The following is a 137,679-nucleotide window of genomic DNA, read 5'->3' as shown; positions in this document are numbered from 1 at the left end:
AGTTTTGACGGAGTAGCGCTCATCTGCTCCTCTGGAGTTGCGTCTGTAAGGTCGACAGCGGGCGAGCTTTAATTAAAATACATCGTCACAATTGGAAGTAGAATAGCATTCAGAGGAGCGCATGCCACTGCCAAGGCCCAAAGGTCCTCTTTAATTCAATCTATCCACACCCAATTGTACACATGCACAAATGTCAGCCCCTTAATATGCCTGATTTGTTTTCATCTATGAATTATTCCCTGGGAAATCAGTGGAAATGTCAAAAAAATGCCCGTTGCAATGTTACAGAAAGTTAGAAAGAATTCCCTGGATCCGCTTTACTGATTGGAATCCCAGTGTCTCCCATTAATTATCTGGCCAGGTTCTAATTTGTCCGGCCACAGTTTCATAATCAAACAAACACTTTTTACACGTCTCATCATAACATCAGGGATCTTTAACTTGGTGCTAAACTAATTTGCATGAGCACGTGATCCACTATCGCTTCCTCATGCTATGGTCCGTAAAGTCTTTCACTGTGCACGCAGACAGTTTGACCTCATAGCTTCAGCTCTAGTTGTGGTATGCAATGCAGTCCTTTCCCTCGCTAAAAACGTATCTTTCCCCCTTTAGTCTGTGTACCTGTCAATCAGAATCTGTTGCGCTTGACAGTGACCTTTGTTCGCACGCACGCACACCCCCATTACTGCCATAGATTTAATTAATTCTGTGGTAAACACTGGGACGCGTACCAAAATTTTAATGGGGTCCTTCTTGGATCACGCCCCACCCCTCCACAAATTTTCTTGGCAAAATCCTGCTAACGATCACGCAAACAAACTTGGATGAATACATAACCTCCCTGGTGGAGGTAATTATAATCGTCAACATGGATTAGAGGTCAGACGCACGGTCCTTTATCGTGAGCGGCTCAGAGGTTTTTGTCATCTCAAGGCACACAACCACCTGTCATTTGGATTATCTCCCTTTTTCTTGGGGAACAATTGAAGCGCTTCCCTCAAATAAAGTTACGGTATGATGAATAATGAATATGGTCTAAAAAACGCAGCTCCCAAACATTAACATTAGGTCGTGACAACCTTTGCTAATGTGCTAATGGAATTCACTGCGGTGAGCTTATCTGCGGGGCTTAGCACCCGAAGCCTGCACTTTTGAAATGGGAACACTGGATGCTACTATGTGCCGCACAGGGCTTGAACGAACGAGATGGTGAGATGCTAATATTAGCTCGTGCTCACATCAGCTGAGTCATCTCCTCTGTGTCCTTGGCTTATTAACTGATTTAAGACTGATTAGATCAGTGTTGCGCTGGCATGCGCACACACTTACACACTTACACACCAAATTTGAATATCAAAATGGAATTGCTTGACCAGTGTAAACTCGATTAATCTACAATGTTTGCATCAAGGTGCGGGTAAACAGATGAGTGGGCACTTTTTTTTAATGCACCTTACAGCATTTAAAGCCATTTATGACATTAGCTAAAGCTCATGTTATTCAAACACATTTTGCAAGTCAAAGCTACTTACGATGAGATTACTTGATCCCCCTGTTTTCTCCTTTGCCTTGTTGACTTGGTAGGATCGTCAGCATCGGTATTGATTTTGCACTCCGTTTGAGTTTTAGTGAGATAAAACGCGTATACCTTTTTCCCATAATGACACGCCACAGTTAAACACTAATGAATGAGGCTCTGTTTTCTGCACGACCGACTGTACGGCGCTTTCCATGGACTTTTTCTCCCGAGTTACAGATGATCCGCACGTGACGGTTGAGACGAGATTAAAAGAACCGAGTTCTTACATGAGCACAGTGTTTACCCATTTGGCACAATGCGGCTATGCCGGCCCTGTGCTTGTTAAAGACAAGTGTCTTTTCATCCACCTCTCTCAAGGTTATATAAACAGATTGGCCCTTGCTCCACTCCAAACCAAATGCCACAAATAGCTCTTCCTCTCTCCAGAAAGTGTCAAAAGAGATTGCGCCGTGGCTACCAGGTCAACTCTCCTGACAACCTAACAGCATAGTGGGTGAGGCATGTTTGGCCTAGAAACCTCCCACATCCTTATTCTTCCTTTTGAAAAAAAAAAAAAAATCACTTCTATTATGTCATTGTTGTGGTTGATGTGAGGATCCATTGTGCTCCCATTTCTTCCTATTTGAATGCGTTGCTCAGTTCTGCTGCGAGATATTTGATCAGCTCAGAACACGATGTTACGCTTTCAGATTCCCCCCCCCCCCCCCCCCCCCCCCTCCCCTCTCCCGGTAAACAAGAGAAAGTTGTTTTGCTGTCTGTTAGAGTTTGAAAGTAGAGTGTCAATTTCGCTTAGCACTTTTCATGTTAGATGTGAGGCACCGACGAGCACTCATCCCGTGCAAAATTGTGTGCGTCTGCGTGTGCTCATGCGTTTCCTCCTCCCTATATGTGTGTATCTGTGACAGTTTCCTCTCGAGATGTTAATTCCTCTCTTCCCTGTTGTTGTCAAGCTTCCACCGGCAGTGTCTGCACCGGGGAGAGGAAGACATATTGGTGTTAATGAAAAGCCCTCCTAAACTCTCCTCCCCCACATGAATGTTTAAACATGCTTGTCATAACATTCATTCGCTCACACATGACAGCCAGCGTCTGCAGCTGCCTCGGTCGCCCTCAATATTTTATCATACCATCTCCCCTAACCCCACGCCAACACAATGGCTGTGTGTTAGCAAGCTGAATTATAATGGCTCAAAGCAGGCCTGTGCTCAGCCTCTCTGCCAGCACAGGCCTACATAATGGATCCAGCCACACCACAGGTCTCGTAATGGTACAATTAGTCATCTTAAATATAAAAAGAAAGAGGGAAAGGCTAAATGAGGGGGGGGGGGGGGGGGGGGGAAACTGTACACAAAGATGATTACAGCAACAAAAAAATAAGTGAGGAAAGAAAGACATAAGGGGAATAGAACAAAGAAGGGAAGAAAGAGAGAGATCCTCATGTCCATGCACAGAGCGCTATTCAGAAGTGCCATAACACTGCAGGTCAGTCGTTGTGACCTTGGTGGTTTTGACAGAAGTGGTTCGCCATGGCAACGGTGAGTTGGCAACCCTCGGAACACCCCCGCACCCCCTCATCGCCCCCCCCCCAGCCTTCCTCGCCGCCTCCCTGCCAATTTGATTGGACGCACAATTGAAATGTCATGCCTCAGCAGCACACGTGCACACGCACCAGATCAACCGGGGCTGGAACGGTGTGATGAAAGGAGCGGGCACGTTGCACAAACAAGAGAAACAAAGGGGAACAAAAAAAAAGTAACGCGCTATTCACCGTATCACCGTACTTTCAGAGAGCGAGAAAAAAGTTGTGTCAACAAGTGTGTGTATTTATGTGACTGACGTTGTGCGGTGGACAGGGGGCTCGCAGGCACCGAGCACGAAAGCAGAGAGTCTTGTCCTAGCCGCCATGTACAGAATCAAATGAATATTAACGCGGAATTAACGCGTACATGTCTCACCTTTAGCAAAGTGGCAGCGGTAGGGGGCGCCTCCTGAAGAGGGGCCTGCACTGATGCATCTGTTTTCTTCTTAACAAGCCTGTCGACGCCTGCTAAAAGAGATATGTCCAGCCCGCAGCTCCCCCCCCCCCCCCCCCACACTCTCCCCATTTTCGCGAATGCATTTCTTTAACAGTGCCTGTGGCTAAGTGAGATTTTAAATTGGCACCGTGTTGGAAAAGGTACTTTAGATTCAAAGAGCAGCAAAAACCTAATTTATGAGAGTATTTTTTTTCTCGACATCAAGCTCGGTTAAATAATAGAATACAACAAACAAAAATTGTCTTTCAATGTCCCTCGGAGGCATTTTTATTTCATTTCGCCCGGCAGTAGCAACAATCATTACAGTCCCCCGTCCTTCCCTGCATGCATCAGTTGTGGTGACATGTGAGCTTAGCACGGCGACGCACTGATCTGCTCAGGTTGCTGTGGATCTGCATAAGTGACTGTGCCACACTTAAAGCCTTTGGCTCCTTAAAGCCCCTTCTAAATCAGTGTTAAAGCCTTGATAATAGACCTCACTGACCAATTGATTGGCCTTCATATGTTTACAGCTCACTTTAATTGCCTCAAAAATACCATTTATCAGCCATGTGTGGCCGTGTATGCGACGCGTGTGTGTGTGTGTGTGTGTGTGCGTGTGCAAGCGTGCCTGTCCATCGACAAAAAGGCCTATTGATTTATCAGCATCGGGATTTGTCCCCGTTCACTGTACATAAAACCCCTGCATATGTGCTGTTCAAAATGGGAAATGGCCCCATCGATTCCCTTAAGTTGGAGCCCAAATGCTAAAGATTTTTGGATAAGCTTTCTCATTACTTAAGCTGAAATCAATATGGGAGAGCATGGGTCTAATGAATGAACGGGCCACAGATCAGATGGGGTGTGCTCATCCCTGGCCTGTCCTGGTCGATCTGCGAGGGTGCGTGTGAGTGTGTGAGTGTGTGAGAGTGTGTGTGCGTTTGTGTGTTTCAGAGAGAGAGTGTGAAGATGGCGCCACGAACGGCTGCCACGGTGTGTTGGTGCGCACTTCTGTGTTTGTTTTTAGTATTTAATTCTGTTAATTGCGACCCAACTCGGATTACTTTCACGATGGACGAGCTTCTTAACATCAGGGACACAACACCATCTGATTTATGTCCCAACTTTCTCGCATCTTCCGTGGATTTAGTTGATTTACTGGTCAAAGGTGCGGTGCTCCTCGGCCACGCAGCGAGACTGAGGCGGAGACGGAGAGGAAAGCGCGCTGGGGCTCTGGTGCGCTTCAGGGAGAGAGGATTTCGCTCATCACTCCCGTGCATTCTCCTCTCTAATGTCCGCTCGCTGTGCAATAAGATGGACGAACTGCGCCTTCTCATCCGGACAAATAGAGACTTCTCCCTCTCTTCTGTATTCTGTTTTACTGAATCGTGGCTGACCGAAGCCACACCGGACTCCGCCGCACAGCTGACCGGCTTTCAGCTGTTACGCGCGGACCGCGACCCGATCCTCTCACGCAAGGCAAAAGGCGGAGGGATTTGTTTTTATATAAACCAGGACTGGTGCAGCGACGTGAAAGTCATTTTACAGTCCTGTTCTCCGGACCTGGAAACTTTTTTCATCACCTGCAGACCGTTCTACTCTCCCCGGGAATTCACCTCTTTCATCCTGGCTGGAGTCTACATCCCCCCGCAAGCTGACGTGCGCGAGGCTCAACGACAACTCGCTGAGCAGATACTGGGAGTGGAGAGAAGGAGAGAGAACACATATTCCCCCGTTATTGTCCTTGGGGACTTTAATAAGGGGAACTTATCTCAGGAGCTCCCAAAATATAAACAGTTAATTAAATGCCCGACCAGGGGGGAGAACACCCTGGATCACTGCTACAGCACCATCAGCAAGGCTTATCATGCAGTCTCCCGCGCTGCCCTGGGTCTGTCCGACCACGCTCTCATTCACCTGATCCCGGCTTACAGACAGAAACTCAAGATTTCTAAACCTGCTGTGCTGAGATCAAAGAACTGGAGCAGCAGAGAAGCTGTGGAGGAGCTGCGTGACTGCCTTGAAAACACAGACTGGGACATTTTTAGAACTGCCACTTACAGCCTGGACGAATATACAGATGCTGTGACGTCCTACATCAGCTTCTGTGAAGACCGATGTATTCCAACACGCACCAGGGTGTGTTATAACAACGACAAGCCCTGGTTCACAGCAAAACTCAAACAGCTTCGTTTGGAGAAAGAGGTGGCCTTCAAGAGTGGGGACATGGATAGGTTCAGACTAATTAAATACTCGTTTGGCAAGGAGATTAAGGAGGCCAAACGACTGTATTCAAAGAAGCTGGAACAACAGTTTGCAGCCAACGACTCCTCGTCAGTCTGGAAAGGCCTTCGGGTGATCACCGGCTGCAAGACCAAATCCCCCCACTCTGTGGAAGACTTGAGACTTGCCAACGATCTGAATGACTTTTATTGTAGATTCGATAGACCCTCTCAAACCCCCCCCGCATCTATCACACCTCTTCCCCCCAGCCTGGACAAAGACACTAGCCCCCCCCACAAAATGGCCCCAGACTGCCCCATCACCTCCATCCCCCCCTTCACACCTCTCTCAATTCAGGAGAGAGATGTAAATAAGCTCCTGAAGAAACTGAACCCCCGCAAGGCAGCTGGACCAGACGCTGTCTCCCCCTCTACACTGAGGCACTGTGCGGATCAGCTTTCTCCATTGTTCACGGACATTTTCAACACCTCACTGGCTGAATGTGTTGTACCCGCCTGCCTGAAAACATCCACCATCATCCCCGTTCCCAAGAAGCAGAGGATCACAGGCCTTAATGACTACAGACCAGTCGCCCTGACCTCTGTAGTAATGAAGACCTTCGAGCGACTCGTGCTGACCCACCTCAAAACTATAACCAACCACCTCCTCGACCCGCTGCAGTTTGCCTACAGAGCCAACAGGTCCGTAGACGATGCAGTCAACATGGGACTCCACTTCATCCTCCAGCACCTCGACTCCCCCAGCACCTACGCCAGGATCTTGTTTGTGGACTTCAGCTCCGCATTCAACACCATCTCTCCAGCTCTTCTCCGGGACAAGCTGACCCAGCTGAGCGTGCCTGACCCCACCTGCAGGTGGATCACCAACTTCCTGACCGACAGGAAGCAGCGCGTGAGGCTGGGGAAGCTTGTCTCTGACACCCGGACCATCAGCACTGGAGCCCCTCAAGGTTGTGTGCTCTCTCCTCTCCTCTTCTCCCTCTACACCAACAACTGCACCTCCAGCCATCCCTCTGTCAAACTCCTGAAGTTTGCCGACGACACCACCCTTATTGGATTAATTTCCAATGGGGACGAGGCCGCCTACAGAGAGGAAGTTAACAGCCTGGCTTCCTGGTGCAGCCAGAACCACCTGGAGCTGAACGCTTCAAAAACTGTAGAGATGGTGGCAGACTTCAGGAGGAGCCCAGCCCAAACCGCCCCCCTCACCATGTGCGACTCCCCAGTTAAAACAGTGGAGTCATTCAGATTCCTGGGGACGATCATAGCACAGGACCTGAGGTGGACGGAGAACATCACCTCCATCACCAAGAAGGCCCAGCAGAGGATGTTCTTCCTGCGGCAACTGAGGAAATTCAGCATGCCGCGGAAAGTGATGGTTGAGTTCTACACAGCCATCATTGAGTCCATCCTCACCTCATCCATCACCGTTTGGTTCGCTGCCTCCACTGCCAAGGACAAGGGCAGACTGCAGCGGATCATTCGGTCAGCTGAGAAGGTCATCGGCTGTGACCTGCCGGCTCTCCTAGACCTGTTCCACTCCAGGACCAGAAAGAGAGCAGGCAAGATCATCGCTGATCCTTCCCATCCCGGTCACCACCTGTTCCAGAGACTTCCATCTGGGAAAAGGTTCCGGGCCGTCAGGACTAAAACCTCGCGTCACCTGAACAGCTTTTTCCCCATGGCAGTGGGGCTCACAAACAAGCCCCCCCCATCACACTGACTCTGCTGACCCCCCCCCCCCCACCCTCGCACATAATTTATAACACTACATTATTGGCACTACCACCAATCTTTGCACCTTAAAACCGCACAAAACACATTTACTGTATATATTATTTTTTCGATATTGTTGTTTTTTATATTGATGTTTATATTGCTCTATATTGTTGTTTTTATATTGTTGTTTGTAAAGTGCACCAACCACACCAAGGCAATTTCCTGTATGTGAAAATATACAAGGCAATAAAAAGAATTCTGATTCTGATTCTGATTCTGATAGAGAAAGAGACAGAGAGAAAGAACCTGTCTGTTGGTACATTACAATTCTCTTTGCCACCAAATTCACACTGTGGGACATTTTTTGTCCCAATTTATTTCTCTTTATTTGGCGCATCGCTGTTTGATCAACTACCATTTATTCTTGTTCCACAGGATCTTGAGGAACATATTTTTAACAAACATCACGTGCCTACAAGGTATCAGACTCCTACAGTATGTATAACTTTTTGGTAGTTATCATATTATTATCATATATGTAATTAAACTATGTCTCTGTCTCCGTAGTTGAAGCCAGAGCAGAGAGAAGGAGGAATTACTTCTCTCTAACGTACAGAAAACATTAGAAAACCCCTTAAATTAAATCAAACTTCCCACCCTTACTTAGATGAGTCAGATTTATTTATCAGGACCTCAGAATGTTAAATAAACTGAAAACAGATTCATGGATCTGCTCCCTCGTCCGGATCTACAACAAAGTTAAATGGGTTCTTCCCTGACCCACACCACATCCTCCTACCAAGTTTCGTATATATCAGAATAGTTGTGTTTTGGTTACGGTAAGCCTGCCCCCAAAACAAACAAACCGACAAACCAAGTAGACAAAGGTGCAAACATAATCTCCTTGGTGCAGTTAAAAAAACATCCACTGCACTTATGTGTCTTCTTACACCACATCCAAGGGAGGAATAAATGACAAAATAATGCAAATGCATGGGAGCATTATATGTAGTGTGTGTGTCAATCTGTCAACACACACACGCACACACACACACACACACACACACACACACTGAGCTAACTACCCTGCCCGACCGCAGCCCCTTTGGCTGACTTTTGGGTTTTTCCACTTTCCATTCTTTCCACTCGTTTGAAATATCAAAACGACACAGAGTGGTGTATCTCTCGGAAATTGTCTTAGGCCAAGCGTGCAGGCGCTTCCTTTCAGAGCACATTCTACCAGACGGCTTTGTGGTTTGGCAAACTTTATGAATTAACTACATTAATTAGCTGCAGATGATACTGCACAGAGTTGTCATCTCAGCCATGGTAACAAACAGACTCCAGCTAAAAAATGAGAAGCCTGCAGTCATTTAAAGAAGACAACAAATTGATTATACCATAGTTACGCAAAACCATATGTGGGACTAACTATGCCGTGTGTTTTCTGCCATTGTCCAAATTAGAGGAACAATCTGTAATTTGTGAATATCAACAATATCAACAAAGAACGAGTGCAAATATCAGCCCAATTTCCAAACAGTAAACTCCCTGTCCCTTCCCCTCACACCCCTCTAAGGTGTCCCGCCTCCTCAGCTCATAAATATGGAGGACAAGGAAATGATGAGATTCGTGGACAAGAAAGGAATCAAAATCTATTGTTGCGTGTCCTTTTCCCCGTGTAAAGTTTGGATTAAATGTCACACATTAGCATATGAACTTTTAAATGAGCTTGTTTGCTCTCTGCGGTGTGGGGCATGTAAATACCCGTTTTTGAGTATGGAATGGGGATTTGCTTCGCGGGGGATGGGGAGGGTTCACAAGAATTGGGAGGTGTAGGACACATTTGAGCGTCGCACCGGCAATTAGGTCACAGCGAGGGAACTGGAGCAGCAGCGAGCGGCTCTATTGACTGGTTGCGTCTGGCTGGCGTCGCCACACCTGAGGTTGCAGATAGTGGCAGATGGAAAAGCTCCCTGATGGCTGTGGCTGCTGGTGATGTGCGGGGGGGGCGGGCGGGGGGGCGATGACTGACAAGCACTCCCAAAATGAGATGATTGACATGCGCTGTCAGAATGAATCTGCTTATGGGCGAAGGCAGGTGCGAGTGGAAAGGAGCGGGGTGGGCACAAACATTCAGGGTAAACATTCTGACCTTGGCGGAGTGTAGCTTTGAGATATTGACCGGCAACGATTCCTCACAGCAGCTACCTTAAGGTTTAAAAATATGCACTTTAAATGTTTGGAATGAATTTAAAATTGAGGAGACTACGATCTGTAAAAGCACAAAGAGAAGTCGTTTTAATATATTTAGTAAAAACGTGTCCATAAATCTGTTTGTGAATGAAGAAGCTGCAGGTGTGGGGCGTGTGCAGGCAGGGCAAGATATTTCGATAGTAACCAAACACCATTCCACATTTGCACGTTTCTTTCATTTACTATGAGTCTCTTTGTTTTAAAATGTGAGGCAGCTTATTTATTGACATAATTTCCTGCCAGCGAAGGGCTTGGCTCTGTAAGACGCATTAAAATCATAATGCAATCTTTGCTAACCCAGGAGCAACGTTATTGTTCTATTATGCTCACCGAACAACAGCATCGCAGCCGCTTTATCAATCCAATATCTCATAATGTGCTCTCTGCCTGGTCATTTTAAATATAAAAAAAGAATTCTCCCTGTTATTGTACCATATTTTCTATATTTAGTATTAATCTCTTGTTCTGACATGAATCTGACACATCCAATATGATATTTGATTAGTTGTTGTTTCCCCCCCCCCCCCCTCACATAGTCTCCAGGTGATATTGGATACATGTGCAGAGCTGGTATTATGTTGGCTGCTTCATCTGGGTATAAAAATGATTTAGTGTGTGCTCAGCACGCAGTGTCATTGACTAGCTTTAATTTCACTGCAAGGGTGGGCTTTATTACTCTGCTACTCTCCGAATATGAGTGTGATTGTGTGCGTGATTGTGTGCGTGATTGTGTGTGTGTGTGCGCGTGCGTGAGAGGGCGGGGAAAGGGGAGAGAGAGAATGAATGTTTCTGGGCAGATATATTTGTGGGTTTTCATGCTTGCCGGTGTAGCAACACGCCTCACCTGTGCACACACTCACACACTTGTGCATGTCTCTATACGTCTGACCATGTTTTCTGTATATCCAGCCTCTTCTGCATGTAATTGCCGTTCAATGGAAGCATCAACCAAACCGAACGCGTGGAGCACCTCACGTCCCACTCGGGGCAGAACTCGGTGGTCCCGCCGCAAGAAAACCAGCGGGGCTGCACTTCGCCGTGACAAACCGTACTTCTGATCAAATGCTACAGAGCCATAATCATGTTTGTGCCACTGAATTCTTTAACCTTTCCATGACCCCGGTGAATGCCAGCGGCCCAATCACAGAACCTAATTGAATCTGCTCGGCGGCATCCCCCCCAGCCCACCACCACCTGATGAAAAAATAAAATTGGAGGTGAAAAATGAATACAGCAGAGAGAGAGAGAGAGAGAGAGAGAGAGAGAGAGAGAGAGAGAGAGAGAAGGAGGGAGGTAATGCTGGTGGTGGTGTGGGGGGGGGGGGGGTCGCGCTGCAGTTGTATAAATACACAGATGTGATCACAAACACAAACCCAGACACATACACACACTAACACCTTTTTTTTTCAATCCTGCAGGAGAATGGGGAGTGGGAAATGACAGAGAACGAGAGGGAAAGAGAAGGAGAGCGAGGGAGAGGGAGGCTGGGCCCAGGTTTCTCATTACCCCCTCGGCCCGTTCAGAGGATATTCCTATAAGATAATCTGATTTATTTGCAATTTTCCTTTAAGCGGCTTAGTGTTTACCTCCAAGATTAATATTTTTCTCTGTTATTAATATCAGACTGTAATTAGGAGTGATGTGTCTCGCCCCGCCCTGCTCCGTGGCCGCCAGGCAGCAGAGCTGGATGAAACCGCCGCGACTCCGATCACAACGCAGAAAAAGAGTGAAAGAAGTTTTAAAAGGAGGAAAAAGGGCTGCAGGGTGGGGATGTGGAATTACAATTGCAGCGTACACCTGCCTCTGTGTTGGTGTGTGTTGTTTGTGTGTACGCACATAGCGGCGGGTGCAGGGCCGTACCAATATGTGAGTGTGTATTCCTTAAGATTATGTGCGCGTGTGTGTGTGACAGTGTGATGGTCCCCTCTGATTGATAGGGTGTCTGCGCCGGCTGCAGATTGCTCTTGCTGATTGCTTGTGAGAGCTCCAGCTGATTTATAATCAGAGCAGGATGAAGGATTGAGCTGTGGATTGCTTATCTGTTTATCTGTTTAGCCCCCACACAACATAAACTGACAAATTATCATGTTGAACACACACACACACACACACACGTGCACAAACACACACGTGCACACACACAAAAGCACATACGAGTGTAAAAAAAAAAAAAAAAACGCAATAACGGGCACGTTCTTATTAAAAACGCACAGACACACCGTCATAAAAATGTAATGTTTGCACACACATGGACGACAGAACATAAAGAGCTTCACTCATCAACAGTCACATAGTCATGATGAGCCAGAAGAGGGCAATCAGTCTCATTTGTGTACATGTGGGAACGTCAATATCGGATATAAGTCAGGTTGCAATTAGCTTGTTTTACGAGTTGTGATTTGCTCCGCGCTGAAAAATATTTAAAAAACCTTCTGTACCACTGATTAGTACAAAGGGGTATTAGGGCCACTTAAAGGGGACTAGTCTGACATTTCAAAAGTAAAGTGGTGAGTTTTCTTAGGCTCCGTGTCTTTTTACGGGGGGGGAATAAAAGAGGATCAGCTAGTTGTTAAAATGAGGAACGTTGAGCATTTTGTTCAGTTATACTTTAGGTTTTAAATGACAACTATCCTCTTAATATTGCAACTTTATTTTCTTAATATTCCAACTTTATTCTCGTTTGCAACTATATCCTCACAATATTACTTTTTCCTCCAGTACGACCTAATTCTCTCAATATTATGGTAAAATGTTCTCTTTCTTCTCACTTACGACTTTATTCTTGAATTATTATGACTCCTCAAGTACGACATAATTCTCTCATCATAAAAATCCTCCTAATATTATGACTTAATTCTTGAAATTTTACGACTTTCTTCTCAAGTATAACGTAACTCTCCTAATAATAAAAAAATGAATTCTCCTAATATTATGATTTTATTCATGAATATTATGACATTTTTTTTAAATACAACTATATTCTTGCAATATTGTGACCTTACCCCCATTTGTCTGTCTTCAATATGGCCACTATACATCGCAGATTAGTTTCTTTTTGTGGTTATATCTTTTGTGACACACATCTGCTTGCAACTGTAGCTGCTGTTTAAGTGTTTCTCTGTGCAATCACATCCATAATATCTGCATTGTGTGATGAATGGCTCATAAGCTTCTGATATGTATTGTGATTGGAGATATCTCCGTTCTACAGCATAAGTAGGTGGTTGTTGTTTTCAATAAAGAGGCTGGCATATTATGTGAGACTAATTCCACATGGCAAGTCAGAGTAGGAGCCAGCAGGTTTAAATGCTGACAGGTTTAGTATGCCCCATGGCACTGTGACAGCTCTGTGAGTGAGAGTGTGTGTGTGTGTGTCTGTCAGTGTGTGTCTGTGTGTCTTTGCATCTTTGTCCTTCTGTTTCATTCTCTTCCCATTCTTACCTGTCTGTCTGATTATTTGTAACTTGCCTCCTTTTCTACACAGTTGTTTGTAAATGCACAGTGACAGAATCACGGAAGAAGCACAAAAACACAAAGTACAGGATTGCTTGGCATACAGACACACACTCACACACACAGACACACACATACTGACGAATGGCAGCAATTAGACGAGGAAACCAAGCATGTGAGGACAGAGGAGCGCTGAGGGGCTGCAACCGCTGGATGGAACGCTTGCGCGCCCCGTGTGTGTGTTTGTGTGTGTTTGGAAGGTTTTTGTCCTTCTAATGCACCATCCATCCGTCTAAATATCAACATGGTTTCATATGTCACTGGACACAGGCTTTGATGGGCTGCAGATGGTGTTTTTTGTGGGGGAGTTATCATTTCCAATCAAGCACCAAATAAGGAAAAAACTGGATAACAACATTATCACTATGCAAAATGAATTGCCTACGGGAATAAAGCCGGAGAGGAGACACTTGTATATTTGGCAGCAGCCACACGAAAACAGCGAGGAACACAAAAGGAAAATAAATGCTTCTGATTTCTGTTTTATCACGATCTGGTTACACATCAGTTGTTTAACCCATTGACACGGAGACCTTGAGCTATCTCAGCTCTTGTACTCGCTCCTCATTGGCAGAATAACCTTTTCGCTCTTGTCGAAGCAGCAGTCACTTTTAAAAAACACATCCCACAGGAGATGTTTTTTCTCGAAATCATCTCTTTCTTATCCAGTTTCTTATAAACACATCTCTGTCCTTGCCTGGCTTTGTAACTTTCTCGGGATACCCTTTGTTTTTATCCAACATTTTACAGGCTTTTTCAGATGCCCCCCTTTTATTGTCTATGTCATGTACTTTAGTGCGACACGAGATAGCACCGCTGAATTATGTATTTTAAAGTCATTATTCATTATATACAGTTGCCAGGTAATAAAACAAAGGAAAGTCAAGGCTGATTTATTAGTATAAAAAGGTTTAAGTCATGTTTTGAAAACACTATAAGTCAGTCAGGGCACACCCGCAGTAATATATGTCAAATGAATACGGGCAACACCATGAGTTGTTCACCACACCGATCTGAAGTGGGCAGCATAGACTCCAACTTTCCCAAGACATATCATATGTCATTTGCAAGTTTTTTTATCCAGCATATTTGTGCAGGGTGTGATATGTGCGGTGGCATATTTGCGTGCGTTTGTATTATTAACGGTTTTGCCTTCATGCCAACTTTTTCTTCTCCTGATTTATTCTCTCCTGTGTGGGATAGCACAGATTTTTTACAAGCAGGTGTGTGTGTGTGTGTGAGTATGGGTGTGTGCACATGGATTTGTATTTATGGCCAGTGGGGGAGAGGTGGGTTAGACACAGATACTGATGAAGTACTTCACTTCTGATTGCTTACATCACAAATCATCCCCATATTAAAACCCTTCTCATGCAAATAAGTGGCTCTGTGTGCTTGCATGTGGGTACCTACATCTCTGTGTGTGTATGTGTTGTATGTGTGTGTGCGTGTGTGTGTGTGTGTGTGTGTGTGTGTGTGTGTGTGTGTGTGTGTGTGTGTGTGTGTGTGTGTGTGAGAGGGAAAGTGTGGGGGAGAAAAAGGGAGAGAGAGGGCATGAATGTGTCTACAAAATAATGCAAGCTGTTATTTACATATAAACTAAATGTACACTGTGAGTTCATGTATGTAGCCCATGCATAGTACCCATGTATATTATGAATGAGTCAGTAACTGTGTGTGTGTTTGTGCGTGTGTGTGTGTCTGTGTGTTAACCCCGTATCACTGGCGAGCTCATTTCTCTCAGAAATCAAAGTTAAATGGGTCATCTATCATGAGAATATGTGACTGGGACGCTTGTCTCTGCCATTCTCACTGTGTACGTGTGTGCCCTAGTATGTGCATGTGTGTGCATGTGTGTGCATGTGTGTGCATGTGTGCAAATATGCACCCAAGTGCAAGGTGTGTGGTGCTAGGGCAGCATGTGTGTGCTTCTGCAGCGGTGTGCACCCTCTTGTGTGTGTGCGTGTGCGTGCGTGCTGTGTGTATGTGGCAGCCACTTGTCTTTGCCTGTGCTATGATTAATGGTTTACATTGGGCTGTTCAGCCATGCATGTTTCTTGGTTTATCGTTTTATGCTGTCTCCAATTAAAGCTCCATAACTTGAGTGATGGCTTCACGCCATTGTCCATCAACAGAGGCCATCAATGGCCTCATGCATTCAGGATATGGAAGCCACACACTAACTAATATCCTCTTGTGTCAGAGCCATAGGCCCATTTGTGTGTGTGCCTGAATATGCAGTTGTAAACAGTATCCCTTCAAAGTAAATCTAGTTTTATTTTCTATCATAAAACAAATGAGAATTGTCTGAAGGGAAATATAACATTTTTTTATTTTTTTTTACCAGATCAATATGAATCGTCAAGTAATCAATGGATGAATCATCCTTATCAAGTGAAATCTCATCTTAAAGGAATTTTCTATTTCCCACTTCACTTCTCCATTATAAGGAAGGAGGAAGTCTTACAGGAATAAGGACATATTGTTTTGCAGTGCGTCTTTTGCCACCTCGTGTGTGAAGGTCCACTCTGCCAGGAGAGTGGTAGGAAAATACATACATTTGGACCAGGGAGCTCACTCATGCGTGCAACACACGACCATGCACGCGCTGCGCAATATCATTTCACGCAATATTATTTCTCATATAGCAGTAATGACATTAGGCCGATATGTTGATTATACTGTCGGCAAACAGCAGCCAGCTGATTGGGTTAGCATATTACCTTATATCACATTTCCTCATTCATCCCTGTACTTTTTTTTTATTGCCCTCATTTTTCCAAATCACTTCCCACTTCCCCAGTTTCCTGGGCAAGGTTCCAGGCTATGCAAGCAGGTGATGTGGAGTAATATGATGATAGGAAGACACAACAATGCAAGGGGAGAAAAGGCAGAGAGCAGCTGTTGTTGTTACACGTCTGGATACGAGACACAGCTCAGTGGAGGGATGGCAAAGTGTCAACCAGCGTGCAAATGTAGGGATAAATAAATATTTGATTGCGCTGACAAAAACACAAATGAGCGCACATCAGGGGTCACGTGTGTGATTGTTCCTGCTCAGCATGTGTTTTCTCCATAAATTTATTTAACAGGTGTGCAGACTGGAGAAGACGAGAAAAAAACCAGGGTGTGATTTAGTGGAGATCAAGAGGGAGGGAGTGGGGGAGGCAGGAGGGAGAGAGGTATTTCAGAGTGGGCCTCTCGGATTGTTAGAGGGAATGAGATTTCATTTGTAGCCGGGACATTGAGTGATGACACCCGTGGTGCGCGTCTGTCTGCGTGTTTGTTTCCACACGTGTGCACATGTTAATGTTAATATAGATACACCAATCAGCCACGCCATTAGGACCACCTGCCTAATATGGTGTCGGTCCCCACCCGCGTTGCCAAACCAGCTCCGACCCGTCGAGGACTGCACAAGACGTGTGGAGGCGTCCTGTGGTAACAGGCTCCAACACCATGACGTCAGATCCTTTTGTTACAGTTACTACTTTAGTTACTTTGAAAGGTAACTGAATTTTACTGCATTTACTGCATGAAATGAGGTGTAGGTACTATGGAAAGTAACTATTGAGTAATTTTATTTTATTTACTTCATTTGTTTTATTAATGCACATATATTATCTTAGATTTGCTGAGCCTCTTACACACTCAGGGACAAACCGCCCACATTTATATATAACATAACAATTACAACTATAATAAACAAATTATCAAATATAATTTTTGATAGCCCTATTTATTGTAGCCTCAACAAGCCTTTAAATGAGACACTTTTACTGTTTTGCGACTAGAGAGTTAAGTTTATGGTTGCTTAATGTTACATTATGTATTTTAAAGCCAACTCTCTTCTAACCAGTCATTGAAACTTGCCAGTAGGGGGATATTGTAGGTGTGTCTCAGATTGTTCAATGGGACTTTTCACAGCATTCACAGTATTAATTATAACAGCCAAAGCTGTAATTGAAATGATGATCCGATGTCATGGCCTGCAGAAACTCTGCATATCCAGACGTCCTCGCCGCACATTCTGCACCGTCTGCAAAACCGATATTGATATCAGTCGTCAAGGATCAGCAGGTAGTGATTGAACATTGAGTGATTCGCGTTTCACCGCAACGGTACTGTATCTGAACGACAGAGAACTAAAAGGGCTATATGTATTCAGGAATGACAATGACGTGGAGTGCTCATACTGGCGTGAGATGTTCTGAAGCAGAGATATGCTAACATTAGCCGTTAATAGGTGAGAAATACGGCACAAGCAGTAATACAATATGATGAATCTGAATTATAAGACAAAGCAATTATCTAACATATCACAACGGCCATTTCCAAATCACAAGAGAACAAACAGCTACAGCAGGACACATTCACCTCTCTGCCCCGTTTCCCTGGCCCACATGTAAATAATCACACTAATTCTTCATTATTAACACACCGGACAACGGCGGTCGATATTTATGCTTTGGTGAAGCGCGGACTTTTGGTGTCGGTGTGCTTTGGCTCCTGAACACAGAAACATGAGCATGTCTAATTGTCGTGATGGGAGATTTCACTGCAAATTACTAATGGTGTTATCGGATATTTACACCACGTGCAGGTAATGATTTAGCCGTGCATCGTGTACAGTAGGACACACAGGCAGTAAATGGAAATACGATAACAATAACAATAACTCACATCAGCCGCGCCTAATATATAGGCTGCTATACCATGTCATGGCTATATGACACTTGGAGAAAAATGAACTGCGGTTATCTGGAAATTAAAAAAAGGGGGTAGGGGGGGCTGATTTAATATTCAGTAGTAGCCGAATGTGCTGGGGGGGATGGGAAAGAAAGGGGTGGGGGCGATGAAGATGGAGGAAATTAATCAGTGGTATCAGCTCCATGGGAGTTTAGCTAACCACCGACCTCAGCACTTTGGTCTGCTTATGGAGGCGCAGCCATAACAAACCAAACCCACCGATCACCACGCACGCACACACACACACACACACACACACACACAAACACACACACACACACACACACACACACACACACATACACACAACGGGGTAATGCATCAGAATAACAAGCCCATCACCTTCAGATAAGACCTGTGTCATCAGAAGTCCCTCTCTGCAATGTGTGTGTATGTTTGTTAGTGTGCACATGTGTGTCCTTCCTTATTTGTTTACACTATCTGCATCTCTGCTTCAAAAGGATATTTTTCTGCCTATGCACGTTATTCTCTCATTTATCCTGATAATTCCTTGCAACATTGCTTCCGAAGCCGGCTGAACATGACGCCACTTGAGCTGCGGTCTATGGCGATGAATGAGTGAACTGCTGCTCACTGTGTTCCAGGCCGAGGCCAACATGGAGTCTTTGAGGAGCGAGCTCGGGGCCTCGTTTGAGAGGAGACTGGTGGAGAGGGAGGCGCGGGTCAACCAGCTCACCCAAGAGCTGGAGGGTGTGAAACAGAAGGTGAGATCACAAGTGTAAAAAACATGCAAGAACATATGATTGTAAACACATATAACACATTTTATAGCTGTCAAGGAGGTTGTGTTTTCGTCTGTGTTTGTTTGTCTTTAGTTGGCAGGATTATGCAGAAGCTACAGGATGGATTATCATTAGTGGAAGGTGGCTGAATGGGTCAGGAAAGAACCCAGGCAATTTTGATATGCTCTTGCCGGATGTTGGCTGTTTGTCCATGTAACCGGGCTATTGAAGGACAACCAGTTTTCCCTTCCACTTATTTCCCACTCTTTCAACTCTTCAGAGAGCTCGCCAGTGGCGTTAGAGCTTATTGAGCTGTACTTCCGACTCAAAGGCGCCAACACACGCACACGCACATCAGCACACACAGCTTGATCTGCATATCATTATGCTTTTGATCGCATGCCAAGGTTTCGCGGAGAAAGACATCAGAGTCAAATGGAGCGAACATCTACACAACACCTGTAGGATTTGTGTGTGAGTTTGTGTGTGTGTACCCGCGAGAGAGGCAGCTGTGAAATCTGCACCTGTTTAATTGAATTAGCCTCGGTAATGTATTCACGCCGGCTGCCAAAAAAGCGTTGGCATTAACGAGCTCGTTAGACCAATTAGTTAATTAATTGTCTGTATAGCAGCAGCAGCTTCCCAAAGAGCTGCGTCTTCATTATCTGATGGCTGCCGCCTGTTGGATCGCTGGATGAGAGCTGATAATGCATTGCCGTCATTCTCCCTCAGACGTCACACGTTTCTGCATATACAGTATATCATATTTGTAAATTCTGGATTCTGCACAGACACAGGTACACGTATGAACGCCTGTGTATATGTATTTGTCGGGCCTGTGCGGGGCCGCGCTCGGAATATGGTTGCCAATATCGGTGTGCATATTGCAGCGAAAGGTTATGTGGGGGCTGTCACTCCCATAGGTAAAGACAGCAGTCCTCCTAGCCACTTTCTAATCTCTCTTTTATTAGAAGTTAATATCTCGCCTGCTCTTTCTCACTCCACACTCCCACCTGCGTGGAAATGGCCCCGCTCCATCTTTTTAATTCAATTATATTACCTATACTCTCTCTGTGTGCCTATAACTCTGCAACTCTCTCTCTCTCTCTTACACTCCCTCTCTCTTTTTTCTCCCTCCTCCCTGTCTCTTCCCCTCCTCCCATCTCATTTCTTTGTCCTCAAATGTTCCACTTCTATTCGTAATCCGAGATGGAGGATAGACTTTGGCCAATCAAGGATTTGTGCAAGCCGCTCTCTCTTTCTCCTCCGTCTCCGTTGCGAGAACACATGATGGCTGGGAGGAGAGGAGAAAAGAGGAGAGATGAGGGAAGGAATAGAAGGAGGAGGCAGAGGCGAGCAGGAGTTGAGAGGAGGACCCCGGGGGCGAAACTTTGATTGCCAAAGTAATGAGACTTGATCAGATTGAGGTTTCTCTCTCAATAGGGGCTTTACTAATATGAAAGTCCGAGGCTTAAGCACTCATTTGAAATAAAATCTCAAATCTGATATTCTTTCTTCCGGACTTCCAGCTAAGGTCCTACGCTCCCCTGCCGGAGAATTAAGACTTCACACAGACCGCATGGGAACTTTTAATCATCTCTGAGGGTGGCAGATTTGAAAAGCAGGAAAATCTGTTACGTATTAATTACGTAACAATATTATTGAGTTCTCTAAGTCCTTGCCATGAAGACCTTGGGCTGTCGGAGAGATTTTTCACAGACATTGTGATCTTTAACTAGCTGCCGGGTCGATATGACTGACTTGGAATCATAGAGATGTCATTATTGTACCGGAAATGGCACTCAGTCGAGGGCATACCTCCACCAAGGCTCAATGGTCCCCATAAATACAGTCAATCTGCAATCTAAGGGCCAATTCCATGACCCACACCGCATCATTCCATCAAGTTCTCTGGTAATCCGTCAAATAGAGTTTGCATAAACCTGCTAATAAAAGACAGACAGGCAGATGAAACCATTATACCTTAGAGGAGGTGATGGTCAATTCACAAAAAAATTAAATGCAACATTCTCAAGTATATGTGTAAAGCTGTATAAATGGTAAATGGTTTGTATTTATATAGAGCTTTTCTAGTCTTGATGACCACTCAAAGCTCTTTACAGTAGAGTTTTATATTCACCCATTCATTCATACAGTGTATCTATTAGCAGCACTTTGTTGTTCTATGAGGGGCAATTCAGAGATCAGCATCTTGCCCAAGGACACTTCGGCATGCAGATTGGGAAGACTGGGGATCGAACTGCCAACCTTCAGGTTGGAGGACGACCGCTCTACCCCTCAGCCACAGCCGTCCAAGCAATGTTTTTATGTAATATGTGGATATACCTTATTTAATGTGTTTTGCCCCAAAAATATTGTTTTATATGCAGTATATAGTTATATATAGCATGAATTGACCTAAGTAAGTACAGTAAAAAAAAACGGTAAATTTGATTGCTTTAACTTTGTTAAAAGTTGACTGTAATAATATTCCAAATCTGCTCCTTTGCTCCATAATTGTTTTTCATCTGAAATCTCTCCTGCAATATAGATGGCTTAGCATAAAAAGATGAACATTTGCCCACTTACTCAATGCGTTGAACCCACTCGCCTGAAGCACTGAAAATTACACATTATTGTCTCAGTTTTGTAAAACTTCTTTTATTTCCCAATAGTCACACTAATATTGGTGGAATATCCAGATAAAGGAATAGTTTTAATTTACCGTTCCAATACTGGCTACCGCTTCGCTGATAATTGTTACCATCCATTAGCCGAAATGTACACGACTGCAGGAAAGTCTCTATATGTCGGATGATGTATTTACTGGTTGGGGTTAGGTTTCATTAACATTAACATTTTGAGTGCACATTGTATTTCCCTATAACAGCGTGTGATCTTTCTGTGTCTGAAAATGTATATGGATGTGTGATTGCATGTACGAAAGTGTGTATCCGTGTATTGTTTTTCTGAGTATACGTTGTCATGTATGATGACTGTCTGCTGGGCCTCGCTAATCTAACACAGGGCTCATTCAACACACTCTAATGAATTGGGGCTTTAATTTAGCAAAGGGTCCTGAACCGCAGCCCCCCCCCCATACACACACACATACAGTACACACACATTTGTTCATGTTTGGGGTGAGTATCACTAATTTAATCACACATTTATGTTCAGTAACTCTGTTAGTTTTGTTGTAGCTTTTATATTTATATGTATGTAATAGTTTTTCCTGTGTCAGGTCAATCCTTTGTGAAAGACCTTATGCCTTTCGCTAAGAATGGCTCAGATATGATAAAATAGCAAACATTCAGCTAAATCAAGGCAGAATGGTGCTTTTTACTGTGGGAGCGTGGATGTTCTGAATTTAAATTTAAAATAAAAAGCATGGTGTCTCCAAGAAACTGTGCTGTAACTGGTTGTGACGGGTACGAGGCCGACAAAACAGCTTTCTCTCTGCAGCATTTCTTGCCCAGGCCAGAAAGCAGAGAGGTGCAAGAATTTAGCACTTCTTATAATATGAAATTTGAAATACAAAATGTTAAATGCCAAATTATGTGCTGATGCACGGAGGGGAAAATCGGTCCGATGCATCAGTACAGGCCCAGTCAAGAGCCCTGCTGAAGGAAGGTAAATGCATCAGTGGTGTATGCTGTGTTTTTGGTACGTACCGTGTATGTATATAAACAGATGGTTCTTTTGTGTGTGTGTGTTTTAGATGAAAGGAAGAGATGAGCGTGTGAGGCACCTGAACCAGGATGTGCTTGCTTTGCGAGCCACACAGGACTCTCTGACAAGAACCTTGGCTGTGAAGGAGAAACACACACAACAGCTGGTCCACGACAGCGTGCAGCTCCAAGAAACCGTGACCTCGCTGCAGAGCAAAGTAGGTAACACCCGCATGCACACACACACACACACACACACACACACACACACACACACACACACACACGCAGTGAGCTCTTCTTAAATAAGGAACAGAACTAGGCAACCTTCTCTATCAAATCCAGTCAGGTACATCAGGGAATTATCCTCACTTTTTACTTCCTTCACAGTTAATGATCCATCCTTCTTCCCCTCCTTCTCCGCCTTCCCTCTCTTGCCCTCTCTCCATATTTAATAACTCATCGCCACCATCTTAGCTCCGCAGAGGGTTGGCTCATTGTACAATAAAGAACCATGTTCATGTGAATATCACTTAGCCAAGAGAGAGAGCCGGAGTGGAGGAGGGGTTAAATATGATTTTGTTTCTTTATTATTTTCCTCCATTATTTCTCTTTTAGATCAGTCCTTTCTTTCTTTCTGTTTTTCTGTTTCTCGCCCATCTCTCTAGTCCGGTCTCGCCTTCACCCAAACGAGAACCAGTGGTAATAAATGGGAACATTAAGGAGTCATACACATGATGAATGGAATGGCCCTTAGGTTTCTCTCGTTGTCCTTTCCTTCTCTTCTTTAAAATTCTCTCTTTCTTCCTCTCTCCGTCACTCTCTTGCTGTATTCTTTCCCTTCTTTTCCACCACCTCCTCTCACCCCTCTAGGTATCTCGTAAAGTCGAGTGGCAGCCGTGTGTTTTAGTCTTAAATTAACCCATTTACTGTGTCCTTGACCAAAACAAGTCATTCATCTGCTTCGAGTGCTGCAGCGGTGCCGGTGCTTGTCAGCCAACTAAATGAAGTGCATTCAACATAAAAGAATATTAGTTTTTTGACTTAGGGAAACCTCCCAACACCCTCTTCTGTGTTGACTCTGTGCCCTGAGTTTTGTAACACCAACTTAATTGCCTCACCTTTCTGAAATAATTGGTGTATTCAGGAGATGGCAGCAATTTTAATGAAGTCATTTCAAAAATGGTATTTCCTCACATTACTGATATTCTAGGGCTCATTTTGCATACCTGCAGTGCCACAGGTCTTAGTAAACATTGCAAAAATGTACAGGATTCCATGATTGTGTACATAAGGTGCAGTAGTCAAGCAAAACATAGAGTGAGAATTAAAGAAATGCTTTTTGGTACAAGCAACCATGTTAATTAAAGATGTACTGCGCAGTTAAATGTGTTTTTTGAGCTATGAACTAAATTGTTTGACATTTGTATAAGGAAATACATTAATGCTGCTTTTTATATCACAGTTATTATCAAATTTATATAAAAGTAGTTTGTGCATTTATGGGTTGAACGCAGCTCAAAACACCTCTGTCTTGGATCTTGCTTTGCCATTGCTTGCTGTCTCTATCATGATATTCATACAGATACAGAAATGTGTATTCTGTCTCTCACAGGCACTGTTGCAACAGAAGTGTTGAGGGCTTCTCACCTCCAGGGTTTCATCTATGAACTGTACCAGCAGTCCAAATGGCTCAGGACCACAGTGCTCCTCAGGCACTGGAGCTTCAGCCCTGGCAGTTTCAACACAGGCTGCCATTGCTTCAATGCTTTTCAAACCGGTCGGGAGGACCGTGATCTTGGCATCAGGAAACTCCGGAGACGAGAAGCCCTCTACTTCATACCACATTTCTGCCTTCTACAGACATCTTTACAGAGTGATGTTACACTTTAAAGAGTGTTGTATTTATTTATATTTGGTCTAAGTCGGAAGATAGGAACAGGAACACAGCTCTCTCTGAGCACTGCCCCACTCGAACGTTAGTGTCCTACGTCTTTATGACGAGTAGTCAAGCAGTTTTATTGGTCCTGAATCAATGCATTAACTGTAGGGTTCCCCAATCTGGCACAAAGCCTTTACGATGTTCCCTTTCACTGCTATGGAGACGGAGTGGCAGCAAACATCCCTAAATTATACTTGAATCTCCTTCTCTTGCTAGAACCCCATTCTTCTGGTGGTGATCCTCTCCTCCTCAGCCCCCTTTGAAGCTCTCAGCCTGCCGGTCCCTTTGGTTCTCACCATAAACATGCAGATGCACCGACCTTACTCTTCATTTCTCTTCCTGTCCTCCCCATCTCTGCCCAGTTACAAACGAGCGAGTGCATGCTGAGGGACATCGGCCAGACCCTGGACCAGACCACAAGCATCCTGAACACGGAAAGACAGCAGAGAGAGCAGAACCAGGAGCAGTTGCATCAGTGCAACAAAGAGGTAGAGCGTCTTCAGCAGGAACTCACTAATGTTCATCGCACCGCTGAAAAGAAGGTAATCGATTTGAACCTTAAGGACTTCATTCAAATTATAATCCTGAATTCTTGTAATTTTCTTCTAACAATTACTCGGAGACAAGTGCATTTGACTTCCCTGTTGTTGGCCGCGTGTTGTTGACATTGACGCATTATCAGTGATTTCATTTCGCCAACAAGGTCAAGGAACGTTCTCTACACGAAGTGGACAATGTCACGTCGGGGAAAATGGCTGTGGTTCCACAGGATGGAGATGAAATATAATATTCACTTTAATGTAATGCATTGTCTTTTCCCACAATGGTTCTGATAAGAGAAGGTCACACAGGTGAGGGATTCATTTAAATATTCAATTTTCAAATGTAATATTCACTCTGCCACGCATTGTCTATTTCTACAATGGTGCTGATAATAAGGTTTTAGATAATGGGAAATGGGATGTTCTGATATTTAGAGCTTATTAAAAACAGACCATTTTTTTTCGACAAAGAGCAACGACAAAAAATTTGGATTACTCTGCTAAAAGCAGATTTTTCTTTTCCGTTACCACTGCACTTAAACTCAAATATGACATATTTGTGTGCCGGATTGACTCTCAGACCTTTGTATTGCTCAGCCCTTTTTTAAATAATGTAAAAAAAGCATATGGTAATGCTTCCTGGTTTGTGTTTAACCTTCAATTACTCTGGTCAGAAAGATACTTTGCACTGGTGAATTTCAAGGGCTCGGATGTGTAGTAAAAAATTAAAAGGGAAGCTGAACACAAGGTTCAGTCCTTTTCACTGGCAAGCCCCCTTCACTAACAATACTCAGTTTCAGAATAGTGTTGGGGTTAGGGTCAGGATTTGTCTGCTCTCACTGAAGCTATTGTTACGGCTGTCACCCAGTTTCTAGAATACACTTCTAAAAAGACGAAATGCTCTGCAGCTCATGTCAGCATATTGACTCCGGTGAAATATACTATTTTGAACAAATATTTTTTAAAGGCCATTATTGACCTTTTTGTAATTCACTATGGAGGAGGGAACAATAATTGAGTTATAATCCTGCAGGATGAAGGTAAAGAGTGCATATTGAGATTTCATTGCTTCAACACATGCCTTATTGGAGAAGCCACTTTCAAATACTGTGCAATGCATATGATTTAATGGTACTACACTGTGTGCGTGCACAAGTGTGTGTGTGCACTTATATCTTTAGCACAGTACAGGACAGAGTGAGGACAAGCAAAGACACACATGCAAACTTGGCTTTCATCACTAGTGTCTCACAAAGCTGGGGCCGCTTGGTTATTACACACAATCTTAAACACAGCCGGGACCCTGGGTAATAGAATGGGACCGTGCCCTGGACCAGACTGACTTCATAAAACGTGCATCTGAATCCAAAAGGGTCCCATGTTGGGTCTCAGGTACCATGGTTCTGCTGGACCCATGAAGACTTCAAGTCCTTTTTTCTTTGGCCCACATTCGTCCCTGCTTTATGCACCAAACCGGCTTTTTCAGATCTATTACACGCTCTCTGAAACACTCTCACACTCACACTCACACAGACACACTCCTCCATGCATTCACTCATCCACACTTCAAGCCATTATTGCATGCTGGTAGGTGTGTGGAAAAGAAGAGAGCGAGGGTGTGTGTGTGTGTGTGTGTGTGTCTGCTTCCACTTGAATGTAAGTGAAACTGAGAGAACTTTGTGTTAAGTATTTTCCTCTCCAGCTCTAAATGTCCTAACATTAGCACAGCTGAACAAATACTGTCAACACTCCCTCGTTCATCTGAAATGTACTCTGCCGATTTACTCTCTCTCCCACTCACTTAGGCTTCTTTGCTCGGGAGAATGGGGAGCCGGCTCGACTTTTCTTTAGAGAATGAGTCGTCCACTCGCTTTAAAAAGGAAAAATCTTATCCGGTGAGAATACTGGGAAGCAGACGGGGATAGTGGATGAGGAATGGAAGCACTGGTCTGACTTGAGCTGACTGGACTCATGTGCTTTGGGCTTGGATTAACACGTCTTAATTCATAAAGCTACGTGTGAAATTTTTACTGGAAGTATTCTGTTATAGAATAGAAGGCTTGTTACGCTTCAAATGTTGCGTGTCACAAAGGTCTGGATGTGGCTTCAGTGTGCGATGTCCAGTCCTTTTTCTTTATTGTTAACACTGCGGCACATTGTGGCTCGAGCTGGCACAGTTGGACTTCAGTTTAGAAAAAAAAAGTATGTCCTCATAGTTATTCTTTAAAGCGCGTTTGGATAAAGGAATTAAAATTGCGTGTTATTTGAAACGGACAAAAGGAGCATGGGGGGGGGGGCGATCGGGATGGAGAAAGCAAACAAGAATGAAAAGGAGAGAGAAGGAGCGGTACAGTGGAACTCAAGCAGAACCGAGGGAGGTTGTTGAAGCCTTCAAGGTTGGACTCGGACAAACATCGGCCCTGCTCACAATGCTTTACAACCGTCAGAATGGCTTACTGATTTTTCTCTCTCTCTCTCTCCGCACTTTCTCTCTTGATCTCACTTATTGCTCATTTCTTTTCTTGCCTTGCCACTTCTCCCTTTCATCCCCCCCCAACCCCTATCACCACTCCCCACCCCCCACTGTTCAAATATTATTTCCCCCCCCCACCCATGTCGTCCCCGTACCCCCACCTCTCTTTTTTTCCCGCTCTCTCTCTCTCTTTATCTTGTCATTGCCTGTCAGTAGGGATTCTATCTGCACTGAGTGTTGTGTGTGCGTGTGTGTGCGAACACATAAGACTGAGATACACTTAAGAGCTCATTGATTTAAAAATACCTTCGATATTGGAGGTCCCCTCCTGCAGATTCGTTCAGGAGCTTATCACACACACACTCCCACGTAGACATGCACGCAGAGATATGCATAAACCAAAGCTCCACTCCAAAGTTTCTTCTTAAACTTTGTGATTGACCTAGTTAGCGTGTCGTTTTGACAAGTTGTCTGTTTTGACACGACATCCTCCTGTGTTTATCCACAGCCATTCTGCCTATCACAAGTTCAGGTTGGGAATTCACGTGCACACACTTACTCTCTCACAGACACACACTCAAAGATAAATGACGGCAAGGTTTAAAAAAAAAAATGGCAGGAAGTGGGTATTGTTCTGTTGGTAAGTTTAGAAACATGAATATATGCTCTGGTCATTTTTTTCTGTGTGCAAATAATGCATTCTGTTCCATCTGATATCTATGGAATGTAAAACCCAACCTGTGTGACTCCTGCCCAGGGTACCTGTACACCTCTGTCTACATTCGGGATTCAGCTGCTGCATGCATGGCCGTGTTTATGCAGTGCTTTCTTTTCTTTTTGTCGGTTGTTGTCCTCCTCGCTGTAGCTCAGGTTTAGTGTGCCTGGGAGCCTGGCCGCGGACAGCCAGGGGTGAGAGGTCAAAGAGCCAAGTTAACTCCATCAATCCCCCCGGACAGTTACAAACGAGCCCTCAACTCTGCTCAAAACAATCCCTGGATCATGCAGGACGGGCTGGAGGTGGAGAGGGATGGAGAGAAAGAGAGAGAGCTTCTTTTTTTCTCTTTTTTTTTTTACTCAAGTCAGCATGAAGGACTGTTGTCTATATATAAATCAAAAGTGGATACCATGTCAGCAGCAGATGTGCACAGTAAAAACGTGTTCAGGGCAAATTACACTGAAGTGCACTGAAAAAGTCTCGACACGTCCCCAAACTTGAGAGAAATCAGACACACACACACACACACACACACACACACACATTTGCGACGGAACTGAAGTGGGTAATTAGGGAAGGTCACCAAGGAAACAGACAAACACAAGCGATTGTCCAAAGAACTGTAAACTCAAGAGATGTATAAACAACCGTTTCTCCAGCACATAGCGTCACCCGCCCACCACCACCACCAGCGTTCACTCACACACAATTATGAAGCCAGACCTGAAAAATGTTATCTCTAATTATGTAAACAGTGACCAAAGTTCCCGTCTCCCTAACAAGATATTTCTTAACGTCCTGTCAAAATACCATAAAAAAAAAAGAGCATTTCTGTTTCGCAACGGAAGAAACGTGGTCCAACATTCTTATATCATAACGCCATTCATGTGTTTCAGATGCAGAGGAGGGAGATTAAGATAAGTTTGCTGGTGAAAGAGCTCACGGAGAGTAAGAAGCAGCACGCTGATTGTCAGGAGCAGGTAAAGACGGCAGCTTCACTGCTCAGCAATAACATTTGTAGTAGTCGTGATTTATATTTATGTTAATGTTAATGTTAAAAACAGTTGTTTAATCCATTATCAATTAACAAGAAGGGGCTCAATAGAGTACAAACCTCCCCCGAGGCCCAACAGTACCCCTATGACACCACCTTTAAGTTCACTAGATCTGGATTTTTATTTGGATCTGCACCAAATTGCACCAGATTTATTTTCTTTAAGATCCATTAAGTATTCTCTGAAATCAAGGAATCAGGGAAAATGTCTTTGCAATGTGTAAAAAAAATAAATCCACCCCCTCATCCTGATCTGATCTAAACTTTAATGGGTTCTTCCTTGGGTCATCCCCCCCGTCATGGAAATAAGTAGAGTAGATTTATCTAATGCTGCTAACTGACAAATGATCAATCGCAGACAAAACGTAACCTCCTTTGCTGAGGAAAATATTATGGCTGGAATATTTATTTTGTTATTATAAAATTAAAGTTCTATATAAAGATATTTTATTAAGTGGGTATAATATAAATAAATGTAAATAAAATAATGTTAAGTGATTCCATAATTAATCTTGCAGCACTTAAATATTTGTTCTTTTAGTGTTACTGTATGTAGAGCTATTTAAAAAATTTTAAACATTTTTTATTATTTATTTATTTTCCTTAATTATAAAATATAAAGCGATTGTAATAAAACTGTTAAATCCTGTATCTTTGGCTGTTTATTTATATGGAATTCCATTTGATTGTAAATAGAATACGTTTGTCCTTCGTGGGGTTGACTCGATCAAAGCGCTACAGGTGTGTTTTGACATATAGATGTATGAGTGTAGCACTGACCAAGTGGCTTGATTGGTTTCCAGTTGCTCCACAGAGAGAAGGATTTGGAGAAGCTGCACCAGGAGAGGGACGAGCTGAGAGCCAAGATGGAGGAGCAGAGCAGCGAGTGTGTCCGCCTCAACCAGACCAAAGAGAGACTGGAGGCTGACTTGGCTCTGAGCCACGAGAAACTCCACGGCTCTCACCTGGAGGTCCATCTTCCTCCGTCTCCGTCTGCATGTGTTTGTGTGTCTGTTTGTGTGTGGGTCAGAGACACCACCCCAAAAGTCCTGTGTTCTTAACCAAGTCTTAAACTCCAGAAACATACCAGGCTTAAATGTCAACATGTGCAATTTAGTGGAAGTCAGTTTTAAAGTGTATCTTCTGTGTGTTTAGGTCCGAAGCAGAGATCAGTTAATTCTGCAGTTAAGAGATGAGATGAAGACGGCGGGAAAAAAGTATCAAGCAACACAAGAGCAGGTGGTTTGATTATATCTGTAAAGTATTTCGATTTTTACTTTTCCTCTCCTCTCCCATAATAATAAATTTGTGTGTAATTTGAGTGTATGTTCAGGTGTTTGTGTTTGTATAAAACATTTTAAGATTTTGCTGAACAAACAAAAGTGAAACAAAGACCAAAACCACCTTTAATATGATCGATTTAATACCTTGTGGCTTTGTTGCGTGAGAAACAGGTTAAGGTTATCTGGAAGTTGTATTTTGGGTTTTTGTCTCAGGGCTTAAATTTCATTCCAGGTACTACGACAAGGTTCATACACCTGTCTTACAATTTTCTTTTTGTTTTTCCTTTTCATACGCCGAGGCTGGGCTGTGTGAGCGCCCTCGTGCCTTTTGTTTTTTTTGCCAACAATGCCCTGCTTCACACCCACAGAGCTGCACACATCCACTCGGGGGAACTGCCCAAACCGGCAACTGTCTTCCACTGTTGGCTTCTGAGCAGCTCCATTAGAACAGTGGGAGGCACAGCAGCTTGCTCAAAGGCTCCTCGAAAGTTCGAACTGAGGGAAAAAGGGAATCGTTACTCATTCATGTCGGCTGTACCCACATTTTCCCACCTGGTCCTGAGACTAAACCGGGAAACTCTGACTCAAGCCTGATTTGCTCACTTTTAGGCTCCTGCCGCCCCCTCGCTGTCTTTTCTGTCTGTGTGTGCTTTGTGTGCCTTCTTAAAGTTGTTCCATTTCCATCTTTTTTCAGTCTTCCTCTCTCGCTTTCTCTTTTTTTTTCTTGCTAAGATGGCAGAACTGGAGTGTGAGCTGAGACACTTGAACCACACAGTCAGAGGACACCGAGAAGAGGCCTGTCAGTTAAGCAGAAAGGTCAGAGACACAGAGCGCCGCAAAGACCAGAAGGAGAAAGAACAACAGCGGCTGCACAATCAGATCCGTATTAGTCAGCAACAGGTAAGAAAGAATCACCTCCTCGACTATTCACCTCTGCTCATCTCCACCTCCCCTACCGGTGAAATCTGCTGGCGTGATCTATAGATGAGTTGGACTCTGACCTGGAATCTGTGAAACCGGCTCACAAGACCGATGGCGAACACTGGAGCCACGAGGAGCGTCCCGGCTCCACAGCCTATTGAAGCAGAACAAATCTGAGCTCAGCCAAAAATGCAGAGCGGGCTGAAGGATTGAGAGTCAGAGGTCACAGAGCTCAAGGACAGTTTTAGTCGGCAGCACACAGCCGCAGCGGAGGCGAGTCTTTTGTGCGTTCACTTGTCGATCTGTTGAGCCACAATCCAGCAGAAAGAAAAAAAACAATCTACTGTTTTTAATCCAGTGAACAAATGAGAAGAACCAGATGCACTTATTCATCGGAGTCCGAGTGATCACAGTCATAAATCATCCAGTCAGAGTTTCCTGCCAGGAACGACAAAGTGACCTATTTAAAGCAGACAAGTATTATTTCCAGTCAATTTACAGATATAGCCTCATCTGCATCATCTGGATTCCCGAACAAGACAAGATGGCCCCTTCATTTGTCAAACCCCTCACATCCAATTGAACTTGATTATAAAAACAGAGAGGGAAACAAAGGCCGAGAGGTTCAAAAGAAAAAAATGAAGAGGAGATGGAAGTTATTATAAACTGAGTGTTGTCTCGGGAATTCATGTGACAACGATGAGTACTCGGATGACTGAATGGTTTGTCAGGTCATGAGGGTGAAACCAGTGTGTTTTCACTCATGTTTAATGAGGGCTGTTTGTTTCCCCAGAGCACAAACCCCCTGATTAAAAAACCAAAGTGTTTCCCATGATGCCTTGTTATGAGGCCTTTCATCCACCTACAGTAAGAAATGCTAAATTCAGCAGCAGGGGGTAGATACTATACGTTAAAGGGAAATACAGAGAGGTGAAGCAATATAAGCCAGACATGAACTCCGGATTCAAATTTGGATTCGGACATTTTTTCCAGACTTTGCTTTTTACATATAGAAACTCAGTTGGAGATCGTCGGGGCCGTCACGCTTTGCGTCAATCACACGTTAGAAAACTCGTCAACACACCCCCCCCCCCCGCTCACGGTGAATCCTCAGGATAATCTTCTGCGGTTTTCTCACACTGGCTCACTCTGACATTATCCGGTGTTTTAAGTGTGCTGGCATGAGAAACTCCAGAAAGTCCTGACTCCGGTTAAATTCAGAAGAATATCTGTGATTCAGTGCAGGTCTGAGAGCTGCGATTGAGTATTAAAGTAGCGCAAGTTGACACGTGACACTTTACTTTATGTGCTTTGTGTGTTTCCTACTGACTCCTCGGGTAACCTTTGGGTGCTCCTCCATCCTCCCGTCTTTTCTCCTCTCCTCCTCTCCTTTTTGCACCAGCAAGTTTTCCACTCAGTCATGCTCCCCTCTACCAAGCGTTAGTCCTCGATGGGCCCATTTAATCCCTGGTTAAACCAAGCCGCGGTGAACCACTGGAATCTAACTAGTTGGCTGTCATTAGCCGTAAACCCTCGTGTTCAGATCCAGATTACAGCGGGATTAACGTGGATGAACTCGAGATGAGTGTTAGAGTGGGTTTAACTTTCTCAACCTCTCCCCTAGAAAGGTGAGCTACGGTGGGATTCCTAGTGTAACACCGGGATTAAGCCTGGTTTCACTTCCTGGGTTCCCATTTCTTAATGACAGAGGTTACTGTAGAGCAGCACAGTGTCGTACACCATGTTAGACAAACTACCTAACACGAGTTTGACTTTATTCTCTCGCACATTTAGCCTTAATTAAGGATCGGGTAAAGTATTTCGTGGCTTGATGATAATGTTGAGGAGGGTGGGTGCTGCAGTAATTTCAGCCTTTTTCTAAGTGTACATCTGCTTCCTTATTGGTGCTTCCTACATCTTTAACATTTTCAGCATGTTCAATCACTCCACACTTTCACATTTGGCAGCTGTTAACATTCTCAAAAGCATCTGTACATGGGGGAATTTGAAATTGCTTCTTTCTTATAAAAACTATTAGCAATTTTGTCCCTCTGCCAAACCTTTAGGCTGCAGCTGTATAAATAAAGAGGCACGTTTCTTATTCCTCTCAACAAACGCAGCACGTGTGATTATTTTTGCTTTCAGGTCGAGGCGTCTGAAGGGAAGCTGAGGAAGCAGGAGGATGAGATGGGACTTCTTCATCAGCAGCTGAAAGGAGCCAAGGAGGAGCTCGACGTTGCCAGTTCCCAGATCCAGGAGCAGAATGAAACAGTAGCGATTTTGAAACAAAAGTACGCTGCGGCAATAGAGAAGGTTCATAGGGTGCAGGGGCAGGTGGAGCTTTTAGAAGAGGAACTAAAGTATTCACAGCAACAGGTAGACACCGGTTAATTTCTATATTTGCGCACCGTAGTTTACAGTAGTATTATAAAATTGTGTCCCTGCATGCTTCGTGCCATTAGCTCCAGGCTTATTCTCCACCTTTTCCTTATTTAAAACTCTGCCTTTCACTTCTTCGGCCACGCTTAATTGACAGCTAGGAGAGTCCCAGTTAGAAACGCATTCCGTGAAGCGAGAGCAAGCCGAGCTGGAGCAGCGGCACCGGGAAAAGGTTAGCCAATGGGAGAGCTCGCAAGAGGCTCTCGACCAGCTGACAGATGAGCTGCAGGCCAATCAGACCCTGCTGAGCGAGAGGCAACAAAAAGTGGACCACTTCAGAAGCCTGATTGGATCCCTGCAGGAGCAAGGGGATAAGCTCAGACAACAGGTCAGGACACACATTGGCATCCAGGTCTAGATGAAAACGGCCTTTTTTATTGCCCAGGTTTAATCCATGGAAATTTCCATGGCCCGATTCATGAAGTTGTTTGGGAAATGATAATGTGAACATACAATGAGATGTAATCTTTCCAGTAGCCATCAGGGGCAGTCTTTCATTCCAATATACAAACCTGTATCCCTCGAAATTCTACGTAGAGGGATACAGGTGTGTATATGAGGGCATGACAAACGGAAGATCCCATTAAATCCTCCTTTGACATTCTGAAATAGAGCGTTTTGTAATTTTGAGTGTGTGGTATTGGGTGCAGATCCAAATATAAATCCAAATCTAGTCAATGTTAATGTAATTCCATATGGAGACTGTTTGGACTGGTGGAGGTGTGCACTCTATGGAGTTTCATTCTGGTTTTAATACTTGAATTGGTTTTCATCAAGAAGATGTGTCTTCGTCTTTGTCTTGACTCACACATGTGTCACTGTCGTCTTGCGCGAGCACCCAGGTGCTTGCCTGAGCTGTGTGAGTGCGTGTGTGGGTTCTTTTCCTTTGTGTGCGTGTGCGTCATTGTTTTTGTGCATTTACGTGCGTGCCATGTGTGTGTTTGTGCACGTGTGCGGTGGCGTGTGTCACTTAATCTTTTCTCCCTCTTTCTCTCTGTTTTATATTTACTACGTCAAGCAACAAATGAATCATCTTTATTACGGAGAAATTTAATTTGGATGAACTTAACTGCTGCCACCAAGGTCAGACGGGCGGAATGTCATTTTAATCCAATCAACTTTAATCTGTTGGTTATAAAAGAGTTAGGCTGTTGAAGAATGGCTGTATCTCGGGCCCTTTATTACACTGGCTAATGACTTTGATTGTGACGCGCCTATCAAGAGGTTAGGAGCTCTTCTGGAGCTTCACGTCCCGCTAATTCTCTACCTCATGCCAGCGTTGGACTCAGCTTACCCCAAAGTCACTTATGCCTTTGTTCCCTGTTTACAAGAAATTCTTGAATTGAATAAAAAATGAAATGCTACTGCTGAAGTTATATACTCCCATACTGAGCACAAATTATAGCTATCTCTATTGTGGTCCGCCCGTGTTCTGACTCGGGAATGTTTTTGCTGTAATGAAAAGATTCTCTTCTTTCCTCCAAAGATGTCTTTTATAATTTGCCTACACAAAAGCCTGCAGCTAACAGGCTGTGATGGAGGGTAGTGATACATTAAGCAGTTTTTTCTACTTACCCTTGACTACATTCAGTAGTTAAGGTCGAGCCCCTCGTGTTTGGGTTTTGGGAACACCGGGGCCATGTGTCTCTGTGCTCTGCCATGCAACAAATCAATCCACAAAGCAGTGCAATGCATAATGATCTGTTTCCTTAATGGCATCATCAGTGTCATTTGTCAGTTATTAGCAAACCAAAATGCCTGCGATCTGTTGAGATGCCCTGGCTTCCAGTCAGTGTGAGATGGACTAAAAACCGCCAAGAATATTTAAATCTGCTTTTTGTTTTCACCTTCTCTCCTCCGCTGATAGAAGCTGATGTTGGAATGTGACCTACGGCTTCATAAGAAGAGTCATTCTCACTCTGATGAGGAGTACCTCGGCCTCCAAAGACACAGCCAGCAGCTACAGAAGGTAAGGTCAGAGATTGTAGGTCGGTCCTACATGGGGAGATTGCACTTCACCAATTACACTTTGTGCATGTTATTATCACACTAAACCAAGAGAATCTATTCAAATATAAATGAGGAATGTTTGTGCACGTCCAAAATGCATTGATTTATTTCTTAAAGTTTCTGATTTACGTGAACAAATAAGGTATCACCGTACGTGTTCTTTTGTCTGCATGTGTGTGTGTATCTGTGTTTCAGCGCTGCACTGAGCAGGTTGAGCGCATTGCAGAGTGTGAAGGGGCTATCCTTCAGATGAAGCCGGAGCTGGAGAGACAGTAATAACAGAGTCTATAAAACTCTCATTCTCCTCTGCTGATCCCCGTTCCTGTCATTGTCTCTCCTGTCTAGACCCCCCCTACTGCCTCCACCGCCGACTCTCTCTCTCTCTCGCTCTCTCTCTCTCATTCTCTTAACAGTCTGCTTACCAAATGACACACAGAAGCATAGACGCATTGCATGGGGAAAATTTAATCTGTTAAAGTAATTTCTTTTAATTTGGCTAAATCTACTAATCTGATTTATAATTTTTTTTTCCCCCCTCTCATTTTGTTTATTGGTACCATGCATTCCACCACAGCCCAGACGCACTAGCTAATTGCTTGCTGTCCTCCCCGTAGAACCCAGGAAATGACGCAAAATCTCGCGCTGTCCCACCGCACACACGTGAGCATTTGCGGCCGCCTGGAACAGGAAGTGACACGCCTGAAAGCCCAGGTCACACACTTGGAGCTCGAGCTGGCGGATACTCGAAAGGTATCGAAGCATCGCCCCTCTGCTGACCTGTCCTCTGATTTAGGGGGAGCGTGTTATTTTGACCTTTTCTTTTTTTTACTAAATGTTGGCACGAGCTGCATGAGATTCCATTCAAGTTTTAAAGAGGAGTACTCAAGCCATCTCCCCGTGGCACCACACACACACACACACACCACTCATGATTTTCATGTGATTGCCTGGCAGAAATAAATTGCCTCACCATTAATTAAAGCACCAAACAGTGCCAAGGCTGGTCAAATTGACTCCAATTAAGAGCTCAATGGGACACTAAATATTCAAATTACTCAAAGTGGTGACTGTAGCCTGGCAGAGTGCCAACATAGCTGGCAGTCATAGACACATCATCCCATGTGTGTGTATGTGTGTCTGTGTGTGTCTGTGTGTGAAGCTGTAGGTGCGTAGGTGGAAGTGGGAACATTTGATTTTACATATTAATTTGTTGGTCCTCTGACACATACAAGTGGTACACATGTTGCACTCACCACAATCAAATGCACACACACACACACACACACACACACACACACACACACACACACAGTATTATATACACACTGTAGTAAAGTTCCCACTTGATGTCAGATCTTGACCATTCTATCTCCCCTACCTCCCTGTGGAATATCACATAATGAGTGTTTCATGCAAGGAGGACACGTGTATCGATGGGTACGTCTACATTTGTCACATGCATTATGCATAAACACATTCATCTTTATTGTGCAGATTTTCACAACACTTCATGCGCAGTCAGTGCTGAATTGAGTGCTACTGGCGGTGAAAGATTTAAGAGGAGACTGGAAGACACAGTGTAAACAATATATTGTTGTTTCATGTATGTTTTTCTGCATGTTTGTTTTTCTGCTTTATTTTTTAAAAAGCATACACACAGATGTGGGCATTGTTCAGAATTAAAAGGATTTTTAGGGTTAACCAGTCACTGAGACATCCCCAAGACACATTAAAGACACAATGTCCAATTGTTCCTGCCACGTTAACATCAGTGGTACGGGACACGTGTCTACATACGATACACAATCTGACGTGTGGGCACAGACAAAGACTCAAATTGTCCCACGGACAAAAGCAGACACAAGCGGGGCAGCGAGATCAAAAAATAAGTGGTCACTCCAAACATGTTTTAGGCTCTTTTTGATGTGCAAAGTGCTTTGTAGATACTTGTTCTAGAAGCGTAGCAAATGCTACACATGCATGCACCTGAAAATACAGTCGATCATTCCGTGTTCCTCTTTGGCCCTTTCTTGTTTTACAGGTGCACGCGGCGCTCCTCAGGCAGTCGGAGGAGGAGCTGGAGGAGGCCCGGCGGGATGCTGCGGGAGGGAGCAGGGAGGTGGATGCACGGAGAGGAGAGGTGCAGAGGCTTCAGGAGGAGTTACGGAAGCATGAGGAGAAGACGAGAAGTGCCACCAGAGAGAAACAGAGTCTTAGCGCTTTCATCCGGCAGCTGAGCCAAGAGGTGGAGGAGTTACGCGGCAAACACCAAGCGACAGGTAGCAATCAGTCAACAAATCCATCACTTACTTGTTTTATCCCTCCAACTGCCCATTCATCCGTCAACAAATACCTTTCAAGTCAACCACATACACTGTAAATAGACACGTTTTTAGGATACAGCAAAATCCAGTATTACATTGGGAGAGAGAGTGGGAAGACATGCTGCAAAGGGCTGGGTCAGAACCAACCCAGAACCAACATGGGCCACCCACTAGCTCACCTGGTGCATCAACATGAGCATTTTTAACATAAAGAGTTGACATTTTAATTCCGTTCACAATTCATCTGTTAGCTGTCCTGCTTTACATGTGCACTGGCTTTATACATTTGACTACCTTGGAACCTTTGAGCAGTATTGTTATTAAAGCCGGGGAAATCCTAGCAAAAGCAGCACTTTGAAAAAATACAAGGATAAATCCCACCTTCTCCCATCGGCCTTTGTCAAAACCCCCAAAACACATTGGTGTGCGCTGCCTGAAAACTGCAAGAAGCCAACTTTTCCGTCACTCTCTCGCTACCTTCTATGTCTACCTCAGCCGTCACTAACCCTAACCCGATTCATGTCATAATCATCACAGTCCTGCGAGGGCTTCTTTTCTTTTTTCAGATTATTTATTTATTGATTTGCTATTGGAAGTTGATGAGGATTTCATCAAATAAGATAACACGTTTTTCAGAGACAACTGGCCAACCCTAAGATTCCGCTCATGAGGGCAAAAGGAAGCAACATACACCCAGATGTCCTAGGTTACATTTGCTGTTACGGCTTTTGGTTGTCCATCACAAAACTATGGAGCTGTACAGTGTGTCCTACCTTTTGTTGTAGGACCAGGCACACTGCTGTTAGCTCAAATTAGCCAGTTGTGTCACAGCAATGTGGTGCTTCGGTCTCTTGCTGTCTTCACACACACACACAGACACACACACACACACACACATACACGCACAAAAACCAGATCATTACCATACAGCTAAACCAGAAGACCATTAAATCAAACTTGAATCTACAGTGTCTGTGTGTGTGTGTGTGTCTGTGTGTGTGTGCACAGCCCCGGTGGTGGCCTTTGTAGTATAGTGTGTCAGTGCAGGAATGGTGATGGCTGGGTCTCTCTGGGCACAGAAATGTCTCATTAAGAATTAACGTACACATCTACGGTCACGCCAGGCAAACACCTCACATACACATTCTGCCCAACTCCCACTGCTTTAATTAGCACATACACACTCGCTCTCCGAGGCGCACACACACACACGCACAATCACCTATTGTCCGCAGAGAGATGAATCTGAGGTCTCTCTCTGTGGCAGACAGTGGCTGGCTTGCTCGGTGAATACTGCTCATTAACAAGATAGAGACAGAAGGACAACGCTGTGTAGCTTGGCCTTTGACTGTGATCAAAACGCATTCCCTCAACCCCGCGCTCGACACAAAACCACATATAATTCAGCTTTTACCTTCAGCAAATACAATCCAGCAGTGTAGGGCCGATTGTAATGACTTTAAGAAGAATAAGGATGCGTTATTATAACAAAGGGGGCCTTGTTTACCTGGATACAGCAGTGGCCTGAATAGACGGGGTGAGGAGTCAGCTTGAGAAATTACTGTCATGAACAAAAGGCCTTTTTATTAACATGAAGCCCTTGTCAAGGCTCTTTCTGTATTTTGTAAACAGTGCCATAAGTGATGATTCGTTCTGTTGGTTGTTAGCAGTGGATCGGGTCGAGGATGGAGCGAATTGTGATATAAGTAAACAGGTTAGAAAGCAGGCTTTTTTTCCAACTGCGCACAAAGAGTTGTACAATTAAAGTCGGGAACATGTAGAGGAATAGATGCCCATCACCAGACAAGATTAATATTTAAGACATCATATTATTTCATGTACTAACCTGTCATATTATTCTATATAGTCAATATTTAGTTATTTGTCCATCTACTTGTCTATAGAAGAATTATTCATCCGGTAGCTAATAGTGCACGGAGATATCAGCATGGTGGCGTCTCTGAAAAGCAATACTTATACAAGTGTGACACAAATATTTCACTGCTGATATGAATTGTTATGGAAGTGCCATTTTTTTTTTGCTATCAAATCGTTTTATTTGTTTGATGCAGCTCACACGGCACCTGAATCCCGCAGTTAACTCGGAATATACTTAGCCCGCAGTTTGGGATGTGACGGATAAGATGGAGGAAACGTCAAGGGGGGGGGGGGGGGGGAAGAAACAAGAGGACCGGAGGATGAGTTGGGAACCAGGGAAGTGTCACACGGATGAGATTGAAGTGTCTGGCAGCTGGATTCAATCAAACCGTGTCAGGAGAGGATTCGCAGACGAGAGAGAAGGGGGTGATTAAAACGGAGAGGGGGAAAAAAGTGCTGCAACTTGGCGTCTGACTGCCTGCGTCGCGATTTGTCACTCTCTGACAGCACGCGCTTTCTGCACGACTCTCAGCGCAGTAGATATCCTTTTTTTTTTTTTTTTTTACAAAGTAGCGAGTCCATAGAGTAAATCACACAACACTTCACAAAACTGCGTATGGTGCTATGATGGTATCGGTGCACACGATACAGTACAATCAAGGTGAGATTGCACTCACTTTATTTATAGGTGATTTAAAGTAAATTCAAAGCTTGGTCTAACACACAAAAAAAAAGGAAAGGTGTAGATGAGTAAAGATTCTGTTGCTAATCAGTTCGATAAATTCCATTTGGTTTAATCTAAATCTTGCTTATTGTTTATTGAAGAAACTTTTCATTCACAGCCACTCCAAACTGCAATATTCCAGCAAGAGCTAATGTTTAAAATATTCAAATATGACCGATGGTTTCATCTTACATGTTGAATAAGATGTGCTGTAAGGTTGGCCGTAATGTGAAATAAATGTGACAACAAATGAAATAACGGCATAAACAAAAACACAATATCCATATTTCCACACTCCCACTAAAAACAGAAATGTGATATTACCACTCCTCTGTGCCGCTGATGTGCATCTGCCTAAAGATGATGAAATCATTATTGTGCGCCTGGGTGTGCGTGAATGTGTGCGCATGTGTGTGTGTGTGTGTGTGTGTGTGTGTGTGTGTGTGTGTGCCGGCTATTCAATCTGGATCCCCGGACGCACACATGCACAGGCCTCTCTCCTCCAATTCACCTCTATTACTAGCTATAATCCCATTTCACACTCTATCGATCCCCAAAACTGTTGTTCACCGGAACCAGCAGCAAACACTGGCATTTCTCCCCATCATTTCACCACCATTGTTCTTTATTACACACAAAGAAGCCCCCAGCCCCCCCCCCCCCCCCCCCCCCTTTTTTTGTCTCAGAGCAAACTCAGCCCCACTGAAATATGAATTATAAATGTATGGCTAATAACAGAGAAGGGGGGGAGAGGGAGAGAAGGGGGAGAGAGCTGGAGATAGAGAGAAGTGGTTGGTAGAAACATCAGAGAAAATGACTCCTTTACAAGAGTCTATTGATCAGTTTCTATCAAAGGGGGATGTCAGACATGAGATTACCTGGCAGTTTGAGCATTAGGTGCCGTGTGTTATAGCCCCGGGCCCTTGTACCGCTGCCATAGGATTGTAAATAAAGCGAGGAGGAGAGAGAGCAAGAGGGGAGTGTGTTAGGGCGTGTGTGTGTGTGTGTGTGAGTGAGTTGGAGTTCCTGTGTGCGTCTTTGTCTTTGTGAGTGTTCACTGTTGTGTGCATATGATTTTTTCTTTTCCCCCCCTTCTTCTTCTTGTGGTGTATTTGTGTGCATGACGGTGTGCAGCTGTGTACCTGCACCTTTTGGCTTATACCCAAAAGCAGTGTTGCAAGCCCATGAAACTTCATAAAGAGAGAGAGAGAGTCTTGAGAGGCTTCTGGGACGTCTCGCGGGAGCACCTTAGCCCGCTACGAATCCCGCAACAAAGCCAAAGGAAGCCCCTGTGAAGCCTTATGAAGCTTTTATGAGGGCCGGGCAGGGCCGAGCCGAGCCCAGCCACTGATTCGGGGTTAGCTCGGTTTTCATCCTTCTCATGTTAAAGGTTAGCCGAGAGAGCAGGGTAATCTGACCGCAGATCTGTGATTATATGGCTGATGCTGTATGATGGGGCTTTGAAGCTCGCAAGAGGCGTAGAGAGGGAGAGACCAAGCGAGAGTCAGATTATGGACTAACGTCGCACCTTAAGTTGTGTAAGAAGGTCAAGAAAGTGAGACAGGGAGGGACCCACGATCTTAAACCGGTGACTAATAACTTAACTCGCGGAGCCACTGAAAACACAGGTTGTCAAAGCCCCCGAACATCATAATATAGACTTCTCTTCTTCCTCAAGTAGCAGGAAATCTAGAATCCTTTGTGGATCGTTTCGGTTTATGTTTAATGTGGAAACTTTTCTATTGTATTTGGTCATTTTTATATATGTGTGTGTGTGTTTGTGTGTGTGTGTGTGTGTGTGTGTGTTCCTCTGCCCATGTGTGTTTGTCTGCTAACAGCAGCGACTCTGTAAATGGTCATTCTACGCAGCTCCTGTCTCTCCTGGTTGGAGGCGTCACTGAGGTCACATGGGAAACTAATGCCCTGAAAGCGAATTTGAACCCCACCTCAAGTTTTCACATCTCTGCTTTATTGATTATTTAGAATCACAGCAAACTTTCACCTTGAGCTTTGTGTAAACAAAATAAAAAATAAGAGCACATACATGGTCATACACACTCGAATGAAAGTGTTTGTGCATCGTTGAATATTTGGGAATTCTAGGTAACGCTTCACTTTTCTCAAGAGTTCAGTTTAAACAGTTCGGATGCTGCAAAAAAAAAAACATGAATTAATCATTGTTTTACTAAATGGAGATTTTACGTTTTCCCCCTCTCTGGTGTTGGTTTTGGCCTCTTCCGATTCAGTCTGTCCCACCACTAGCACGGTGCGTGGCTCTTAAAGCATTACACCAATATACTAAACATTTCTCTATTTCTCTTTCGCACACTTAAATAACACATGCACCCCCGCAAAGTCAAGGTCCATCCTTGAGATATTCAACACACACGCACGCACTCGCTCACACACACACACCTCTACATATTCAGTGCACACACCTTCTCAATATTCACCAGCCTTGGCCACCGATGGCTGACAGTTTATGTTATATTCAATGAATACTGAATTTAGTGAAAAGGTTTTAAGAGCTATGAAGAAACATTGACTCACAAAACAGCATGCAGAACAAAAAGAGGGGAGAGGGAAGCAAATCCCAAATTTTAAAATTCAAAGTAAAAGGGGCGCGATGCAAAAACAAACCTAACCAAGGAACCTGACTAGTGGTTTATTATTCATCCGTTGGATGTGCTAAACTACTAAGTGTAGGACAATGGGGTTTTATTGCATGTGGACGGAAGAGACAGCTGAAAAGTGAATGTGATTGAGGAGCCACAGAGTATGAGCTTAAGTGGCCTGCTCAAGGTAAAGAGTGCCATCTATTGACAAGGTCGGGAAGCACTCCTGGTGCGCCTCGACAAAAGGGCTGCTGCCACATCCTAGTGTAATCAGTGAAATACGTTCACTCCTTTCCCTTCTCCGGTTTTTGCCTTTGAAGGTAACTCGCAGTTCATATTTTCTCTATTTCTCACGCTGAACTTGACGAGAATCAATAATCACCTCAGCGTATACATGTTTTGTAAATCACTCCATTAACCTTGGCTTGCTGGATGATGTGAAACACAGTGGAAATCTCTACTCATCTTGCATATTTATTATTTCTCCTAAATACAATGAAAACAAAACCAATCGGGCCTGAGAAAAAAAAAAAATATAAATGGGACATTTTTATTTCTATCGCAAATTGGAATAATGTAATTTCTTTCCGTGGTTTGAATTAGGTCTCCTCTCTGATGAATCCTAACCTGGAGAGTCTGAGTTGTGAACTGTTGCTCTGTATCTCACACTTTCCCTTTTTCTCTGTGTCTCCTGCTCAGTGGAGGATTTGGCAGCCGGCGCAGAGGAAGTGAGGCGGATGGAAGGCTGTCTGAGAGAGGGGAAGCTAGCAGAGGAGAAAATAAGGTAAGAAGGGGAGAGAGGGAGAGAAGCTTCCTCTTGTATCCCTTTTCCCATCGTCCCCACTGTGAGCTCAGTAATCAAAAACATTTAGCTGTTTTATGTGCGGCGGACGGTAGGCCGTTGAACTCAACATGTGCTGAACACATCATCCCTAAACTCCAGTGTCTCACTTATCTGGACTCAAATTATAATTTCTAAGGATGTTAATACCCAGAAACGTCAAACGCAAAAGACCGACAGTTTCTGTTTGGTAGACATATCAAAATTGCGTATTGATGGGACACGTTAGGTAAGCAGATGTTAGGTCACGGAGTTCAGAGTTCAAAGGTGGGACCCCTGGGTGACCCCCGTGTGTCACCGGCGCTGCGGCGATGACATCAGCGCGCATGTATCACCCAGTAGAAGAGTGTGTTTGTGTGTTCCTGTTTGTGCGCACATAGCTGCGGTTGCGGCTTTGGCTTCGACATGACCTCACTGCAACGGTCTCCGTCTCGGGGAGTTTCTTTTGGTTAAGTCGAGCCATGGAACATTTTCTCTCCGTCAACCGGCAATTTAAAACTCGGCATGGAGACTTTATAGGTTACACTCTGAATTATTGCATTTTATTGCATTTGAACCAATTTTAGGCACTGGATGGTAAAACAATCGCTGTGTCTGCATATTATAGCCATTTGCAGAATCAAGCTGTTTACTGTTAGCCCCAGTATTATCTAATAACTGCAAAGACATGAAAGGTTTTTAAGCAACAACACCATGCTAATGGCTTCCATCTGTGCTGTGGGAAATCCCCTCCTCTCTCCACAGGACGCCTCCTCTCTTTTTTTCCCTTCCCTTTCTTTCTACCGCTCTGTTCATCCTATCATGTGTTCTCTCCGTGGACCAATCTATCAGGCATTGTCTTTCCTTTTTTGTCTTTCGACTGCTCGGATTGTGGTTCGGCTTTCACCGTCACCGAGTCTCTCTTTAAGTTTCAGTTTTAACTTCACTGCAAAATCAATGTGTATGTGTGTGTGTTGATAAGCAGTGTCAACTTTAATTTCTTTTGATTTTATATTTTTTGTTACTTTTTACAGATTTTTTATCAATCTTTTATTAATCATTTGAAAATTCAAATTGCCGAGCTATTGCCGAGATTATCATTGTGTGATGGATGCTGTACGTTGACTTTCTTTATTAAAACAAAAAACGAGGCAGAGGAATCCAGCTGGGATCTGTGCTGCATCTCAGCCTCCATCTCTCACACTGCTCGTTCTCTGTCATCTTCGACCGCACGTTGTCGAATAAAGATGTAAAGATAACAGATGATACCTGACCTGTGCTGAAATGATTCGTCAATTAGTCAAACATTTATGGAATATTTTACGGCAACAGGTTAATCATTTGTCATGTTTTTAAAGTGAAACACAGAAAACTCTCAGCAGACCCTGTAATAAATAGCTGCAACTTTTAAGGAAACAGGATCGACTGTAACTTCACATAGGGCTTTGTGTTTGACATTTATAAGACAAAATGAGCTGTAAGAATAAAAACAAAATCATGTTTGGATTGAGAGGAATACATGTTGAACTTTGCATTATTTTATTTTTGTATTTTTGGAGGTGCCAGTTTAGGTGCAAATTAAAAAATCTATATTTTTCAAATCCCAAATCAGTATTTCTCTCATTCAATCTTTCTTTATTTTTTACTGTAAAATCTATAATGGACTCACTTCACATCACTGCTCCCAAACTTTTGCCTGTAAAAGGCCTTACATATTTTCTTTTACTCTTTATCCTTTTCCTGTACATTTTCCATTTTCACGTTTTGCTTTTGGAGGTGTGTGTCGAGAGTGACGCGGGTTTGTGTTTGTGTGGACGGGGCTGTTATGGGGTGTCGAGGCTCAGTGAGCGGCCGGAGCGCGGCTGCGGAGGGAGGTTTGTGGAAATGGTAATCATTTGTCGTATTGATCCAGCTGTAGCCGGGGCAGCTGGCACACACAAACCGGCTCGCACGCGTGTACACAGACAGTAACCGACTCGCACACATGCAGGCGCACAGTTGCGTGGCAGGAATAGACCCTTTCATATTGATCCCCTTCACATTCCCTTAGCTCGACTGCCATACACACTCACACACATAAATACAAACACACACACACATGCTCACATTCTCACACATAATCTGCATTAAACTCCTACAACTCTGAATTTTTAAGAAAGTGTATCTCGGGAATAAAATAAATGTATTATGTGGGTTTTAGGAACATTTATGGTAATAATGTTCATTATTAAAGCTTATTAAAATTATGTTAATGATAATTAAAATGATTAAGAGATTGAAATTTCATTTAAAAAATGTATCTCAAATGATGGAATGTGTGATGATGATTAAGTAAAAACAAAAAGATAGATTTTTATTACATTCTAACCTTTTTGATTCGGTCAGACTACATGTCCCATTGCTTCTGATTGCGGATGCAGGTCAATGGCCGTGAAGCTGGAGACGGAGGTGGCAGAGCTCAGGACGAACCTTCAACAGGCCGTCAGCCATAAACTCCAGGCAGAGGGCGGGAAACAAGATGCACAGGAGCAGGTAAACATACACACACCAGACCTGAGTGACACGGCCTCGACAAATCATCTGCACTGTTTGTTCTAAGTGGCACACGGTGTTGGACACGTGAGGTGTTTGTCATTTGAACTATTATACTCTTTGTAAACCAATTTGACAGCTTCATATCATTTAAATATAATTATATAGTTATTCTGCCCGTCAACATATTCAAATTATTTTTCCTGACCTTACCCATTTTTTAGGGGCCCCTCCTCTCCTCTCCTCTCCTCGCCCTCCAAAGTCTTCCTCTGCTCTCCTTCCTTCCCTTCTCTCCCTCCTGCACAGCCCCTACCTTCTGGATGATTAGTGGCATATATCCGGTGCTACAGCCGGGATTATCTTGTCCTAGAGAGGGAGGGGTGTGTGCGGGACCTAAACCCGGCAAGGTGATTTGGAGCGTTAATTCCTGGGAGTAATATTCCCTGATATTCCCTAATGTTCTGGCTGGGAGCGTCGGGGGGGTATCTCAGGGGAGAGCGGTTGTCAGAGCTGAGCTGCTGCTGTACAAAGGCAGAATGGATAATTAAGGGTAGAGCCAGGGCGGGGAGCTGATGTTCATTTAGATTCGACAAACTTTGAATTCACTCTAAAGCTTCCATCTGCTTTGGTCCTCTCAGGGATCTCGATGTTACATTTTGTTCAGACTCCTCTTAAAGTTTCCCCCGTTCTCTTTCTTCCTGCCTTTGTTTCTTTCTTTATCTCTCTCTCTCTCTTTAATCTCCTGCTCTCCTTTTTGCCCTTCCCTCTTGAAAACTCTTGTCTTCTTCTCTCTGAGTTTCTTTCTCTTTTTGGTCACTTTCCCTCACTTTGCCCCCTCAGCTCAATGTTGCGTCTTTATTCCACCTCACTGTTCAGAATAAAACGTGCAAAACATGGACAGGGTGTGAGCTGCGATGTTGTTCCACCTGTTTTGGTCAGTGGAAGCAGGCAAGAGCAGCATTAATAGAGGGTTTTTTAAATGGTAATATAGCAGAGCTGCTTTTTTTTTTTTTTTTCATTCTGCCCTCGTGAATAATGAAGCCCACAAAGTGCAGCTCTTCTTGTTTCTTGTAACATTAGTGCACCGTGTTTGCCCAGGGACAGCATAACTCTGATTTCAGTCAATTGATTGGTCAGTCAAGCAAGTCCCGGCGAAGAGTTCTTCATCTATTCCTAAACCTGATATGTCCGAGTTTATCAGGGAGCTGTCAAGTCGGAGTCTTGCATGAAGTAAACCCGACAATGTCTATAAATTACCAAGAATAAAGTAAAAGTCTGTTTCTTTTCTACTCAAAGCAGCGGTTTCCTTCAGTTGAAGTTGGCTTGTTAAATTGTTGATACGCTTGCTATGAATAAGCTTATTTTTTGTTCCGATAGGCTGGCTATACATCAGAATATGATTAAAATTACACAATTTTCTATAATAACGTAAGCTTAAATCTAATTTAATGAATTGTTTTCCACTATTATTCATCAGTCAGAACTGCTGAGGCAACTGCTGAGGCGCCTAAAACAAGTCCTTAAGTCGCTAATTTGATTTTCTTCATTTGCAACTTGCTTTGATTAATTTTCTTAACTCATTTTTAACCTAACATATGTATTCCCATTATTAATTCAATTTTACTAAAAGTCAGACACAGGCCTACACAAAAAACAATCTTCACTATTTGCAGACAATCTCCCAATCCAATAATTTGATAATTTAGAAATATGCTTATTCTTTCTTTTTTATCTTGCTTAAAGTGAGATAAGAAAGATCAATCCCTCTCTCTTATCACTTCACTAAATACTTATCTTGGCTTTGGTCAAAGGGGATAAAATCAAACTAACTGAAATTTGATATCTTTCTTGTTTGAAAACCCAAATGTAAAAATGACAAGTTGCAAATGTGTGGCCGTAATGTAAGACCACTTTTTGGTGGGGCACAGTTTTCTTATCACCCAGAGGATCTCAGACATTTAGGAGGGAACCAGGCGAGCTTTTTTCACATCTTCTTTTCTTTTAGCTAAGCTAACTGGCTAAGGGCTACAGTATATGGCTAACCCTAACCCACATGGCACGTAGTTCTGGGCATGTTTGAAAAGTTGGGAGCCATCTGCAAATTTACATTAATCACAGGAGATGTTAGGAAAGTTTTCTTGCAATTCATATTTTTAATAACAAAGCCAAACATCAATTTGAAATGGATTAAAACAGACATCATCCACGATCCAGTATTCCCAGTTCCTCATCCCATTGTGGCATCATTCACTTGTCCGTTCACAAAGACTGCAACCAGATTCTTTGGATTCAGAGCAGCCAAACAAAAGCTTATACATCCCTCTGTCTTCTGGCAGAGACTCAACGTTAGTGACACACAGATGAAACAAATTCTCTATCTGAAATTAACAGAACACATGGGAAAGAAAAAAGAATGAGCCAACTAGTCGGTTGATACACAAATCTTTAAAAGTGAGCTTTCAACTTTTCGAAAAGATTCACCCGAGACTTGTGGAAAAGTGTAATTGTGATAAACTGGCGTCTGAATAGAAGTGTGCGGTCGACTGCAGCGCCTCTGAATTTGCGTTAAGTTGTGTGTGGTTGGATCTTTCCCTCATTCCGAGCTCCATACGTTTCCCTTTTCCATCATCTCAACAACAGACGAGCTTTTCCAATGAATTTGTCCACAAACAGTGTTTAAACACGGGCGTGATGACCACTCGGACTATGACTCCTTCATTAGGTCCCAATCTCTGTTATTGACCAGCAGAAGATGAATTATCCACCGTTGAAAGAAAGAAAAAAAAAATCAAAGGGTTGGAAATGGTAAATGGTACACTACAGTGGCCTATAGAGGAAATCTATATTACAAATTGCCTCGGTGCACAGTAGCTGAACCTCTGGATAGCTCTGTCTTTTTTCTGTGGCTATGTCTTTGTATGCATTGTGTGTGTGTTTGTGAGGGTGTGTGTGTTTCCCGCTGAATCTTGTTTGTGTGTTTGTGTTTAGTGTCTCTTTTCTGATATGAAGGAAGGGATTTGGATATTAGCTGCTGGTCAACTTTGTGCTGGCTGGTTTGCTGCTCAGCACACACGTGCACACACACACACCGACACACACACACGCAAACAGACACACACATCACTCGATCCTGTCCCTCTGCATGGGTCCAGTTCAAATACAAGTCATGGTAAACATGAGGCATGTTTTTGTGACTGATCCGATCGTCCCGTACACACACACACAATCATAGTCATTAGTGTGTTTACCTCCGCTCCTTTTAGCGATGGAGTAAAAGATTTCAAACAGTGTTAATGAGAATTTGCAGGGAAGCTTTCGGATAGCAAAAGTTTCTGAGTGGGTTTTCATGCCCATAAACTTTTCTGATTTGCCAAAAATCTTTAGAACTATCTGTGTCATCCTATAGAAACACAATTAGACAGTCGCTTTTAATCACTTGGGGTCAGTGGGGTGCCTGAGACCGGTCCATGCTTAAATATCCTTAAAACCATGACACTGATTCACAAAGTGTTTCCGAGACACTGTTTATGCTGCACAGTGAGACACGGAGGTGGGCAAACGGATGTGTTCATTCGCTTCCATTGATATTCATGACCTCAGCAGTGATGGACAGCAATTTAGCCGCCTGACTTTGCCGTCATCCAACCATTTTGGTATAATCGTACGCAAGCGTCCGTCTTTACCTGTGAGTAGCTGTGTGGGTCTTATCCGTTCATTGATCTCACTCATTATACCTGATAGAGACCCAAGTATGCCCCAATTAGCTCGGAATGAGCCACACTAGATCACCGTCATTGCGCGCGTACACACACACACACACACACACACACAAATACACACTCGCACAGGTTTGATGTTGGAGAAATGAGGACCGATAAATGAAGCTCATTTGTTTGGTTGATGAATCGAAAGACATGGACCGTCCTCGGACTGTTTAACCACGGAATGGACGTTGTGTTTATTCAACGTGTGTGTGTGTTCGCGTGTGTGTCCTTCTGTCCCATTGCGCTCAAACACAGCTCATTAAGCTACAGAGCCGTAAGTCATTTGCGAGATGAGACGGACGGACAAAGTAACCACGTTTTTTTTCCCCTTCTCCCTCATGTTGAATCTAACTTTCTCTTTCTTGACTGTCACACACTGTCTTCCTGCACGAAGGAGAGTTGTGTGTCTGTGGTTCTTGAAAATATAGAAAATATGTTGAATACTTGGAAAATATATAACTTCAGCCACTTGGGATCTTTAATCAAAAGAATTACAAAAGACCTAGTTTGATGATGAAGTGGATCATTGGGGTGGTTCTCGTCATCACCAGTGCCGATTAAAATCGATTTGACATTACTAAAGTGCATTTATTAAAGTTTTATTCACAATGTGAGTCTATAGGGTTTACCAACACAAACAGTAGATGGAAAAAAAAACACAACTGGCTGGTGTTGGGGTTTTTCTTCATTATACGTCCATTAGAAGTTATAACTGAGAAGAGCAAAGCCAAGCGTAATGCAGATATATGACTAAATATTCCTTGAAAAAAAATTGGTTTGAATATTTTTGGAAACATTTTGGATAATGTAAGACACAAGTCAACAAAATGTATAACATAGGTCTTATTGTTTCTTCAATGACACATAAGTAAAAGCTGCGTCTCTTTCATTCTTAACTCATTTAATTTTGTTCAGTGGACGTTTTGTAAAATACAAAGAACATTTGTATTTACTTAGTTTGGACAAGATGCCAAGGCAAATTCATTGTGGATTCTTTCCAGTTCACTTTTATTTACCTGTGTGTTTGTGACCTTATTCAAGGTTTACAGAATTATACGCCTGCCACTCTTTTAACAGTGTCTAATTTATGAAATTTAGTATGATTACTATTGTAATTATCACTCAATGTTCAACCTTCAATCCTCTCTCCTTTAGTTGAATTATTAATTGTATAAATTGTATGAATGTTTCTGTTCAAGAGAACTCAAATCAAACCACAAGAGTCTGGTATGATGCTCTCTGATAATCCAGTGTCACACCAGTTCTACATATAATTTTATTTTTGAATCATTCATCAAGTAAGGGAAATGAAGCATGCAACGTGTGTGATAAACTCACTAAAGTCACTGCAATTTTTTTTTTTATACTTTAACTTAACAATGCAGCAACTATAAAAACTTTAAATTGTGTGTTTTTTTCCTGCTGCTGTCAGTGGAGCTGAGCTGCAGGACGATCACCTGAACGTCTAAGTGTTTTCTTGAACTTCCATTGACAATATAGATTTTTGTTCAAACCCTTTAACAAAAGAGAGCTGTCAAACATGAAATGTTATCCAAACACAAAGATCCTTACAAAAAATTTGACTTAATAAGATACAGTCTTAGAGCTTACAAATTATGTCATTTAAAAAAACATCTGATCCAAGACTTGAGAGCATGTGTTAGTGTTATAGAGGCATTTCAGTCTCAACAACTAAAACTGGCCTTAACGCTTCTGTACAGATATAAACAAGATTTAAGTTATAAATGACTGCAATGAAGGTCTTAAGTTTGTCAATATTCATTCAACGCTACTTCCGTTAGTTCTTTAAAATAAATTTTTTAAGATCATTTTTTGGCAGTAGATATAGTTTGTTATATCTCCATGTTTTGAAGTTCTTTCTCAACGATATTAGATATAAGCACCCTGTAATAAAACTACAAAAAAGACCGACATGGAACTAATAACAGATCTTCAACAAACACTACAGGCAGATACCTACTGTTTCTGCCTCGATCTTAAATTTCATTCATTATGGTCTTAAAAAGTCTTCAGTTGAAAGCTGCAGAAACCTTGTTCAAAGGATCCCTACGACTCTAAATGGGGGAATGGAAGTTGTTGAGAAACTTTTAGCGAAGCGAGTAATGTAGTTGTGCTCATGCAGGCTATAGATGCAAGACAGGGGACTTTGATAATGGCAGCCGCTGACAAACAACCCAGCAGCATGCGTAGGAGAGTGTGTGATGAAAGGGCTCAGGGAGAAGGAGTGAGGCCATGCAGCAGCAGATGAAGGTAATTAAAGAAGCCATCATCAGCATCATTAATATGCTAGATCTGCTGTGGCCCACTGACTAGTCTAATGGAGAACATGTCATCATCGTCACCATTAGGGAGAGTGGGACACACATAAACACACGCACACGCGGTCTTAATGTTGGGTCACGCCATGATTATCACCATTAAGTCCAGAGTGAGAAGACCTGCTTAGGAAACGTCATTCTGTACTGCACATGGCTGACACGCACACACACACACACGCACACACACACACACACACACACACACGCTTGTGGATCTTTAATTCAAACCCTGTGAGTGATAAGTATGCATATTTAAGTGATGTCAGGCCTGTTGGGTCTTTTAATTAGACAGAATGAATGAATGTTTTATAAAAACGTGTTTAACAATAAATGTGTTCATTAATTTGATGAGAGGATGTGCTCTGATGAGCTGAGTGGAACAGAGTAATGGCTCGAATTCAGCTCCGCTGGTCTGATGGTGATGGCGGCAACCGCCAAGCTGTTTCTGATTTTTTCTCTCTCCATCATCCCCATTTTCCTCTCTTTACTCAGAAAAGTTAACTTTGAGTTATGTGCAGCCCTCGACGTTGGGCTGTTTGATCTGTCCTGGTGAAAATGCACATTTGTCCCGCGCAGCTAATGTGCAACGTGATCCCACGCCGCGGCTCCGTGCAGAATAGAAAAAGATGGAAAATCCATTAGGTGAAAAAGACCCCACAAGGTTTATTCTCTCTGTCCGTCGGCAGGTATGCTTTGTGGTCTGTCACGAAAGTAAATTCAGATGTAAAAGTTGAAAAAAAAAACTGTGTAAGTTCACAAAGTCCATCTTGTATCCATTGTCAACGAGAGGTTTGGGATGTCGACCGGACAACTCCACCTTATTTTGATCAAATAAACCATCAAAATGATAAATACTGTTGAAGCGGCTGTAATGATTCCAAATCCTTGTGCAGCACATGGGCGGTAGACTCATATTTCTAGCAGGGACCTGAAAGGACCGTTGGTATCACCAAACTTGTCCCAAATTCATTCCGTTGCCCCTTTTAGCCCCCATCATCTGCTAAAATATTTGTGCAACAAAACCAATCTAAATGTTAAGCAGGTATGCTACTTTACTCCCCCCCCCCCCACCCTGCAAACGCACCTCCTTGTCCTTTTTTCCTTTTTCTCTAAATGTCCCCCCCTCTCTCTCTCTTTCTCTCACACTCACACACACACACACACACACACACACACACTCACTCACACTCGCCCCCTCTTTCTCACACACCTTTCCACTGCCTCCCCTGTCACAACATCAGGAGGCTTGAGCTGTGATTTACATCCCTCCACGAGCCGCGCCAGCCAGACAGTCGGGGTGGTGGTCGGGGTGGTGGGGGGGTGTGTGTGTTAATGTGAGACCTCAGGTAATTACTGTCATTACAGCACAACACGTATCCTGCCACCTTGTCTGTGCGTGCTCGTGCACGTGGCGGCGGTGAGTGTCGATGTGTCAGTGTGGGGTGATTGAACAGTGTGTGCTTTTGATAATGTTATTGGTGTATTAACGTGGTGTTTCTGCCAATATGTTTCTTTACAAGAAGATTCATCAATGCATGAAACAAAAAACTTAAATGGAATCCCAACCAACAGGGGAGTCACCATCTATTCCCTCGTTGATGAATGTAATTATGATAAATAACCCAGACTCTGTTTACTCTTCAAAGTTGAATGATTTGCTTGATATTATTTGATTGTTACCACAGTTTTTTTTGTCATCGCCCTGTTTGTTGAAATGCATCTGTTCCTTAATCCCCCAAAAATTCTGTGATGCTCGGAAGATTATTGTTTCATCTTCACACCTTCACTGCACAAGTAATGGCGTCTCTTCGATCTTTACTCTAATCGAACTACACCTTTATTATATCGTGTTGTTTCGGCACACGTTGCTGAAGTACGTTCAGTGGGCTCCAAAAGTGCCTTCAGACGTCTGGAGCCCACTTTCTCCAGATTTTTTCTCATTATTGTGTCACATTTAACACATTTTCCACATTGCACATCAACTGGAAGACATTTAAAGATGTTTTATGTATAAATATACATCCTGACAAACACACGTGTGCCCGCGCGACCCGATTCATCTCGCACCGCGGTTGCTATTTTGACATTTCCGATTAATCACGTGACCTTTCTGGACACATAAATCATATTGGAAACTTTTTCATGTTTGCCCAAGTCTTTGTTGGAACGATGGTATGGTATATCAAGGTGTTTCCATGGCGATAAGGGTAGTGTGTCAGGGGTCCCCGGAGTTTAGGCCTGGAGAAGTCCTGACTGATAAGCAGAAAGGGAAAAGTCAGCAGTTTGGAGTGCCGTCCCGTCCTCCTTTTCAGCCGCCCCACACCCGTCTTCCCCTCTCTCCAGTCTTGTCTTCCGGTTGCTTCTGCTCTCTTCCCCCATCCTCCCATCTTCCCATCTTTTCTTCCTGTGCACCTGCCTAATATCTCACCCTGCTATTGAGTCTTGTGTCGGCAAATGCCACCTCTTCTTTCCCCAATTATTTCCCATTTACCAAATGTTTCTCTTGTGTTGCCATTATGCTCTATTTTTGAAATGTTCACCCTTTCATAGCTTCTAAGGCCCATCGTCACCTGTCTTTAATTCACACCTTTAACTCCCACGTGTATATTGTATGTGATGTAATCCTCTGCTTGGTCATCCAGGTTCGTCACCAATCTAGTCAGAGAAAATCTGAGGGTTGTTTGAAGACAGGAAACTACACAAGAGGATCTTGAAAACAATCAAACAAAGCTTGTTATATTGTAACCATTCAAATAGCAGTACAAGTACTTGTGTCGTGTTATAAATGACACTTGACTCTGTGTTGTAGGCGAACATGCTCCGGGCCGAGCTGGAGGAGACGCTGTCTGACAATGCAAACATTCGCCATGAGAGCCAGCTGGTCATGACCAACGTCAACCGCTGGATCACCGAACAAAAGTATGAACACACTTTCCTTCAATCATTTTATAGATATTTAAGGAATTGTTTTTGTCACAATTTTTTGTTTTTTGTTTTCAATAACCCACAACTCATGCCGCAGCCCCGCACATAAATACAATTAACATTACATATATTTATATGGACAAAACATGTAATACTATTTTTTGTTTATTCTGAGTTTACTGCATTATATTGTCAATTTCTCACTGCTGCAAATGCCACTCTTCAACTGGCCACTTATAAATATATATTATATTAAATATCCTTCTCCAGTTCTGAGGGTTGTGTGGTTTAAAAATTCTGAAACTCAGATTTCAGAAGTCTGTCCTCCTCTTCCAGGGCTTCCAGCGAGAACCTCACTGCTCAGATGAAGGCCCAGAACGAGCTGCTGCTCATGGTCACTAAGGAGAACGGGTGAGTCTTTCTTTCTGAGGTCTTCAGGTTCACTCGTATTCTCAGTACATTGTTTTGTTTTTTCATGTGTAATATATTTGTAAGTCACCCTTTTTCATGAGAAGAGAGCAGGTGATTATAGTGCATGTGGGTCTGTCTATGTACTATGTGCAGGTACAGGTGTGATTCAGGTGGACTCTCTGACATTCTCGCATCTGACAATCTTTCTGCATGTATGCTTCATCATGATTCACACACACAAACACACACACACACACACACACCCACACACACACTGACATGGGCGTGCAATATTCTTCTTTCTAGAGATCAAATAGGTCTCGCAGTCTTCTGTCATCCCCCCCCCGTGGTGCCTTCCTCAGCCCCGCCTAGCAGCACCACATCTGTCTGTGTCTGCTTCTTTCCTCGGTGTGTGTCTGTGTGTGTGTGTGTGGGTTTGCTGTCTGTTATTTTGTTCTTATGTTTTTGTTACTGTAACCTGTAGCGGTGTGTAATACTCTTTATACACCTGGAACACATGGGCTACATAAACATGTGTTTGGCAGAATGTTTCCTCCTCGTCCTCTGCCCCTTCCCTCAATATTCCATAAATGGGAACATTTTATGTCTACTCCCATAAAATAATGCAATTTCATGTTGTGTTGTAGTAAAAAATAAACATCTAAATAAGCGTTTTTATTAGCTCAGGAGCCTGACAACTGATGGCATTACAAAGTGCTGGAATAAATAGCCACAAGAGTGAGTGATAATTGGCTGCAGAAAAACATCATTTCATTATACTGGACCATGATGTGTGTGTGTGTGTGCTTGTGTGTCAGAGATAATGTGAACTGCTAGTTAAAGGCTGCTCTGAAAGAGGGAAACACAGACACCACTGCAGTCGCCTGGTGGAATATTTTGTCTGGCGTGTTAACAAGGGTCTCTTGATGATAATGGGCGTCTGTCGTTCTCGGCGTCTGCCTCTCCATGTACATTCTGTTCCTGCCTAAGTCTGCCTCTGTATCGCCCTCACTTTGTCAGACATCTTCAGGAGGCTAATGACACATTGAAGGTGGAGGTAAAGAGACTGAAGGAAGTGGCGGATGAGAAGGAGAGAGACGCGCAATGCTTCAAGGTGAACAAGTGTGCGGGAAGTGGGGGAAAACAATGTACGACAAATAGGGAGAGACAAGACGACAAGAGAGATTTGATGACAAACAGGTTTGTTTTTCATTTTTATAATTGTTTGCAGGCCCGGATCCGAGAACATGGCATCCGGCAAGATGAGAGAACGTGAGTCATCTACGTGTGTGTGTGTGTGTGGGAGTCTGAGATCCTACATAATATAAGTGCCTGCGTTTGTGTGCATCCACCAGCTGATTCCGAGTGTAGCATTCACGTACAACAAAAGCGTTGCCCACCGTGTTTCGCTCTTTCACACACAATCTAGCCCGAACAAAGCTGGTGATGATAATAACAGCGGGAGTGCCAAGTTGTGAATGAAACACCCCGTGGGCCCAGACACTTGTGTACGTCTGTGCGTGTGCGCATGTGTGTGCGTTATGTCTCTTCTTCAATCTGAATACATTATTCATGCTGCGCCTTTAACAATGATTACACTCCAATCAAGGGCCCGACCACTCCTGCTCGCCACCCCCATGGCTGTCAAATAGCATTCATCAATGGAGAGGAGATATATTTATTATGTTCATTAGGGCAATGAAAACGAATGTGGCACAGATGGGATCGGGTGTGGGATGGAAGTGAGAAAGGAGGGCGAGGGTGTTTGTGAGCGGGGGGGGGGGGGGGGGCACCTGCCTGCAGGAGTACTCCCCATACCCCCAGTGTGACCCCCCCCCCCAAAGGTCTCCCTCATTAACAACTGCCCCCCCTCCTCACAGCGTCCCCCCCTCACCCTGTTTTTCCACACACGTGCACACACTCGTGTTGCACCTCTCCCCTAACGAACCACCAGGCACTGTTTCCAAAACGGATCAGATTTGTTTTTACTGGGGGTAAATTTCCAATGCTATTCAAAGCTGTCAGTCATTTTAATGATATCATTAAGGGGCCACGACAGAAAGATGAATCGCTTTTCTTTGTCTTTCCTTCATAATTGCGAATGAGCCAGAGAGAGAGAGAGAGAGAGAGAGAGAGTGGGAGAGGCAGTTCATATAGATGTATGCATAAGAGGGCTTTTGATTGAGCGCATATAATAACATGGAATGAGATAAAAAACAGTGAATGAAAGCATCTTCCATAGCGTCCCCCATCCATCCTCTTTTTCTCTACCATTTTCTTTATTTTCTTTATTACGAGGATCCCTAATTTATTTCATTCCATTATGGTAACCCCCCCCCCCACACACACACACACACACCTATCCGAAATGCCAAATGTATGAAAATCCCACATCTATAAGGCAACAGATGTGTCACGATATTTGCACGGCAGACATATACAGTACATTCAGTGCGTAAATCTCATTACTGGTGGCAAAGGGGATATCTCCGCACTGTCTCTCCGCCGACGCTATCACTGACAGCAATCCACACGGTGTGAAGGTTTTGTCATTAGATATGCCTTTATTAAAGGAATTTATTGTGATTACGTGGCCTGCTGTTCCAGAGCGGCTGGCGTGTCACGGCTCCGCGTTGTGGATCGGTGAGGAGGAACGGAGAGGATGGGAAACAGCTAAAAGGAAGAGGCTTTTATCATATTTGAGTTGCAAAGTTATTAGTTTTGAAATATAAAAAGTTCCTTACTTATTATTTTCAGCGGTTTATGACACACTAAGTGAGCTCATTTGACAACGATGTGGCTCTCAAGGCCTTCTTGGACCAAACAGACTCACTGCTGCAGTTCAGAGTGTAACATATTATCTATATCGGTAAATAATAGAAGCTAAACAGCAACATATGATATTCAAACTGAGAGCACCAAAGGAAACACTTTGCTTTCATATCACATCTATCAAAAGGCAACAGATGATGGGCATGTTGTTCTATCCATCCGTCCATTATCTATACAGCTTATAGTTTTTTGGACGGAGCTGGACCCAAACCCAGAGGACATTATGTGAGAAGTGGGGCACTCCCTGGACAGGTCGTATCACAGACACACAATACAAACAACCATCCCATGTTGCTCAGTGACATTCACTTTTGAAAGGCGTGCTCATCCAAACTTGACAGGTGCTGCACAGAAGTGATGAAAACCAGTATTTTGTATTATTCTCCTTCATTTTTATCCATGTGTACCGACTAAATGTAGCAATCACTGTAAATCGGTCATCCACAAGTTTCCGAACAGGTACCTGACAAATTTGATCAATGCTGTTGATTATATCACAATACAGCAGCAACATGGAAATTAGACGATTGGATGATTGAAAACAATATAGAAATGTTAACAACCATGTTTTTAAGTAGTTTAACACACAGCAGACGAATGTAAGGATCTTATCTTTAGTGTAACAGTTTTTATTCCCCAGTCTTAGATTTATTGATTTGTTACTAAAACTCTTTGTCATTTCCATCAGTGTTTCTGAAACATTAGAACTCCAGTGCAGAGTGGGAGCAGAGCCTGGTGCTGTTTGCTGCCGGCAGCATCGACTCTGTGACTGTCTGACACAACCCGTCCGGGGGGGGGGGGGGGGGGGGGGGGTCGCTCATAAAGCATCAGGCCTCATCAGCCGCACCACTAACTAACCCGGAGATCACAGCGGAGGATTTGTACAAACACGGAGCAGCAAAGTGACAGAGCAGCAGCGAGAGGAGATAAGAAGGAGACGTGCGGGGAGCAGAGTCAAGGCTCGCATAAAATTTACAGCGATATGAAAGGCAGTAAATAAGAAAGATGAGCGCTCGATTGCAGCAGGAGAGGAGCCATGTTTATTGCCTAGTTTAGAGAGCATGGCAGCTTGGCTCCGACACTAATGACTGTAATTACACACACACTGATTGGGTTAGGCCGCTAATTGCACACAACCATGTTTGCGTGTAAACACAGGAACACATGTTTACACAGGCGTCACGCCAGGCGCTCGGCGCATCGCTGCCTTCCTCACATCGGGCGCATAAATCTCACACAGTTGTCTCAGCGGCGGCGATGTTTCATGATCGGCTGAAGACCACATCACCACCGAGGAGAGAGTTTAAATCATGTGAGGAATCTGCAGAGATGTGGCGCTCTGGATTTTATAGAGTTGGCACGCGCATCGCTATTTTTCCCCTCACTGAAGCTCATCTTTAAAAAAAAAAAAGAGCAAACTTTCACTATTTTAAAAACATCAAAGGAGTTTTTCAGCATTTCTCCTTATTAAAGTTATTTTTTACTCTTCATAATAGTGTGAAATTAAATCATCTGTAACGGTCAGCTGCAATTATAATCAGATTATGAATGTCATCTGCAGGAAATGAGGGTTTTCTTTAAAAATGCTTACACTGGTCGAGCTGGATTAGTTACCTGGTTACCAGACGGTGCATCACATTAGGCCTCTGTTGGAAACTGGTGTATGCTTGTTTCTGGTCTGTATTTATACAGCACTGTTGTATTCTTGATAACCACTCAAAGCCACATTTTCAAACAGATGCAGACTATCATTTATCGTGACATATTTCATGATGAAATGCCAACTTTTTTTGGAAAGTTAAATCCCTTCCAACTTGATGTTCTTGGACCAAAAATGGAAACTCTTACCTTGAGAGAGATTAACTCTTTGAGAAACACAAAGGTTGAGATGTTTTTGACGAGTTGTGATCATTTTGTTATTTACAACCGTCACACCTTGATCTCATGCTGCACAAATAGTACTCATTGTTGCTAGTTTTGTTTTTTCTTCTTCTCTTCTTTTTGAGAAGTGGTTCTATCCAGTCTTTTATCTATGGGCTGTAAATCAACATTGAATCATCTTCTCTAGAAAAATCCTAAACTGTCATCGATCCAACTCCAACATTTAAAAGGAGATATCTCACTGAGATTGTAGAGCTATAAACTCGATAGCATTTCAAGTGAGTGGTGTTACTGTCGCTGTTGTTCCTGTTGTTGTTATTATCTCTCGGTTGTTGTTTACCAGAAATGGTTAGAAATATATTTGCGGCCGAACTGTTTCACCGATAATTCTCATAAGATTTCCAGACAAAAAATGTCACTTCACATATTAGCATCTCTCCGTCGAGTGTCTCGTCTGATCTTAAATGTTTTAAGTTGGGGCTAATAGGGGCAAAAGTTTATGTGTGTGTCTGTCTGTGTGTGTGTCTGTGTGTGTGTCTGCTAGACAACATCTACAGGCACAATGACACATTTATTAGCGTTTCGATGAGCGCGCGCGTCTCCTCAACTGAAGCAAAACGGGACCCTCTCTCCATCCATTGTTCTGATAGAAAAACCCAGCCTGTTACAAGGAAATTAACATCGGAGAGGTACAGTGGTACTTTAATGGGCTAAGAAGTATTCAATAAAGTATTTAGAAGGTTTTTTTCCCCCGAATGCTAACTGGACAGGTTCACTGGGGCATGAAAGGAAGAGCGTAAAGCGGGGGCAGCGAGCTCCTCAGCCCGTACAGAGCGCCATTATCCAGCGTCGTTAATTTAATAGTCATTCCTTACTCAGCCCTGGGTTTGAAGATAGCGGACCTAACATTTGTTTGTCATTTCCCAAACGTTTTTAATAAACACTTAAAAATCTTAAATGTCTTCTTGTACTCTTAATGTTCTCTGGCTGCAGTGGCGTTTCGTTGTGTATTCATTTTTTTCATTTTTCCAGTTGAACATGCGCTTCCATATATAATTTAATGATTTCGGGAACCCATTTGCTCACCCATCTTCCAGTTTAGTAATAAGTTTAAATGAAGACGGTTATAATGAAGATGATGAACGCCAACTTCTTTTTGCCCCAGATTTTTCTGGACATTTGATTGGACTCTCCGGGCGAATACAAAAATACTGACGTTTGAAAGTTTACCGCGATAGACGAAAGTGTATACTGAATATATTTGTTATGGTTGACAACAAATGAGCCTGTTTTCATTATTCTGTTGCCTGACAGTGCTGCAGGTACCAAGATTTAAAAATGCCAAAGTTGCTTATAATATATGTTTGTGTGAATGCGTCGGAACATTGTGTTGCAGCGTGGAGAATCAGACCTGTGTGGCTCAGAACCTCAGCAGAATCCAGCAAATGCAGACCAGACTGCGGAGCAACCTGGAGGCCGTCGGAATGCTAAATCAACAAGTAAGACACGTACACACACACACACACACACACACACACACACACACACACACACATACACACACCGGGGCCTGACAGTCCTTTCTACCCGACAGATAGAAACGCACACCTGCACACTGGCCCACATGCTGTTGAGCTCCCACAGAAGAGGAAGCTTTCATGCGTCAAAGTTCAAACACACACACGCACTTACACACAGGCGCGCAGAGACATCCATTTCCTCTTCCTACGATAAAAGTGAAAAGTCGGCAGCGGGCTGGGGTGGGGGGGTTTGTGCATGGTATGGAGAGGGGGGGGGGGGGGTAGACTGTATCGGGAGAAGGCAGTGACGTTTCCCCTCCACCGGTAAATGATTTCCCTTTCATGAAACTGAGAGAGGGATGTATATCAATACAGCCGCGCTGATCTCTCCATGACAGCGTCGGGAAACGGCCCGCTGTGATAAAACAATGTGGGGGAAAAAAAACACAGAGGAATTATTCTGAGGAAGCGCTGACATTTTTTAAGACCGTGTTGAACTTCACAAGAGTCAACAAATCACCAAAGGAGAGACGAATCAAAAAGTGCTCCTCAGCCCCCTCAGTATTCCAAAAAAAAACTCCGGGGCCTGGGGAACGGCTCACCCGACTTTTGTTAGTTTGCGGAATGGCTCCGCTGATTGACGGAGCGTACGGGGGGAAGAAAAAAAGAGCCGGGTACTTGTTGAAGTTTTAATGCAGCGCGGCGTCGAGAAGAAAATGGCGTGTTGGAGACGGGGGAGGCGGGGGGGAGGACGAGACGGGCAGATGGAAAGAGAGAGGTGTTGTTTAACAGGTCAGGTGTGTAATAGAACCTCTTAATCTCTAGTGTGAATCATTACACACATCGATCCGACGTGGACAGTCCACACACACACACACACACACACACACACACAAACATACAAGCAGAGTCGGAGAGAAGGATATGGACAGTTCATTTTCACAAGGCTGCACCGTTCGCTGGACACACACACACACACACACATGAAAAACAAAACTAAGCCTTTGCACATACATATATCAGTAAAGACTCTGAGTTTCTGTGTGAACGCCATGAGGCTACACACCGGCTCTGTGTCTCTGCTTTTCTGATCCATCTCATTTACTCCCAGTCAAACTGGTTTAGGACGGTTTCTATCTCATTCACCCACAAGGCGCACATTAACACTTGATGTACAGCACACACTCGGGCGCACACATACACAAGCTTGATTTCCCCTTTCGACTGTCAGGCGGATTTCATGCAAACTTTTGAAATGCCACACGAGATTAAACGCGAATTAAGTGAATTCCCATCGACCGGGGACAGAGATGACGATCAGAGGACAGAATATGAGATTCTCTCAAAGCTTGATTAGCATCAGCTAAGCTGTTAATTTCTTTTTCAGAGTCAGCTAATGTCCAGTGTGTTTCATGCTGTCACACAGAGATTTATTAAGAAAAAATAGAGAGATGAATGAGGCTTAAGGTTCCACCTTCACAAGCAGCTGCAGGTCTACAGTCTCTTGTAGTATTATGAATTTATTTTATACTGACAGATCTTTGTACTCAATCTGAGGTGAAACTCCACTGAAAACAAAATAAATTAAAGACAGGGTTGGTTATTTGTTTTTGGAAACACTTTTAACTTATTTCTTGAAATCCTATTCACGTCCTTGCAGCGATCAATAAATCAAGTTGTCCGAATAAGCTCGGTTGCATTTTTTTTAAAGCGTGGCCTGCTCTTGCTCGGTTTTCCAGGATTACCTACCCCAGCTTTAAAAACTTTTTCTTTTTGGCAAATACAGGGGAAATTGTTCAAACTGCTGTTTCCTGTCGTCTTTTTCAGAGCTCAGTAGTTTCCATAATTTGAATTAATCCAAACTGAGCTACGCAAATGAAAAGTGCAAACACACTCATCCGACAGCTTTAAAACACCCCCCCCCCCCTCCCTCCTTCACGTCTTTTTGTCTCTCCCTCCCTCTTTCTTTCGCTCTCCCCCCGACGTGTACACATTCTTTTGATCCAAACACATGCGAAACCAGTTCACCCGTAGAACGTGAAGGTTGGGGAGACAAGCTGTGATTTTTAATTCCGACCCCCCCCTTCTCTTCCCACTCGCAATTAGAGAAAAGCATCCAGAGCCACCGAAGACCAGGCAAATTAAACAGGTCCCCGTGAACGTACAGTTAATTATAAATGTCAGCGCTCAGTGTTTTTATCTGGAAGTTACAGTGCTTTTGGCACAATGTGAAATGAAGACATCGGAGGATGCCGCTCGGAGATAGTCAATACTCTTTAAGCATCTTAGGGACACTTCTCACACATGTCACCGGCTCTTCGAGGGTTAATTCTCAGACCCCAGCTATTTCTAGTCATCAGATGTAAGACATTGCTCAGATTTATTGAGAGTGTGCGTGTGTGTGTGTGTGTGTGTATGCACGTGTGAGTGCGTACGTGCACAATGTCTGGAAGGGTAATGTTGGCGGAACAGTGCAAAAATATGTCTGTCTCATCTCCGTTTGTGTTTGCCTCTTTTTCCTTCTCTCTATCTCACACGCACACACACACACACTCACATTTGCAAACACACACACACACACACAAAGATATAAATGCACACATGGCCAGACATGTCGTTGTGACATTCTTCTTTAACCTCAGCTTTCACACACACACACACACACACACGAACAGTTAAAAAAACAGATGTGGATGAGTGCAACTGTCATTACCCGACATGTCTCTTTGTCTCTTTATCCTTTAAGTTCTTATTTTACTCTTCCTCGTAACTAAAAATACATTATCTTAAATCTCTTATTCTCTTTTATCCGGCCTTATTACAATTTTCTCAGCCTGGCATATTTTGCATACAATTACCACGGTTTACAACAACTGCATTTTCCTAAAGACACTTTGTAACTCGCCTCCACCCAGCGGTCCTCAGCGAGAAAAACATGAAACACCCTCAATTGAGCTCGTCTGTAATTGTGTTTCAGGGAGGCCAATCATGTTCTGACGATTGTGAGATTTGTTTTGTGTCACGGATGATTTTGTGTCAAATAGAACTCTAATGATCGCTCAAATTGGTTGTTTTCATGTCGAAATTTACACCGTTGCACGACTCCCACTTGCAACCATTTCAAACTGTGAACTCAATACTGTCCCTGAATATATAAAAAAAAAAAAAAAATCCCCCCTCGCAATTTTTTTCCCTCCCCATTTGCATTTCTGTTTCAACAGGCATGAAAGCAACTGTGAAAGATGAATTAGGCACATAATGGGATGCCAGCTACTTCATGGACGTGATAGCTGTTGACTTTTGGTGGTTCATTTTTCATTGGCGACATCAAATTAAGTTTTTGCCGTTTCCTTGATTCAACTAAACAAGTGTGATGTCTCAACTCCCTGGAGGCGTCGCCCCTGATGCTGTCCCCTCTCCCCGCTGCCTCAGTCGGTTCCACGGTCATACATGAAGGGTTTAAAAGAAAACACGACAACATTGTTATTACATGTCGTCTGTGCACGTCTCTCAATGTCTCTCTCTCCCTCTCTCTCCAGTTAAACGCTCTCAGCGGGGAGAATAAGCGGTTACGCAGGCAGCTGGAGAAGGAGAGGTCCCTGCGTCGAGGAGCGCAGCCTCCTCCTCCCACCCCCCCAGCGCAGCCTCCTCCTCCCACCCCCCCAGCGCAGCTCTTCCGTCCACCTCCCCATCTCCCTCGCCGACCGCCCTCCTCCTCCCTCCGCCTTCCTTCCTTCACCCCTCTGTCTCCCTAATCCCCTGGGCCTGCAGTCGGCGACGGGGCGGACTGATGAGATTCTAACCCGAGCTCGTGAGACCAGGTGAGTCCCGGGCTTTGTCCGGAGCGTCGCTCTGGACGAGGCCGGCTGCCGACAGCTCTGTCTCCGCCTCTCTGGGAGACGCCTGGTCGGGGAGGACGAGCAAGGATCTGACCAAATGAAGCCCCCTGAAGACTTTGACCTGTCATGACTCTTTGACCCCCACCTCCTCGCCAGGGAGCGTATTCAGTATGAGGTTAATGTCCTCCAGGTCAAAGTCAAGTCCCTGGGTGCTCTTTGCCTGAGGGGGGCTCCGGAACCAGCAGATGATGGAATTTACTCAGATCGTCCAGAGTGGAGTAAAAAAATTGCTCCACTGCTACGCCTCGAAGAGATTTACTCTGGGAAAAATATTTTTAGATTCAAAAACTGACACTTTAACTATTAAAAAAGCCATTGATTGCTTTCTCGATGTGTACAAATGCTCCAAGCAGAGATATCTCACAAAATTGCCAGTTACTTCTTCAAATAAGGATCTTGTTTTGCACTTAGCCCTGAAACGTCCGCACTTGGAGGAGTCCTGCTGAACTACAATGAATTTAATTCAGTCAGCAAATGAAGTAAACCCACTAAAGCACTAATTCCCAGTGCGGACGAATGTGTCTTCCACTGGAGATGAATGAGGGACGGCACATCATCAGCCTCCACAGACATACCTCAGATGTCTGAGGGAATGGCTGCAGCACAGTCTGATTGCACTGCAGCTGCGCGCCATGTGTCCTGCATGCACTGCGGTGGATGTGTGTCTTTGTCTGCGTGCTTCTGTCCCTCTCTCAGTGCCTGTGGGTGACTGTGTGCTCGAGTAGATGGGATGTTTAGTATTGAACATTTTGTTTTATGGTTTAAAAACGTCTCTTTTTCCATGTCGCTGGGTTTGAGTTCGCCGTGTTGTATTGACAGAAAAATAAAAACAGATACGTCTGTAAGTGGTCGCACATTTCTCCCCTGTTTTCTTTCTTTTTCCCAATCTGTCAATATGCCAATAGTGTTTTTATTTTTTGCCAGTCGGAGCTTGTAACAACAGGCCAACAATGCTAGTATTACATAACTCTTCAATTTGACATGACTGTCAAAGTACAGAAAGGTGTTAACAACACTGCTAGGCAGGGAAACTGTTGCTCAGTAGAGCCCATACATAGACAATAGTCCCCTTTAATACAATCAAGATGGACACAATTTCACACGTGCATAGATATGAGTTTCCTTAATATGCTAGATTTTCTTTTAAATCAAAATCCAGCAGTTTAAACTTGAAAATCTGCAAAAACATAAAAAAAAAAATGAAAAAAGTTACATATCAAATTTCCTGCCCTGTGATCTGGATCTGCACAAAATCTTTGTCGATTCTTCCTTGAACAATATCACATCCTTTCACAAATTTTTGCATAATCTGGTTTACAAACAAACACACATAGAGCGGTGAGAGCTTAACCCAGTTGGCGGAGGTAAGTATGGTATCGAGGGAGGTATAATGGCGGCGCACTCGCACACACTTGATCTGCTGTCGTGAGCATTCACAGGCGACTCATGCGTCTCTTTGTGTGCGTGCGGTGGATGAACATGAAGGCTGCTCCTTCATGCAAACAAAGACGAGGAAAAGAAGCATGCAAATGTCTGAACTTAGCCCTATTAGACTGTGATAATGAGATGTCTGTGGAGAGAAGAGGTCTCAGACCACAGGTGTCTGTCCTCTCTCTCTCTCTCTCTGTCCCCCACCTGTCCCCCACCCTTCTTCACTGCTTGTGTACACGCGTAGCTGTTGTTCGGCTGTTTAGGATGTCGTACATTTTAATGATTTCCCACAGAATTGCACGTCCTTGTTAGCTTGGTTTTTCCTCATCTGCCATGTCACACTCAAAAATACCCCTCTTTAATGTGCAAACACACACACTCACGCACCCACTCACACATTCACACGCGTTTATATCCTTTCGCAAACACACACAAACGGCACAGTCATTAAAAATGAAACCACAGGCTCTATTTTTTGTTGCTTTTTTTTCTTTTTTGGTGAAAACTCCCAGGACTGAGGAGAAAAGTCAGCGGCGCAGCGGTGAAAAAAGTCCCCCTGGAAACAATGAGGAGAATGATCATTTGTTGTTCTTGAAAACCCAGTGAGGTTTCACAGAGGTTAAGCTTCCCTTTGATGTGTTTTTAACTCGTTTCAGCTCTGTGGAGGGATTAGTCAGCCTCACACACACACACACACGCACACACCGAGCACACGCACACACTCACACACTCACACACTCACACAGAGAGCACACACAGGCTCTTAATTTCCACACCACTTTCTCTCACAGACGGAACGCACCGAACAGGCTCCTTTCCGAACCTAATTTCATCAACTGAGCGTGTGTGGCACTTCACCGCTGTATGTGTGGTCCCCTGGAAATCTGTGGTAGACCAGCAAAATATTGCAAGTCAGTATTTTTCTTTTTATCCCAAATTAGCATCTGGCTGTTTTTTTTTTTTTCCGAACAGTGTGGGCCCTCGACCACGAGAGACACAGCGAGGGAGAGAGACCGGAGGAGCTGTTGATCATCATGGCACTCATTACAGTGTTTACGAGGCATTATTTGATCCTCGTTTCAAGATACAAATGACTGGTGTGCCTGTTTGTTTCCTTGTGTGTGTGTGTGTGTGTGTGTGTGTGTGTGTGTCAGCTCCACCCCAGCTTCTCTGTGGGTCTCTGTGTGGTTGCCCATGCTAATAATCACACAAAAGCCTGCGTGCTTGCCCATGTCATAAGCAGCTCTGCAGCAAATAGTGTTTGCAATTGATTCTTCGTGTTCGTTTGAAGCCAAGTTTCAAATATATATATATATATTTTCTTGCAACAAACATGAACCCACTAAGGAAATGTATTGATAGAAGTCATTTTATGTTCATTTGTTATCTGATTTAAGAGATGTCGGGATTAAAGATAAATTATAATCCATAGATGTGTTGTTTTAAGGGATTTGGGAAATAACAGAATAGTGCTACATGATACAACATTGAGATTTGCCCCCCGTACCTCAACAACTCAATACAAATATCCGGTTACTACTTTTTTGTTTATTCAAAAACAAACACTTTTATTCTCGTAATTTGATATTAATAGTTATGAGTACAAACAGTCATATCTATCTATGACAACTTTTACATCTGAGACCTGGGAAGCCCGTAATGCTTTTACTGCTATCAGTATGATTGTGCCACTGATAGAATACCAAAAAAAATCAATTAAATATTTAATATATCAAGGTTTTTGTTACATGTTGATTTTATACGTAGCAATCTGAATTAAGTCTCTTGAATTATCAAAGTCATTTCGAATTCTCTATGTATTGCATTTAAAGGGAAAATTCGAAAGTTTCATACTTCAAATAAATAGGGGCGGACATATTACCTAACAGTCGAGGTGTCTGTAGCTGTTTCTCTGACTCACTGGATGTACACTGAGGGTATAAACCTTCCACTGGGCGCCAATCTCCTCCCCTTCCTATTCCGCTCCTTTACTGGTTTCCAAATGTCCAAATCACCCAATTCACATCCAGGAACCGACTAAAATCCAAGTACAAGTCTGCAAAATGAGAACATAGTTCAGCTGAATGTGTCTGACTGAATGAGTTATCAATTCAGGGACTTTTTATAGTACATATGTATCGTTTCCTTCTTCGGTGCAGTACTTGGTCGACCAGCAGTGCAGACTGCATCTTGTAGTCATTTTGCTGGGCCTGGCTTTGTAGATTGACCGCATATGAAACATGAATCAACGTGGGGAAATGCAAAACAAGTATGTAAAGGTTACTGAGCTGGTGGAGGAAGACAATAGGGAAATTCATGGGGGAGAGAGGGGGGGACAGATTAAAACCAGGGACTAAAATACCCAGAAGTAGTTGGTCCATGATGGATGAACAGAGCTAGTGTGTAAAAAGATAGTAAGAAGCTAATAAAGTGCTGTACTCTGCAGGTGTAGGTTAGTATGTAGGTTTGCTGGAGGGAGAAGGAAGTTCTTCACCATCAATAAAGGAGCGTCTGCATCAAAATAAATCGAAGAAAAAGCTTTATTGATTTCGATTTTACAGTTTGATATATAAAGAGATAAGCTATGATGGTTTTTTAAATGTGTATATGTCAGAGACTGTATGTAAAGATGGATCATGTGTCTTGTCTCAGCTTGAACATACGTCAGTGTTCTGAGAACTACCTAAGCTGAAGGGGTCTATATCCCATACACTAACATGGAGGAGATTGTGACCAATACTGCAGAGAGCCAGCAGGGGGCGATCAAGATGCTTTGGCTTAACCTTTGGAGAGGTGTGATGTCATCCATCCTTCGTCTACATGGTCCAAGTATCTCAAGCTGCTTCTCTGAACACACTTGCTGTTGTGCAGCTAACTGAAAATAATATAACTCCAAATAAATATTGATTAGTAAATAACAGCAGAAGCACAGAAAATAACAAGTATTACTTTAATAATATGAATATTTGTCACTATGAGATGAATAGAAATATGTTGTTCCTTTGTTTTCTCTCTCTCCGTCCATCCGTTTTCATTGCCTAAAGAAATGGAAACCTAAAACATAATGTAGCTTGTAAATGGACGGAATCATAAACACATTCCTGTGCAAGTTAGAATGAAAGGAAAAAAATAAAAGTTTCGGATGAAGATGACCAATATTTACTGCAAAATATTAAATATTACAAGTACTTATTAATGAAATCATGATGAAATCAAGCAATATGAAAAACCTTAAGATTTAACAGCATCTGATTTTTTAAATCTCAGTCGTCTGGCGGTTTAAAGTGCCACCATCAATAATAACTTTAGAGTATTATAATGCCTGAATGTCGGGTAGGGAAGAAAATAAGGAGTAGGGTAGAAAACAGGGGACATATGATGCATTTCAGTATCTGTGCTCCCATCTCCTAATGAGTAAGTTGACCATCAGGCCAATTTTTCAAAAGAAGTTGTTGTGTTCCCTCAAGGAGTAAAGCTCGAGGTAAAAGGAGGTGAGGACAAATGGTACAGTTGAAGAAAATAGGAGATCCGGAGGGAAGAAGAGATTACAAGACAATTTGAAGGAGAGTAAAAGAAAAGTTGTGATGGAGGAGTTGAGGACTGCAGGGAAAGAGGAGATGCAGTGAATGAGGGCGGCACAGGGAAGAGAGTAAAAGAACGTGGTTGGATATTTAGGGGACAAGTTTGGAAAAAGCTGAGTGATGGACAGATTCAGAGTGAAACCGAGGTGGGGGGGAGAAAAAAGGAATGAAGTGGGACGAGGTGCAGCGTGTGATTTAGAGAGTAGAGAGGTTAAAGATGGAGAGAAAAGAGTAATGGGACGTTTAGGGAAAGGTGGCGAGATGGAAAAGAGGAGCGAGAGGTGAGAGGAGCCGGCGATGGGGGGGGGGTGAGAGTGAGAGACGCTGGAGATTTAGCTGAGGTATAGAGACGGAGGGAAAGGAGCAGGATGAGAGGGAGAAAGAAAGGATGAGAGAGAGAGAAGTGGGAGATTTGGGGTATACGTGGAAGAGAGGGCACCGAAGAAAAGCATATTGTCCTTATCGGCCGGCTCCAGAAAGCCTGCTCCCTAATGGGGCCGGTGTGAAGGGGAAATGAGGACTAGGCCTGATGCTACCTGATTAGCCATTGACTCAAATACACATCAAAGGTATGGAGGGGACGGGGAAGGAGTGCACGGCAGCGTGTGTGTGTGTGTGTGTGTGTGTGTAGGTGTGTGTGTATGTGTGTGTGTGTGCGGCTGTGGGCTGAAGATGAGTCACCTTCACCTCCTTTCGGGGGACCACGAATGAAAATCACTCTCACTTTCTCCTCTCCTCACACACACACACACACACACACACATATGGCCATTTTCTTCAACCTTGAAAGGGAAAGCTGCTCTGAATAAGGTGATCCTCGGAATGGGGGGGGGGGGGGTAAGGGGGGTAGAGAGGAGACGGCGAGAGAGGAGGGGGGTGGTGTAAATAGACCAAAAAAAAAGCAGTGGAAGGCGTGGATACGGTTGAAAAGGGTAGGGAGCAGGGAAGAAGAGTGTGTGTGTGTGTGTGTGTGTGTGTGTATGTGCACCAGGGAGACACATCAAAAAGAGTCGTCATGTTCCATATTAGTGAAATAATGAAATTTGCCTTTTGGCTAATGACGTCTCTGGACAGCTCTGTTAGTTTTCAGGAAAATTACAGCAGGCCGGCCTGTGTCTCTTACTCAGTAACTCGGCTCAAAGCCATCCACATCGGCTACACACACACACATACACAGACATACACACCGCAAGCAGACACAGGAAACGCACACACACACACACACACATCCAGAGCGATCAGTGGCACAGCAGTGACCGTTGGGTGTTTGAAATTCAACACATTCGGAGACCTATATCCCTTTTCTATTCCACACCCTGAATTCATTACTGTCACACACACACACCTATAATCATATTCATCATACTCGCCGCAGCCTCCCCTACCTCTCTCCCTAAATTTCTATCCAAGGTAGCCCCAATATGGCTGATGATGACCTTCATTAGTCTCCCCCATTTCTCTCTCTCTCCTCCGCGTCCCACCTACTGTATTCGTTTTTCATCTCTCTCCCACTGTGTGTTCACAGATGTGCCATCTCTTCCCTGCTTTTTTTTGTTCTCTCTTATTTTCCTCTCTGTCAGACACATTCAAACACTTGTCTCTCACATGATTTTAGTTTTTTTTTTGCCTCACACAGTTTCCCGTGCCTTCTGTTTCTCTTTTCTCCGTCTCTCTTCTTTTTTTCTCCCCCTTCATCTGTCACTCTCTTCTCATTACTCCCTCTCTCTGTTTCATTAGCATACAGAGTAAGAAGATGGCGCTGGGGGTAATCTGCGCGAGTCGCCGCTGACAAAATGGAGGGCGTCATCAGAGGTCGCGGCGCTGTCATCAGCCGCCAGAGCCTCTGCTGATGTGCGCCTGTCACACGCTCGCGCACACCCGCGCACGCTTCGCACATATTCGCGGTGCACGGGGCGGGGGGGGGGGAGAGAGAGGAGGAAACCTGTATCCGTAATCAGGTGTGACACATCACAGCGTAAACGCTCCAATCTCACCTGACAGCCATGTACACACACGCAGTGTTTGCGATGTGGACCGCCGCGATGGAAACAGACATTGACAGGTATCTGAGTATATCCTGAGATACACTTAACAGTGGCTTTAATGAAAGCAGCCGGTTTATTTTGTTTCTGGCTTTCTATTTTTTTCTTGTTGTTGAATTCACCGGGGTTTTAGAGGACGTGGCGCTGGCAGCTGTGCGGAGGGGGACTGACTGTGATTCCTTCTTAGCCTGTCAGAAAGCCTTTTTTTTCCATCTTCAAGTATCACTGATAATCAGCTCAACACGCTCAACAACTGCCTCTAATCATTTTAGTGGGACATCATTTACAGAGAAACTTGTATGGTCCCTTCAGATTAACTGTTTAGAAATCAGTGCTGTCCCAGTACCAGAACACGCTGAAGGTGGGAGCTACATATAGTGCGTCTACAATATTTATATAAATCCTTCCTTGATGATACATATTCTGGAAGACAGGTTGTTTCAACTGTCAGATTGTTTCCATGTCTTAGAAGTGGTCTGTGGAGTCACAGCATAGCCTGTATATAAAGATGGATGACGCTTCTCCACTTCCTCCCACTATCCAGAAATAAACACGACACCCGGCCTCCATCTTGCACAGTGGGAGCAACAGTCTATATAGTAGCTATGGGTTCAGCCAGACACGCACTCGACCAGTTGTGAGTCGATTTGACATGTACTTTGACTTTTTGGTTTGGTTCATGTCCTGTCCTCTAACATGGAGAAGGCCGAATATATTACCTATACTGCAGCCAGCCACAAGGTGACACTGCAGATGCTTTGGTTTCACTTATAGGGGGTTGGTCAAGTCATCCATCTTTATTTATGAGTCCCAGCAGCATGAAATTGTGTAGAGGTACAAGGCCACTGTATCTAAAATCTAAATTCAGCCCCCTACTTAGCCCCCTGATTAACTCTTACAAATCCTATAATTATATATGATTTCTTAAACAACATAAAAACTGCCTGTGTACCAGTGCAGCATGTAGACTTTATATAAAGATGGAGGACGCAACAGTATCCCCAAAAGTGAAGCCAAAGTGTCTCGATCACCCCCTAGTGACTGGCTGCAGTATAGGTCTTGAACCCTGCCTCCGCCATATTTGCAGATGGGACATGGACCAAACTAAAAAGTCTAGGTATTTTTCTGTCATTTAAGGTATTAATTATCGCACTGACGCATGTCCAAGTGTTCGATTTTGGTTTTAATTTGTTATTTCATGCCAAAGAAACTAGGAGAAAAGTCACGATGAGACAGACTGTATTTCAGCAATAACTCAATACTTTGTGTCCATTTCCCAATCACTACCGCGCTGAATCTAGGTCCAAAGGAGGAAGTGAAGACACGTTGTCCATCTTTATATACAGTATAACCAGTCTAATGTGTGGCTACCCATTGATTGGTTGATGATCTCCTCTGATCTTGATTAGAAATTGTACCCTTGCTAATATCTTTTTTCCCTTGACATGAATGAAACGTGAGGTGTTAGTCTGTGAAGAGCATAGAAGACAAGAAATAGACTCTGCCAAAAAGTCCTAAAGTTTGTTATAGCCATGGAAGGAACGAGTCATAGGAGACGAGAGAGGAAAGAAACTGAGCAGAGGACAAACAGAGAGTGAAGGATGAGTTCCCAGGAGGCAGCGCTGAGTTGTATTGGTGTGTGAGCTTGTCACTAATAGTGTCCCTGTCATGGTTATGAGAGCTGGAAATACTTTGGTGCTAATAGACAGATTATGGAAAGAAACGAAGCATGTCCTGAAATCCTCTTAGCAAGACTTCACCTTTTTATTTATATATTTCTGACTATGTTCCCTTCTTTCTTCCCCTCTCCCTCTCTCTACCTCGGTGGCCCTGGCATTGTCTCGTTGAACGCGTTTCATGTTTTTGTCTGACACTTGGCGGGTAGTGTTGTCTCTCTGTCTGTCTCTCTCTCTCTATCTCTCTGTCTGTGTCTCTCCCTCTCTCTCTCTCCCCCCATGTGCCACTGTCTATCCTTTTCTGTCTCACACGTTTTCAAAAGGCACTTTATTTATTGTCCCGGGGGAGCACTACATTATGCATTAACCTGTTCAATTATGCATTCATTTATGCAGCCGTTGCCTTATGTAAATGCACTTTATGATTAAACAAATTGTTTTGCTGTTTGGCCGTGTGTTCCCCCACATTGAGTGTTTGCCAGTGACATCATGCAGCAGCAGCAAGAGACTCCATGCCTGTGGTGTGCACGCGCCGGGCCCGTTTTTACCCTATTAAACTGGCGAGGAGGCCTCTGGGAGTGCGAGAACGCTTTGTGGGCTTCACAAGACGGATACTGAGCGGAGGAAAAGCGATGGTTTCCTCTGCCTCTTTCTTCGGGGCCCCCCTATACTCCAGAAGGCCTTGGAGCAGGGCATAAGGCCTGAGGTGGTACTTTTGGAATGCAGCCCCATGTTAGCGTGTGGGCTAGTTTTGGTTTTCTACACTGCACAAGGTAATGGAACCAAGAGATGAGGGATCAAACCCAATGAAGAGGTTGTGTCCGAGTGCAAGTCTTTGTCCAATGAACGTTTAAAAAATGTTGAGCAGTTGCCATGAAAATATTTTCTTAAACATCCTACTCCCCGCAGATTTGCTTTTATCAGTTAACAGTGTTGGAGACAGATGGGAATAAGGGGAGAGATGGAAGGGGGGGGGGGGGATTAGTACTGTCCCCTCACAGCAAGAAGGCTCCTGGTTCGAAGCACAGTTTGTCGGGGGTGTTTCTCAATGGAGTTTGCATGTTCTCCCTGTGTTGTCTTTGGTTTCTCTGCCTCCTCCCACAGTCTAAAGACTGGTAAATAGGGATTGGGTTAGTTGGAGACTTCCCAGGTGTGAAGATGAGTCAGTGTGAAGGGGTGTTTGTCTTTGTATGTGGCCAAGTGTCAGCTCGGATTGGCTCTAGCTCACCTCGACCCGCAAAGTATAACTGGTATAGCTAATGGATGGAATCTAACCATTCCGGTCTCTAAGCATCTGTCTTAACAATTTATTCACCAGGATGTGGTTCGTAAATCTGTACAATGAACTTTACTTTCTTATACATCACAGATAACTTGGAAAGGATTCAAGGATTCACTCTTTGAGATGTAAGTGCACAAATGAGCTTTGTAATTATTTTTGCTGCAAAATGAATAATTTATGGAACAGGTGAAATGTAAGTTATGCATGAAAAGAAGAGAAATACATATTTAACATTTTCAGACTGACAGGTATTTGACATTGATCCAGCAGTTTAAGTGAATGGACGATCAGTTTGTACTCACAGGATCAGTTATGGCTCTTGCTTTCTGATATTTCAAGCAACCTTAACCTTTAATTTTCTCCCCTTTTTCAACTGAAGAGACACAAACGTATCGGAGCTGCTTTGAAACTTTGCAAAAGTCTCGACTGTTACTTTCCTTGGCAACATCTTTGCTAGAAAGCAGCCATCTCCAAACAGACCCCTCAGCCGGCCAACATTTGTGCTTTCATGAGATCATGGAAGTGGACGGGTACCAAATAGTAAAGCGGTTGCACGACAGTGTTATCACTGTGTCAACAACGTGCACTTTTACAAGAGTGCAGAAGCATGAAACAGCTCATTTAGAACAAAATACCCTTAATAGGAAGCATAGAAACATCAGCAGAGGCCTTGGGAGTCTTGTATTGACTAAACACTAAGAGTTGCCCCAGACTTCTTAATCACAGCTGTATATATATATATATATATAGCCTTCCCCCTATCTGACAAGAGAAATGAGCAGCCATTTAAGACAGATGAACTGTGTCTCCATGGTGGCTAGACTTATCTAAACCGCAGCCACACCTTTGATCTACTTCAGCATCTCCCATTGGTTTCCATCTGATACAGGCTATCTGATTCGCCCACGCCACTGAGGAATGAGAAATCTCAGAGGGGAGAAGACGAATGGAATATGCATTAAGACACCTTGACGATACAGTCACTCTATTTTTCTGCCTGCGCCTTTTCCCCCCCTCCTCGTGCAGCCATTATAACGCCGCCGCCGTCCCTCAATCATGCGGTTGTAACGCCGCGACTGGACCCCCTCTCTCCTCCACCGCCTATTTCCTCCTTCTCTCTCATCACCTCTCTCCCCCCCCCCCCCCCCCCCCCCTACCTCGGCGCTCCTCGCTCCCACTCCGTCTCCCCATCTCTTCCGGGGTGTGAGTGAGTGATGGAGTTTTAGTGGACCCCGCGAGCGCTCCTGTGGTTTTTTCAGTGCCACACATCAGAGGCAGAGCATTAGCCCTCTGCATGCTCCAGGAGTTTGGCTTGGCAGAGCACCAGGCCCTAACTACCTCCGCCCCAGCGCCTGCCGCTGCCAGCGCCGGCCCAGACAAACTACCTGAGCCTCATTCGCGGTTGCACACGGAATGATGCCGACGACCCACTGTTTATATTTATATTCATTAACCTTTATAGGGACGTATGTGTGTTTTTATTGCATTTATTTTCTGAGTGTGTCCTGACACAGAATGAGTTAAGGCGAGTTTATATTGGCTGTTTTGAAAGGAAGTGGGTCTCCCATCTGCATAATGTACAGTAAATCTTCATTATCCAAACCTCAGGAAGCCAGTGCAGACTGGAGGGTTGAAGGAACAACATTAATGAAGAGAATATGCACTGCAATGCAAAGTTATAGTCTGGTAATTTTCTACATTAATAACAAAGCTACCTGGGATTCGCGTCTCGCAGCAATAAAATGATGTGAGCCTCATAAGAAACTTAGTCCTGGTGGAGACGGTGGAGCAGAGGAAGTACAGAGGAAGTGTTGGTTCGTGTGATTCATGGAGTTTCACGCATGTATACACTGGTGTACAGTTTATCATCATGTGTGCGTGTGTGTGTGTGTGTGAGAGAGAGAGAGAGAGAAAGAGAGAAAAGCGTTTCCAAACGCCTGCAGCCCCTTTCAGTGCAGAACTTGCAATTTCACGTACAGTAACTGTAATTAAAGACATATGAACATCGGTAATATGGTTTTAAACCTCCGCACGGCCATGATAGCACATGAGTGTTAGATAGAACCAAACATAAACATTCATTTATTATTTACCGCGTATTAGTGAGTGCACCGTATGCAGTCAAAACTGCAGCTAGGAGATTTCTGACATCCCCGTCTGATTGCAGAATTTTTTTTTCAAAGCCGCCATTTGGGTTCTATAGGGAACAGGGGGGTTTGTAACTTTTCTGTGGCCGTGGACATGAGGACGTTTATTCTCGCCCTGGGAGCCCGTGTCACTAAAACAAACCAGTGGCCTTCTCCACATGAAATGAGTCCCTGACATTCATTTTGACCCGAGACATATTTTGAACCCCCCCCCAAAAAAAACAGCTTTCATGTGACTGACGGTCTGACGGAAGTGGAAGTGGAGCGATAATCTCAACGGTCGACAGATAGCCCCAGGCCGTGTCACACACACTGCCTGCTCGGTGTGTGTGTGTGTGAGTGTGTCTGTGGGTGTGTGCTTCTGCAACATATACATACACATATCAACACAAACCACATCTTTAAACCTTGATTTTATTTTTTTTTATTTGCTGCTTTATTAAATAGTAATCACGGAAATGCTGCATCGGCATAATTTATGGCATTATTAATGAGGGAGGGGGGAGATGTTCTTGTTCCACACATCATGTTCCGGCTAATTCCTGGACATTACATGTGGCTAATCTACATTTGAACAGGTCTCTGGTGGCGTTGCAGCAGAATAATTTATCAAAACAAATGCTACATTTTGTGCTGTCCCTCGATTGAATGTGACCGGCACTAAAACATGCAACACTTAGCCATGCAATATGCATGAAATTATGCTAATGCACAACACTTGCATCCACATATATCTGCATTTGGGCATATGTGTAATTGTGTTACTAAAATCTGATAAGGACAGACCGACATTGAAGGGTTCAGAATATAAAGATGTATAAAATATTGATGAATGCGCTTCATTCATTGGGAAGATTGAAACAATATTTAAAGTAAAGACTTATATTTATTAGATAAGTCCATAAGTTGTGTGATTTAAGATGGAAAACCTAAAGAATACTGTCATTATGTGTATTTATTTGCTGATTTGAAATCGAAACATCTGAAATTGGAAACTGAACATCTTATGCTAAAGTGTGTGCTTGTGCTGCTTAACCCAATGACTTGTGGCACACACACACACACACACACTAACACACATACACACACACACACATATACATATTACAATCATTGAGTATTCAGGGGACACCTCAGTAGTCACATGCTTAGGTATATATCTACGATAATGGTTACCACGCTGACGATCAGAGCTATTTACTTTAAATGGGTCATTATCAGTGGAAGACTCCACCTTCTGATGGTGATGAGGGCTTTGACAGATATATTGCCGGGCGGGAAGAGGTGGCGGCGGCGGTGATGATGAGCCACAGAAGTGCGCTTACACCATCCCGTGCCTCCATTCACTCCTCGCCGTCTCTCCACCTCATCGTCGCTTCGCCCCTTTGTCCTTTGGTTCAATTTTCAAATCACAAGTCAGGAGCAGTCAAGTGCTGCCTTTCCTGCCTCACGACAGAGAGCCCCCGGAATACTAAGAGAAGACAGTGGGAGTGTATTAGTTACACAAAGACTGCACCGCGTGTGTGTGTGTGTGTGTTTTTTTTCTTATTGAATTATGAAGAATTTATGATAACAACTTGATCTGGTGTATCACTTTCAGCGAGGCTCTTGTTTTGCATGTTTAAGATACAGCGTGGCACTTGAGTGTGTGTCTCTTTGGGGAGTTGGCGGGGAGCTAAGCGTGCTGTGTGATGCTCCGCTCGCCCCATCACAGCTTTGGAGTCTTCAAAGAAAAATGACTCAAATTCGTATTTGACACGGCAATCATAAAACTACTTAAAACTATAAAGTCTCTCTCTCCGTTCCCCCATTTTCGTAAGTCTGTGTTTATCTCCCCCGTTTTAATTAGTAAGTGGCATTAATTTCTGCTTTTGCTTTTATCGCCAATCATTTACACGAACACGCATGATCGTGTTAATATTACAGAATTATGGAATACATTTCCTGGGTTAATTAGGTTGTTCTTTTTAATTAGAATGTAATTGTGTGAATTGGTGTCTTTTCAAGGGGAAATACAGGCCATCAGACATTACAGGCGGATCTGACTTTGCCATGGGTCTGAGAATGTAGACAACAGTGCCCTCTAGATGTTAAAAGGGAAAACACATGACTCTCTCTGTGTCCTGAAAGTGGCCTTTTTTAGTTTTGTGTGTTTCTGTGTCCTATAATGACACAGACATTGCTCTGTATGTACGTGTGTGTGTGTGTGTGTGTGGGTGTGGGTGTGTGTGTGTGTGTGTGTGTGTGTGTCTGTGTCTGTCCGTGTGTGTGTGCGTGTTTTACTTCTGTGTGCGTGTGTTGAGCAGCATTCATGCCAAAATCCCTTTCTTCATATCAGAAAAGAGACAATACACAAACATGATGCGGCATGAAAAACAAAAACACATACACACCTTACCTGCAAAGACATACCCATAGAAAGACTGTGTGTGAGTGTATAACATGTATATTACAAGTATGTATATTTTTTTTATTCTGTCAGCAATTGTTAGATTCAGCCTTCTTCCTTAAATTAAAAGTCAAATAACAACACATGTTTGACTGCAGTATATCTTTATTAAAAACTCATCATAAGTGCTTTAGTCAAACCTCAGGAAACCGCTTTTAAATAACAGTTGGATTTTATTGAACTGGTTTTATCAATTGTGTCTGAAGAGATGCGGCAACTTTAGCAAATCCAATGCAATCTAACTCAGAAACCAGAAAGAAAGAAAATCATTGACTTTCAAACAGAACCTTATACAACAGCCCTGCAATAAATCCCACTCTCATAATGTCCAGGTTTAACAGGAACGTTGGCTTTATTCTCTACGCCTTGGATGTTGTGTCGTACTCGATCGAGAAGTGCTGTTGTGTTGTAAGTGTTTACGATACTGCTGTGCATTACCATTCAAACATATTTATAAAGAAAACATTCGCACAAAACGAGACAAGCACTAGACGGCTAACGACTTCATTCAGGTCCACAACACTCTGCATTGTACACCGAGCACTTTAATAACCTGAGGTTTTTAACAAATAGACTGCAACAGTGAAGTGTCAGTGTCAGTAAAGTTGTGTGTACATTAGCATGGATACCATATCTAATGCACCAGAACATACAAACCTATCAAGGAGGTCTAGGTCAGCAAATATACTTGTGACTGACTTTCACTGGGAATCTTTATTTGCAGGCAGCGTAGCACTGAGAGAGATGTGCTTAATAACGTGACGCCACTTCATCTGGCAGTAATATGGCTTTAAAAGCATAAGAGTAATGTTATTTAACATCCTACCATTGGGTTTCCTCGGTGTCTGTGTGGTGCACCTCAAGGCGTCTCCTCAGGTTTGTGCTTCTCCGCCCCACGATGTTGTAGCTGCAGGGCTTCTCTCTCTGCAGCGCTCGTACAACACTCTGGATTTCTCTTATATTTGAAGTGTGTGGGTCCGAATTTCAACCTGTTTTGTTGGTGTCATGCTATTTCTCCTTTCACTGCATTTCATCCGATCTCCTGCCTGGTGGTGTTAAAGTGCATCGCTCGGCACAGCCACTCACAGAGGGACATTCCGATTATGTCCCAGTTTGGTCTTTGTAATTGAATCTTTTAGTAAATGAACGTGAATAGATTTTATTTTTAAATTACATTTCAGCGTCGTCCCTTTTCAATCTTCTTCCTTCCTGTAGTCTTGGAGAACCAGGTTATTGAGGAACATATATTGTCACTGTTTTTTCGTTAGCACTACCTACATTAAAAAATAACTCTCCTCCATTTGAACAATGCTCCACTATGGAATGATTCATTCAACATTTCATTTCCACAAGCAAAGATCTTGTTTCCCCCTGACAGCTTGTTGTGTACAGTATATTGTTTGCATGTGTGTGAGTCTGTGAGAGAACAGAAGGAAAAGGGGCTGGAAGTTGGTTTTAGATTTAATTGAAGTTGAGGACCAGATGTAGGTTTAATTTAAAGAAAGGCTCTAACACTGTTACACATACTGTCTTTCAAGGGGGAGTCTGATGTGTGTTTGTTTTTCAAATCCATTTTTCAAAATTATGTAAATCAAAGTTATACATTTTTACCGAACTCAGGACCTATGCCTTTTAAAACCGTTAAAATGAAATACATTTTATTGTTGTAAATTGTAAACAAAAGATATATTTCTTGTTATTTTAAAGTTACATGTTCAATACACCCTTCAGATCACAATATAAGCATTTTGTGTTTATACAGTCCACATACAACATTACTGAACACTGCGTCCTTACTGCTACACAATGAAAAACATAAACCCCTGCCTCCGGTAGCACTTAATGCTGTATTATTCAATGTGTTTCCACATTATTTGTTGTGTTCTTCAGGTGCAGTGTGGAGACTAGAGTTATGGAGCTTGAGTGTGTATCGCTGCCGTAAAATGAAACATTATATGAATAGATGAATTTTCAAAATGTAGTAGCCCGTGTTTTAAAATACCCAGAAGTCGCTTTGGGTGACTAATCTAAATGTTTTATGTGGGTGGGGTCGATGGGATGATGAGGAGGATGTGGTATCTGACGGATTTGCTGTCTGTGTTGTATGTTCATGTGGACGTTGCTCTGTCTGTACATTTGTCTTTCTCTACACCTGTGTATGTGTGTGTGTGTGTATGTGTGTGTGTGTGTGTGTGTGTGTTTGTGTGTTCATCAGCCGCCCAATAACCCATTCAGTGCAGGCCCTCTCCCCCCCATTCACACCCACAAACAGCAAACATAGCAGGCTACAGGTAAACAGCGCTATCTCCAGGCCGATCCCTCACATGGGGTAAGGCAATTACAAACCCTGCTTTTTCGCCCCAGTATGCCACCTACATTACACACACACACACACACACACACACACACACACACACACACTCACACAAACACACACAACTATTCACATTGGAGACACACCCCTCCGTCTTGAATCACCCTGCACACTTTCTCACTATTTCATCTCTCTCGTTCCCTCTCCCTCCCCTCTCTGCATGTCATTCTCTGTCACTCGCCTTGTGCAAAATTGCACTGAGGCGAGCTGCCACAGTATTGAGGAATAGTGTCATATACTGGCAATTTCCTCCCTAGGTGTCAGGCATACTTTACCTTAATATGTCTGCAGCGACTCTTAATAAAACAGTCTTGTCTATATACATATCTCCACCGCAGCCCCGGCCCCGTGCCACACTGCACACGGCACTCAATAGCGTGCTGTTAAATATTTACCCCCGCCGCTGAATGTCAGTGGAGGAGGAGTGTGCGGCGTGGAGGAGAGGGGACAGAGGGGAGAAATGGAAAAATGTGTCCCCGGTCGGTGTTTTAGCTGTCTGGATTTGTCGCAAGGCAGTCTGGGAGAAATCCCATATCAGCCAGCGGAATGTTTTAGGATATCTTGATGCCATATCAATGTAGTCCGCTTGCTTGCTTGACTCGGAGAGGAGAAAAAAATATATATATATGGTGAGAATTTGAAATGGAAAATATTGGGACTCAGGCAGGACAGAGGAGGGGTTTGGATGCTCGAATATTTTACTGCACATGCCTGCCTTGTGTTCCTTGTGTCTTACCTGAATGTGCCAGAGAATGATGAGCCGTGGGTCCCCCGCGGAGAGCCAGCGAGAGCTTATCAACGCTGAGCAACAACCACCAGATTGTGGGCCGGGATCAAGCCACACGTTGCGCGATTTCACATGCTACCCCTGCCTCTCCTCGCAGATGTTTTGTTTTTATTCTTTTCATCCCGAGCTGCATCGCGCTTTGGGGTCTGTGTCGTCTGGAAAGCAAAGTGAAATAAAAAAAAAAAAGGATGTTCAGCCCTGTTCTATGACGAGAAACAAAAACAGACACTTTTGTAGCTTGACCTTAATTTCCAAGGTTCTGGCTGACACGATGGGTGTCAGCGATCTCACATGTGACTCGCCTTTGTGGCTCGTTGTAGCTCGACTCTGGCTCGTTTTAGCTCGACTCTGGCTTTTGTCAGCGCTGTCACATACAAAGAACTGATAAAATATGTAATATACAGCATGTGTGTTACCATCAGGGAGATAACACAGGAAGCGCTTTGTATGTGTCTTAGCTTTTTAGAGCTGAGGTAATCCTGCTGTACACATAACAGTATCCAGGATAATCGCTAATACTGTGAATCATCAATCTGTCCTGAATAAGTGCACGTGGAAACCGGGAAATCACGAGTCCAACCCGGCAAACTTTGTCATTTAGCGGCGGCGTTCATTTGAGTGAAAGTTGGAAAAGTATCTGCCGGATCTGAAGTGTGTGGCAGGTGATCCTGATAATGATCATGAGCTTGAAGGAAGGAACGCTAACATCTCCTTTAAGTGCAGAGTCTCCAGCTCAGAGCTCAGAGGCAGAAATACTCTCAGCGACGGGAAACAGGGAAGGCAGGGAGAAAAAAAAGAAGGAAGAAAAACGCCGGCTGGGTTTTTAATGACTTTCTGCACATTAGAATAATCTGTCATTTCAATTAGCGGGATTGTCATCTATGAGACGCCTCGCACGTAGACACACCCACGTATGCGCACACACACACACACACACACTCACGTACACACACATACCACTCATACCTATACCTTGAGGTTGTCATCTGTACCCCTCATGGGAGAGAAGCAGTGGTGTCAAAGTACCCCCCCCTCCCATCCACCCTCCACCATGATCACGATACACGCACACACAACACCACCACCACAACTACACACACACACACACACGCACACACACACCAATCCCTTAAAAACAAAGCAAGGTTTCAAGGGAAATTGCTTGACAGCAGCTTAAAAGCCAGTCAGGAATAACTTATCAGGCGAGGGCTGCCATCGTGCCTCGCGGGGTCATTTCATTACGATTACCTTACCCTCCTTAACTCAAAGAGAGTGAAGAGAGAGAATGAGTAAGGGGAGGTGGGGGTTGAGGGGGGGAGGGGGGGGTCGCAGGTGCTAGTGGTGATGGTGATGGCAGGGTGGGGGGGGGGGGGGGGGGGGGTAAACTCTTGAAGAAAAGATAGATAGAAAGGGAGCCGAAGTTTCAGGAAGTGCTTAACTTTTACTTTTTCTTCTCTCCGACTCTCTGGTTTTTAAACTTGTCTCGGTAATGAGCTTACATCTTCTTTTTTTTTCTTTTTTTTTTCCTTTCCTGCTTCCCATCACATATACAGTGTGTCATCTGCTGTTTCCTCTCCCCCTGCAGGTATTATGGGATGTTTCGAGCTGTAGAGAAGAAGAAAAAAAAAAAGTGAAGGTTTATGTGTTCCTTTATATCGTCGACGGCTTTTAAAGTCCACATTTATATATATTTATACACAATGGAACATATTTGACCCGAGACCTTATTTCCCTGGAGGGCGTTTACAGCCGTCAGAACAGTGCATGTGCACCAGACGGGGTTTTCGAGCAACGAGCAACTCGTCCTCATGTCCAGAGCAGTAACTTCATTAAACTTTTTTTGTTGTTTATTGGGCTTTTCTTGACCCACTTTTAAGCCGTTATTACTTCTATCTAATTATGTTTTCTCGGGTGAAAGAAAAAAGAGCATGAATTTCTATTTCTCCTTCATTTTTTTTCTCCCTTTTCTACCTCAAGGCAATTAAGTGGCTTCCAGAAAATAAGGCAGTATGGCATGTAGGGATGATGTTATGATTGCTAATTATGCTCTGATGTGGCCCTGAGAAATGCTCTGCGCTCTGGCTTTTGTCCGGCCAGCTTTGCCAGGCCCAGATAATATTTATGAAATGTAGACATTCTTGGGGCTAAGGCAGAGTCTTTATAATGGGAGACAGATGGGGTCTGCTTCGGATTAAGAACATCGACTCCACTATCTGTGGGAACACCTTCTCTCCCCTGTGTGTGTGTGTGTGTGTGTGTGTGTGTGTGTGTGTGTGCGCCTGTTTGCTGCGAACGCATATGCAGCTGTGCCTGTGTGCGCCCTAAGTGCTCGCTCATGTGTGAACGTGTGCGTGCGTGTAAGCGCAATTGTCTTTGACAGCTGCAGTGTAGTTATTTTTTAATGCATTTCTGAGTTATGATAACCATCGCACAGTCTGCTCCCTCCAATGGCTTATATATCTGACAGTGGAAATGGGAATAATTGTACAAAAACGCTTCTCAATAACAACACAAAAAATCCCTTACAATTACATAGCTGGAGTTCATTTGGGCCAGAACTTTGTTATTGCCAACAACCAAAGCTATGTTTCCGAGTAAATGATTCTGATTCATCGGAGCCTGTGAGCCTCCACCACCTCGTTGAGATGAAGAGACGTGTGATACGGAGGCAAATTGCAGATAATATCGGGCCGACAAACAGTGCTATACGCTATAGTGTATTGTTTACACTGCTAACGTGCCCGTCCTGATGGTATCGCGCTAACACGCTAATGACGCCATGATAATTCCAAAAGCACAAACCGTCTTGTTCCTGTTGCAGCAGAGAAAATGTCGCTCTATCTGTCTGTCGTTTGGCGTCATTGAGATTTAATTATGTCGAGGTGATTCCCAGAAAGGGAGCCGAGAGCATGTGAAGGCGCCGGGCGTTGTTTCGAACTCCATTATGTTCATTAGATTCCGGAGTAACCATAAAATCAGATGAAGTCTCGGGATTCATATATAGGTGGTTCTGGCCGGCACTGATGATAATGACACCAGGATATCAGCTGCACGGCTGCATTTTGCTCCTTCTTCTTCTTTATCTCTCTGCCGCCTCCGCCTTCCAACCCCCATATCTAACTCTATCTCTCCTTTCCTTCTTCTTCCTTTACCTCCCTTTCTTCTGCTCTTCCCCCCCCCCTCTTCCTACCAGTCCTCCTCAAACAATCCCCCTCCCAGAGGATCTGTGGTTGACAGGATAAAAAACATGTTTCAATAAGACAGTCCAGGATAGGAAGGATTGATAGTGAGACAAAGGAAGGCTTTACGGCCGTATACTGTATATATATATATGAGTACCTGTGTGTACGTGTGCACGTGGATGCGTGTCTGTAAGTACTCTCACATGCATGGGCTCCTGTCTGAGCTGTACACGCAGGTCTCTCAGCTGGAAGAGACAGAAAATGGAGTAAAACTCGGATGATTGCATTACCATTGAGCTAGGCTCAGATTCAACCAGCGAAAACACGGCTTCCATGAAATATGCTGGCTGAAATTCATAAAGACACTAACGCGCTACACCTCGGCTCAAGAAATCAATAGTTTGAGAAAAAAAGAAATCACGTTTGAATAAGTTAGAAGTGGTTGACTTCACTTTTCGTACAATCCAAGCTCATGAAAAACTGTAAATTTACACAAAACACCCAACTTCCTTTCGGGCAGATTTGACGGTTTGAACGACAAGAGAGAGAGAAGGTTGAGCCAAGTCCATTTTCTCCAGATTAATGCTCATCCTCGGCCAAATTGAGCAGATGGAAATTAAGTGAATCTATTGAGGCCATATTAGTCCCATTTGGGCAAGTGTCATTGAAAAGATAGCGAACGGGGCTGTAAGTCGAATGACACTTTGAGCTCAATGAATTAGGCACAGTTGGGGATTAGCCCACAATGGAGGTCAATTGATTAACAGTGTCAAACGCAGTGTTTAATAATGATGAAGTTTGAATGAAGCGAGTGGAGAGGGGGGGGGGGGGGGGGGCGAGAGAGAAGAAGGGCACTCGCATGAAAAGGCGACCATCTTTGTTTTTGTTTTTTCTCTCGCCCATCCATCATGGTCGGTTGGTTTGCATTTATTCCTCCGACTTGTGTGTTGTCTCCGCCTGTTCAGATTCAGCTCCGGTAATATCACAGATTCTGATCTTCCTTCTTTTCATCCCTCCTTCCAGTCTCGTATTCTTCTCCCTCTTCCGCCATAGCTCTCCCGTCATATCCCATCTTTTGTCCTTCGCTTGGTATTTCATCCCACCCCCCCCCCCCCCTCGACAATGGAGGGGGAAAATTACATTTTAGCTGGAGCGCTTGGTGTTGCAAAGCGGCAGCCGGTGTAATCTTTTTCGCAGAGGTGAAAAACATCAGGCTGCATTTGCTGCACTTCATGTATGTAAATCAGAACAGTGATGCACACCTTCTGAGGCCGGCTAGACGATGTGTTTAGACTGCTCAGAGGGACTGATACAATGTAAGCTCCCGGTGTGTACGTGTGAAGTGTGTGCTTTTCACTGTGCCTGACTGAGCAAGTGTGTGTGTGTGTGTGTGTGTGTGTGTGTGTGTAGGCCTCTGTTTATACCCCTTAGTGACAGCCTCAACATAATCTGAGCTTGCTCTACAGGCATGGTGGGATGATACTTCAAAGTAAGTACCTGCTAACAGACATTAGTCCATGTAAACAGGGCATACTCTGCCTAAGCCGGGTGTGTAGTACTGTGTGTGAGTGTGTTTTTTGTGTATTTTGTATATCTTGTGTGCGTACATTGGTGGAATTGCATATTAATGTAATTACACACTGTTGTGAGGTGCAGTTGTACGTCTGTGTGTGTGCGGTTGTTAAATTATGTCATGCTGTGCTGGACAATTCAGCATGCCTAACGAAAGTGTGTGTGTGTGTTGTGTGTGTCTGTGAGAGAGAGTGAGTGTGTTTGCGTGTCATATTGCGTCTGCAGTGGCAGGTGAGGGAGTCAAATGTAATGAGGCTGTCTCCCTTATGGTTTAAACATGAATGTGGAAAGATGGAGGCTCACACACAATCGCACACACACACACACACACACACACACACACACACACACACACACACACACACACACACACACAGACACACACACAGAATCAGTTTAGTTTCTTGAGACAGAGAAATAAACGGGGACTGAGCCTTCAGCTGAGGAACAGTTTCCCACATTTTACTGTGAGAGAAAAAAACCCTGTGGTAAAGAAAGATGCAGTTTTACATCTTAGCATGGATTCATTTCACACTTTTAAACAGCTCGTGTTGCGGTGCAGAAAATCAGGAGCTTAAACTGCACATTGCAGGCGTGTCATTTGTGTTTGTCATGAAGTGAGACCATCCATGACCCCAGTGACCTTACCATGTGCCACATCTTGCCGCACTATTGAATTTCGTATTCAATCTGTAATTTTACAGCACATTTTTTTCACTTAATTACATAGACTGAAAACGTTTTTTTATCCCAATTTAGGAGATGTGAATGCACAGAAATAGGACTTAGCCTTTATGGAAGTGAGGGCAAGGTCAGTATGGATGTTTGTGCCATCCCAGTGGAAGCAAACAGGTTTTTTCCATTTAGAATTTCCTTTTTATGTGACCTGACACCTCACAAATTTTGTATAATTTTATGTCCAGTGCAGGAATTTAGTGAGGAAAGTGAGGTTGTCTTGCAGGAGACTAGAATTTGCTTCCTATCAGGGGCCTGATATTGAAGTAATATTTCCATCATAGTTGCCATTTACAAATACTTCAGAAATTATAAGCTGTTAGAACCTTTTGGTTGAATGTAATGTGAGATTTTCAGGGTCGTTGACAGGGAATGGATTCGGACTTTCACGCTAGAGACCGGTATTTTTAAACTGTTTATTGTTATGTCAGGGTTCGGAGAAGAAAAGGGTAAAAAAATACCAGGAGCTGGAGGAGGACCGTGTGCAGGAATGGATGGAGGACCAGGTGAAGGTGGGCAACAGGGGCTTTTAAAGCTCATTCTCTAAGCAAGGCCTACTGAATCACAGGAGTGAGAATGAAGAGGACAACGAATAACAGGGCGGAGGCTGAGGTTGAAGAGTGGGGGGGGCAACAGAAGGACACTAAGACACAGGCTTGATCAACCTCGGTTGGGACACTTTGGTGAAGGTGTCTCTTGTAATGTCTCCAGGCTACAATGCTGATGATGTGTCCAAGTTTATGCATCAGAAGATGTGGAGAGAACTTTAGGTCTATGGCGGGTTCGTCAATAATCAACCAAGATCATAATCTTTCCCATTAATATGAGCACAAAATGTTAACATTGTTTAATTGTTCGGACAGACTCATTTTAGAGTTTTGTTTAACAGTGAATTCTTTGGAGATTAATTCACCACGTTCATGAAAGATATAACACGGTGACGTCTACTTGGCAAAGCAGACGTCAGGTTGCCTACATGAAAACAAAGACATGTCTTGATCAGATAAACTCATCTGTCAAATCCAACACCTCTTTCAGACATTGTTCTGGAACAGGAGAGGTCATCAAGTGAAACCGGATCAGAGGGAACATCTAATGATCTCATCCATTTTATTTTTCCCACTTTTTCCCTCAAATGACGCTCAAGGCTCGATATGATCCAGGGACTTGTGTCATATGTTAAGACATCGCAGCTCCAAGTCCAACACCTTTACCCTCCACCTCCATCCCCCCCCCCGACGCTGCTGACAGGATATGTATCAAGTACACTTATCAAACACCATTATCACACCTCCGGATGCATTGATGTTCGCCCAACCTGTCCAAACCGGCCGCTCCATCCCTCACCACATCACCACACATGTCTCCCCCCCCCCTATCCCCACCCCTCACTGATAGAAATGAGAGAGCCGGAGAGGAGGTGTAAAATAAGAAAGAATCACCCCGGCAGACATCATTCCAACACTAAGACAATTTTTTTCCTATGATTTGCCTTTGTGTGTGACTTCCATCCGACATACTTTTGCACTTTTCTCCTTCCAATCCTCCCTCCTCTGCCACTTCTCACTCGCCTTCCGTGTCCCGGCTCGTCCCTTATCACTGCATGTTCGACACCGGCCGAGGGACTCCTCTCCCTTTCTCCGTCCCCCCCGCGCTCTCCTCCCCCTCCTCTTCCCTGCCAAGACAATAGGCGGCCAGGATAACCCCTTACTCCAGAATTAATTATCTGCCCCTTTAATTCCCGGCCACGCTGATTAGCTCTGAATGTAAAACGGAGTCCATATTAACATAATATTTGGCTATCTCCTCTAAGCTGAGGTCCCCTGACCTTTTTAGCCCCCTAAGTCTCTCCCTCGCTCTCCCTCTTTCTCTCTCTGTCATCTTTTTACTCTCTGGAGGTACCTGACAGTCCCAGCCTATGAATGTGATTTGAAGGGGTAAATTAGATTTTGCTTCTCTGTCTCTTTCTCTCACGTTTCCCATCCCTCCTTCCCATCCCTCCCTCCCATCCCTCCCTCCGTATGTGTATGAAACTAACGACAGTTCATTTGGGGGCCCAGGTATAATTATGTGTCGTTTCCCCCCCCCCCCTCATCATTGACTGCTCTGATGGCGAGGCTGATATGCTGTGTTAATATAAACATTTAGCCGGGTTATTACGAGCCCTGAGAGCCGTAAAGGACGGTGAACCTCCGTGGTGATTGTCCTCCCTCGTGCAGGACGTCCACCGTCACTGTCTGCAGTTCATTCTTCCCTTTATCGCTGCATGTCCTCCCCATTGTCTCTCTGTACCTCCATTTATCGCCCTTCCTGTGTCTTTGTCTCTCTTTGTCTAACGCCTGCTGTAATGTCTCCCTTACAGAATGAGAGGGCTTTCAAATCAACTGTCTGCAATGGTCATGAATGGCAGCCACTTTGGGTTTGTGATAATTTCATTGTGGAAATGACGGTTGAGGTGGAGCCTGAGATCCGGAGAGCTGGCACGCTGCTGCGCCCTTCTTCATCATTTGGATGCACACTGTGTCACTATGTCAAGTTTAAATATTAGATATGTGTTTATTAGGATTACTCACAAAAATCAAACTCGGAGAAATTAAATATTTGCCATTTTGCTTGATGGCTTTTTTGCTGCTGGGTGAATATCAAGCAAATAAAAATCTATCCAACCTTTATGTTAGCAAGTTAAATCCTCCCTTTTCTTTTACCTCTTCTCTTTCTTTCCCTGTTCTTCCTGTATCTGTGATTTCAAATGAAAAGTGCTCCCTGGAATCCTGCAGTTGCAGCTTTCACGACATTACTGCCGATGATGCTTTCAATGCCGGTTCAGTTAATTGCCTGGCGTTTTGTGCCACCTTGTTTGGTGTGGTAACCTATCAGAGCATTTCGCTGTGATCACTCACGTTGTAGATAAAAACATTTTTTTATCTACAAGGTGAGTGATCACAGCGATGCATTCCTCCCTCTGGTGTTTCAGACACCTCCTGTGACCTCAATGGCCAAGAATAAGGACGTTGGTGCATTATCGTCACAAATGGTGAGTTCTCCCACTGTTCCACATGCATTGCACTCACAAACACACAAGCATCTACATTTTGTTTTAATCCCTGTCCATACTAACGCACCTGAAAACCCATCACACATGACCACTCACGTGTATTGGGCATGCTGGTGTAAACAGGAAACATTTGGTTGTCAGTTGCAGAAAGAGCAGGGCTTGAAACAAGACTGCTCAAGTTGTAGCTTTTTTCCGACACATGTAAGAAGCTGTATTTCTAAAAGGTGAATTTAAGCTGTTAGCAAGGACAACATGTTCAGCACCGCTTGCCACTGATGAACCATGTTGCGCTCTACACTGGCAGCCGAGGTTAATGCAGGCTGTTCTCCTCGGAGCCTAATGGTTCAGTGGAGGCTACGTCGTGACTGAATGGACCCAATCAGCGAGCAGTTGTAAAGTGTCGGTGTGATAGTTTCCAAGCGTCTCCGTTTCTGCCCGTCTAGACTATAACGCAGCCTCATAGTTGTCGTATTAACATGACAATGCAGCTTTTCCAAACTTCTCAGTTTTGGAGGCTCTATAAGTCCAGAGTAGTCTGGACGCCAGCTGATTCCATAGGACGAGGCAATGTGGATAGCTTCTAACTATCAGCCAAGGAATTAGACCTTTATTTGCTGATTAGGGCTTCTGGCTGTGTGTGTGCGTGTGTGTGTGTGTGTGTGTGTGTGTGTCAGGCCATTAGTTATGGTGTGTGTTGTTTCAGCTCTGGGCAGGTAAACAGTCAGAAGGACATTAGCTTCCAATCAGCCTCCGCTATATCACCTAGAAGTTTAATTAATTTCAATCCACAGGGCATGCATGTGTATGGAAGGTCTGAATTTCTACGTGTGCGTGTGTGTGTATGTGTGCGCGTGTGTGTGTGTGTGTGTGTCTGTTTCTATTTAAACTCTCTTATAACCCTTTCACGGTCAGGGTGTCTAAAACTGCTGGAAAGGTCAGCACATAATCACTCTCTTTAGCCTGACTCACATTTTAATTGACTATCTCCCCCCCAAACACACACACACACACAAGCACACACACAAACACACACACGTACCTACACACACACACCATTACCCCTCCACCCCTCTACACACACATACGCGTGCATACTGTACATACACACGTACTCCCCCCATCATTGCAGCGGGTATGGATCCCAGTATGAATTGATGATCTCCTATCTAAAGCCTAATCACTCTGCAGGACCTTAGGGACGCTCAGTGATCCGTTTCCCTCCACTACTCCACGGGAAACTGGCACTCACACGCTGAGCCTGTTGATGAGTAGAAAATGAGCATTCTACCTGCTTTAATATTGTCGTTCATCACAAAGTCCGCCGGAAAATTGAAGCGGACGTAAAATGGCGTGCGGAGACAGGCATCAAGATTGGAGAGATTGCTGGAAGTGAAGGATTAATAGTGGCACGCAGAGGCAAATTCAGTTTGGTTCATGATGATTTTCCCTCTATTGACAAGTAATCACATGTAATGACTGCATATAGATGTGAGATCTGTGAGACGAGGTGATGGAAAAAGAGGGAGATTAAGAGATGGCTTTGATCGCTGATGTTTGAGCTTTGGTATACTTTACTGTAAAAAACATGGTAATAAGATGTCTTGCAGCTAAATCCTGTCAGATTACAGTACAAATTATTCAGCATTATGAAGTGTAATTTTTGTATTTCTACGTAAAATAAATTTAAATTTAAAATTCAAGACCATTATGCAATTGAAAAATCCATAGTTTCCTGTAATATTAATATTCTGTTTACAACATGTTTGCTGTGGTTAATATTAGATTTAAAAAAAAAGTAATTTACTGTATTGTTATCAAATGTACACTTAATAAAGGGAAAAACTTACAAAAACTATGAAATAGTAAAAAGGCCAGGAATATTTTTCAATGAAAATTATTTGAATGACTTCTTTTCCTTTCTTGAATATCTAATACACCAAGTACATTCACAGTTTACATAGGATTACATTTTTTATTACATTGAGAAAAAAACTATTTTATACAACACATTGCCCCAGCTACATTTTCCATCAGACCACTCTGCTTGCCCCAGACGCAGATAGGTTTTGTCCTCGCAGGCTCATATACGCTGGTGTTTACAATGGTCCGCTGTGTGTTTAGTGCACCGTTGGCTGCCCAGGGAGTCAAAGATGGACAATCATCATTATGTTTTACAGCCAGCCGCAACAGGAGAAGCAATTAGGCCAAACAAAGGAGAAAAACAAAAAGAAAAGAAGACACACCAGCAAGGATAGGAATGAGTGGACCTTTAAGTTTTGAAGATGGACAAAGGACTTTTGGAGTATCGGATAAATGATCGTATCTTTGACAATTTCTTTGACATGAGTGAGCAGACGTCAGATAAATAACAAATAGATGTTAAAGTGAAAGCAGCCCAAAAACACAGCATATAGATCTTTCAGTTATATGGTCATTGTCATTTTGGCTTTCTTAAAGATTGGACTGAGGGACAGACCCAGACAGAATAACGGAGACCCACATGTGCAGACAGACCCTGGGTGGCAGCTATTCAAACATCTACATAATGCCCATAGATGCACTATTTCCTGAAGGAGCAAGGCAGGACTCACACACACGCACACACACACACACACACACACACACACACAAACAAAATAGCAATAACACAGGCCTGCTTTTGTCTCAGGCTTTTGCAAGCGGAGAAAAGAGGAGTGTGAAAATGAGTAAGCGAGAGAAAAGAAACCGAGGTGTGTTATTCAGCCTCGCCATAGGGGGCTAGGACAACTAGGGGACCCAGAGAGTCTGCCCATTGTCCACACATACCACACACAAACACACACACGCTGGACAGAAGGCAGGCTTCGCCCAGGCAAAACCCAATATGTTGCAACATTTGCCAAAGAAACGTGAAAATGAGTGTAAATTGAGGTTATTTTCTCCACCTCTCCCTCACTGCTTCACACTTGTTATCCAGTCACCCTTGGCTGTGATGGGGGTTCATTCTACACTCCTTTCTGTGTCTGCGCTTCAGCACAGCCACCATATGCAGGTGCCACCAGGAGTGTAAGTAAAGAACAAGGAGCTGGAATTGCTTTTTTTGCTCGACTCCATTCTTTTCAGATGGAGGTTTTTTTCACACAATCATCCAAATTTACATCCATAGCAAGACACAGCACTTAACTATGAAGTGTTTTCCATTGTTTTTATTCATAGATATTTTTACAAAGATGTACGACACTTCTACTCTTCATCCCACTATCCAGAAACGCTGCCTTCTGGTGCCGATGACATCTCTCAGAGCCCGATTCTGCACAGTATAGCGATTGAGGGATAGACCCTGATAGGCACCTAGCAGGTCGACCAGAGAGACACAGGTATTTCTTATTTTATTTAGAAAAAAAGGCAAAAATAATAATAAAGTCATAAAACTAAACTCAAGCATTGGAAAGAAATGAACAGCACAAACTGTCCTTCTAATCTGAAACACTTGGAAAACATAATACGGCTGGTCAGGCCATTCAAACATGAAGGGGCACAGACTAAGACATAATTACATTTAAACACACTACAACAACCACAATGCATGCCAGTATACTTCTCTCATAATAATAATTTGTCATCAATATCAAGACAGTTATAAAAAAATTTACAACCAAAATCGAAGAAAGAAAACAATGACCCTCCCCGTGATGATGAGGAACATGGTGCAGTCTTATTAGTAATCAGGACTATTTAAACCTGTCTGCTGCAGCTCGACCTCCTTTAGATGGCCAGCCAGAGGAGCAGGAACAACTGGTAACTCAAAGGAAACTCCATTAATCTCACAAAAATGAAATTAAGTGATTAAACAAATTACTGCAAAATTGACAAAAAAGTAAATGTGTGCACTCCAAATAGCTGATCTATTGTCAAAATCTGCCAATAAAACTTGAGGATGTTGCCAGAAACCGAAATCTGTGACCAGTTCTTTATCCATAACATGTGTGTTTGTGCATTTTGCTTCCAAAAGAAACTTTGTAAATGAAACAAATGAAAAACTGTCACCACCGTGTTGCTGAAGCTCGGTGTGTGTCTGCTGGTGCGTCCATCAGAGAGCTGCAGTGTCAATGTCCCAATGTTGCCACAATTTTATTGCATTAAATAACTATTCAAAATCAAACTTGCCCCAAACACCCATTCTTGAACAGGCAAAATAACAGAAACCATCTTTACTAACAACTTTTTCAATGGGTATAGGACATGTGCTGTAGCCAGCCAGCAGGGGGAAATCAAGATGCTTTGGCTTCACTTTTTGGGAGCTGTTGTTTCATCCGTCTTTATATCCAGTCTCTACTGTTTTTCATTTTTCACTTGCACATTTATTATTGCAAGGATGTCATTTTATTGACATGATTTTATTGTCGTAATGTCAATAATGTATTCTTATGGAATAAAATATTAAGTCCAGCGTCTCATTGTACATTCAAATCTGACCCTGGTGATACACCTTCAGCATCGTCTGTATTTATCAGTGTCCGCTGTAGTTCTGCTTTGAGAATCACAGGCCCGTCTTCCAGCTTGGTGCTTAGGATACCTGAAGAATAATATCAACACACCGTAGCTCAGATAGGAAAACAGCTTCTTTTTTTTTAATACCTTTTTCTCATTTTTATTATTTGACACAAACCACCTGGAGTGTTCCTGTCTCAGCTGCTTAGGGATAACACAGTTGCTTGCCAAAGTGTTTGTGGCAGCGTTTTCATTCCACCGTTAAGACAATCAAAAAAAAAAAGAAGCCTGTTTTGGCAACAACCTCTGCAGGAGAAAACGACAAGCTTTGCTTTTGGTCGCGCACACGCTGCTACAAATGTGTAAATAATATGTGTCTGACAATTGATTCAGCACCAAGCAGGTAGGAGCAGGACCAATCAGTGTTTTTATACCTGCCTTGAGTTCAAATCACTTGTTTTCTCTATTGCTGCCAGTGATAACTCTGATATGTGCCTTTGATACAACTTCAGATAGTTGGCATGTGGCCCAATAGCAGATCTTGATTATTAATCACCTTGAAAAATACTTTTGCAATGAATTATTTGCATCATCAAATTACACATTTTCTTATCTCGGCCAAGGAGGTTATGTTTTCAACTCCATCTGTTTGTTTGGTGGTTTGTGCGGATCTGGATCAGGGGGCAGATTCAGGAATTTCGTTTTCACTTTACTGCGATGTGAGTTTGTTTTTCCACAATTTTGTACATTCCCCCAACATAGTAATTCATGGATCTTGGAGAAAAATATCAGGCCCATTTGGTGCAGCTTGATTGAATTTAAGGAGACTGTGGGGCCTTGGCAGAGTTATGCACTCTGCTGAATTCCGTTCTCGAATTCTGAATAAAATATGAAAAGATTTAACCAGTATTTTACACCTCCATGAAATGGGATGTTTTATACATCTACAGCTACACACATATTTGACATAAGTACTCCTTAAAAGATACATTTTGTCTTGGGATAATGTTTTGTTAAAATAGGTGCTTTCTTTCTCTTTCTAAAAAAGCAAGACAACGGATTCCTCATTGTCATTCAACCTGAACCTTATCTAATGGAATAAACACGAGAATTGAAGGTTTCAAGCAGAAACATTCTCACTCAGTTTATACATAAAGACACGGTCGCTCAGTTTCACACTTAGAGCCGTTCTTCCTCTTACGTATCTCACACATTGATAAGTCATTGATCATAGCTTTTACAGACCAGCACCACAATCATCGAGTGGAAAAACTGTGATTGAGGGTCATGATGATGATGAGGATAAGAAACTCAAACCAAAGGAAGTGATAGAAGAGGGGGGTTTTCTGAGCATCGGGACAATACCAACTGTTTATCAGTCTGGTTTAATAAGTTGAGTAGATTTATATTGCCTACTTGAATACACACGTTATGAATCTCCATCCACTGCAGTGTATTGCTTTATTTATCAATAACCATGTGAACTCCCATCTTCCAGGTTTGACCTAGTTTGATGACATCATAAAGCAGCGTGGGATCATGGGAGCTGTTGTCTTCACCACCGTTGCAAATGAAAATCTGAAGCAATGAATAATCCTGAACCATTATGAGTGACCAATTCAAAAAGTGCAGGTAAAAATAAGTAGAAGCAGTGTTATAGAGTAATATAGTTACATTTGAGATTGGAAAAGCCACGAGTAAAGGGAATATGACAAATAAAATTGGGGATTTCTGTGAATTTAAAATTTTCGGAATCATTTTTGGTGATGTTAGTACACAAGTCAACATAACACTACCTTGGTCTCATCGTTTTTAGACATTTTAATATATAATTGTTACATATTTTATCTTAAATCCTGGTTAGAAGGACTGACCAGGCTGTTAGTTTTCAGTCTGGATCTCACAGATAGAAACGGAAGTAAAGATAATTATTTTTTGTACATTTTGTTCTTGTACCGAGATGGCGGAGGTCAAAAAGAGTTCAAAAGCAGCTAATGCATATCCTCCTACAGAAGCGCATATCTAGGCCTGAGTAAATTAAATTATGTATTAAATAAACCGATTCCTGCATCACTGTCATTTTCAACACCAACTTTAAACATGTTTTACACTTGGCAACTTCAAAATCCAGTCAAAACATCGGGGCCGTGTGCTTTTTCTTTCTCTCCCAGAGACGGGTTGATCAAGAGATTCCACATGAAAGCTTCGATCCTTTATTGATTTCACCTTTCTAAACTGCGTCTCTCTTGAGGGTTCGATTCAGATTATGAGAATGACACAGGTTAAAAAAGGATTTGCAAATTGACACGTGGATTGCGAGGAAACGGATGGAACTCATTATTAAAATGTCATTCCTAATATTTTGTACACTCCGTGTTTATTAGTGAAGCCGAGGTCCTAATTTTAACTGTCTGCGCGCATACATCATATGACAAGAGGCCCGCTCGCTTTTTTCCTTTTGGTGTAAGGTACCCGGTACAAAGTGGGGACATGTAACACATGTGCTTGCTTTGAAAAAGAAGTTGATAAGGGTTGATAATGATATAGAGAACTTCAGTGGGAACTGTCACCATTTGTTCTTTGTATAGCACCTTCCAGTCTCGCAAATCAAAACTCCAAACCAGAGGCTCTCCATTTGTCTCCAAGCATTTTGATCATTCTGCTTTATCAGATTCAAAGACAATATTGCACACAAAAAAAAGAAATGTGTCACAGGAGCTCAGCAATTGTGACGCTTGGGAGAGAAGAGATAGGGCTCCGATGAAGGCATTCATTGTTGTTAAACACCAAACGCGTCTGTTTGTGTTCAGATTCTGTGCTTTGCTGTTGCCTCATTCCGTCTGGTCCACTGCTTTAAGTAGGTGAATGCAATTTGTAAATGTTGACTTCTGTCAGGTAAGTTTCTGTGAGCGTTCACCGAGTGAAGACAGAACAAAAAAAAAATACTTTTGAGTTGCAGCCGTGCAAATTCACACCACAAAACAACAATGTGTTATTGTAATAAAACTATCAATTTGTAAAGGCTCCTTTACGTACGAAAAGAGATACGATCTACTTTCCACGATGTAATCAACCGACCACATTCCCATGGATCCCTTACGTAGACATGGTTATAAAGCAATATATCCACTAGAGGGCAGCGTCAACAAAAATTGTGATGATTAACTTATTTGAATTATATCTGTATTGAATTTAATTCGTATAGATGCTTGTAGTTTCTCAGCAACTCGCAACGTCTCTCAAAACGTTCCTTCATTGTTGAAATCACTTCCTCGTGTCCTGTGAACTGTTGGCTACACTGCCCCCACTAGATTTCCTGTGGTACTGGTCAGATTGGCCTGTTTCATCCATATCTGTATAAGCTTTCAGAGGACGTGCACAGATCACACTTTTTTGTGACCACTACAACCCAACACCTCATCATTTCTCATTATGACCATTGCTGAATGGATACACAGCCATTGGTCGGGCAGATGTTCTACGATGTGCTCAAGTGTAATGTATTCATGACAGGTTGATGGGTGAGCTACGGAAAGGAGGAGAGGAAATCATGTTGAGGTGCTCAAGGGGAGAAAAATGCTGGTGTCAATCTTTTCTTTAATTGTCAGGAATCAAGAACCGTGTGTGCGTGTGCGTGTGCGTGCGCGTGCGTGTTTGTGTGTGTGTGCGAGTGCACCCCTTCCTACACACTCCACCACAGGTCTGCTGTGCGCTGTATGTTTATGAGCTCGGCGCAATGATAGATTCACAAGCTGCTCCCGTTGGAGCACGCCGACTCTGACCTTTGACCTTGAAATCTCCAGTCAGGTTTAATGATCCAATCCTCTCACACCCTGGAATATCTTACCGTGGAAACATAGCCCCCCCCTCACTCATAATGCAGGAGAGTTCTCCATCCGTGTCTAATTCAGTCTCAAGCCAAGTCGGTGACCTCTGAGGAGATGTTTGCAGTCTGATCAGTAGATCCACGGACGCTCTGTTTGTCTCCCCGAGGCTGGTGTGAGCATTTCTTCAGGTTAAATAACGGAGTTAATATAATTGACTGTGGCCCTCTGTGGAGAGAGCCCATGTAAAACATTTGCATTAGTTGATTAAAAGAATGAACCTGCGAACAAGCACAAAATATTTATTCTTCATTATTTCCAGTATAGTGTATTTAAGCTTTATGTTATTCGGGGATTTGCATTGAGTGAGGATGTGGGCGTTTCGATTGGGTTACACTTTATTGCTCGAAAAATAGACTTTGTTGCCCATAGTGATGTTTTACATTCTCTGTAATTTGATTCATATGTTTGAGAACATGGCCCATTTTTATCATAACCATTAATGCTAATGTCGAACGGCACATGGTTGCGTGACTTTAAATGTGCAAATTACACATTCATGTTACAGTCTGCATTGAAGGAGAAGCAATAAACGTCACGCCAAGCTAAATGTTAGCGAGATAAAGTTAACAGTGTATGGATTCTGCGTGTCCAGCAATAGAGAAGGAAGGAAGGAGTGGTCCCTTTTAATCAATGTGAGTAATATTTGTGTCTGTGAGCCGGGGACCAGCCACATTATCATGTCAAGTTACAAATTAAAATGCCTGGCCGCTAACAGACTGGGGATATAAATGGGCCATCATGGCCATCTAAGTGTTTTAATGACATTTTTCGCCTGCCAGACAATTAATTCTATTAATCTGCATAACCTTTCCCAAAGCTCAGAAAACAATGGCATTTTTATAGCTCAAAATGAATGGAGTCCCACTGAAAAGTATGCTTAGGCAATCATTACATTATTTAACAAATGTATTTAATTGGATTCTGATGCCTGGGTGTCTGTTTCTGGAGCGCCAAGGCCAGCGATTCCAGCTCAGGCTAATTCAATAGGCTAAATGGAATCACTAGAAACACTCTGCAATCATCACTGCATTAGTTCCCATCATGTAAACATTGCTCTGAGCTCTTGCCATTTATCTCCCGGTCTCTCTGTCTCTGTTTCCCCTTTATTTCCACCACTTCTCAAGACATTCTTTCATCCTCCGTTTAATGAAAGCCGAGGTTGAGTTCCGTTTTGGACTCAAGTGAATTCACAAAAAGCAATTTACCAAAAAGCCAGCACTTCTAGACGCATGAACTGCTTAGCTCCTCACTTTTCATAAATTAGGGGTGGAAGGCTTCCATCAGACTGGGTCTCGGAGGGATTGGGAAGGTGCTAAGCATGTCTGCCTTTAACGGAGGTGAAAAACAGACTAATTCATTAAGCATTGATCAACCCAAATGACAGCAAAGTGCTTCGGCATTTAGCGGGCAAATAACTGACAAATTGGCACACAATTTTTGTACATTTCCAACTCTTTAATGGGTAAAGTATGGAGCAAAAAAGCAATAAAAATGTGAGCAGACAACCCGATGAACCCACACCCAGCCCATTATGCTCCCCACTCCTTGTGTCTAAACGCCCTTAATGTCTTAAACTGTGGGCAAGGGCTTCCCTAATGATGCATTTTGGTGAGTGTTTCTTACTTTTTGATCAAAATTACATGTTTTATTTGATTCTTTTAAATGCAGTTTGTAATAGGAGCCCCATTATGCAGTGGGCGAATGGACCCATTTCGAGGGGTTAGGCTTAAAGCACCTGAGTATGTATTTGAGTAAATGTGCTTAATCTTGGATGGCCTAATATCATTTCTATCAACACTCCAGCCTGTTCCGGCCTGTGAGATGAATACTGATATGACCTCATTATTGTATTATCACTGCTTGGACTGCAGGGCCAGAAACAGACACTCGCACGTACACACTTGCACACACAGTCATACACGGACAAATGCAGCACGCAAAAAACATTTCCAGTGCTTCCGACTTGGCAGCGCCTACATGCTGGACACAGGAATGGTCACATATCTACTGGCTCTGTGTTTTTAACAGATTCCGCCTGTGGCACAGCTTCCGCTCAAGGACAATTAAAAGGGTTAGGTCGTGTCATTCAACACTGGAATGCTAGCAGACCCCACCAAACGAGTGTGTATGTGTGTGTGTGTGAGCCTCTGGCAGCCCGAGATGAGCAGCAGTCTGACCTGAGCCCCAGCCAGACTTTATTAATCAAGGCAGGAAACGAGTACAACCTCTGGAGCTTGGCCTAAAGACTTTGCTCGTTGTCTTCCTGTTATGTCTGCGTCTCCGTCTCAACTGATTCTGGCGATGCCCACACCTGCCTGTCTCTGCCTGTCTCGCCTTGCTCTGCTGATACATCTTGTCGGAGAGGATCAGACAGCGGTGCGGGGGTTTCAAAACAATACCCTCTTTAAGCAGGGACTAATGATTTACAGCATTGTACCTGCGGAGACCCATGTGTCTCAGTGATTCATCTGTTTCATCGTCTAGTTAATGGCCACAGACGGATTCATGCCTGGTACTGCTTCGCCTAGTTGTCTGTGGTGTTCTTACCTAAGCTGTGCTCATTTGCAGTGTTTTGTAGTTGGTTTATGATTAAGTGTTTGTGGCTTCCTGTGGCTATTTTACTATTCTGTGCTTATTGGGCTTTCTTTGCAGTATTTTACGATCGGTTGTGGTTGTTTGTGTTCTGCTGGCTTCACGTGGTCTCCATGTTTTTCCATAAACCCCCTGCTTCCTGTTACAATTAACTACTCTAACAACTTCGACCTGTGTCTGTTTGTAATTATTTACTAAAAGGAGGTCATCGACACTGATCGTTCTCTTTTTAGCACAAAGATTCCGACATTTTCAAACCACAATCGTAGGTGTGTCTTGAAATTAATGTCGCCGTGATTTATTAATTATCACTCACAAAACCTCGGAGCTAAAGTTTTAGTCCTGCTGCTTAGCGCCAGATCCTCATCCACTCCTTTATTCACAAAGAATCCCCCAATCGCAAGCCCGAGTGAAGCAGATGGAGTCAAGAGAAAAATACCCTTGAAAAGTTGCTTTGTTTGAAACTCTGAGAAATCTAACGGCAGTTATAAGTGACTATTACTGAATATTGCTGACATGATTTGAGGAGCGCGCTGTCGAAAGGATATGCAGAAGCAGATGTAGCAGGAAAGTGCATTTCACTCTGTGTCTCCGGATTCTCACATCAAATGACGCAAATAAGGCAAGAGAGGAATGATTAATGTGATTGCGTGAGTGATTGCAGGGCTGATTGATGGTTGGCCTCCTTTAATAAAAAGTTGGTGACAAATAATGTATTTTCTTTTCGTCACAGGGAAAGAGGAGCGCGGGTGCGGCGGAGTCGGGAGGAAAGTGCTCAGACGAGTTGGTGCAATATTGACTGTGATGTGTGTGACTTCAAAGCTACAATTACTTTGAGCAGTTTTAAGACTGATACCTGCTCATGTTAAGAGGCAGCCTCTCACCTCCGGAGAGCTGCCTGCCAGACGGGAAATAATTCATTTTTAAGAAACTGAGGCTCGGGCAAATCCTGCCGCACAGCTCTCCTCACATCCATCTTCAAAGAGAACCAAGTTCCTCTATGAAACAATGGAGTATTTGCCTTCTTATTCATGTCGTGGAGCTTTTTTTTCCTTTCCTGCGCAGGGTCCTTTAATTCCCCCATTGTTATTGACGGGCCCTACTGGGCTGCCCTAAGAGGCTTTTTGGACCCCGCTGGACACTCTTCAACACAGACCAATCAGAATGCACAATAACAAGTTGAACATTCATTCCAGAGCGGCAGGGATTTCGGTATCGGGACGATCTCCATCTTTAGAGAGACAATAAAAAGTCCCAGAGACATCCTGGGTGTTTCCACGAGAGGCCATTTTGTTCGCCGCAGCTGTTTCCGCGTGTCTCTTAAATGACAGCTTTGCTGCAGCCATTAACATGCATGCCACTGAAACAAGTATTATAGTTTAATTCCTACCATGAAAAGCTTCCAGCGGCATAAAAGAGGAGCCACGATATGGAGCGGGGTGAAAAGACAGACAAGCTCCAGAGGCCTCATTGCTTGTGTGTTGCGTTGACTTAATGGCAAATGGATGTCATTGGAATTTCGAGCGAGGCAGCAAGATCTTATCGCGCAGATAAATGAATAAATATTTTACACTTCAGCTGGATTTTTTTTTTCTTTTTCTCGCTGCTACAAGGCGGCTAGGGTTGAGGGGGGGAGTCAAGTAAATTAAGAAAAAAGAAAGGAGAATGAGGGGAGAACAGAAGAGAAATAAGAGCTTGGGATGTCAACTCTCCTAATGTTATTCAGAGGCAGTGAGTCATGTAAGAGAAAAGGATCTTTTCTTGTACCAGTCAAGGACATTATCTGCTCCTGCTAGCAGTTATTAGCATTAGCATTTATATATTCAATGCAATTTTGAGGTCTGGTGATACTCCGAGGGGTCAGGAGAGAAAAAATGAAATGAGGGAGAAAGGATAAAAAGGTCTTTTCTCTGTGCACAATTGGCACTAACCAGGACAGAATACGCAATGAGGTAAGACACAAGGACATTTCATGCTGGAATTCAATCTGTGATCAGAGCTCAAATTCTCTCCATCAACAGGAGGAACAAAGCAGAGAATACTATGAACAAATCAGCCTGAGCAAGGAGTGAATGTGGAAGAATCTGAATAAAAGCACATAAATCTAAGACCACCTCACAGTATCGCTTCACATATATTTCGGGGAAATCTATTACTATTGTACGTTTTGAGAAATTAAATCCAGATCCACACTTTAGAGACATGTGACACCATTTGTGGGTTGAGATTGTATTTGAAGCAAATGGGTGGAATAATTGTGCGGAATAAGGGTGTTAAATTGTGTTTTCCATGAAAGACGAGTGGGGGAGGTGATCCAATTGATGGACAACCACACACACACGCACACACACACAAAACACACACACACTGGCTGCACGGAGTCAGCTAATGGTTTATCCCCCCCATCAACACGGGGTCAGAGATCATGAGCTGGAGCACTCAGACGGGTTTGACGCAGTGAAACGCATCATCTGTTCAATTTAAAGACAATAAAAGTCAATCAAAATGGTTTATACCTCCATGATAATTTGGAAATTTGGGCCGTTATGACCCAGAGCGACTGTAGGACTCTTCTTTTGAGAGGCAGCATCAACGTCACTCTGGTTTTTTTGAAGCGTACACCTTGATTTAAGAGTCGCGTATAAATGGGTTAGCCCGACTGAGCTACATTCCAGTTAGTGATTATACTGGAAAAAGGCAATAAGAAAGATTCAGATCTACAACATTTAAGCATCATCCCTCTGAATAATGCTTTAAAAACACACTGGCAACCATTTTGTGCATTGTTATACAAAGCCAGCGCTATTATGTTCCTCTAAAGAACCGATGGTAAATTGTTGTTTAAATTTAAAATGTACAAGCACCATTATACTCTTCATGTTTCTTTGACTTGAAAGACGGCAGCCCCCTCCCACCTGCGTGATGCCTCCACATCGCATCCACCTACATCACTGTGAAGGCGGAGGGGATGTAATGCCCATCATTTCCACTGGCGACGTGCATTAAAGACGCTTTCGAAAAACAATATGGGCTTTTTCTGTAGTGACAAAAAGCTAAAGAACGGGACTAAAACTGCCCCGGTTCTTCATTTTAATGTCGAGTGGTATAGAAACGATGCATGAATCTTTTATCAACATTCATATTTGAAGTATCGTCATTCTATAAGCCCGTCCGCTAGCCGGGTCGTCCACAAAATAAAATATACCTAATCTCAGAATATGATGAGGGGCCTTTATTCTCCTCATCTTTGTGTTTGTTCTATGAGTAATTTGGGAGACCCTAAGTGATCATGGGGGGGGGGAGGGGGGGGTTTCAACACATAGACCCACATCCCACCTTGTCCTCGACAGTCATTGTGCGGTTGTATTAAGTGGCAGGGGGCAAAAGAGGAGGGGACGGGGGCACAGCGAGGGGGGGGGGCACATTCTCTTCCGAGGCTGACTTTGAGATTGTTATTATCATTTTCAAAGCATCAAAGCTTTCTCTCGCGCCTTCTCTCACTCTCTCTCTCCATCCAAGCTTAAAGAGATGAAAGTTTGCCTTTGTTCCATCCCCTGCTACATTACCTCTATGCATTAGGCCTCCTCTTTATCCGTGAAATTACCTTTTAGCTTTCTCATTCAGCGCAGGCAGTCTGCATGCGACGAGATGGCTCGCACTTTTTCACCACATCATAACTCCCCCCCCCCCCCCCGCACACCTCCCTCTCTCTCTCTCTCTCTCTCTCTCTCTCACTCTCTCTCTCTCTCTTCCGAAAAAGATTGTTGCATTTGCAGTATGATTTTGTCCCCACCTCTCTCTCTCTCTCTCTTTCTCCCTCCCTTTCCGTTTCACTCTACTCCTCTCTCTCCCTCTCTCGCTACTTGATATGAGGTCCATCTGTCCCTTCATTATTTGGTTAATGTTGTTCTTTGATCGTTCTATCTGCAAAGCAAACACGGGGGTCCGTGTTGTTTCCCCCCCCCCTCGTGCAGATGGCCTCGGAGATGATGGCCGGAGATAACTCTGTTCTCGCTGGCGTTCGGAGAGCCACTCTCTCCGTCCTCTTTGAAGCTGACAGGAAGCACTTGAAGGGAGGAGAAGTAGCTTGAGCGTCATGTAAAAACACCTCCTGAATGTTTCTTTACCTCTTTGATTGAGCTGATCTTTGGATTGCTTTATGTCTATCTATCTATCTATCTATCCATCTATCCATACATATACATACCTGACCAATCTAACTACCTTTCTTCCATCCATCCATCCATTCATCTCGCTTTACCTACCCATCTGTCCATCCATCCATCTATCTCTCAATCTATCGATTTGTCCAGCCATCCAACCATCCGTCTATAATCTACCTACATACCTGTCCATCCATCCACCCACTCCTCAATGCGTATTTCCGACGGTCCCGTTCATCCATCCTTCCCTCCCTCCCTCCCTCCCTCCCTCCCTCCCTCCCTCCCTACTCCGTGCCGTTTTTTGGGCGACAGCCTCTAAACTGAAACGCTGGCAGCAGGTGAAATGACTTTTCATTGCCGTCGTATTTTACAAGCCCCCAGTAAAATATTCTGAAACTCTGAAGCATTACAAGCAATGACTGGGAAATAGTGTAAGGGTCACCGCCTCTACAACCAGTGCCAAGTCGATAGATTCAATAAATGTCCCCCTGTCTATAAAATGCTCATATAGGAGCGGCCGGTCGGGCCTGCGTGTTTGCTTTGCAAAGCAATACATGTGAGTACAAGTCCTTTCCACACTCATAAACTCATCTCCAGAGAAGCACGTACAGACGAGGCATTGTTTGGCCGCAAGACAGAATTAATATACAAATGAGCAAAAGTGTATATGTGTAAGGACGGGAGATACACGTAGGCAGCAGGGATACACACACACACACACACACACATTTTCTACACAGCTGGAATAACTCTTCGCAGACTAATGTAATTAATAGCTTTTTATCCATGTAGAATTTGAAATGAAGATGTAAATTGTTCGTTTAACATAGCCATAGGACATTGAGTCTTCTGCTGTCAGAGTCAATTACAGACTCAGCATAGTCCCAGACTTTATGAAAACCTAATCAAGATGTGCCGTGTGCGCTTGTGTGTGCGTGTGTGTGCACGTTTGTGTGCGCGCGTGTGTGTCTGGACACAAGATGAGACACTCAACTGTGTGTGTGTGTGTTTGTGTAGCTCTTGTCTTAGTGTAAGCGGAATGCTTTAGACTGATTCTGGACATTGAGGCCGATAGAAAAATATCTACAGACAAAATCTTATCAACAGAGAAAGAAGCTTGTTCCATTATTTTTTTGCTACTGTGGCAGAGGACGGTTGTACAGTAATCTCTCACAACGTTTTCACTTTTACTGCCAGTTGAGCTGTTTTCCAGTCACGCCGCTTTAGTCTGGGTAGTAAAATGTAACTAAAGAAGCAGAATTTTTACAAATTTGAATTCCAGTTTATTGCTATATTTAATGTGATTCCCTGATATGAGGTGTGAGTTAGATGTATAAACATGATCTCCGTTGCAGCAGGAAAGACAAAAGAACAAAGAAAGGAATTTGATTGAAAAAGCAAATTCCAAAAGATATATTTAAAGCAACCCTGTGTAACTGTGAACAACGCCCCCTGCAGGTGATTAACTTCGTTGTGCTTCATGTCTGACCATTTAAGTGGTTTATAGAGAAAAACAAAAACATAAACAACCAAACGCATTTCCACGAAAATGTTGTGGAAAAATGGGACACAAGCCAAAAAAGAACCCCTTCAATTTTATCATGGATCTGAGCAAAGGGGATCCAGGATTTTTTCACTTTCCCACTGTGAGATTGGCTGTTATTTGACCTTTTTTTATGAATTTCTCAAGACAGAATTGATGCATTTAAATGAAGACATATCCAGGAGACTGATATCTATAAGTTTGTGCAATTTGGTGCGGCTTCATTGCATTTAAGTGGACTGTTGGGCCTTGGTGGAGGAATACGCTGCACTGAGTGCCATTATAGATTAAAGTGTATGTTTGATATGTGTACACAGTGCTGCACGTGACATGTATGAAGCTTTGAAATGTTTCCTATTTTTACATGGTTAATAGTCCGTGAATAACGACAACAATTGCGTTGTCATCACCTTGTGCAAACTATCTTTAGTTTTCACAAATGGCTACACAGCTTTATTGTTTTCGTAAGTCTTTTTAGCTTCTATAAAACAAAACAAACTATTGGCAGAACATTTTATACGAGACACTTTTTGATTGTCGACGGGGACTCGTTTTATTTTTTTTCACCCACTTCTCTACTTACCAATGCAACTGTTTATTACTCGGAAAAGTCGAAAAACAGTCGTGAAAAACCCTGTCAAACTTTCTAATGCAACTTGTCGTGCCAATGTACAGCTGACACAAATTCTGTTGACAGAACTCAAATACCTAAATGAGCTCAGCGGAGTAAGCCATGCGGGCGGAGGCTTGCTTGTGTGGAAAGTCATTTATAAACGCCAAGGGTAGCCATTCATGCTCAATGATTTAGGACTTTCAAAACACATTTCTAGCTCATTTGAATAATAATGGTCATAAAAAACATTGCCTGAGGCGCAGCAAGCATACATCAACCGACAACAAATGCTTTCTGAAGTTGTCGGAAAGGCCCACAAACATGAAAACAATTAGGACACACAACTTAATTTGCGAAGGGTATGTTTCTCTGTTACGCCACGCTCATTTTAATGAGTTTGAAGGCAGCAGTGTCCTGTAGTGCGGGCTTAAACAGACCTCTCTTAAAACTCACTGTGTGTGTGTGTGTGTGTGTGTACAGCTACACACACACACACACACACACACAAAAAACACATTTTGCCTTCCCCGCTCCCTTATGCGTGACTTGATCACACCAGGTAGCTTATGATAAGATGTTCAAACAGCCACATGCACGGACTCACACAAAGACGGATCAAACAAACCTATCCACTTCATACAGATGACCTCATGATTGCCGCACATCAAAACTAGCGCGCAATTAAGGCTGAGTAGTGCTCATCAGCCCGGCCGCGCTTTGTCCAGAGACTTTTCATTGTCCGGCGCACTTAGCAGAAAACATCGGTGCGGAGAATCAAAAGATGAGTGCAATTACACGTCGCCAGTGTGCAGTCCTCACAAAACAAGGTAAATTAAAAAACAAATCAACCTTTGACTTCTGAAGAAAAAGACAAATTCATTTCATTTTTTTACGCTGTTGCCATGGATTTGGATTGACCCCAAAGACGTAATGCTTGAGAAACAGAACACAGAGTAAAATGGTCACGTGATTAAATGTGACCAAACACTTAAATAGCAGTATGGTTGCACTCTTACATTTGGATATAATTCATAAAAGATAATTAATGAAGTCAGTTTGGAAAAACATATTTGGTTCCTAATTTTTATATCCTTGTTAAAAGGTATTGCATATTGCAGGTTTACATACAAGTAGCTCACCAATACGAGATGGATCTGGTTGATGAGTTTAACTTTAAACCAGTTTAAATTGTATTAAAAGGTCATTTTAAGTTGACTTCTAAAGCAATGGGTATTTGTAAGGCTGCTTATTTTTGTTCTTTTGGGTAAACCAGTCCCATTAGGTCCTGCAAGTTATTAAAGTCAATTAAAAGATGGCTGCAAATATTATTTAAACTTGAACGGGATCATTGCAAAAATGGAACTGTATTTGTCAACTGAGATGAGATTTTTCTTTTCTTATTATCAAGAGAAAAGTATTTATGAAATTAGGAAAACTGACAGCTTAAACATGGAATATATAATTTACTGTAGCACAGAAGTGTTGTCGTTGTCAGCCACACCACCCAGACAATCCTGTTTCAGGATTTCTGAAATGCACTGAATGGAGAACGATCCTAAACTTTCAATGTGCGATGCTTAATTCACAACATGCCAAATATGTGCATGTTCATTTCTGCTACCTGAAGTAAGCAATGCAATATAATGAGTGCAGACGGCGAAACAAGACAACATGGCATAATTATGACGATGATCTAGTTTCTGCAGGAAAACATGGCATCCTGTTTGCCAGGTGGATGCTGCACGTCCCCACAAAGGTTTGAGCTTGAATTACAAAAAGGACTCTCTCTCCTGTTCCTCAGCTTGTTGTACACATGTGGCCTCAATGACTGGCTTTTAATGTCTGTGTACAAAAATGCGAATCACATGTCGTCTTCCTCGACTGGAGACCGTGTGCACGCACGCCGACGCCACACGCCACACGCCACACGCATGCACACATGAAACGACACACACTGGCTGCACACAGAGGACCGTACCCAGGTGGAAGTGACACAAACAAACACGCACAGCTCGCTGACTAAAGACGCTCCCAGCAAACAATGCAAAGTGGAAAAGGTATTAATATTTAAATAGATCATTTGCAAGATTGGTATAATTAGCGGTTCATATTCATGTATTCACTTCGGGGATATCGCATTGAGACATGTCTACTTATTCAAATAAGATGCAACATGTCACCGGATGCATATATGCAGATGCACATATGCCGCTAATTACACATTGCCTGTCACAAAGAGAGGGGGGCTTTCAGCGAAAATGTTCAGAGCTTTCTATGAACTGTTCATCCAGGCTGCTGAGGCTGCTCAGGTCTAATTAAAACATGCATGTCCCCGAGGCCTTATCAAAGCACTGTAGAAATATGTACATCTCAAACAGAGGAGAATTAGCTAAATAAAGGACCTCCCTGGTGCTTTTGTCCTGCTCCGATTCCAGGCTCGGCGCTAACAAACTTTAGTTCTGATTGATACTGATAGTCCACCGCGGGGATTTGAGACTATTTTGACCCGAGGCGGGGGACTTTTATTTTGACATGTCCTCCCCTGGCACAATCCCGAGATTTGATACCGCTCCTGACACCAGCCGCACTGAAGGCTGCCGTGATGGAGACCGAGTTGTTTTAATGAGGTGGAAATGAGAGGTAAACCTTCTCGGAAGTGTTTTCTAATTAACCAAATGATTTGGCCCACAGGGTTGGCTACTGACAAATTATGCATTGTGTACCGTGCAAGATTGATGATTATATTTATTTTAAGGCATCAAGAGGATTCTGGGGGGAAAAGAATATTGGACTCTTTACAAGTGCTGCAAAAAACTTTTGACTGATTCTCACTAAGACAATAATCTCAGCTGGGGTTTGATTTGTTGCGGAGACAATCGGGTGATTCATTAATTCATTCATTCTGAGTGAAAAGAGCTGCTGTGGGATCATTCCAACACAGAGCAGAGTGGAAGTGTTGTGAAGAGCTGCTTGAAACAGCATGTCACGTATGTGCAAAATCACACGGTTGACGTGTTCCACCCGCTCTCCCTGTTTCCCTGCTGTTTGACCAACAAACCATCAGAGTGTTCAAAACATATTTTACCAGATGTAGTTTGTTTTTTACAAGTCTTATCACAGTTCAGAGCGTTTTAGAGCTAAGATTGAAAAGAAAAATGGACATCAGTCAATTCTCCAAAAATGGACAACAACAAATGCGTCTGCCAACAACGATTTGCGGAGAAGGACATTTGTATCTCACTGTCTTGCTCTCAGAGCTCAACGTGCATTTATGTTAACGTGCATTTGCATTTGCACGTGGAAACTCAATGGCTCCCGAGCACAGGGCTGTCCAGAGGCCTGTCTGCGTGGGGGGAATGTATGCAGCCCGAATCAAAGTGATGTTGCACACAGTAATCTTTCTCTATTAAGGATGTCACTTTTTGCAATCTTTTCGCAATTGCAGCCTAATATCCTTTACCACTCCACTGCTGGGATGGTGAGCCTCTGCGAGAGCACACACACACACACACACACACACACACACACACACGCACTCACTGACTCATCACACACATCCACGGTGTGTAGGTATCCCGCTGAAGGAGTCAGTCATGTGTATCTTCCAGATAGAGGTTGAGAAACCCCTTGATTAGGACAGGAAGTCATGTGTGTAAAATTCACACTTTTTCTTTCCATCTCTCTATATGAAGTGAAGGCAGCCTTGTGTGTGTGTGTGAGTCTTAGTGTGTGTGTCTGTGTGTAGCGCACACGTCTGTACAGATCATAATTAACTGACGGAAAGGTAAACAGTAATATAAAATTAATTACACGCTTACAGTGAATTCCTTTGTACCTTTTAAAGTGAGCTCAGTTGTAATTTCGGGGTAAAATAATTAGATCCGGAGCTGTTTTGGAAATGAAACGCCTTGCCTCCGCTATGAAAGGCAAATTATTTACACTTGGTTTGTTTCTGATGATAGAATTTCAAAATGGAGACCCAACAGTCTAGCGAAGAAACGTGCCCATTGTCTAATTCCACTGATCTTCCTCAGGTGCGTTTAGATCTATTTTCATTTTCTTTTCTTGATTAAACTTCATTTTCTCGGAAATTCTCGAATTGACATTAATGGCCGCACACGATTCCCTCTGCATGCTAATGTTGACCAGCATCCAACTCCTCTCCATCAAGCCAGAGGTAAAGTCTTTGTATATATTCAAACATTTTAGGAATCATATTCGTGTCTAATGGTGTTTGGTAATTGTTTCCGCTTTGGTTTACTTGTTATAACTTGTTTCATACGCGCTGGTAACTTCCTTAATGAATTTCACCTTCAGACGCTGCTTGCACTTGTTGCATTAAGAAGTTGGAGGATTGACCAAACATGGACTTCCGGTTTAAAAGCAGTTAGCGACACCTATTACCCCCGGACACAAAATGTCTTGTATGCACAGTGTGATATCATGGAGTACTGACGCAAATGCAAAATGGATAAATCTTCTTTACCTTAAAAATGGGAAAAAAAGAACAGAAACTTCTTCTTTGATTCTCAGGACCTAATAGATAAGTCTGTGTATAAGATGGACGATTTGAAAGCTCCCTAAAAGTGAAGCTAAAGCATCTTGATGGCCCCCTGCTGGCTGGTTCTAGTATAGCTCATTAACTTTCGCCTCTCTTTGTTGGTAGATGGTTTCTGTCATTTCATGTAGTTTCAATCACATTGTTGTATGATCAATTGTCATGGTTCCGGTTGAGTTTGGTTTTAATCAGTTATTTGATGCTGGTGAAATATCATCACCGACAGCCGAGACTGACTCGTGATTGGTTCTCGGTCCTGCAGCAGATCTCGTCACAAGATGGCAGCATACATATCCTGGATCGTTTGGTTTCATTACTGGACAGCAGGAGGAAGTAGAGGTGCGTCGTCCATCTTTATTTACAAGGTTTGTCTCAGCTCAGGAGCAGTATTGCGTGTCGCTCACGGAGAAAGCCGACTGAACCAAAATGAAACTATCTGGTTTACCCTCTTGTACCTGTAGAGGAAACACTGTTGTGTAGGTAGGCGACGTGTTTTTGTATTCGTTGTGCACAGGAATGCTAACATTTGTATTGGTCCAGTGCAAAGGAGGGTGGATTTCCTGTTTTGAATGCTAGCCGTAGCATTTAGCTCAAAGCATCACTTTGCCTAAGCACAGCCTCACAAAGCCACGAGTGTAACCATAGACTTTGTTCATTTAGCCAAAGAGCTGTGCCATTACCTGAAGGTCGTGTGCTGAATCCCTGCATCCAATCCCGTCAAACCACTGACACTATTGGGTTGTGCTCCTATAAGCAGGGGAGTTCCTGTGGAGGATCCAAACACCAGAGCATCTAATTTCATGGAAAAACACACATAAACGTGGGGGTTAAGGAGACGAGTGAAAAGCTGCATTTTGGCGTTTTTTTGGGCCTTAAACAACAACTAGAGTCATTTTCAAAGAGACGGATCCAGCCACCCTCGGCTTTGATTCCATGCTGCTTAGTGTAATGACAAGGGCAGCATTCATGCACCTTTATTACCGTTTGATATCACCTCTTACCGTGCAAAACACAGCCCACCTACACGCCGCAATTTGCAATACGTTTAGTGTTATTGACCACGTTCCAAAGGCACCCTGTAATTTAAAAATAGCAAGCGCCGACTTTTACTGCGCTTCACCGCAGGGTTCCTAATATTCCTTGGATTGAAGGTGCTTTAGTTAACGCCCCAACCCCGTGAAACCATTAGAGGGGTAGAAAAGGTAAATATTTTCCCGATGCAGATGGAGTTATCTGAAATCACGGCTCTCGTATTTGGCCCGCTCCCTCCTCTCCTCCTCCTCCTCCTCCTCCTCCTCCTCCTCCTCCACCTCCTCTTCTCTCTCGCCCCTTCTTTCTCAGTTGTGTCCCTCGCCTCTGGCAAATGGGAGTCATTTGTTTGTGTGAACTTCCCATAACCCGCAGCGCGTGAGACACTTATCATTCAGAGTGGGGTGGCTTCGCTCTGAGTCACTAACACCTCCTCGTCTCTTCTCTTCCTTCGCCCCCTCTCGTACTCTCCCCCGATTTTATCCTCTGTCTTACACCCCTTTCTCTCCCTCTCTCTCACCTTCTCTCCAGTCTCATTCCCCATGTAATCTGGGGGTACACAGGACCGCATTCATTACTGCACTACTCATCTTATCATGCACGCTGTCATCTGCCTCCTGTCTTTTTTATATTCCCCTATTCTAACAAATCTTCATCTCAGGAGCCATCGGTGGTCCACCCCTTTTCATTTCCCTAATGTACCCCACCACACACACACAAACACACACACACACACACACACACACACACACACACACACACACACACACATGCACCCTTGCCTGGCCCTAACCAGTAATTTCATTGCCCTAACCTGGTCCCCATCATCATGATGGAGGGCACACCCCAGCACCCTGCCACTGTGTGAATTGTTGTGTGCGTGTGTGTGTGTGTGTGTGTGTGTGTGTGTGTGTGTGTGTGTCCGTCTGTGTGTGTCTAAAAATACGCCGTTTTTAAATGTTGTTTTCTGTTTATTCATTTATTTATTTGTCTCTGTGTGTATCTCTGGGCAAAATGAGAACGTGTTTCTATACCCAGGGAGCAAAACAAATCAGGTAACCTAAACAGGGATTGACAGAATAAGTAAAGAGGGAAAAGGTAAGATGAAAATAAAGATGGAAGCCGAGAGAGGGGTGAGCCTCAGACAGGGAGAGGAAGAGAGGGATTGTTAGGGAGGGAAAGCTGTCAGGGAAGGCCGAGGTGCAGCCCTAACCCCTTTGCTTGCTTTAATCCCTCATTTATGTGAACTCAGCTTTGGAAATGAAGCTGTCACTGTATTTCCCTTCCCTTTGCCCATGCTGTGGTTGAATCAGAAACCACACATGCATGCGACACACACACACACACACACACACACACACACACACACACGGCAGCATTACGGAGACACAGAAAATCACTCAGGAGAGGTTTTAAATTCATTCCAGAGTTGGAGGCAGAGATTCATAGAGCCTCGCCGTGTCTCCTAGAGGAGGAATAGTCGTATATGCGGGAGACAGAGGGGGAATTATGGCTAAATGCACTGGTGAGGAATGATAGTCTGCAATCTCCGGCTCTAATCTGGGATGTTTGGCACATGCCATTCATTTCAGACTGCAGCAACAATATTCTGCTGCACGGAGCAGAGCCTGAGTCAGTGACTTTGCAATCTCTGCAGCCTATTTCCCGGACAGGAATCTATTCAAACAACTTGGAAACAGCCATGTAAAGCTAAATTAGAAAATAAAATCTGATACAGTCTTTTCGGGGAATCATCTAAATATAATACATAACATCTTTAATATAACTTAAGATGCAAAAGGGCTGTTTTCAATTGTAATAAACATGAAAAATATGGCAATATGTTTCTCACTTTTGTTAAAAATGCTTAAAAAATGAAATGAGATACAGTTTTCCACCTTAACTGCTGCAACTCAGGAAGTAGGCTTAAAGGCTGCAGAAGTATGATTTTAAAAGATTTGTAGCTACATTGATCTCATTATTTTGACCTAGAATGACAAAGAAAGGACAAAGTACATTAATAAAGGGCAACAAAAAAAGGTCTGTTGCAAAACCACAGACTTACACTGCCATCTAGTGGTCATGGGAGGAAGAGGATGAATGTTTGATGGGTGGATAGAGGGATAATTTTATTTGATGAAGAGATGACCAGGACGTTAATCAGGATCTTGACAACCCACAATATACTATAATATATATAATATAGAGTGTTTTTAATGAATATATTTATAAACTTTTTCAGGGGAGTTGAGAAGAAAAAGGAACCTCTTGGCATTTTGACATTTTGTGAGTCTTCATATTTCAAAATGAACAAATGTGTGAGAAAAGTCCGGAGCCACTGAGTCCCAGAAGAAGTTGGAGAATCAAACCTAAATTTAAAGTGAAACTGTGATGCAACAAAACCGACAGAAGACGAAAACAAACCATGCTCCTGTCCATCCCTTCGCTCCTCCGTCCACCTCTAGCTCCTCGTCCCCTCATTTCTCGCCCTCGCCGTCCTCCTCAGGTGGAGCGAGCGCGTCACCCTGGTGTGTAATAGCAGGCTGTCAGTGTTGGCTGTGGTGAGGTGTGGGGAGGAGAGCGGTGCGCCTCAGATGAGATATGTGACCGGCATGCTAACACACAGTTTTATCTGAGGGGGGGTGTGAGAGAGAGGGCCCCCACATCTCCTCACTGCAGGCCTTTGATTAAAGCTCCATGGGTACACGCACACATGCACACCCTTCCAAGAAACACACACACACACACAGGTTTAGAAAGAGTAAACACATGCACACGCGCAGATTATAAATAAATTGCACATAAGAGCGTACACACATTTGCAGTGGACACACAAGGCCTCCCATTGTAGGTGGTGTTGTTTTGACCTGAGCCAGGTAGCTTGTCCATTATGGAGTTGATAGGAGGATTTGGCCGTGTTGGTTCTGGACTGCATATCCTCTGCCATAAATAACCTGAGTGTTTTCTCTGAGTCACACAACAATATACAGGGAATAAGAGCTCTCGGCTTTATCCTCGGGTCTCATCCACTGCGCACAAACACACACACACAAACACACACACACATACACGCACATAAACCCCCGAGAATAGATGATTGTGTTGAGGGACATAAAAGAAAATCACAGATTTAAAAGTACAGTTGGCCCCAGCACGGCTCAGTTTCAGCTTATATTTCCATTTGATATTCTCCTTTGGCTTCAGGGTTTGTGTTTTCTCAGATGGACGGTTGGTGTGTGTGTGTGGGGGGGGGGGACTAGTTTGATTTTAGATGAGCAACATCATCCGGCGGCGAGGTCTCAATAGCTCGCCAATAAAGCTTTGGATACAAATTGCACGGCTCCCACCAGCGGAAGTGCGAGGCCGCATGATGACTTCCATGAGGGAAGTAATGGGCCAATCACGTTCAGTGTTATTGTGTGTGTGGGGGGGAGCGTATTGAAATACATATCTGTCAATTTATCATCATCTGTCTGTCAATATAAGTTTTCCCTTCAGGATCAAATAGGAAAAAGAAAAAAAAATAGGAAAGGGCTGAGATGATTGTTGTTTTGTCTGTAGCAACAGATAAATAGGAAATAAATTAGTTCTGTTTTCCATCTGACAATTTCTTTATTTCCCCCTGTTTTATAAAAGCAGGGAAATGAATGAGTGGACGAACAATCATTTCACTGGATGTACTGATGCATACAACATTTTATACAAGCAGTCCACTTACAATTGGTTGCACTATCCTCCTTCCACAGTAAGAGGGTGCTGTTACACCATAGCATGGTGTTCAGTGACTCTCCCAAAATTCAATCAATCCAAACTCCAGTTCTTCAGATTTTTATTAATTTATAAATTACAAAATGTACATATTATCAGCACACACCAAAATAGAAAAAATACATAGATAATTAAAAAAATGTATGAAGGAGTTGACAGTTGAAATTGATTATTCAAATATCTATAATCAGCAATTTGAGTATATACAGCAAGTTCATTAAATATTATAATTTTCCACATGTTTTGCATTTAACTTATGTCTGTACAATTTATTTATAAACGACATTTCTATTGCTATTACATTGACCTTGGCCAAAGATTACAATACCCCTTATATTATGTTACAAAGCAAGAATTTGCTTTGTATTTGCCATCGTATAAATTATACTTTATAGTTTGTGTGGCTCAGTAATAAATACAAACCACTGAATCCATTTCCCCACACAGTAAAAGATTGCTTTGAAATTAAGATTTGTTAAGTTTAGATAAGTTTAATTTCCATTGTGCAGTGTAACTTATATATTAGTTTCAGGTGACCACTAAAAAATCCATGTGCATGTTCCGCTGGTTTAAAACTCACAGTGGTGCTTTATAAGTCACTTAATTTGAAACTGACATTCTGGAGTTGTTGTTTTTTTAAACTGGCAGCTTTAATCACATCAGAGTTACTGTTACATCACCGCCATTGGGGGGGCAAAGTCTAACCTGAACACAGATTGCTTTCTTAAGTTTTATATCATGGCTGGGATGATGAATAGAGGGCAAGGAAGCAGATCCCGTGTCAGCTTCTCTGGAGAGAGTGTGCCGGGGGGGCAGACGTCAGGGGTCTGTCTGCAAGGGAGGTGAGGGGCTGGCCGGGGGACAAAGCGGCTGGGGAAAGTGTTTGTACATCTCCGGGACTGGACCCTGCGGGGGCGACGGGATGGGAGTGTCAGGAGAGGCTGCGGGAAGAGGAGAGGAGACAGTGGGACATTAGAATCGTACTTTTTAACTAATCAAAATGTTTTTCTCTATCATCTCTATATTTTGAGTGTGTAAAGTGCATCTAATGTGGCCCACGGGACATGGCACATCTATAGCTGCTCCTTTCCAGATTCATTCACATCCTTCTCGTGTGGCCATTAGTTGGGGTAATATCGCCAAATGCATTTTTTATTTTAAAATGGAAGCGTAGAATACAGCCAATGCTCATCAATCCTTTGATTCATTCACTTTTATGACACTCAGGATGCCTGTTCGGGTGCATATTAAGTTTCAGCTGCTAATGGAAAAAGCACCTGGCACAAGGAAATGGGACATTTCATGAGGAAATATAAATGATATGTCAAATTTGCTCTGATGTGCCTGTGTGAGTGTGTGTAGTTTTGATTTTGCATGAAGAGTGAGGTTCTCACCTATCTGCGGAGTGTGAGTGATGGGCATAGAGCCGATGACCAGTGTGTGTCCAGTCATAGGGTCCTGGCCCAGCTGGCCGTGTGCTGGGTGGTGCAAGTGAGCGGGCTCTGATGTCAAGCCTGAACACACAACACATCCACTTTCAATCCACTGTTAGCTGCACTGGGTAGTTCTAACATTGTATCACACACCAACAACTATTTAACATAGAGGTGTGTGCATGTTCTACATTTTAAAATGGATCAAATCCATGGAAGCAGCTCTGCAGCAAGTTCAGCAAAGTTTGAGTATCAGTGTCGCCCACATTAGAAAAGCAGTGAGTCATTGCATTTCACATCTCATCTTATCACAGCATATCTCTGCTCAGAGTTATAAAGATATATGATCCCAATGAGGAAGGACATTATGTAATTCTACTTTCTTATATATTTGGTGAGTTGAGTTATCTAACTATTTAATTTAAATCTATTATTAAATATAGAAAATATAATACATATTTCTTAAATGAATGGAAAATATATTGTTGATTATCTTGAGATATGAAAGATAATTTAAAACATAAAGTTTTAAAATTAGAATATTATTTAAATACACAAATATTAAAATTGCACCAGGTTTTTTCATAAATGCAGCTCTTTCTAAACCAGGCCTCCGAGTCAGGCTCTCATATTCTGAGGCTGATTTCAGCATTAATGGAAAAACACGGCTCATTACATCATCTTGAAATGTTTGAATTGTAATTCCCCTGCCTAGAATATGTTTGATGCATTGCAGCTCAAAAATCAGGCTTCCTTATTCATACAGAGATTTAGATGATGTTTGCTGTGTCTCTGAGCCGCAGCTTCAGTGGCAGGTTGCATGTTTGGGCTTTGCCTTGATACCTATGTGGATTATATAAAGTCAAACCATATTTCTGCTAAATCTTTTATTCACCAATTGCACCAACAGTGTTCCAGGGGAAATGTTGCGGATCTCTTGCCGAGGGTCACCCTATTATTATTCTCTCTCTGCAGGTTTTTACAAGCGCCGGCTCTCACCTCCCAGCAGCATCTCATGCAGCAGGTTGTCTATCTTGGCCAGGCCGCAGAGCTTTATGAACTGGAGCTGCTCGATCATCTGCCAGGTGATGCTCTGCAGGGTGGGCAGCAGGAGCAGCAGCTCTCCGAAGCGCCCCCTGGAGTCGTACTGCCGGTCGTTAATGTAGTCCTCCAGACTCATCTGAACCTGGAGACACACACACAGGCGGCCATCGGTGTGAGCATACAGCCTTTGTCCAAAGTAAAATAATAGGTAGAGTATAAACTGATGTATTAGGCTGGCTTGACTTCTACCTGCAGACGGATGGCCTTGATCTTCGAAGGGTCCCGCAAAGACTTTGCATCTGCAGGTTGGTGGGGGGGGCAAAGAATAGAAGTGAGGGATGGATGAAGGGATTGAAGAAGAGAAGGGTGAGAGAGGGAAGGGGGGAGAAAGATCAGGGAATTAATGCATGATATGGGTGGAATTGATGGAATGGTAAAACTGTGGCATGAAGGCAAAGTAAGGGATTTAGTGGAGGGAAGACAAAGGGTTGGGCAGAGTGGGCCAAGGGGATATGGAAAATGTATGGGGGGGGGGATTCTGGGATATGTAACCAGACTTATGGGATACGTGGGAGGAAGAGGGATCTGGATAGAAATGGCAATAGGTATCAAACAAGATACCATTAAATAAAATGTTTTATTTGTTGATTTAATTTTTTACGTATGTATAATATAGTGTTTCCATTTTTTTTATTCTCTGCTGATACTACTGCATTTATGCTCAGTTTTTTTCAAAAAATCTACTTAACAGATGACTATGACATGTTGGTATGGATCCAGGTCAGAGGGCAGATGCATGATTTTTCTGTTTCTTTAACATTGCAAGAGGGTAGTTTTCAACATTGTGTTTATTTCTCAGAGAATAACTTGAAAAATGATGAAAAGTGCAATTCGGGTGGAGATCTAAATACAAATTTGGATCTAGTGAATTTAAATGATGAGAAGCGATAACAAATAACATATTAACAATACCAATAATGATTCATGCTTAAACATCAGTAAGGTCTGTGCCAAGTTCATTGATATTTTTTACAGTTTCCAGATCCTCATCCCAATCTTTTTTTTTTGGAATTACCTGGGTCAAAGAAGACGATGGCCTTGAGCGCTGCGTACTCATTGTCGTCTATTTGAATATTCTGAAAGGGCTGGACCAGCTCGTCCAGCACCCGGTTGGCCACCCGACATATCTCCTGTTCGGGGCTGTTTCTGTGGATCACGCAGCCGTTACCTTCATGTGGGCAGAGAGAGAGAGAGTCGGTCTGTTTTTACATAGAGTCGAAAGGGAGAGAAAAGACATGTGGGTGTGCACGTGCGAGGAGTGCTGGGGCGTGCTCGTGTGGAAGCGCGGGTTGAAACGTTTTTTAGCCTTGAGAGGGAAAGATAAATTGAATATTGTAGACTTTTGTTAATCCCGTGTAAGGGTTTGAGTCAAGGTCAGGATGAAGGAGTGCTGGGAAGGTCCTCAGAAGTAACACAGAGTCCTTGAGTGTGTGCCGCTGACACATCCGCCCTACAGCACGATGCTGGTAAACGCTCCGGTATAATGAGCAATGCTGTTTACGGGAGACTTTTGTAAGGGGAACGGAGAAAGAAAGAGAAACCCGGAGTTAATCATTCTCAGCTAACACAACATTTGATCACACGTCACTGTCGAACCGCCGGGTTGGGCCACATATTAATAAAGGATCTCTTTTCTCGTGGTCAGTCCGTACCTAAAAGCAAGAAGTCCTGGAACGCCATTGACCGCTTGGCGACCCCGAGCAGGAGGTGTTCGCCCGCGTGAGCCCTGAGCAAGCTCACCTGGAGACAAAGAGACACACGCCCACGGTTAAACACAATAACACAAACAATGGGACAATGCCTCCCCTTTTGTCCTCGCCCACATCACACGAGGGCCCCCCCCCCACTCGTAGTGGAGTGTGAGCTCAAACTCTTTTAGAAGTGTGTTGTTGAAGTTACTTCAGAGGAGCTTAATCATTGCTTCGAATATTCATCACTAATCGGGTGTGAAGGTGGAGGCGAGCACACTCTCACACCCACAAAACCTAAACACATCCAGTGCAATGTCTATAGAGGCAGTGATTCATAGTTGGATTAGACAAAAATTATGGAGAGACACTGGTTTGAGGTTTACTTTGTAAATGGGATTCAAGAAGTACAAGGGAGTGAGTGTCCTTAAACACCCACTAACCACTATTTAGTAGATTTGCCATTTTATAGTGCTTTATAATGCAACATTTAAAAATGTATCATTAGATATTTCACTGGCCAACCTTCTTGTTATAATCTTGCGAGAATGACGTAAACAATAAACTGCTCTAAGTCGTGTCCAAGAACGTTTTTTCCCTTTTGCTGATGAACAGTAAAATCAACTCAGACCTGGGAGCATCCACATCAAAGGCTTATCATCAAATTACCCATCATGCATTGCAGCTCACTCACCTGGTCGTCCAGCGGCAGCTCCCCAAAGGTAGGAATGTATTTGGCCCATTCCACTAAAACCAGTAACTGCTGTCTCATGGACTCGCACAGGTCCCCCACCGTGGCCGACTTCTGCTCCGATAAGTCCGACACTGCAACTGGAGCAGTGATCTGGGGACAATGAAACTTTAAATTCCTTTGCGTGTCTTCAGTTAAGTCACTAACATTACATCAGATATTAGTAGGAACACAGGAGTTGCACATAAATGATCGTCACCTGTTGGGACAGTGACTCTGCCTGGGCCAGAATAGTGATGGGCGGCAGGTCTTGGGAGTCAGGGATGCTTCTACGAGAGCTGATCCGATCTCTCTCGTTCTGTACGGCTAAAATAAAAAACGATACAGTCAACGTTACTGAGTGCGGGAAAGAAAAGAGAAATCCAAGGGTGCGGGGGAGAAACGGCACACCAGGGCTTGAATTCTATTTCCTGGTTTCTTATTCCAAATAATTTCCCTAAGATAAGAATTCATGGATAATCTAAGTTACAGGGGAAAAAAAACAGGAGACCTGAATTCAAACCGCGACGGCAGACAATGGAGGCAGTTAATATTTAGGAAAATAGCCATACAGGCTGGCATCAGCGTGAGGAGTCAAACATTAACCAGTGGCACTCCAGAACAACATGTTTGAATAACACATGATTAGGTGTCATAAAGCCCCATGCCAAGGTTATACCCCTCGTAAATACACACATGCTAAGTAATCACCTATTTTATGGCTGAGGCGATTTCAACCATCTTCAAACTGCGTTCAGTTTCTCAGCCTTTTTTTTTTTCCTCCCTCCAGTGCCACGAGGTCAAGTCTCAAATACACATATTGAGTGGATGTCTCGAAAGCATGGACACCACATCTCTACATGTTTAAAAGTTTCAGCGTTAAAGAAAAATCCAAAGTTCCCGTACCTTCTTTTTTCATGCCGGCTCTGAAGCATTTGTTGAGTCGGCAGAAACGACACTGGTTCCTCTTATCTTTATCCACGATGCACTGCCTGCTGAACCTGCATGTGATGGACGTGTCACGGTGTAAGTAGCTTGACAGAGCAGGACACATGATGACACGGTGTACTGTAACATAATGTTCTAATGGGACATGGCATCACGTTACAGTGACTGGGAAAAGAAAGCAATACATGTACACATATATACACCAATATATATTTGTGTGTATTTTTTTTGTATGCACCTGCAGGTGTAGACGTGGTTCTTGCGTATGGAGCGTCTGAAGAAGCCTTTACAGCCGTCGCAGCTGGACGCCCCGTAATGTTTCCCCGTGGCTTTGTCTCCACAGATCGCACAGTTGCTGCCGACTCCGTCCGGACCGGGCAGGCTCGGCTCCGATGGCATGCTGTCTGCAGAAGAAAAACAGTCACACTGTTAAATTGCACGTGCATACACACAATCACACACACATTAAGTGCATAGGCTCATGCATCTTTAAATGATGTGTGGCAGCCTTCAGTACATTGGTGCACACCAATTCTCCAAACACAGAAGCGGTTTGTTGTCGTACGAATCCACAAAATATCTGATAGCGTGGTGTTGACAGTCCTCTGCGTTATTCTATCTAATTGAAGCCCAATTTTCTATGTTGTTATTGAATCTTTCAAATGACTGTGATTGTCTGCGTTTTAAGAAGAGTAGATGAATGTAAGTTGACTCAGAAGAGTATGTGAATCTGATCCCTGTGGGGCTGCTTCCGCCAGTTTTTGTTTCCCATCGTTTTTTTTGTTAATTTTTAAGCCTGATTAAATAGAAACTATAGGAAGGATTTCCATGGAACTTGGTGGAAGGGTCCAGGTAGAGGTCATTTAATTTTGGTGCAGATAAACATCAGGGGGTGGATCCAGGTAATTTTCACTGTATCTTTAGTTATGTAAGATTAAATATCTTTCAAGATTTTTGTAAATTTCGCAAATAATTCATGGATCTTGATGAAGAAAATCCACGATGTTGAGGGGACTGATATATGGTATAGATGCAGATAAAAATCTGGATCCGAAAAAAACCTGGCTTTGCTGGAAATATGCACTCTATCGATATTGATAGTTCTTCTCACAGTACACCAAGATCTATCATATTTCAAGGTGGCAATAGTCACAGGGGCTTGAAAACAGGATCTAATTCTTGCTTGAAGTAAATCTTTTTTAGCACTTGGCCATTATTGCAATATCTGAAGGAATGTTTTATTAGAAAAAAATTCTAATAAAACTTCACTTCACTTCTGGCACTGTAGTGAATGCATTTTTGTTTATTATACTACACACATTGCAGATGTTTGTATAACTAAACTAAGTTATTTGTGTGGTGTTTGATTTGCACCTCACATCACAGTGTGTGGGTTAAGAAAATATATATCAGGAGAAAGACTATATAGCCTTTCAATTGCCGAGCATATCTAACATTATTGTCAATTTCATCTCCTCACCGTTATCACCATAATTAGTGTTACAGTCATCAGCACTGAAATCATTATCAGCAGCATTGCCGCCATAATGAAAACCATAATCATCATCAGTGCCTGTGTGTTTATTGCTCAGCCAGAGCCACAGCACGCACACAGACACGTGCACGCTAAGAGTTCAGCTGGTTCCACCGACAGGTTCACATCCTCCTCACGCAGTTCTCTGTCGGCCACACATCAGGCAGGAGGAGTCAGTGTGGGAGGAACCCTGTGTTCACATGCTGAGGTGACATCAGCGCATCGCTGGGGGAGATGCTCGCTCTTAAATAAAATGTGTGTTTTTTTATCGAGCATTTCTGCAATTCTGGACCAAACTGTGTCAATAACATTCCAACATCACACTTTTAACAACCTGTACCGAACCCTTTCTCTTTCCTTCACAACCACAGACTCACCACTTGCACGTACAAGCAACAGCAACTTGTGCACACCCCAGCATTAAAGGTTTCATGTGTAAGATTTAGTTGAAATGGATCTAATGGCAGAAATTTAACATAAAATAATCCTAGTCATGTTTTCACTTGTGTGTAATTATCTAAATTGTCAGAGTTGTGGTTTTCTTTACCCTGGAATAAGGCCTTTTATATTTAAATGCTATATATTTACATCAGGAGCGGGTCCTCTCTACGGAGGCCGCCATGTTTGCTACAGTAGTCCAGACTGGACAAACTAAACACCCTTTGAGTTTTTATGACAACCGAAGGCGTCCACAGGTTCTCCTTCATGTTTGTAACGGGAAGGTGAGGTGAAGGGTATTCAGCTGCAACATGCAACTTCACCACTAGATGTCACTAAACACTACACACTGAACCTTTAAAATGAGTTTGCAGATCCCTTAATTCAATCATGTTGACTATGTTAAGTAACGGTACAGTAATCTTACAGTACAAGACACATCAACCCAATTCACTCACACGTTCCTACAGCACTTATATGTGTATCTACAACCGTCAGGGGCAATCTGGGCTTCAGGACACACTGGAGGAGCCAACAACTGAACCCCCGACCTTGTGGACGGTGGACGACCCTTTCCTCGACCTGAGCCACAGCTGAGGTTTCCCATTATAGGGACACATTCAAAGCTTAATACTCTCCTTTCTCTGACCATACTGTAATTCTCAGACACTGGTGTAGCTGTGGTAAATGTTTACCTGAACAAAAGACTTTAACAAACGCCTGTTGAGGTATGGATGTGGATCAGCTAGTGTGTTTGTGTGTGTGTGTGTGTATTTGCATTTGTTTAATTCCAACACACTCATGCTGTTCGTGTGTCACCCCAATGCACCTGTTTAGTTTATGTTTTTACAGGGGTTTGTGTGTGTGTCTGTGTGTGCGTGTGTGTGTGTGTGTGTTTGTAGCTGTCTGCATGCACTCACACTTACCTCCTCCGCCACACAGCACTTCTGCATTCTCAAAGCCCAGTGTGCTGTACGAGGGATCCAGGCCTTCACAGTAGTTGGCTACTTCCATATCTAACAGAGATTTACTCTGAGGAGCTCGGGGATACTTCATTCCCGTTTCAACCTTGTTCCTCACACTTGTCTTCTCACTGTCCTCCCTCGTTCTCGTCCCAGCTCCCTCTGAAGTCTCCCTCTCTGCTTTGTCCCCCACCTATCCTCCTGTCTGTGCAACATCTAATTCTTTCAGACATGACAAGGGAGATCCTTGGAATAAAGAGTCCGTAATCCCGTCTGATTGGGTCGGGACAAGGAGAGGGGAGGAGCCCTTGTGGCTAAGACTTCTTGCTTTATTACATTTTCTTTATCTGTCCTTCTCCCTCACACTTATCACTGGAAAAGATAGATAGTGGTGAAAGAGTAATCTCCCTTCTCCCCCTCTGCCTCTTCTTTTACTCCCTCTGTTTTTAAGCCATGAGAGAAGATTTCAGGAGATTTTGACAGTTTTGGTTTTCATGTGGAAGCTTCTCTGCACTTGTACCTGCATGCAAGAGAGGGGTGGGCGGGAGGGTGGCTGGGTTGGTGTGTGTGTGTGTGTGTGTATGGGTGTGTGTGTGTGTGTTTGTGTGTGTGTGTGTTTGTGTGTGTGTGTGTCCTTCCCCGGCTTCCTAATCTAATCAATAGTGGAGTAATAGCAGCACCACCTCAGCAGATGTAATCTATAAAGACACAGAGTGAAGTGGAAAACACTGATAACTTCCATCAGCTCTTCAACAAACACACTTCCCAGGTCCACATCCCACCGTTTGTTCATAAAAGTTTATACCTCGTTTCTAAATTTACTGTATACTGTAAAACATTTCAGCTGAGATTAACTTCGGTGACCTCTTGCACTGTTTTTTTACTGACACTTATTTGTAAGTAAGTTGATGGTTCAGAAGCCGGTTGCCTGTTAAGATTAGAAATGTGGAAAAATGTCTTTCTCTTTGCTGCTTATTTCCTAACAAATACTTTATTTTCATTATCGACTCTTGTTAGATTTCATCTTAGGTTTTTTCGTATTATTTTGTCCATCAAATACTCTTGTAGTAATGTTGAAGTAGTTTTACCCCCATGAAACCTAGAAAGATATTTTGTGTTAACATTTGTATAGCTGCTAAAGATAATTTTTCAGACATTTGTTTCTTTCTCTTCTAACAGACGGTTCTATATGTAACAGAAGAGGAAGTAGACTGATGCCGCCAACCAACCAATGTGCAACAGGATATGCAAAGGTTTTATTTCAGCTCTTACTCAAAGAAGAAATGCATGTGAAAGAGAATCAGACGACACCAAACATTTAACATTAGGAGTAGAAGTTGACCAGTTAGTCAGTGACCTGCCTCAGCTTTCAGGACAGGAATTTACTGCCATAAACCAGTTAAAATGTCCCAACCCATCCATTTTATATTGGGAGTTTCACTGCACTAAATCTTATTGTGTGGCTTAAAGGTAATCCATTCAGAGCATTGTCAGAGAGGGCTATAAATGATAAGAGGCAGTTTTATGGGGGATTTGATGCCCTACGTCATCACTGTAAAAGGTGATCATTTCTAACGTTACATCAGGGAACTTTACTTATTTCTCACTATCCAGTTTATTTGAGTCATGTAACGTGAATACTGTACTTGTTTGGCCTAAAACAGTTGTAAAACCATGATGATTTGAATAGTGTGTTCCTGAGAATGAGAGATCGGTGGTACACATGTGCAGTGAAGCGTACAGGAAACACCCAGGTTTGTTATTCTAGTGTAGATAGGTAATGTTGGAGAGATAAGTTTAGCCGTGGATGTAGCTTGGCACATGCCAGTAGTATTTATAAGTAGCTGCTGTTGTAACGGATGCATATTGGAAGCGCGAGTGAAGCTATTTGCATGTCAGTAACATCCAGAACAGGTATAAAGTAAAATCATAAAACTGAATATGAGGACAAATTAAATGACTGATCTTCAAAAGTGAAGCCAAAGCATCTTGATTGCCACCTGGTGGCAGGCTACAGTATAGGTCATAAATCCTGCTTCCTCCCTGTTAGTGAATGGGGCACGGATCAACCTACGACATCAAAGTAGATGTCAAATAAATTGGAATTAATATGGTTTCTGTTATTTTAGGTAGTTTGAATCACGCTGATGATTTTTGGGTGTAGACTTTTCCAGTAAATTTGTGTGTGTATCAAGAACGAGACATTGCTACCACGGCTCCATCCCATAATCACTACTGTGCCAGCCCTGGCTCCAAAACACAAGATGGCAGCCGTCTTATCTGGGAACCAACACGGTTGCTACCAATAAAATGTTGCGATTCCCGTGAGATAACTGGTTTCTTGTCTTTGTGAAATACCAGTTCATCATACTGGGAGGCAATGTAATGACATCATGGCCAAAGCTATTTGTCTTGCTGGAACAATTCCCGATCTTTTTAAAGTGAGATCAACTCGTCAAAAGAGAAAAGCACAATTACAGTATACAAGCAGGCAGGAGGATAAACCTAGTACAGTCTATCAGACTGTACGTTGTCATGGATTATTCAATTGTTAAGAGATAAAACGACTAATGTCCACTCAAAGCCTAATGACTGACATATTAGTTCATACAGAAGAGTGGAGTGAAGAGGGTGAGAGACAGAAAAACAAGAGCGAGGTGGCGAAAGAGAGAGAGAGAGAGTTTACATTTTAACTAGACCCGTGAGATGTGGCCTCCTGACTCATCGGGTTTGTGAGAAGTGGAGAAGTTACCCGGTCACACTGTCACAATCATGCAAACCAGCCACAGGCCTGACACAGAGCACTGCGGCATGAGAGTACAAGATTTAATTTACCCTCACTTTACAAAACTGCACCTAGATTAGGATTAAATAGTGTAAAAGTGTTGCACGTATGAAAAAAGACGGGATTGAGCGTGGCAATGCATGGAGTGAGTAGTCAAAGCTGGGTTTAACATACCGTGCAGCCGTTGTGCACTGAGGCTTAGAGACAGGAAAAACGTCAGTGTCAGTAAAAAGTAAAAAATCTATTTAACTCAATGTGTTATTGGTTAACAGGTTGAAAGCCTCAAGTGACAGTTTAACCTCATCTTTCACTGCTGAGTGCAAAAAACTAGGAATGTGAATCATTGCCGTGCTGAATAATGTCTTTTATTACAAACCTTTTACATTTTGATTATATAATACAAGTCATACCCTCCTCGTGATTGATTTCAAACACTGAATCTACTCATACTCTACTTCTCTAATATAATGAGAACTTCTCCAACCACTCATTAAAAAACATTAAATAAAGTCAAAAACGCCACAGATTGTTATGGATTTAAAAAAATGTATACCAAAATATATCAATTATACACTCTTAGAAACACTTGAATTAATAAGGAGCACGGCGATTTCTTTTGCTGAAAACCAAGCGGGAACGTAAAAGGACGAAATCTCGAGTCCGCCCGGCAACCGAAAGCTCTCTGCAGCCATAAAACCCAGTGCTAAGAGGATATCTCTGTGTGAACTGGCCATAACACCGTCGCCTCTATTTAGATTACAGCTTTTACTAGTTACAGATGAAGAGCAGCCTCCAAACTGACCCTTAGTAAACTGTACACAGTGACAATACACAGCTCAGAGGAAGATTGTTTGCTGCCATATTGTTTGATTCTTGAACCACAAATATGAGCCAGAATGTGGGTAAATCAACAGAAAATATACGTGACTCAAAGAATTCATTTAATTTACGCAATGCTTTTACTTCCTGGGATTACAAAGGACGTTAGCATGTCCCTACTTTTTCCCTATAAATCCTGGTCCCTGAGTTTCTACTATTTCATTCTCCCTGCTAATATCACCACTTAAAAAACTAAAATTGTCCTTTAAGAATTTAGATAAATGTACTTGTCTCAGGTGATGTATCCAGGTAGCGTTAAGCCACAGGGTTTGACAATCTAATATTAGATACAGTCACAACAAAACTTCACCACTGCAATCTGCTCACGTTCGATGTTACTTCAGAATGCTGTTTTGGGATTGTGTCATTTTACTTTTGAGGTGTTGTGCAGACGCAGTGGCTGCAGCGTGGTCTTCCTGCTCAGCTCTTCCGTTGCCCTCTTATTTCCCCTCTTCTAACGCACTAAGAGAGTCACTTGTACAGAGTGTGAAATGGATTATCACATGATCTTTACGGCACAGCGTGCATGTCGAAGTGGGTCTTATCTGTTTCTGCAAAAAATGCTGTCGGCGAGCAGAGTATGGACAACGCTATCTCAGTAGACACAAACACACACAAACACACACACACACACACCCACACACACACACACACACACACACACACACATACACACAAACACACAAAAGAGAGATATGGACAACCACTTTGCTGTTTGTGTCTAAAAATTATAAGGCACTAGTTCTGGTTAAAGGACATTTAGCCAGTGTGTGTGTGTGCGTGTGTGTGTGTGTGTGTGTGTGTGTGTGTGTGTGTGTGTGTGTGAATGGGCACAGCCGCAATGTTACCACCATAATACAAAACCACGTGATTTAGCAGAACATGTTACCAAACTTCCTGGAGAAAAGGCACAAGGTAAACTTCACTTCTTCCACTAAAGAAACAACATGTACTTCGAAAAAAAAGGCAGAGACAGACACAACGCTTCACAGGGAGAAAGTTGACTCACCTGTGTTTCTCTTTCTGTCTGGGAGGTGCATTTATCCAGTCGTGCCGCTGTACACCTCGGTGGTGAGCAGCACCTCAGTGCAACATTAATCTGAGTGACAGTGACAATCGGAAAATGGTTAAGGTGCTCCACAGCATTAAAAAGTGAAGGTTGGAGAGCTAAGCGGCTCTAATTCATGGAGCGACACACTGGATGGCGCCACCATAGCCCAGTCATTAGATCGATTTACTAAACAAACTCAAACTAGGGTGGGGATGTTAAACAGTAACCCAGCACCATAAAAACCAAAAGGAAAAGGATCACCAGTTGTGTGTGTGTGTGTTTGTGTGAGTGTGTGTGCGTGTGCTTCTTACAACACCTCTAAGGGCAAAAGGGAAGAGATCCAAGAGGTGGAAGGTAATGTTTCACAAAATAATGGTGAAGAAAGTAATGATTTTAGACCTTTAGCAGTGTCAGCTTTGGAGTCGAAGGAGTCACATGTCAGAAAACACAGTGTATTTGTTTTTGTGTATATTCTTTTACACCGTTTACAACAACAAGCCGTTTAAAGCAAAAAGTGCACCACCATTATCTGCAGTTAAACAATAGCTTTTTTATTAAATAGCACATTATTGGATTCATTGGCTGTGCACAGAGAATAGCCTGTATTTAAAGCATGGATGATGTGTCTCCACTTCCTTCCACTATCCAGAAATGAAGCCAAAATATCGCGATGAGCGCTGCCATTCTGCAGTGATGGCATCATTCGGAGCCAAAGGCTGCGCAGTGTGGCGATAGGGGGATGAGGCTGCGTTATCAACCAATCGTAAGTCCCTCATTCGTCAACCATGACGCGTCACTCCCTTTTTATAGCAACAAATAACTAATTGAAACCAACTTTACAGATGAAAAACACATCGTGAGGAGAACGACCTAAAGTGCTGGATGTAGCTCTCAAGGCGTGAAGTAAATTCAAGTTATAAAAAAGAAGGTCAAACAGCCATTTTCAACAAGCACATCTATAGCAGGGTCTCTTTCCCAGGAAAGTGAGCATGTCCAAACAGTTGAAGGTGGTCAGACTCAGAAACACCTCGTTGACGGGCCCCAGATCACGGTCGATCAAGTAAAAGAGTCGAAACATGTGGTAGGGCACGAGGCAGGCCACCATGATGAGGGCGAAGCACAGGCTCTTCAGCTGAGCCCCGAAGCCCTGCTGATAGGTGCATCCCTGCCGATGCTTCCTGTACAAAACCCTCAGGGCGTTTGCTTGGAGGGCCGTCAGCCCGGTAGCCACCACTATGATCAGCAGGCTCACGATGTAATTGATCGCCATGGCACCGGGCACCTCGCGTATGCTTTCGCCGAAATCAAAACATCTCGTTTCATTTCCTCCGGTGATGTTGGTTTGTCCATAGGAAAGACAGACGGTCACTGGGACTACGATGAACACCGCCAGCCACCCCCCCGCGCTGAACAGGAGCGCGTGGATGAAGTGGAAAGAGGCTAGCTGCTCGGCCTTGCGGTAGAACGCCAGGAGGCGCGTGACAAGGATGATCACGTAGAAGAGGAAAGACATGTACATGTGGACGTGGATCATGCTGCTGACCACCTTACACCAGCCGCGGCCCAGGCTCCAGCTACTGGTCACGTAATAGTAAATCCTGAAGGGCACGGTGACGAGGAAGATGAAGTGGGTGAAGATGAGGTTGAGGACAGCGGTGGAGGTGATGGATGTGGAGCTGGACTTCAGGATGTGCATCATCAGGCTCAGGCTGACGGTGCCGCTCACCAGAACAACAGCGTTGATGCCCACAAGGATTGGATGGTACCCATCAGGAAATGTGGTATTCTGGGCCACCGTTGAATTCATCTGAGAGAGAGAGAGGAAAATTGATTTTGATCCTACCCCTATCTACATCAAATGATAAATGGTCTGTATTTAATTAGCAGCTTTTATAGTCTTGACGACCACTCAAAGAACTTCACAGTAGTTTATTGCCATTCACACATTCATAGAGTGCATCTATGTGCCGAAATCAATAGTACAGACATTTAACAAAATATATTTTTACCAGCTCATGCAACTCTAAAAACTGTGGCTACACACAACAGCGATTAAAACAAAGGTCGTCTATGTTGGAGGGGTTGTGGCAAGGTGGGAGACCACACACATATATTTTGCGACCGTCCAAAGTTATCAGAATACTGGAAAAAAAAACCAAAGGGAAATAAAAACATGTTTATTTATTGACATACCGCTAGAACCATCACACTTTATTTTAGGGTTATTGCCTGATAACCTTGAAGAAAATAGCCAAACAAAACTTCTGAGAGCCCTTCTTCTAATAGCAAATAAAGTAATAACAACCTCCTTGCTGCTGCTCTATTACAACTGAAAGCAGAGGTATTCCTAAACAACTGGTCCCCCATTGCTCTACACCTCCATTTGATATGATAAGCGGAATATAGAGATATATTTATTTTATTTTCTCTTTGTTTTTCCTTTTAAGCAACGGATATTTGCAGGCCATTTTCTTTTTTTTCGGAATACTGTCTTAATGTAATGTTATGTGTGATGTACTGTGTTTGTGGACAATGCTAATTTGTAACTCAATTCTGATATGCCGTGATCCTGATGGCTTGGGCCCAAGACATCCCTGGACAGTTAACCCCACTAGGCTAAGACTTGTACCCGTGGCACCTAATTTCATGGTAAAAATGATGTGATGTACTGTATGACTGCATTTGATAAAAGGAAATAAAAATAAAAAAACAAAGGTTGGCTGAAATGAAAAAAATCCAGCCTTTAAATATAGTGCAGTTTAGACGTAATGACATTTCTCAGTTTAATTATTACCAAGAGAGCAATGCTCCGATCAAATCTGCACCATGGATTAACGCAAAGTCAAAAAACAGGTACTCAAAGTCAAGATGTAGATTCTCACGTACCTTTGAGTTCGGAGAGGAGCTGGCTGCCTTGTGCTCTTGTGTGTGAAAATCAGGAATAAGTGAGTTTGTATTTCTTCTACATCACCTTATCTCCATCAAAGCAGCGGTTATGGCTTGTGTTCGACGAGCATGTCAGCAAGTAGTGTCCGTGTGTGTCTGTGTGTGTTTCTGCTTGGATGCTTGTGCGCGATCAAGTGAAAATGTGTGACAACCCTAACTGGAAGTTCATGTTGTGAAAATGAAATGCAACTGTGTGTGTGTGTGTGTATGTGTTTGCATGTGTGCATGCTTGTGGCCCGAATTTGTTTGTGTGTCCATGCTTTGTCATAAACATGAGGTTACTGCACACACGTCAGCTAAACCACAGACCTGAGACTTCCTCCTTCTGGTGAACTCTCTTCACTTGGACGTTGTTTTTTTTAATATATGTAGCACACGCTCAATTAGAAACAAAACATCACATTGTACCGAACCTGTGTGTTAAATGTACTCGTACAGATTCCACTTAAAGTGGAGCGGAGGACTGAGCAGCATGATGAAACAATGACATGCTCTGCAATAAGAGGGAAACCATTCAGATCTCATAAGTGCAGCTTTTTACCTTTAAAAGTTCATTTAATCAAGTTCATTTAATCATTGTGAATATTTCTGAATTTGTGAAAATTAAATAATCTCAAACCAAACTTTTTGAACATACAGTAGTTAGAATCGAACCTCTCTGTCTAGTGATCTGAGTTGGTGAATACATCTCAACAGCTGCAGATCAAATCCAACTTAAATGTACTCGTTCAAACATTTCCTGCAGATCAGGGATGTAAATAAAGTGGACACTAAGTTTAATCTCTATTTGACACGGTTCAAAATCTAAGAAGTGAAAGGGGATGTGGTGATGGAAGCTACTGCTGTTGACATATGTGTTACACCATGAGCATCACAGTGAACTCTGCAGCCATTTAACAATGAAATAGAGCTGGAGACGTTATGGACGCTCATTGTATCCAGTGCAGGCTGCTGGGAAACTAAAGCTCAATGACTTTGGATTTTCTGGTTCCTGCTTTATTTTCACACCTAGATTTTCTCAGCCCTGCAAAGATGACATTTGTTACATCACATACAATATACAACATACCCGAGCACAGTATATCATGTAGAACTGTGTAGAGTGGTGGCAGCTGATGGGGGATTAAGATTGCTTAGATATGCAATTTGCCTTCTCTCATACAGCAACATTACTGGCAATATAACCATCATTCCATTATAATTACTGCTCCCTTTTCTTTATTATAAGCACTTTAAACATTGACACCGCTCTCCATTTATGTTAGACACTGTCATTTTTACTGAATCTTGTAAATATTTTGTATTTTGTTGATGTGCTCTGTTACATGTTACGTCTAATTTACTTGTCTCCTGGGGGAGAGTTCCGTCATTGTGGCCCTCTGGGGTTTATATGTTCTTTCCCTGCTAAAAGGGGGTTTTGCTAGTTTTCCCTCACTCTTGTTGAAGGTTTATGATTTGTGAATATGGGCTATTCAAGTAAAATTTGATTTATTTATTGGTTAGATTGAATATATAGGCTCGAAAGTAAACCCCTTTGCATCCTCCGCTCACTGCAACACATCCGATGACACCTGAAGGTGGTTATAAAATAACCTTCCGTTTGTTTTCCACTCTTTCAGTTTTATTGGTCCATACATATTGACAATACATTTAAACGGCATCATTTCCTATAAACAGGGTTATGTTTAGGCAGGTTTACAGGAAGTGGTTACAGACTTAAATAGTTATCCTTCTCTGTGGATCATAAATCAGCCCCCCCCCCGGCAAAGACATAATTCACAGTCAAATATTCAAGTAGTCTCAGTCAGTTCATCAATGATTAATGCTAAAGCAATGTGCTGGAGATACTGAGTGGGTGTACAAAAAATGAACAGTGCAAACAGTACCGTGCAAACATCTTAGGCCGCTCTCGACTATGTTATGTTAAAATGATCCATCTGAGATGACTTTAAC

The 137,679-nt window shown here is 43.2% G+C and overlaps 4 protein-coding genes and 1 long non-coding RNA gene across 10 annotated transcripts in view; 2 read left to right on the top strand and 3 right to left on the bottom strand.

Moving 5' to 3' along the window:
- Positions 1 to 18,610: 18,610 nt before the first annotated feature.
- LOC128426192 (myosin-13) lies at positions 18,611 to 85,672 on the top strand. Its single transcript, XM_053413060.1, has 18 exons — positions 18,611 to 18,760; positions 22,500 to 22,667; positions 24,754 to 24,933; positions 29,018 to 29,101; positions 29,979 to 30,146; positions 31,191 to 31,358; positions 33,525 to 33,755; positions 33,916 to 34,146; positions 35,686 to 35,787; positions 36,024 to 36,100; positions 36,443 to 36,578; positions 37,870 to 38,107; positions 44,069 to 44,153; positions 46,610 to 46,721; positions 55,634 to 55,743; positions 56,086 to 56,160; positions 57,181 to 57,308; positions 85,647 to 85,672. Exons 1-18 carry the CDS (start codon positions 18,611 to 18,613, stop codon positions 85,670 to 85,672), a joined length of 2,469 nt encoding a protein of 822 aa, XP_053269035.1.
- A 33,600-nt stretch (positions 85,673 to 119,272) lies between these two features.
- hnf4g (hepatocyte nuclear factor 4, gamma) lies at positions 119,273 to 133,180 on the bottom strand. Of its 3 annotated transcripts, none has more exons than XM_053413017.1 (11): positions 132,739 to 133,180; positions 125,370 to 125,535; positions 125,090 to 125,184; positions 124,404 to 124,510; positions 124,148 to 124,297; positions 123,418 to 123,505; positions 122,781 to 122,933; positions 121,955 to 122,004; positions 121,661 to 121,847; positions 120,623 to 120,742; positions 119,273 to 120,169 (listed from the first exon to the last, which is right to left on the bottom strand). In XM_053413017.1, exons 1-11 carry the CDS (start codon positions 132,767 to 132,769, stop codon positions 120,048 to 120,050), a joined length of 1,269 nt encoding a protein of 422 aa, XP_053268992.1. In that variant the 5' UTR covers positions 132,770 to 133,180; the 3' UTR covers positions 119,273 to 120,047. The 3 variants fall into 3 exon arrangements, with proteins under 3 accessions (XP_053268992.1, XP_053268993.1, XP_053268991.1); XM_053413018.1 differs by lacking the exon at positions 132,739 to 133,180 and adding an exon at positions 128,030 to 128,506; XM_053413016.1 differs by lacking the exon at positions 119,273 to 120,169 and having other exon boundaries at positions 120,215 to 120,742.
- LOC128426143 (uncharacterized) lies at positions 133,008 to 135,494 on the top strand. Its single transcript, XR_008333240.1, has 3 exons — positions 133,008 to 133,134; positions 133,430 to 133,543; positions 133,623 to 135,494. It is a non-coding gene; the product is annotated as an uncharacterized LOC128426143 (long non-coding RNA).
- Positions 133,316 to 135,975, bottom strand: LOC128426142 (probable G-protein coupled receptor 141). Its single transcript, XM_053413019.1, has 2 exons — positions 135,667 to 135,975; positions 133,316 to 134,587 (listed from the first exon to the last, which is right to left on the bottom strand). The coding sequence occupies exon 2, from the start codon at positions 134,585 to 134,587 to the stop codon at positions 133,724 to 133,726; it is 864 nt and encodes a 287-aa protein (XP_053268994.1). The 5' UTR covers positions 135,667 to 135,975; the 3' UTR covers positions 133,316 to 133,723.
- Positions 135,976 to 137,325: 1,350 nt separating this feature from the next.
- Positions 137,326 to 137,679, bottom strand: part of pign (phosphatidylinositol glycan anchor biosynthesis, class N) — an 11,680-nt gene continuing 11,326 nt past the window's right edge. For all 4 annotated transcript variants that reach the window (XM_053413013.1, XM_053413014.1, XM_053413012.1 and 1 more), the window contains one exon: positions 137,326 to 137,679. This exon is cut by the window's right edge and continues 514 nt beyond it. The gene's annotated coding sequence lies outside the window, so the exon portion shown is untranslated.

This window comes from Pleuronectes platessa, chromosome 20 (assembly GCF_947347685.1).
Source record: "Pleuronectes platessa chromosome 20, fPlePla1.1, whole genome shotgun sequence".
Taxonomy (NCBI): Eukaryota; Metazoa; Chordata; class Actinopteri; order Pleuronectiformes; family Pleuronectidae; genus Pleuronectes; species Pleuronectes platessa.
Note: the sequence above shows the minus strand (reverse complement) of the source record. Positions and strands in the feature narration are given on the sequence as shown.

Excerpts from the sequence above, each read along its gene's own strand:
- LOC128426142 (XM_053413019.1), bottom strand. The coding sequence starts at position 134,587 with ATGAATTCAACGGTGGCCCAGAATACCACATTTCCTGATGGGTACCAT.
- LOC128426192 (XM_053413060.1), top strand. The coding sequence starts at position 18,611 with ATGAGTGAACTGCTGCTCACTGTGTTCCAGGCCGAGGCCAACATGGAG. Across the intron at positions 18,761-22,499 it reads TGGAGGGTGTGAAACAGAAG|ATGAAAGGAAGAGATGAGCG; the intron begins GTGAGATCACAA and ends TGTGTGTTTTAG. Across the intron at positions 44,154-46,609 it reads CTAGCAGAGGAGAAAATAAG|GTCAATGGCCGTGAAGCTGG; the intron begins GTAAGAAGGGGA and ends TTGCGGATGCAG.
- hnf4g (XM_053413018.1), bottom strand. The coding sequence starts at position 128,159 with ATGAAGTATCCCCGAGCTCCTCAGAGTAAATCTCTGTTAGATATGGAA. Across the intron at positions 125,185-125,369 it reads AACCACGTCTACACCTGCAG|GTTCAGCAGGCAGTGCATCG; the intron begins GTGCATACAAAA and ends CATCACATGCAG. Across the intron at positions 123,506-124,147 it reads AGCTGCCGCTGGACGACCAG|GTGAGCTTGCTCAGGGCTCA; the intron begins GTGAGTGAGCTG and ends CTTTGTCTCCAG.